Below are 115017 nucleotides of genomic sequence, written 5' to 3'. Positions count from 1 at the left end.
TAAAGCCAAAGCAGTGCAAACAAAACTTTTTGCTGCATAAACGTAGCACAAACGCTTTACACCAATTTAGTCTGATTTGAAGAAGAAGGTGTGGGGTGTGGGCAACTTCACACAGGTGTCCTCGTCTCTGTCGGACCTGGAATACCTCCAAAGACTTTGTGTCCAGACCTCCTCTTAAATGCTGAGCTTCTCCCGAGTCGTCGGTCTTCAACCACAACCGACTGAGGCAGAGCTCACGTGACCGCAGATGAAGTCAGAACCCCTCTGTCCACCTACCACTTCATCTTCACATCACTCGTGAAAAAAGACGGCGCGATTATTCTCCTTGAGGCAGATGCCGACCCCCAAAACCTGCCCTCCTTTTTCTGATTGAGAACCACGAGCCCAGACTCAAACACACTGACTCATCCCAGTCGCTTTCGGCTCAGCTGTTAACTCCTGCGCATGGTAATGTCCGTAGCCTGAAGATACCGATGCAACCTGCAAAAAGAAAAAAAAACAAAAAATAGTACTTGAGGTTGCTAAGCCAGGTAGGAATGCAACTCATGCTTATTTCAGTAATCAGTTATTCTGTTTGTTATTCGCACAAATTGGACTTTTAAAAAATTGTTGCATTCTGCTGATTTTTCATTTGATCTTATTTTTTTCCTTTTTTGTCCAATATCAAGAAATACACATAAACAAATATTTCAATTTCTTGTTCAAATAAGAAAATAAACATTTTATAGCTAACATGCAGCAACATAGGATTCCGTCAGTGTACGCTTGGTCATTTTCAGATTAATTGATTCATTTTTATACTAGCCAATTAATAATTAAAAATGGCTTGAGAAGACATTTTGTTTTTGCAGAATTTGAAGTGAGCAAAGCTAAAACTGCCATTTGAGGAGTTCTGGGTATAACAAATTTACAGACAAGTTTTTTTTTGCTGTTTTTTTTTCTAAAACTGTAAATGTATATTACAAAAAATGTAAAACAGGAATGAAAAGTCCCAGCACGCAGTCAGTTGAGGCATGCAATACTTTAATTGGGTTTAAGTCACAAAATTTAACTTCCATGTTCCACTTCCTTTTTAATTCCCCAAATCAGTCCTATGCACTTCTTTTGGCACCAGATTTATGTCCTTACCAGACATGTCTTCTCAAATATTAGTTTCAAGAAACCACATATCCATAGCTAACATAAACCACAGCAAATTTGCCAGTGAAAGAGAAGAAAAATGACAAAAACCATCCAGTTCTTGTTTGATTAATCTGTTTCAAAAAAGGCTGCACTACCGCAGAGACCTAGACGTTAATTTTTCCGAGCCTAAATGGGAGACGTTACTACGACTCTGAATGCAACAATTGAAAAGCAAAGCAAACATCAAGCTGCCAGGAGGAAATGGAATATTTGAAAGTGGCGAAATAAATCCAACAGACAACAGAGGAAACCATCAAGGTGGTTTATATAATAGGAGGAGTAATTACATGAGCAAATGTTGAGGAGCTAATGTGAAACAGAACTGCCACATGGTGGAATGAGATAGGATGAGAGCAATTTAAGAAAAAAAAACAGCAGGCAGCAGTAGAGGAGACAAACTGAAGCTCAGAAAGAAAAATAATACTAAAATGAAAGAAACAGACATCAAAGCCACGGCGGGTTTCATGAATAACACAACACACATACAATACCTTTAAAAGCTGTTTATACTTGTGACCTTTTTGACCTCTATACATTTTGAACTTATGTGATAGATCAACAAAAGGTAGTGCTTAAATATTAAGTGGAAGGACAATGATTTTTTTTGAAATGGGAATCTGAATAGTCCGCTGTTGATTTGTATTCAGTACATTGTCCATCCATCCATTTTCTTCCGCTTTATCCGGGTCGGGTCGCGGGGTAGCAGCTTTAGAAGGGAGGCCCAGACTTCCCTCTCCCCGGTCACTTGTTCCAGCTCCTCTGGGGTAATCCCAAGGGGTTCCCAGGCCAGCCGAGAAACATAGTCCCTCCAGCGTGGGACCATCAGTGTTGGTGCTGTACCGCTTCCCCCTCCTGAGACGCCGGATGGTGGACCATAATCGCCTCAAAGCTGTGTGGAAGTCTTTCTCCATTGCCTCTCCAAACTCCTCCCATGCCCGAGTTTTTGCCTCAGCAACCACCCGAGCCGCATGCCGCTTCGCCCGCCGGTACCCATCAGCTGCTTCCGGAGTCCCACAGGCCAAAAAGGCCCAATAGGACTTCTTCTTCAGCCTGACAGCATCCCTCACTGAAGGTGTCTACCAACGGGTTCGAGGGTTGCCGCCACAACAGGCACCAACAACCTTGCAGCCACAGCTCCAATAAGCCGTCTCGACAATGGAGGCACGGAACATGGTCCACTCAGACTCAATATCCCCCACTTCCCCCGGAACGTGTTCAAAGTTCTGCCGGAGACGGGAGTTAAAGCTCCGTCTCACAGGGGATTCCGCCAGACATTCCCAGCAGACCCTCACAACACGTTTGGGCCTGCCAGGTCTGACCGGCTTCCTCCCCCACCACCGGAGCCAACTCACCACCAGGTAGTGGTCAGTGGACAGCTCTGCACCTCTCTTCACCTGAGTGTCCAAGACATACGGCCGCAGATCAGATGAAACGATGACAAAGTCAATCATCGAACTGCGGCCTAGGGTGTCCTGGTGCCAAGTGCACATATGGACACCCTTATGCTTGAACATGGTGCTCGTTATGGACAATCCATGACGAGCACAGAAGTCCAACAACAGAACACCACTCAAGTTCAGATCGGGGGTGCCGTTCCTCCCAACCACACCCCTCCAGGTCTCACTGTCATTGCCCACGTGAGCGTTGAAGTCCCCCAGCAGAACAAGGGAGTCCCCCGGAGGGGCACTCTCCAGTACCCCCTCTAAAGACTCCAAGAAGGGTGGGTAATCTGAACTGTTGTTCGGCCCGTAAGCACAAACAACAGTCAGGACCTGTCCCCCCACCCGTAGGCGGAGGGAGCCTACCAAACCTAAACGTACAGGCGCCGAGATGGGGAGCAACAAGTATGCCCATTCCTGCCCGACGCCTCTCACCGTGGGCAACTCCAGAGTGGAAGTATGTCCAGGCTCTCTCAAGAAGACTGGTTCCAGAACCAGAGCCATGCGTCGAGGTGAGACAGATTATTTCTAGCCGGAACCTCTCAACCTGACACACTAGTTCCGGCTCCTTCCCCAGCAGAGAGGTGACATTCCACGTCCCAAGAGCCAGCTACTGTGACCGAGGATCGGACCGCCAGGGTCCCCTCCCTTGGCCGCTATCCATCTCACACTGCACCCCACCCCTGTGGCCCCTCTCATAGGTGGTGGGCCCATGGGAGGGGGAACCCATGTCTCCTCTTCGGTCTGAGCCCGGCCAGGCTCCATGGGTAAAAGCCCGACCACCAGGCGCTCGCCATCATGCCCCCCCTCCAGGCCTGGCTCCAGAGTGGGGACCCGGTGACCAGTGTCCAGGTGAGGGAACACGAAGTCCAAAGTTCTTGTCCATCATAGGGATCTTTGGGCTGCGCTTTGTCTGGTCCCTCACCTAGAACCTGTCTGTCTTGGGTGACCCTACCAGGGGCATAAAGCCCAAACAGCATAGCTCCTAGGATCATTGGAGCACTCAAACCCCTCCACCACGATAAGGTGACAGCCCAAGGAGAGGCATATTGAAGCGTTTGCAAAACTACAGCAGAAAGTCGTTTTGCCTAAGGTTTTCACCAGCTTTTGCATGTCCAGAGAGTAAAACTTTTGTACCATCTTGTAAAAAATATCTCAAGTTCAATCCAACTGGCATTGGCTCCAAGTCTTTCGCATCACGGTACGGCCATTCAAACAAAATGTAAGGTCACACTTTTTAAATTTCTCTATATAAAAAATGCATAAATCCATAAATCAATGGAGTTGTTTCTTTCCATTGCATAATCTTGCACTAATGAAAAACATACAAGCATGAAGTTGCAATGTGACAAATGTTAAAAAGTTCAGAAGGACAGAAGGAATACTTTTACAAGAAACTATAACATGTGCAGATAAACTATGGCTTGGCTAATGTTTATTGATAAAATATGTTCGTTTTATTTATTTATTTTTTGCTCAATGTTGTTTGTGGAAATAAAAAAGGACATTAAAATATATTTTATACAATTCATCCCAGGTGAAAAAAATAATCTAGATAAGTGTATTTTAAATAGGCTGCATTTAAAAAAAAACCAAAACAACTGGACATACTTTTTAAGAAAATATCAAAAACTGGAAATAAATACATTTTTAAAAACACACTTCTTGTACATCGGTATATTGTTTGGAAATATTTTTTTAAATAAAAAAATATATACAGTTTTAAAATATAATTTCCATTAAAATTAAATATATTACTAGAATTATGTGTGTGTACATATAGATTATTTTGTTTTTTTTTAACTGAAGTACATAAATGTCATTGTTTATAAGCACTATGTGTAATAGTGTCTAATTATATTTCTATGAATCACATATACATATGAAATCGGTGCACCCCTAATTTGTAATCATATTTATCTGGGCTACAGTTAAAATGTGCAATTAAAGATTAACATCTGGTTCAGATCACAGTCGTCGCCATGGAATCATCTAAAGGGACGACACTCGCAGCGCAGTGAAAAGGTTCATCCGTCTCACAGCAACATTAGGAGATGACCTCCTGCCTGGACCTCAATGATAGTGTTTTTACCACTTACCTCTAGTGACCATGGAGTGCTTAATAAACAAGGCAAGGCCAAAAGAAAGTGACAACAAGGCATGCTGAAGAGTTTTAATTTCAGGGTATCTCCTTGGTTAAATGTTTAATTAGACGTCTTTGTGTGCAGGTTTGAAAACAAGATGAAGTGAATATCTGCAACAGCTCCGGAGATACTGCGGAGCCTCGCAACAAACAGAGCAGACCTCGCTCCCTTTCATATCAGTTGTTTACGCAACCTCTCTGCCACTCAAAAGGCTTTTCTCAGCTTTAATTTTTCAGCGTAGCCCTTTGGTACTTTTCTCCTTCGGTGCTTCTGCATTTGCCTAAATTGCTTTTTCTCTTTCGCACTGGCTCATTTCAAATCTATAATTTGTTTCTTTTGAAGCAGCCCGCTCAGATATTCATTGTGCTTGCAGAGTCTGGAAAAAAAAAAAATCTTTTAAATACGTCACGGTCTTAAATATTTGCAACTGAAGCAAAAGTCATTCCTAATCTGAGAAAAAGGGGCCACGGCGTGTTCGGCAGTTTGTTTTTAAGGTGCAAATGTTTGTTTGTGATATTCTAAGATTTACAAGCAAATAGATTTGGTGGGATACGTTTGATTAAATTAAACCTTCCAACAAACAGATGTGGAAAGCAGCATCTCGGAAAACAGTTCCCGCTGTGAAAGAACTGATCAATTTTTGGCTGGTTTGTGAATATTTATTTTGACAGTTTATATATTATCTTAATATTTACGTGCTGTAATGCCCCCTTAATATAATCTCAAAGGGAGGAGTGTTATCATAATGGCATTAGGCTTGGATAGGTCATCTATGTTTTGTCAAATCATGATACTTTTTTTGCTTTTTCATCTAAAAGAGGTTTATATTGTATGGCATTTGTGCCACATTAAAACGTTTATAATAAGTAAGCCTGGAGAGTGCTGAAGACAAATTATTTGATCCTCACTGATCTCTTCTCCCTTGCTGTTTTGTCACAATTTAATACTTCAAAACATCAAACAAATTTTAATAATTAAGATAACCTGAGTATTTAGAATATAGTTTTCAAATGGCTGTATGTTAAAAAATAATAATAATAAAAAGTAACGGTAAGAAAGCAGTAAATCTGAGAAATGATGTTTTGCTGCTATCAAATGTTTATTATGACTGGGGATGTGTCTTTTTTTTTTTCACCCACTGTTGTAGTACTGGGGACCGGTCTTGGTCTAGTGTCGGATTCGACCGCATTTGGTCTCGGTCTCGGGCGCCGAGGACTCGGGATTTTATTTCAAGACCCCAACTGTGAAAATATCACTAAACTTACAGTATGCTGTCCATTTTATTTGTCAACATGTTTGTTTTCACTGGATGCAAAACGCACCGATTAAAATCCAAGCAATAACGTGATTTACCAATTCCGTGTTTCTGTTACTTTTTTGGAGATGCCACTCTTATCTTATCTGTCCACAGAATACTTTCTCACAGGTTTTTTTTCATCACTTCTGGGAATGTTATCCACTGTTCCATATTTTCACCATGTGTGCATAATGACCCCCATTCTTAGGAATGTTGTTGTAACCCTCTCAAGGCTGACAGATGTCACCAAGTTTGCTTTTTTTCTATTCTTCTTTGTTTTTTAGATATGGGCATAATGCATTGCTTTATGAGGCCTAATGTCTTTTCAGTGATTTCTTGATTTGACATGTCAGACAGTGATCAAACTGGGTTGTGCCAGGTAGAAATAAACCCAAAATCGGATGAACTGCAATGAATTCATGATTCAAGAAAAGAAATAAGAAAGAGAAAAATATAAAGGGAAAATATTTTTCTTTCATGTGTCTGTACCCATTTTACTGAAATAATTAGTGAAACAGAAAATAGTTTATTTAACTAAACCCCATAGATCATAATAAACCATAACAAATTACTGCCAGTTTCCCGATAATTATGTCTTCCCATAACTGAATTGTTTCCAGACATGATTTATTCAGGCCATTTCATCCATTAAACAAGAAAAATCCAGATTTATAAATCAAGGCCTGAGCTGTAAATGTTGATAACGGACCTCACATTCAGCTAAAGCTTAATACACTGTCTTTGTGAAGGTTCCTTACAAAACACCAGCTGAGGTAAACATTTCAAATGTGTCAGTAGAAAGTACGGTAATGGAGCTGCAGCACAGCAGACCTGGAGTCTGAAAGGTGAGAGACCAAAACCAGTCAAGTTGAATTTCTTTCACCAGGCTGTAATCTCTAAGGTCCAGGCAGGAGGTCATCTCCTAATGTTGCTGTGAGACGGATGAACCTTTTCACTGCGCTGTGCGTATCGTCCCTTTAGATGATTCCGTGGCGACGACTGTGATCTGAACCAGATGTTAATCTTTAATTGCACATTTTAACTGTAGCCCAGATAAATATGATTACAAATTAGGGGTGCACCGATTTCATATGTATATGTGATTCATAGAAATATAATTAGACACTATTACACATAGTGCTTATAAACAATGACATTTATGTACTTCAGTTAAAAAAAACAAAATAATCTATATGTACACACACATAATTCTAGTAATATATTTAATTTTAATGGAAAATATATTTTAAAACTGTATATATTTTTTTATTTAAAAAAATATTTCCAAACAATATACCGATGTACAAGAAGTGTGTTTTTAAAAATGTATTTATTTCCAGTTTGTGATATTTTCTCAAAAAGTATGTCCAGTTGATTTTTTTTTTAAATACAGCCTATTTAAAATACACTTATCTAGATTATTTTTTTCACCTGGGATGACTCGTACAAAATCCACTTGTTTCATACTTTTCCTTTTCCTTTTTCAGCAGATTTAAGAAGACCGACTTTTGAAGAACAAAAGGCAACCAGAAGTGTCAAACAACCGCATCAGAATTGTGAAACTCATTATGAAAGAAAGGTGAAGCATGGTGGCAGGGATCTCCTCCGAGATCAAGAAGACATACCTGGCAATGCCTATTTCACAGTAGGATCGGAAAGTCATTTTGGACTCATTACATTTGAAGAGCATTGGGGTTTCCACCACTGTGTTTGTGTGAGAACATGCACAGACAAGACAGCAGCATTTGGAAACGGTGACATTTGAAGCACATTTGAAGGTGACATGCATCAGACGGCGACACATAAACCACAGAGAGAGCTTCACTGTCTGCTGGCGGAATCGGACACACCGAATTTAAAAGTGAAATCACACTGGGAAGAAATTTGGGAATAGAGAAAACTGAAATTTTATTTTAAGAAATAAATAAATAATGTCTGAAATGTTGACAAAAGCATTACATTAAACCTTTTTTTTTTATATATAACACTAATAACACTAACCTCTGTAAGTAGCCCACCATCCAGTCCAGTCATTGAGGTTCAATCCAGTCACAATGAGGAGCATTTTTGTCCTTTTTTCACAGGCAAAATTATTGTTCATTTGTCAAGTTAATGGAAGCCACTCTCCAAATTATGATGCCCCAACTCTGCTGGGACACGTTAGAAGCTGTGTCTATGTACCACTTAAGGGACACTAAGCCTTCATCATCTCTCTCAGACTTTTCGACGGCTCTATTTTTAAAACAGCTTGTTGGCTCTGGGGTTCCCGCAATATTAATCAGTGCTAAGCTCTACAGTTCCAGTTACTTTCTCCTAAATGGTGATCTTTAAGGATACAGGCGGCGTCTTCACAAACTCATGTCTGAAAATTATAGTTTCACTGCTCTCCCCTTAGAGCTGCCTTACTCTGGATCTGACTGTTTTTTGGTGATGAATGAACTTTTATTCATTTATTTTTAAAAGAAGTTTCAAAGCATTGTGCATTAATTAAGGAGTCAAAACAATAAAATAGGTGGTTAAATTTAATTTGGAGGACTCAAAGGCGGCTTTAAAGAAAAGCCTGAAAGAGATCAGTACAACTGACTGGATATATAAATGTTTTTTGTTTTTTTTTACTATTGGTACTACTGATTTGATTAATAATAAGAAAAACTGTTCATGCTGCAGGAGTGTTTTAAATGTCACCCTGTCTTTATAGTAGGGTAAAAAAAAATTCCTGCCTCTTTTAACTGAATGAATCCGAGGTTTTCTTTTTTTTAAAGGTTGCTGTTTTGCATTTTCAGTTCATAAATATTTGTCTTATTTACAGTTTTGACAACGGCTTTCTTCATTCAACTTTTTCATATCGCCGACCTGAGCCGCTGACCACTGCAGCTCCTCCGAAGATGAAATGGCCTCTTGTAAGTCGTTTGAAATTAAAAAATAACAACGATGACAAAAATAATTATTGGATTGTTTAACAACTTGTGTTCATTTGTTTATGTAGAACATCTTCTTTTCAACCTACCAAAAGCTTGAAATTTGACAGTGCCACACATTGGTAGGGAAAACTAATTATCGGGTCGCCATTTTGAACTCAGCTCAGACATTTCCAGGCAGCCAGGAGTCCTCCAGTGATCTGCAAATAAGATCGTAAACTTGAGTGCAAATGCCTGGATATGTAGAGTGTAAAGTGCTTTAAGTGCTCTGTAAGATTAGAAAAACACCAGACAAGTGTGTTCGGTTCCCATTTCCATTTGTATGGAAGAAAAAAAAAAGAAAAGAAATGAACCGTTTCAGTGATATAAGTAGATTAGAGGAAGAAGTTTTCATTACTGGTTTTCAACACTTTCCTAATGGAAGAGAATATGAGGCTTTTAGCATCTTCGTACATCTTCTTGCATTACAATTGCAAAAGTAAAAAGAATCTTGATTTAATTTTAGTTTTTCATGATCCTGATGCACCCTGGCCCGTTTCAAAAACATGACTGTTCAGTGAGCTGCTCTCTCTGCACTGTCCTTAGGGGTGAGTGTTTGTGTGCGTAGCTGTTTCTCTTGTGTGTCTCTGTGTTGCCCTGTGATGGATTAATAACGACCTGATGAGATTCTGCGCTGCCCCTAAAAGTTCAGTGGACTTACTTTGAGTTTTAACGAAACCTTAACCAAAGTCAACATATATTGGCTCATCTTTTTCAGTTGAATGTACTTTAGAAAACCTCTGTTACTTGCTAAGGAATGAAAATGCATCCAAGATATTAAGATGAAAATCACTCCTTTTGGTTTGTTAATACAACGCACATAACTTGAGAGTTTACAAAATAGCACACTCATGAACAGGCCAGAGTAAAAGCCCGGTAAGACACAGTCCACACATCGTTTATACCCCAAGGACAAAGAGTCATAAACTGGAGAGACAGCAAGGCTCCCTTGCAGGTGCAAAAAGCATTTCCAGGACAGCTAACCTGGGCTTTGTAAATTAGACAGGTTCATATGGTGACTGTTCATAAGCATTAAGGTAAAAAAAACAAAACATAAAATTCTAGCATCATGTTTTCTAAAATTCTCTGTGAATCGTTTCAATGTCCGCTGTGTTGTCTTATGGTGTCTTAGACTGCAACGATTGCCAGTGTAAGATAACTAGGTTTGTTATTTGGTCAATATAAAACTGAGTTCATTTGTAAGGGGGTGGAATGTGGCAAATTTTATTCCAGTCTTAGGACTTTGTTAATCTGAAGTCTGTGTCATGTTATGTCTAGTTTAATAAGCATTCCAGCAGGATATTTGTCTGGGCCAGTTACTGGTTTTTTCCTGGAGAAATGACCTTCGTGGAACAAAGATCCAGACAGTCTCACACATTTTGTTCCGCCTCTACAATTTTTCCCCCCTTACTGTTTGTAAAAAAGAAAAGAAAAGAAAAGAAAGAAAAACCCCCTCATGTGTTTGCCTACTGGCATAACTCTCACTTTGAGCTATTCCACAGTGTATAATTTATGAGCTCTTAATGTTTTGCGTAGCATATTATTAAACCTGACTGAGTGATTTTCACCTTAGTAGCAACCCCCCCTCACAACATTTCAGAGGCGTGAGCTCTACGTCAACATCCAGCGGCTGTACGCCGCATACGTCATATTCATGCGACACGCCGGACAGAAAACAGCAATTGCTGGCTGCTTTTGTACTTTGTTTGCTGCGTCTTGTATATTTATCGAGTGAATGCGCGACTGGTACCTCTACTGACAAAGATAGCGGTAGGTTTTTCCTTGTATAGCTTGAAATGCACCAGTTCACCCGGTGCTAGTTAATCCAAGCTGCGTTAACGTGCTCCTACATGTGTTGCGACAGTGACAGGTTTTACATTTGGTGCGTTTTCTTGCTCACGGCGGCATGAGTTACGGCTACGGCGGTGGAGGTGGAAGAAGAAGCAGAAAGGGAGACAGAGGGTTCAGGGATGGGAGCAGAGAGAGACTGGACAGAGGAGGAGGAGGTGGTGGCGGTGGGAGAGGTTTCAGAGGACACGGTTCCGACTTCGACCAGGACCGAGGAGCAGGAGGAGGTCAGAGGGACCGTCCTCCTCCACACCTGAGGGGCCGGGACATTGGTTTGTGGTACGCGCGGTATGGAGCAGTGAGGAGGAAACAAGCGGACCGCAGATCGGTATGAGCCTTGCTGATTGACTCTTGGTCACTGTAACTTAAGATGAACAGTTTTTGGGATTTGACTACAATGATTTGTGCATTTGTTTACAGTTGCCTTTTATTCATAATAACTAGTGGGACATCATTGATGTAATCTGTTTCCCAATTTTGTTTTGGTATTGAGCTCTGTAATGTTATGATCATTTGCCTATTGGTGTGCTAACCCCCTTTTGTTGCCTTAACAGTCGTGATGTATTGACATTGGACACCAAAGGGTTTGATGTGGTTTCAGTCCTGAAACTCTCATCGTTTGGACGTTTTTTGTACTTGCTCAAATCATTAGGCTCGCCTATTTCTCCCCACTGCTTTCACATGAGCTTTTAGGGCCGAATTCTTACTTACTGCCTTATTTATTAAATTTGTTATCATGACGGGCCTAATTTCATTTCCCTTTCAACACCTTAATAAAAACAACAACACACTACTGCATTCACCTATGCTTCTATGGCTCAGTTAAACTCCCCACAATCCTTCTTCTTCTTCTTTTTTTTATTGGCGGATGGCAACCAACTTAAGGTGCATTTACCACCATCTACCAGACAGAAGTGTGGTCATCAATGATCTCAGAGGGAATTTAATAATACACGCCTCAATGGTATGCACGAATGTGCAAATTCACATCCACACACACACATACATACATACTTTAAATACGATTAAATAACCAAGGGCTTTTTAAAAATCTAATTGATTAATTGCTAACAGAATTTGATTTATTTCCTAAAAGATTTATCATAGTCAATCCTATTTTGTCTCTATTTATTATCGACTTTAAGTGCTGACGTTCCTCTGAATACTTATTACATTTTAATAAGACATGTTCCACTGTTTCCATCTGATTACAATAATTACAAGTCCCTGTTTCATGTTTCCCTATTCTGAAAAGAGAACTATTAAGTCCAGTATGACCAATTCTAAGTCGAGATATGACTACCTCTTCTTTCTGCCTTCCATTCATACAACTTTTACCCCCCACAGTCTTTTGAATTTTATATAAATCTCTACCAGTGTCATGATTAGCCCATTGTTCCTGCCAAACCTTAAGGATTTTATTTTGAATAATAGATTTACCTTCACTTTTGCTTAATGGAATACTTAAGTTAATAACATCTGATTTCAGGGCCTGTTTAGCTAATATATCTATTTCTTCATTTCCTTCTATACCTACATGAGCAGGAATCCAAGCAAATCGACCCCACAATCCTTTGCTGCATCACTGTCACATGACCAAACAAATACCACGTGACCAACCCTCCCTCTCCTCCCCCTTCAGAAACAAATGGCAACAAGATGCAAATAAATATCGGTTGTGAATATCAGCCCAGTTTTATTTATCGGACTATATACTTACTTACACTTATTTAGCAACCCAGAACAGAGATTAGAACAAACTTAGAATCCAGAAAAACTACCTTAGCAACTACGTTTTAGACTCCTATTCTTCCAACCCAGAAATGGAATTAGACCAGAGGATACTTACTTATACTTCTCTACCAACCCTGAATAGGAGTAGCTAGTTTATATACTTTGGTTCAAAGTTATTAGACTACATTTTAGACTCCTGTTCTTCCAACCCAGAAATGGAATTAGACCACAGGATACTTATCTAGCAACCCTGAACAGGATCACCTAGTTTACATACTTCAGATCAACATTAGATTCTTTTTCTTCTTTCGGTTTTTCCTTTGGTTTGTTATTTTGTTTGTATTTCCTTATAATTTCTGTAAAGCACTTAGTATTGCCTTGTTTCTGAAAATGTGCTGTATAAATAAACTTACCTTTACCTTTGTAAAATGACACATTTTGTCCAATGTACCGATGTTGGTCCCATCTCTAAAGCTTTCCTTTCCAGTGGACTGGATTTGCTTAGTAGGTTGGTGAAACACAACTATTGTGTAATTTATAGCTAGAATGCTATGCCCGAGTGGTGCTGTCAAGTAGAACCTTTTAGCGACACAAAGTGCAGCAGCAAGAGAACATATGTATATACGTATATATCTTTTTTTCCCCTTTCTTCATATGTGTGCAGCGGGCCATGGTCCACATGGACGAAGCCAGAGAGGAACACATCACCAAGCTCCTCAACTCTGTTCAGAGAGACCCAACAAGAGACAACAGGGACGTGCCGTCCTCAGTGTCTGACGCCTGGCGGACAGCAGCCAGCAGCAGCGGCCACTGGTGAGAGCTGCTTGTGTCTTCCGCTGTGCACTCGCTCACTGCCAAGCTTACAATGTAAAAGGATGTATAAAGTCAGATTATTTGACTGTTTGTAGCTGATGTTGTGTCTTATTATCATGTTGTGAAATCAGTTACTTTGACGGGGATATGCCTGAAGAAGAGAAGCAGAAATTGGAGGAAGAGGAAGATGGTTCTTCGAAACAGAAGAAAACAAGCCGCACATCTCAACGGTAACTGTGTAAAAGTCTCAAACTCAAACAATTCAGCATGTTCTGGTGCTTGTGGAGCAAAACTCCACTTTAACCCAAAATGACTGCATATAATACAAATGTCATATTAATAGTAACCAGTAATTGCATTTCTCCTTATCATCAACATATTCAAGACCCTTTTTTGTTTTGTTTAGTTTTTTATTGCTCTCAAAGTGTAAATATCTCATATTTGTCCGAGGCTCTGAAACTGCCTGCTTTAGATGATAAAGTAAACATATATATTTATAATTTTTTTTATGTGGATATATTGGTGTATTATTTTATTTTTATTTATTTTTTTATTATTATTTTTATTAATTTTAGATTCGTTACAATACAAAGAACAAAGAAACCTGTGCCGCCACACACATAAAAAAAAAAAATAATTAAAAAAAAAAACTACAACAAAATACCCCACATGAACAAGAAACAAGGTGTCAATCGTCTCCTCCAGTCCACGTCACCCCTCGGACATCAAGAGAGGGGCAACAAAAGCAGGCAAGAATAAATAGAGAACAAAATAATAAAAAACTAAAATCCTCAGGACCAAGCAGAAAAGACTCAAGGGGAACCCCAAAGTGTCAAAAATGTGTCTGATTTGTGACCCAAAGTGTCAAAAATGTGTCTGATTTGTGATTAAGATCATGGGTTAGCTTTTCCAAATGAAGGATGACCGATATCTGTGTGAGCCACATATTTACTGTGGGGGCAGAAGGTGAAGTCCATTGTAACAAAATACATTTCTTGGTGAGAAATTGAAGGTAAACATATTTTGATAAAACTGATCTGAAAGTTTTCCTTTTTTTTTTTCTTACAAAGTGGTTGATTGGATTATTTAAAGGAAGGGAAACCTTTTGGCAAAGTATGTTGGCTTTAAATGGATTTAACGAGGACTGGGCGAAAAATTGACTTTATAATCAAATTTTCTGTTTGAGATTTAATTTGAGTAAAATGTGGATTTTTTTTTTTTCACCATTGCCCTCGTTGGGTTTTCATAGTTTAGAGGGATATTTGTTTTGACAAGCCTGTTTTAATAAAGTTTGTATTTATTTTGAATTTGAATTCAGGTCAACTCACACAAGAAATGATTGAAATAAAAGGCTTTTTTTTTTTTAAAGATAATTTCTAACATTCGTAATTTATTTTTAAGGAATAAAAAGTGAGTGGAAAAAAATCAATTAAAATCATACATTTTATTTGGTATAAAAAATTGGAGATTTTATTTGTGAGCAATAACAGCAAATTCACTCAGAATTTAAAAGAATTTGACTCATCATTCAGACTTTATATTGTCATATTTAAATTAAAATATACCTTTAAAGTCATTTTTTTCCAATCATATGAAAATAATAACTAAACTATAACCCTTGTCATCAACCTTGCTCCTAATGTGTGTGTTATTTAATGTTCTTTTTCAGTGACTCCTCTACAGCAGCTAAAGATGAACCTCCAGACAACTGGGACGCAGATGATGAGGATGACGTGGAGAAAGAAAAAACACTGAGCGAACACAAGGACCTGGAGTTCTTATTTCAGGAAGTAGTCAGAGACGCATCAGTGGATGAGGACTTGAAAAGAGATTTGCAAAGCAAAAAGACGGATCGAAATTACAAAGAAATGTTGGTAAGTGTATAAATATGAAGTTTTAATTTGCTGTCAGCAGCAGGACTTTCTGCTGCAGTTCCAAGTCCAATAAATACATTTTTTTCAAAGTACAATATAATAGTGTAGAGAGATTTTCTACGGATAACTTGGTATAGAGTTTCGTCAACATTGTGTAAGCAGGATGTTAAAATTTCAGGCTTAAAAGTTTTAATTTTCAAGTGCAAAGTTAACAAAATGCATTGTTGACAAACGGTACTGCTGAATTTTGCTGCATGAAGTGATGAGGCTGGAGTTGAAACTGGGGTTGAAAGCAGAATATGTAAAGTGTGAATTGTTAATGTCTAAATTAAATTTGGTGATGATTTTAAAATTGTACAACTATAAAGAAATAATAAAAACCTACTCTTCATTTTTTTCATTTCTAGAAATTCAGGGAAAAACTACCATCATACGGAAAGAAAGAGGCAAGTATTGCTGCTTTATCGTCCTTTTAAGCAATTACTTTCCAACTCACCATTACAACATCTTACATAAAAAAAACATACAAATTTTTTTTTCTTTGTTTTTATTTCCCACAACCTCTTAATTGCGTTCCTTCTGTCATCTCTGATTTGATCCACAGGATCTGGTGCGGCTCATCAACTCTAACCGCGTCTTGGTGGTTAGCGGGGAGACGGGGTGCGGAAAGACCACTCAGGTCACCCAGTTCATCCTGGACGACCACATCAGAAGAGGCCGGGGCTCGACGTGCCGCGTGGTCTGCACGCAGCCCCGCCGCATCAGCGCCATCTCCGTAAGTTTTCTGCAGCCCTGCTTACGTTGGTTCAAATGTTCTGGTTTGTCTACTACTGAGGAATGTCGTTGTGACGCAAAATTCAGTTTGCTAAATTTCATGCATGACTTGTCCTGATAAAAGTTTTTTTTAATGCAGGCTCTTTTCTTCAGTGGAATTATGTGTGTGTTTTTCCTCTCAGGTAGCAGAGCGTGTAGCTGCAGAAAGAGCAGAAAGTGTAGGAAATGGAAATTCCTGTGGTTACCAAATACGCTTGCAGAGGTAAGATTTTTCTCCCTAATGACTGCTGATGCATGAAATGGAGGTAATGGATTTGACTTTAAAAAGCTCGCTATGTATTTAACTGTCAGAAAACACAGTTTTTATGTCCTTTGATTATGTGATTCTTAGTCTGTTCCTGACTTAAACTTCATGCCAGCTTCAGTTATCAGAGCAAAGCCAATCATGACTTCATAAACGGATAATTATTTTAATCCGCAGAATAAACCTTATGCCTAAATTACAGATAATCTTAAGATTAATATTCAGCTTCTTGGTACCAGATGTTCAAGCTGAGCTACATCGTCTTTTGGTTTTTAAAAATACACCAAAATTTAAATGTAGTGGGAGCATAATCTGAAAAAATGAGATGCATGTTAAGAGAAAAAAAAGTCATTGTTCATTTTGCTTAATCTCATGTAGAAGTTTTTGTTCAACAATTTTTTTTTGTTGATTGTGTTTCTTTCCGTCGTCAATATGTCAGTTAGAGTCAAATGCCTTAAAGATAATTGGACACCGCATCAAAGCGCAGACAGACGGTAACTTAAATGTGCTCTGGGAATAATTAATAATATCTTTAGTGTATCTAGATTCTAGATGAATGTTTTTAAGTCCGGCATCTGATCTGATCCGAACAGAGCTGTGCTCATCTAGCTGAATAACAAAACAACAAAAGCCAGAGAATAATACTTATAATAATGATAATAATAAAAATCGATTTTAAAACTGAAGACAGCTTCTACTAAGGTCTGGCTTCACATCAAACAAAGACGTCAAACCTTTCATCTGAGGCTTTATTGTTTGCTGAGGATTCTCAACAGAGCATTGCAGGTGAATGCTAATTGAAGCAAAAACAAATTGATAAATCTCATAAGAAAACGGTTTTATCTGGTGTGAGTCAGGATGCAGAAACTTGAGTTCGTTTCTGTTTTTTGTTTTTTTTGCACCAAAATATGTAGTTGTGATTCATCCACTTTTCTTATAAAATGACTTTAAATCTGTACCACCACCGAGCTTAAATTCTAGGTGAGTTTAAAAAGACGTTCTTTAGAGATACATTTGTGAAGCTGCTGCTGCGCTTTGACTGCTCACTGTTGTGGTCTCACGGAGCACAGTGGCGAACAGTGTGATACCGCTTTGTTAAACCTCTAATGATGTACCAGGTTTACTTATTAAAAAAAAAAAGCTGACATGAAAACTTTATAGCCTTGCTCCTTTAATTCCCTCAATGTGTAATCTAGTTCTGTTACAGAACCAAAATTTTGCTGTACACTCTTGTGCATTTAAGGCCATTTGCAAAAGCAGACTGTGCTGCAAACTGAATGTTCATTGTTTTAAATGCTGTTAAAACACACTTAATTTAGAATTATTTCTAACAATATTGGAGGTAAAAACGTAGGAGATGGCATAGACGATAATATCGCAACAACAATATGACTTGTGAATAAATAAATATACTTCACCAGTGTTGATGTCCTTCTTTTGGTTCATAGCTCAGTATCTGGGTGTGTGTTTGCTGTCGTTCCATCTGCTAGGGGAAAAAAAAACATATTTTCTCTCTCAACAGAATGATTTTATTGTGGTCTCTTCTGGCCTTCATCTATTCTTCTTCTTCTTATGCTTTTGTTATTGGCTTGACCACCTGTTGCGTCGAACAAGTGTCACCAAATAAATTACATAGAATGGAGAGACTGAATGTATGCTATTTTGTAATCATCTGACATTAATTGTCATCTTGGAATTTCTTGGAGATGAAATTGCTTACAGCTACATTACAACAATGTTAAATTTCAACATATTGCGAAGTCAAAGAAAACTTACAGCCAGACTTATTCGTATGTTGTAATACACCTAAGAAGACATGAAAATGAATTTTCACGGACGACAGCCCCTGTCTAATCTGAGTTAGCTTGCAAAAATGAATAAGTAAAGAGTTTACATCTGTAAACACAGTTAAAGCCAGTTCTACATAGTTTTCTACTATCCTTGAAAAGTCTTAAATTTATGCATCTAAAATTAAGGCCATAAATTGTCTTTAAATGTGTTAAAAAACATGTTGGCCTTAAATTTGTTAATTACAGTCCTTAAATTTTGGCCTGGTAGGACTATTTAATTTTGTTAATAGTGATATACTGTATGTAGTTTTCTGTCAGGCCAAAGCTTGACATCTCGCAGACATCTTCACTGCATTCTGTGACTTGAGGTGGTTGATGCTATCGCTAACTAGCTACTTGTACTTACCTTGCTACAAGCTAGTTAGCTTTTTAGCGTCTATCATGGGTAAGTGCATGTTTGCCACCGTTTGGCCGGACATTGTTCGTTTTCTTGATTACAGCGGAGCATCGTCCCCCAACCATTCCCTAAATTTACTGTTTTTATTTATTTCCTTTTGTTAAATCTTACATTTAATTCAAGGTGGCATTGGAGAAGTCTGAAAAAGTCTTAAATTTGACTTGCTAAAACCTGCAGAAACCCTGCGGAAGCACATTGAGAATTTCAAAAACGGTCATTTTCCTTTTCGCTGATTAGGTTTGCCCTGCGTTGTGCTTGTCTGTCATAAAATTGCAGTCCGTTATAAAGTTTTGTCCATGCGGTGTGACAGAATGTGAAAAAGCCCAAATATTTTATAAAGGAGCTGTATGAACCAGAATGCCATGAATAATGCACAAGTGACATTGATGTATCGCAGCTGACAGCACTTCTCTTTCTGTTTTACTAAAGGAATATTGTTGCATTCCTCACTGCTTTTAAATACCGCTGAAAAAAAAGCAAACAATGTAACTAATGGGGTAGCTAATGAGGTAGCATGGAGCGACATTAACATCCACAAACAAGGTTTGGCTCGCTAGAAAATGAAAGGCGACTGAACTGTCTCAGTCTCTGTTAAGGTTGAGTTACTAACCAGGAAAAGTAGAATTGTGTCTGGAGGATGAGGCAGCTCATTGTTTGCAGTGTGAACAACGAGATGACCTCACAGCAGACCTGTTGCAGGGCAGCGCTGTGCTGTAGAAATGAATTTGTGGCACCGCGCAAAGCTCCAAGTGTCGAGGCTGTTAGAAGCCCAGCCGCTTTTATTCTCCCTGCAGCGTTTCTGCTGCCTATTAGAAATTTCTAAATGCTAAATAGTCTGACATGTGTCTGAATGGGGAGAAATCTTGCCATACCCCCGTTTCTGTTTGTGCATATTGTTTTTTTCTTTTCTTTTTCATTTTAAACCTTTCACTTCTTTTTGGCTCACTGCCTCGGTTGTTTTCGTTCTGCTCTGAACCTGTGAATATGCAATTCTTTCCTGCACTCAAGGTTATTACTTCGGTGTTACTTTTTCCTAGATAATTGTCAGAAATCTTTTTTGTTGTTGTTGCTTTTTAAATGTCACACTTGAATTAATTATGCAACAAAGCCGTCAGTGAAGTTCAGCTGCCGAGGAGAGGCAGTTGGCGGCTATGTTTCAAGAGACAAAATGAATCAGAACTCCTTGTGCCGTTCAAAGGATAAACTTTTAAACAATGAGAAATAGCCTGGTGAAATGATGAAATCAAACCAGTGTGAATAATTAGCAGTGCCTTGCCTCATCCCAGTTCATGTTCCCTTTAGAGCTCATGTCATGAAGTAAATCATTAATCTAGTAAAACTATTTCAACCTTTTCCGTTTTTCTCAACATTGTCATATGAAGGTTAAAAAAATATCAACACCAGGAGAGAAAAAAAGGCTTTTCTCTTCAACAATGATAAACAAAAGGATCAAATCAGTGATGTTAGATCGTATTTCTTAAAAATTCAACTGAAAAGAAAACTATCAAGGTTTCCTGAAGCCGCAGACCGCCCAAACAGTGTCTCAATGGAAGAATAGGGTGTATTATATTGAGCAACAAAAAAAGCAAAACTGCAGGTGAAAGTGACATATTCAAAGAAAAAAGAAAAGTTCCCCATTCAAACATTTGTTCAAACCCCAACTGAGTCTGTATGAATTGCGTTTGCTATGCTGGAGGAAATATTCCTCTATATTTTCCACTCGTTTTTGACTGCGGACAAACAAAACCCTATATGGAGCGTTGGGGTACAAGTGGCTGTGTATGCATTATAACAATTATGTATCATGTTTGTTCTGGCAATTTTGAATAAATAAGTTTACAAAACCCCTTTGCCACATGTTGTGGTTAGCAGTTACCTAACTTGTGTCATTTCATGGAACAACAAACTCAACTTTATGTGAAAGGACTTGCATTTTACTGGAGGAAGTTGTATTAGAGAAATATCTCTTTTGTCTTCCTCTATGCACTAGACCTAATTTGTGTCATCTGGAAAATGTAAAGCCTTTCTTCTTTCTCATCTCTTCCTCCTCACATTTCACAGCCGGTTACCACGGAGACAAGGTTCAATACTGTACTGTACAACAGGAATTATTCTTCAGTGGCTCCGCTCTGATCCGTAAGTCTGATCCCATCTTTCACTTTCTCATCGTCGTCATCCACTCCAAGCTTCTGCTTGTCGCACATCCTTTCTGTGTCTTGATTTTTTTAAAAATATAATTTTTATCTGTACTTATTTGTTCATCTCCGCCTGCCAAAGTCATTAGCATGAGTCTCCATACTGACAGAGAAATAAAGACGCAGGTACACACACTGAGATCTTCTGTTGACTCATCCCTCCATGCTCTTCGTTACATTCTGAGCTGCTTAGATTAACAAGACGGTCTTAGTGAACTGCCAACTTTTCCTTGATGTTGAACTTTTGTGAATTATTTGAAGACTTTAATTGAGAGACCAAAACATTTGATGAAGAATTTCTCTCGCTTAATCTGTGGATTCTATATGCAAAAAAGCCTCAAAACTGTAGCAAATCCCAATCGTACAGCTACTTGAAGTCCTTGAATTTCATTTAGCTGTTTTCAAGGTTTGTAAAGTGCTTGATATTCAAACTGCACAGTTTTATAACATTTTAACGCTTGATTACTCTTCTTTACAGTTGAAACCAGATATTTTGACACGCCCAATAAAACAACAAACTTTTTTTTTTTTCCTCACTGTCTGAAGTTAAATCGGACCAAACATTCTGGTTTTAGATCAGATACAATTACCAAAATTATTTCTATTTGCTAATTGCCAGAAAATGTTGCCGAGAACATTTTTTAGAGATTTTTTTTGTGTAGCTTTCTTTGCACGTTGTATTCAAGCGTTTAATTTGAGCAGGACAGTTATTGACGTTAACACAATTTCTTTTGATTGTTTCAATATATTTATTATTCCTAACGTCTCAGTGAGATTGATCTGTGTAATTTAAATCAAATTTGGCTTATATTTTATATGTCGAAGCATAAAAATTTCTTATATTTTAGTTGACCCTATCCCTTCTGCAGAATGTAAAATACGGTAGCAGGAGATTATGAATAACAGTAATAAATTATATCATATGATAGTGAATTGAAACTGTCTCTTTTTAGTTTATTTGTATTGTTTTTATTTCCAAAGTGTGGTCCTGGAAAAGTTTGAAAACTCACCTTTGAAAATGCTTGAAAAGTGTTTTGAATTTTACAGTGGGGAAATATGTACAAACCCTGATGAAAGGCTGACAATAATCCTTACAGATTAGCTCATCCCTTGACCTAAAAATCAAACTCCTAATTTAATCTCCTGTGTTTTCTTAGGTTGTTATCCAATGTCAGTCACCTTGTGCTGGACGAGATCCACGAAAGAAACCTTCAGTCAGACGTTTTGCTCATCATCGTGAAGGAATTACTCAACCTCCGAGATGATCTGAAGGTCATCCTGATGAGTGCCACCCTCAACGCAGAAAAGTTCTCTAAATATTTTGGTACAACACCTCCAATTTCCGCAATGTTGTTACACAGAAACAATTATCCTCACCTCTTTTCCCTTTTTTTTTTTTTTAAGACAAATGTCCAATGATCCACATCCCTGGGTTAGCATTCCCAGTGGAAGAATTCCTACTTGAAGACATCATTGAGATGACCAGGTACTATTATTAAACACCTGAATTATTGCAATTATTCTGGTAATATTTTTAAAAAATGTTTGCAGAAAAAATTCTCACAAACTGTGTTTTAAAGAATCAGTAGTCACTAGCTGCTTTTCCATTACAAATGTGTGCACAAATTTGTCAATATTCTGCTAACGTTGGGGGGAAAACACACACACACACACACACACAATTTCACATTTATGGTGTTTCCCTTAAACTTGAAACGCAATTAAAATCACACGTGAATGAGTTTGTCCATGTGTTAAACCATCAAAAAACATGTCCCACCTTGATCCTACAACTACTCCCTGTCATCTTCTTCTTCATGATTTGTGCCACTGGCAACGTCTGGTTGTCGATAGTGTGATTCGTGATGCGAGAAAAGTTTCCTTTGCAGTTGTGCAAAATAAACCAATTTTGATACAGCTGAAAAAACCCCACCTCATCCTAGTGCCAAAACCTATTAAAAAACAAGTTGTTTTTTAAAAAATTGCAGTGTTTCGATTAAGCAATTTTATTTTTGAAATGTCATATTGGCAGTTATGTTGTCAATAGAAATGCGGCCAGTTCAGAATAACCCAGTCCAGGTCTCATGAGTACATATTTTGTCTTTCTAAGGTGCCAAGCAACATTGAAAATAAAGATTTAATAAACCTTAAACTGTTTTTAAAGAATTTCTGCTCAGTCATATTGTTATATATTGCCCAGTTTAATTTCGGCAGGCAAAGTATTTTTCACTCATGACTTTTACTCCTTTGTTTTGTTTGTATTACATGTCCATCCGCTAGGGGCACTGTTGTGCCAGGAGCATATGTTTTTGGGTTTGTACTCTTCTTCGGCTCTGGTTGTCTGTTTGGCTGATGTACATGGCAGAATAAAGCTGAGCAAAGAAACAAGTTATTTTTACTGACTAACAACAACTAGAAATGATTAACTTCAGTTCAGATTATTCGCTGAGTTTTGCTGTTAAATCTGTTTTTCTGAGTTTCCTGTCAAAAATAAGACAAGAAAATCTTATAAAGTTTGAATTCTGACGGAAACATCAGCGGTCTCCAAGCAACCCCAGCTTCAGTACCCAGCATGGCTGCTGTTCATATGAAACGCGACACAAGTTGCCCATATAAACCATTCGACAGTTTGTGTCTTGTTAAACCGGTAAACTGCACAACCTCAATCTGTGAAAATGTCCCGTTACTGTTCCTAAGATTCATTTGTCGAGTACTTATACAAACTAGTTAACAGTGAAACTCCCCTAAGAATGTTGGTAAACGGCATAATGGGTGATCATTGTTGTGAAGGTGGAGTGTCGGAAGGGGTAGGAGCTTCTTAAAGAGACAGAGGCCGATTTCAAAGCATCAAATTGCAAAGTCAAAATTACTTGTAAGCTATGTTTGATATATACGGCATTTTAAAGGTGACATAATTACTTGTTTGTGCTACAAAATGCCACTTTGTGGCTGGAGAATGCATACTACTGCCTCTTTAAAGCATACACCTTCAGATGACAGGCTCAACATAGTAGCTTTGACTTCCTAGGCAGTAAAACACTTCCTTAGACACACTTGGGTTTCAGTGTTTAGTTCCAGCATCACAGCTTGCGATTCTATTCCACCTGTGTCAAACCGATAGGTGCAAATACATCCTGTCTTAAACTTCCTGTGCACCAACTGGATGTTTTTGTCTCTCTGCCAGATATCGTCCGCAGAATCAGGATCGTCGGCCTGCGTGGAAGAGACGCTTTTGGCAGGGCCACCAATCCAGATCGGAGAAGGAGGAGAAGGAGGAGGAATATAAGGAGAGCTGGCCATGTTACGCACGAACGCTGCAGGGCAGGTGAGTTATTTTGTTTGGACTCAGTTGAAACCAGGCGTTTCAAACTGTAGCTGCTTCATTACCCAGTATGGCTGTTGTCTTTTTTTTTTTTCCCCTGAAAAAAAGACAGACAGCTTTTATTTATTTCATAAAATAATGATTATCTCCAACATACAAGAGAGCAATTCTCTGTTTTAACTTTGCACAGTAAGGGGGGGAAAAAAGTATGTCTTTTTGTTCTGTGTATGTAAACCTCTGGTTTCAACTGTGTGTTTCTTTGAGTATAATAAACGGCTATGTTGGAGCCATTTATGAACAAATAGTTTCCAGACAGTTGGAGGGCAATACCGTTTCTTTACCTTCATTATAATTGCTCAGTCTCCAGTGAGGAGACTGTCGGCATAATTGCTTGCGCGACAGTTTACCCTTTGAAAGTTTATTTAAAAAAACAGCCTCACCTTGCCTGAGGCTTTGGTACATAGAGATGTAGCTCATTTCCTATACCAAGCTGGTTTCAGCAGTAGCTCTATTATGCCCTTATTATATTGTCTGGATTTTGTTTAGTTTGGATTAAAAAGACAAATATAAGATCAGCCTCTGTTCTACAGAAGTAAATTTTTCTTTTCAGATATAAGTTAAAGGATTGTCTTTTTTTCATTTTCTTTAGTGAACAAAGACATTCAATTGTAACTGGAAGAGAAGCATGAGGTTAAATGAGTCTGAGGAGGCGTCTCGTCTTTGTGCTGAATATTGGCAGGCAGTGTTGAGCAGCAACACACCATCCATCTGCTTGTTTTCCTAACCTGCTGAGTCCTGTTTAGGGTTGAGGCTGGTGACCATCCCCAATAGGTGACCTCTGGACCTCTAGGTGACCTAGAGGGCAATAGATGAGAGCCAGAAAACGTTACCAGCCCATCAGAGTCAACAGTACAATCAGGGTTTAAAATGGATTCAGATTACAAGTACAGAAATTCTTACTGTGAAGAGCATTTCTTTTGCTTTGATGTTGTTTCAGTTTATTTTTGCTGTGTAGTCGGGGTTTGTGCAGGTGCTTGAAATCCTTAAAAATGCTTGAATTTCAGTTGGGTGTCTTCAGAGTTTGGGAAGTGCTTGATTTCTGTATGAACTCCTTGAAAGTGCTTGATATGCAAATGGAACAGTTTTGTAGAGCAAAATGCAGAGCAATCTAACGCGTGATTAAAAGCTAGATAGATTACGGAAAACATCATTAACAGTTGTAACCAGAAATTTTAATGCACACAAATAAAAAAGAAAACATTTTTTTCACACTGTCTGAAGTGAAATCAGACTAAACCTTTCTTTTTTACGTTAGTTAGAGTTATCAAAATTATTTCTATTTGCAAAATGCCAGAAAACGTCTAGACTTTTTTTTTTGTTGCTTTCTCTGTGTATTGCATTAATTTAATCTGAGCAGAAAGGTTTCTTACCTTAAAACGATTTGTTTGGGTTGTTTCAATATAATCAATATGTATTCTGCCTATCGGCTCAATGACTATTGATCTGTGTAATTGAAATAAAGGTTGGCTTATATTTTGTATGTCAAACAATGTTACTGAAATTGGAAGATATTTTTGTAGTGTTTTGTTCTCAGACCAGTCAAGTTAATAGGGTGTAATATACAACAAACAGTACATTTCTGGTTTACCTTGTTCCTTCTGTAGAATACCATCACAAGATGCTATTAGCAACAGTGATACACAGAATTAAAACCGTCTATTTGTAGTTAATTGGTATTGTCGTTATCTCCAAAGTGTGGCGCTGGAAAAGCGCAAAGACGTACCTTAAAAATGCATGGTCAGTGCTTGAATTTTACAAAAAATGTACAAACCCTGTATGCTATAGCTACTGTTTTTAGATGTAAAATCACAATTCCTCTCCTCATGCAGCTTGGCTTGTTCCACTGCTGCCCAGAAGTCTCAAGATATTAATCCTGTATGGTCAGAGCATGATCTGAATTGCTGGCCTGAAATTACATTTCAAAGCACTCAGCGCTGGGTGGGATTGGCTTGTCTGAGCACTGCAGGGAGATCGGTGTATTGCCTGTGGTAAAAACAAGTATTAAACCTATTCAGAAGTAAAATTATCAACAAAAAATAGAAACTAACAGTGAACTCGATTCACTGTCAACAGGGCTGGTTAATATATTTCTGTATGTGCAGCTCACACTGCCTTTTGGGTTTTTCCCTTCAGACTGAGAAGAAAAAATAATGCTCTATAGGTTGTTTCTGGTGGAAATACGTAATTTATGTCCATCAGAAAACAAATGGATAAGAAACACCGGTAAATGGGGGGGAAAAAAACAAAAAACGAAACCCTTCTGGCCTTGATGCAACTAGTCAGAGAACAACAGAAGGACTGTGGTTCCTCCTGACAGATGAGAGGTGGCGACGCGTTCAATGTTTGTCAATGTTTTCCAGATACTCTGACGGCACAATCGAGGCGGTGGAGATGTTAGACACTGATGAGAAGATTGATCTGGAGCTGATCCTGGCGCTGATCCGGCACATTGTGCTCAACGAGGGGGTGAGAGTAATCGCGTCTCCGGTTTCAGCGCAGTCAGGAATAGGATTTCCTTTTCTCAAGTAAATCTGTGCTGAGGAAGATTACTTTGCAGGCAGCCTCTTATATCAGAGCAGAACAGGCGTCTGCCACTCGAACATGCCCGGAGGATTTTTAGCTTTGCGCTGTTCTCCTGACACGTTCAAACATTGGCAGTCCGCAGTGGAACACGTGGAAAACGGATCCACGTTAAGTTAAAAAAAAACAAAACAAAAAAAACTTAACAGGTGACACGGCTGCTTGAGCTGGAAAAGGAGAGAGGCAGAGGAGAGCAGATGGAGGGAACGGGGCAATCTTCCAAACACAGAGTGACTTTAGATCAGAGAAAATGACACCGATCCTGGCTGCAGATCTGTGCTAATGAGTGAAGGAGCAGATGCTCTCCCACTACACGTCCAGTTCTCCCTCCCTTTTTTTTTCCTTCTTCCTTCCAGTTCCCATCAGGTTTCATCCTTTCATGTCAGCAAGTTTTCACTGCTACTTTTACAGATTATTAACAGCGGCAATCAGTTCAGCTTATAGGGCCTACTCAATTAGATTATCATTGAATATATGATTATTTTGTGTAATTATAGAAGTTGAAGCTCCTTTCAGAGTCATTACTCACGGTGTTGTTTTTCAACTAGCGCCTGTATCTGCTAATTTAGAAAATTGTCGCGCGCATCTAATCAGAAATTACTTAGATTTTATATAAGAACAACATCAAAGGATTTTTGATTCAGAAATATGAATAAATGTGTTGGAAGAGTGCTGACTTGATATTTGTCATTATCAATCGGAGCAAGCTAAAATAAAAAGTAATTACTAAAGAAGCTGATGATTCATAGAGAGCTGTATCCATAATCAATAAGCAATTAATCACATGATAAATCAAGATAAGCTTGATTTACTTATGGTTTCAGTTGAGTGTGTTTTTTATTTCCTTTTTATTTATTGTGTTTTGGTTGGTGTGTTTTATTTTGGATATTTATCGTGTCTACCAGTTCCACTGTGAAGTTTTGTGCGCAAAATTCAAGTTCATTTGTCTTTGAGAGAATGAACATGCATTATTATGCCATTATCATCATATTAGCTCAAACTGGCCTCAAGACAAAAATAATGTCTTTTATTGCAATAATTTCTAAGACAATTGATCGTCCTACAAAATGTATTATCGTGACACGCCTATGTATCCAAGCATATAATTGCAGAAATGAGTGGAAAAATGCGTTTATTTTTTATTTTTTTAAAGTTTGAAAGAAGTGTTTAAACTAAAGCTTATTTAAGAGTTTGTGGGTCATGAAAGAAGTTATTGAGATACCAGTTATTGCCAGAATTGAAACAATAATGTTGAGGATAACATTTCACAGCAATTCAGGAAACTAAACAAAAGGAACTCGATTGCTTTTTCCAACGTATTTCTCTCCAAGCAATGTGGAAATAATCGTATTATTCATGGATGTTTGCGGCTGGCGGCTTTGGCCAAAAGGTGCGAAAGAGTCGAGAAGAAAAAGAGCGCCTTGGAACGAGGAGTGACTAACTCGGACAGACAGAATAATTACCCTTTCCTATATGTAGCCGTATCTCCATCAGTCACGGCGCCACTCAGCCACTCGACCAGTTGATTTGCCGTGACATTGTCAAACGGCTCAGAGGAGAAGGCACTGATTCGCCATGACGCCGCTCCGCACCAAGGATATGGCCCGTCTGTCGAGTTTCGCCTGTGATGATTGGTTAATTATATTGAAGGGGTCTATGATTAGACGTTAAGAGGGTTGACATGCGAGCAATAATGACTGCCTGCTAGGTGAAGCTCTGGATGTGGGAGGATCAGTGTGCGTGTTGCCAAATAGTAGGCTAACACCGCTGAACTGTTTCTGTTTTTTGTTTTTTTTCTTTTGAACTAATCCACTTCTTTGTGTGCCTCAGACTGTAGCTACTGTATATACACAATTTCTACATCACACACTCGCTCTCATGTGAGCGCAAGCCTTTGGGAATAATAATTATGTGCAGTTAAAAGGCAGAGGTAGTTAATGCTATGAAATAACTTTTTTTGTCTGAATATTTTCTTTTTATTCCTTTCAGCTGGTGAATAATTGCTCTTTTTGAAGAATGAGCGTTTTTCTGACTACTTGATTTCACACTGAGATCCGTTTTTGCCTAATTTTAGGTTTCTTGTGCAGCTAATCTTTGCACTGATTTTAGAAGTTAGACTATTTTTGGTTGTTTTTTGAAATTTTTTTCAACTTTTTTCTTTTTGCTAAATATAATTTATTTGTAATGGCAATAAAATGGCTATAACATCCAAGGTGGTCAATACTTTTTAAGGGTATTGTATATATTTTTTCAGCATATTACTATCTGTCCTATACATAAAACTGTTAACTCTCATGTTTTTACCGTTTGTTTACGTGTTGCAGCAGGAGTAGGGGAGTGGGTGGCCATGTTTGGCTGTGCGTTTAATTGAAGAAGAGATGGATTTTAGCATTGTGGTCAAGACAGTGCTAGTATGCACTGAACAAAATTTTCAAATCTGTTCATTCCCAGTACGTTTCAAGCAGACCCAACATCAGTTAAGTCTGATAATAAAGCTACTATAATGTTCTGATAGCATGGGAAGGAAATAGAGGAATACCTTCCTCCTTTTTTTTTTTTTTTTGAAGATATGTCTGAATATAAAGCTGTTTGTTGACATGCTAGGCTAACATTAGCATGTTTCCTCTTTGTTTTGATGTGACTTGTTGATGATTACCAATTCCAAAATGTTTCATTGCGGATCCGGGTGATTGTGATTGTGATCAAACAAACAGAAATCGTGTGAACTGTTTGGCTCTTCATCCTTAGTACGGTCCATGTTTTTTGACTCGATGACGAGGTGGTGGGGCAAATCCACCACCTCGTGCAAAAACTTCTCTGCATAGGGTTAAACGCCCAAGTTTTACAGCTGCTTTCAAGGGACTTTTTAATTTTGCGTATCTTAGAGCGTGCTGAGAAAGTGAAACGAGGATACTGAGAGCTTCAGTAAGAGAGAGTCAGCAGGTAGAGCATAAATTGAAGGTAATCAAATTACTTTGACTCCGGCAGCGGATCTCTTCACTAATAGGCCATATGTTTTTATTCGCTAGTGTTGGATTTCCTCTCCTATTCGACCAACTAAGTATTCGCCTCACACGAGATTGTCTGCTTGCTGAAATGTACAAAGAGGAGTGTTTACCTCCTAATGCAGCACAACTAGACGGATCGTTGTCTGCCAGTAACGGTGGTGTTTTGAAAGCTGCATGAAGTGTGGCTTAAGACTTTATTAAATCCACAGACACAAATCATATTTATGTTTAAAAGCCAAACTGCTGTATTTTATCTGGCTACATTATTCTGCGGCAGACGCTTCTGCTCCAATCCAGTATTTTTTTTTTTCTTATGCAATAAATTTTAAGTGTGAAACGATAATCTAAGCGTTTTAGTTACAAATGGAAATACTGTGGAGGTTTTGATAACTTCAGGTGTCTATTATTGCAGCTGTTCAGGGCTGCTGCTTCCTAAATCAGCTAGTTCCTTAGGTTTTTATGCCTTTTTTGCTTATAAAAGGCAGATAAGGCCTTTTTCATCATGTGTTCGATATTTATTCCCTGTTCCGTTCCACTTCACTAAATGTATCGTAATTTATGTGTTCAGTGCTTTTGTTATCGCCTGTATTTAGGTTGGAAAGGCCTTTTCTTCACCTTTCAGTAGGTTTCCCAAACATACATAGGAAACTACACATCTGATTTAGGAATTATTGTTTTGTTCTTTGATCATTTAATTGTTTCAGATATTGTAACGTTATTGTATTAGTTTGGTTTCTCGCCAGCTTGGCCGACATTGTCATTTGCAGACTCTGTTCATGGTTTCCCGACATTGAAACATCTCTTGGCTGTCATTTGTCTGTATTTTCTTTGCTGTCTTTATTTGGTGGTCTGCTTTTCTTTCGCGGTGTCAGCGAGACGTGAGCTGATGTGCAGCAGAGACTGCCTCGTTATAACAGTATGTTGCTATCATAACGATGTTGGCAAGGCGTTCCGTCTCTTATTGAGAGGCCGAAGGGAAGTTGGCCTTGTTGGCTCACCTCAGCTCCTTGCTGCTGGGCATCTTGCTCATTCAGTGTTGTAATGAGTATTTAATGGATGTTTGGCAGGTTTGCTTTTACCATAGCCTTTGTTTAAAAATGGCTCTGCAATCGCTTCTGGCAGGAGGGAGCAATCTTGGTTTTCCTGCCCGGCTGGGACAACATTAGCAGTCTCAATGACCTCCTCACGGCGCAGCAAATGTTCCGATCAGGTACGCTCATCTTTTATTTAACGGTTATTGGATTTGACTTCGTTTTACACAAGAGAATAGACAGGTTTTTTTTTTTTTTTGTTTGTTTTTTTTGATACACCAACAACATTATTTCTTTTTGATAAGCTCCAGAATGAAAGAGATTTACAGATTACATTCTTTGAGGAAATGCCTTACCGGGGCATTTCCTGAAAATGCCCAGGTAAGAATGTTATGGCTTTATAAGCTTCTGATTTTGGTTAATTCTTTAGATTTTATCTAACTGGAGTAGGACTGCAATCATTCAAGGGATAATTTGACTAACTCAATTTTTAAAATTTGTCGAGTTTATTAAACTGTAAATTTGAATTTCCAGCTTATGGGCAACATCTTTTAAATGTCACTGTTTGCAAAACACACAACCAAGTATTGTACTTAGATGTAATAAATACAGCATAGGGCAGCCATTTACATGTAATTTATCCACCTATTCTATTATTCTGTTTGCTGCTGTTTTATCTCAGCTTTGCTTTTATATCCTATGTTTCAGATAGGTTCGTCATCATCCCTCTGCACTCCCTCATGCCCACTGTTAATCAGACGCAGGTAAACTTTCTCTTTGTTCTCTGATCATACTGGAGTCGACCAAAACATCTTGTTTCATCTTTCTTCTCCAACCTCCTTCAGGTTTTCAAAAGACCCCCGCCAGGAGTCAGAAAGATTGTGATTGCAACCAATATCGCGGAGACCAGGTGTGTATGTTTGTTTCCATGATTAGTCTCAAGTCCATTACTTCTCAGAATGTGGCCTTTTTTTTATTCCTTTGTGCCAGTAATAATGCACTGAGTGCCAGTCATTAGTGGGATAAAAGCTAACTGGACGCTAATTAGCATATTTTTCTTGGATTGATCACAAATAGTGTCTCCACAGCATGGATGAGAAAGTTTAATTTAGTGTTCACATAAACTGAACAATTTAGGAAGCTGCTCCACCTAACATCACCTCACTTAATATCGACTCTTCTTGCTAAATATGCATAAACCTTTTTTTTAATGATTTCATCCGTTTTTCTCTTTTCTTTCCTGACTTATCTCCCCACCCGTCCTCTCAGCATCACCATAGATGATGTCGTTTATGTGATAGATGGAGGAAAGATTAAGGAGACCAACTTCGACACCGACAACAACATCAGCACCATGACGGCCGAGTGGGTTAGCTTGGCCAACGCCAAACAGAGGAAAGGACGTGCTGGCAGGTACTTGCAAAAATGGACACTTTGTGCGGCACATGGAACTGTTGGCTGCCTTAGCAGTGTGAGGTTTATTACAGGCACATCTTCAACATCACATCCGTTTCAAATCAATGGACATATTATGCCTGATTTAGTGTAGATGTTTAATAATGTTCAACATGCTTCTGGTTTGTTTCTCAAATCGGCAACAACAGAACAAAGTATAGCAATGCCACAAAAGTGTCTATAAAATATCTATTTATTTATTTAATTTTTTTAAATAACCATTTCAAATCCGCAGATTTGTAAACAAGAAGAAGGAGCCCAGTGTAAGCACAACACATTACGTGGAGAGAGGCAGGTTTGAGTCTGGGGTTAGGAGAGTCTTGTAGGGCAAAATTACAAATGATACCTTCGGGCCACCTATGATACACTTTATTAAAAATAATAATAATAATTCAGAAGGGCACTTTTTTGTCCAGAGGAAATGGGGCAGGTGCTCTAGCACCACCTAGTGTCTATCTGTTCATTGTCCTGACCTATACACTTAGATATTTTTTGAAACATTTAGAACGAAGACACACTTCCTATTAATCCTTCTACATATCGCGCACTAGAACAGGAGATTTACCGCGCCTCGGTTTTCGTCCCGCGAGCTTTCCGTAGATCTCTTCCAACAGCCCACAGCTTACTGCTTCCCCATCTGCAAATACAGAGAGGCGAAGTTCAGACACTCCCAGGTTGTTTCAACTCTGCGACTTAAGGCGTCTGTTCTGTTCAGTTGCTCTGACATCAAAGTGCAGCATGGCCCAATTAGCAGGAGCCGCTTACTGTGTGCAGTTTCATCCCACTGATTTCTCAAATTAAGCCCTTGTCACAGGACTGATATAACATGTAATCTTTTTTTCCCCCTTCTCTCTCTGTCTGGATATTTGTTTCTTCTTTTTTATATATATATATCCAGGGTGCAACCAGGAAAGTGCTATCATCTGTACAATGGGCTTAGGGCCAGCCTGCTGGAAGCCTATCAATTACCTGAAATTATGAGGACACCGCTGGAGGAGCTCTGCTTGCAGATAAAGGTGATGTATGTGGGGAGAAAGAGATTGGCTTTGGCTTAGGAACCGAACTAAGGGAAGGTTTGCTTCAGTACCAGTCAGAAATGTACAAGCAGCATAAGAATCAATGTGATTCATTTGCGCTTTTTTTCCAAGCATGTGAATATTTAATTTTTAGAATTTTACAACTATTCCTGTGAATGTAGAAGTTTGAATTTAATGTAAATCTTCTCTTATCCACACAGGATAAAAATTCTGCATACATGCTCAAATGTAAACATGCAACCTCATTAATGTTGTCATTTAGTTTGACCGCATGGCTTTTGCTTAATCTTTTGGCATAATTCTGGCTGGATATTTGACCACCCTTTTATCTAAAATTGTGGATCTTGTTTAAACAAATCAAAAGGGCTTTTCTGCCATATGCTTTGTTTTTAGACATAGTCCACAAAGGGTCACTGTCCAGTCCTGTCCAATTTTCACTTTTGAAATGCACACAGCGTCTGCACATCCTTAAAAAGTCTTAAATCCATGCATATAAAATTGAGGCCATAAAATGTCTTAAATTAATTTTAAAAAAGTAAGTTGGCCTTAAATACACTAATCATAGATTGTAAATTTTGTCGTGGCGTGGCTATTTAATCTTGTGTGTAGTTGTTTAATTCTTGCAGGACACTCTAGGCGTCACTAGCTAGTTGCTAATACAACCTTGCTAGCCAGCTAGCTTTTTCTAACATGGGTAAGTGCAGATGTACCACCAGTTGTCTGGACAATGTTTGTCTTTACCACTGACTCACTTCTGTTGCCAGCCCATACAAGTCAGCGGTTTTTTCTTTTTATAGTTTCTTTCTGGCTTAAATTTCATTCCAGGTGGCATTAAAAAGATCTTAAAAAGTCTTAAATTTGACTTACTTTTTACATCTTCACAATGTTTCTTTCACAGCTTGCAACTCCTCAGTCATGGAAATGTAAAACTCATCGTCCAGTCGTGAAAAGATTCAGCCTTGATGGATCATGATTTTTTTTTTTTTTTTTTTTCCAACACAATCTTAATTACTTCTATTTATGAGAGGTCACGTTTTGGGTCAGATAAATAAATCTTAGCTGCAATTGGGTGTTAATCCCCAACACACGCCACAGCTAGTTTTTATGTGGATGAAGCACGCCAACATCAAGCTTCTAGGATTGTTGAAAGGCTACATCTATGCCAGTTTATCCGCTGCCACTTCTACAAAATTACAGCAATCAGATTTACAACGCGAATTATGCACCAAAAAATGTATTAATGTCTACAGAAATCCCCTCATTTGCTATTTTCTAAGAGACATTTATCCTACTTTATTTGTTGTCTCAGTACTCCAACCAAGCGTGAAGGATTAGTCAGTGCTGGTGGGTTTTGGTTCTGTTTTGTTAATGAGGATTGAGGAAGGACATCCTAGACTGACTCACGCCCCTTCTCCAACTGTTTCTGATTTTTTTAAATTTTTAAATACAGTGTAATCACATCTGTTCATTGCCTCGTTCTCATACATGAACATCTCTCTCTTTTTTTCTCTGTTGGCTGCTTGCTGCTGAGCTCCGCCGTTTGTCTCTTTGAATCCTCGTAGCGCACTCCAAAGTGTTTAAAACATCGCTAATGGAACACAAAGCCAAAGTTCATTCAGCTCTGGTGTTTGCAGAGATTGTTCTCACCAGCAGCTTTATTGTATGGGATTTCAAGCGTGCGTCTTCCTTCAGCCTCAGTTCAATAAATTCGAGTGTGTGTGTATAATATGTTTTTTTTTTTTTTTTTTTTGAAAGCTGGTGGGTGAGAGGCTGACTAATGCGTCAGACTAACCTCAGAGTGAGAGACACTCTGACAACATGCAGACCCCAGGCTGAATCTCTAATGCACAGACACTCCAACATTTCTCTCACACCCCACCTTTTTGTCAATTGCAGAGTGGATATGTGGTTGCTTCTTTACTCTTTGGTGAATTTAAAAGTCTGTGGTTTTTTTGTTGTTGTTGTTTTTTATGTGGAAATGAATGCATTTTAAGTGAATGGGGACATTCATAGAATCAGCTCTTATCACAAATTCTCTCTTCCTGGCACTAAGGGAATCACATTAAAGCGGCTCCATGTAAATGTGTGTCGAGTGACGGGCATCCAAACTGCCTTTCGAGTGAGCTTGGACGGAGAGAGACGCACACAAGCACTAATTTCATGCAGTACCCAACAGTTTGGTTTGTAGTGTAGTGTGCAATGAAATGCTTCGGCTGACTGGATGAAAATTGATGTACGCCCTTTAGATTCTGAAGCTCGGCTCCATTAGTCGATTTCTGGAGAAGGCCTTGGACCCGCCGAGCGAGAAGGCAGTTAACCTCGCCATCAAGAGCCTCACAGACCTGGTAGGAAACTGTAAAGATTACATATACTGTAGATTGTTTCAGGGGGTGATTAGCAGGGATCAAATAGTTCTGTAACTTCATCTTAGTCAGGCTGTCTGCACATCTTTAATATGTCTTAAATTTCCATGTCTAAAATAAAGCCTTAAAATGTCTTAAATTCATGTAAAAAAAAAAGTTTGTTGGCCTTATGTCATCTTACATTTTGTCTTGGTAGGATTATATTCAGAGATAATTGATGTATAGATGCAAACAATCCTCGTAACAGCAGGTTAACTTTAAAGAAAAAAAAAACATTTCCACACTTTCCACGCCGAGGAAAGCGATGAGAACAGATGATTAAAAGATAAGACACAAAAAATCAAGTCATATCAATATTACAGGAAGGGCAGGAGAGAAAAGAGAAAAATGAATCATCTTATTTTTAGTACTACTTAATACATTTTCAACCCTTCTTATACATTGTTTCAAAGACAAAATACTGCCCTATCTATGAAATTATTTGTTACATTTCTTCTAATTTGTAATAAATCAGTCTACATGTAAGTTAATTGGAGAAGTAATCCTCCCTGTTCCATAAATGTCTTTTAGGATATTTGTTGGGTGCGTCCTTATTTCCATATCTCCTCGTAATTTTTAACTTTTTTAATAGCTGTTAATATTGTTTTAGTCTAATATTTGTCGCCCACGTTCATTTTACAGACGGCTCCTCCTGGGAATAATGAGTGAAAATCATATTAAAAATCCTGACCAGTAATTGTTTGACAACATCAGTTGGTTCTTAGAGTTATTCAGAGCCATAGTGGAGCCACAGGCTGTGGACCATAATTTTTATTTTAAAAATATTGGAAAACCACGCATTACTTTTCTTTGAACTTCACTGTTTTATCATACTTTGTATGGTCAGTCTTATAAAGTCCCATTGACATACAGTAGCGTTTTTGTGTTTTGGCAAAATGATAAAATATGAAATAGTTGAAGAGAAATTAATACTGTTTAAATACTGTCTCTCTAAAACATCATGCAGCCTTATGGACATCCAGAGTAACCAGTCCTCACACGATGAGGCATGTTTGTGTCTAGTTTTGGATTATTCATGGTGTTTGAAGACTACAGATTCCTAATCTTGATCGTGAGGGAAGCAGAAGAGAAAAAAAAAAAAAACGGTTATTGTGTGCTTGCATGCCCTGGAATTGATTCTGAGATGTAGAAAATTTTATGTATATATTAAAAAAGTTTGGAAACCTTGCCTGAGGGGAAAATTTAGATTTGTTGATGTACTGCAAAATTCTGTCTAATACTTAACCAGCAAACTGGCACAGTCACCTTGAATGTAATACAGATCGAAAAAAACCACAGAAAAACAACAAATGTTCCCGTTTTCTCTTAAAATCACGTTTTCTCTTAAAATACATCATCACGTTTGATGATGTAATGCTGCTAACCTTATTGCAAAGCTCCTGTTGTTTAACTCAGAAGTACTTTCAATGTACCGTACTACTCCTAAAACATGTTACGCACACAGAAACCGCTGACCATAAGTAAAACCTCTACCACTTGATTTTGACGGGCGTCATTAGAAACGCATCGTCCTGAACTCAAGGTGACATGAAACATTTCCCTCTGGTCTTTGTGACATGGTGCGCCAGAACGCTCTGGACCACGCAGAGAATCTGACAGCGCTGGGTTTCCACCTGGCACGTCTCCCCGTGGAGCCGCACATCGGCAAGCTAATCCTGTTCGGCGCTCTGTTGGGATGCCTCGACCCCGTACTCACCATCGCCGCTTCGCTCAGCTTCAAAGACCCTTTCTTCATACCCCTGGTAGGTGCGGCGCGAACACAGACATGAAAGCCGACATCGAGAGCAGAGGCAAGCACGTACACTTCAGCACGTTGCTGCAATCTTACTTCTGGCTGATTTTTTTTTTTTTATCTATCTTGAATATTTAAGAGGTTTTTTGGGGGGGGGGTTGGAACTGCCCGTCTCTTTTAGGGTAAAGAGAAGATGGCAGATATGAGGAGAAGGACTCTGTCCAGAAACTCAAAGAGTGACCACCTCACTATTGTTTACGCCTTCAAGGTAAACAAATCCAACAGCTGTGACCCTGACTTCGCCTCATAAGCTGTAACTGTTGGATGACTTAATTATGTCTTAATTTCTTATGCACCGGCTGCCAGGGATGGGAGGAAGCCAAGCAGCGGGGGTCCAGGTATGAGAGGGATTACTGCTGGGACAACTTCCTGTCTGCCAACACACTCCAGGTGAGGCTGGCTGATTGCAAAATGTTTCTTCTTTCATTTTTTGCATCTGACAGATGGAAAAAAATATGTACCATAGTTTAGTTTAAAGTAATTTGCAGAAGAGCAGCAACGCATTTAACTCACAAACAAACCTCTTTTTTTTATGCTAAAAAAGATGAGATTTTAAGCAACATTTTCAGGACAAAACTAAGAATTCCTATTTTTTGTTTTTCACAAATAGGAAAATGTTTCACAAAGCACAGAATGTGTTTTATAGTATCCATAATATGTGTAAAAATGTTAAACTCAGGATTGACTATTCTGTATGTTGTGGTGGATGTGAAATAAATCTCAAACTGTATCAAATAGTCCCAGCTGAGTGTAGAATTTATCAATGCAGGTGTAAAGTTCGAACTTTGAGGTGATCAAAAAGTCCAGACTTATAAAAAAAAAACTGTAACTAATTATTTTAATAAGTAATTAACCATTTAGTTTAGCGCTGATAGGAAGTGCCGAAGGAGATGCAAACTTGTGCATGATTAGCAGCTAAGTGTTAGCCAGTTACAGAGCTTACAAAACAGTTCATATCTTGTATATCATAATTTGCTGTTGTTTTTTTATGTGCCCTGGGCAAGAGTAAGATACTGGTATAAGGAAATGAAAAAAAAGAAAGTTATATTTTGAAACCAGTGAAGTTTTTACTACTTATTAATCCTCCAGTTTAATATTTTCTCTGGCTCCCACATGTTTCTTTCCAATATTACGACCTGCTTTTATAAAAAATAAATAAATAAATAAAGCTGATTCTGGCTCCTTGAGGCACTTTTGTTTTTTTTTCTCACTTGCAATAGATTTAAAAAATTCTAGATGGCGTGGGAACTGAATGAGTGCCACTCACCACACTTATAAACGCAACCTTGTTTAAAAATGACAGTATCCAAGCCACATGTGGCGTGACTGCTAATCAGCCGACTGCAGGTTGGCTATTAAAGCAGATATCCCGACTAATTACCCGAGTAAAATCATGTTGCCACTTTCTAAAATTTACAAAACAGAAAGGCATTTAATACGCTGCACATTAAGCTCGTGAACTGTAAACTTGCACCCCAGTAATGTGTCCTTTTTATTATGTAGATGCTGCACAACATGAAAGGTCAGTTTGCCGAACATCTCATGAGTGCTGGCTTTGTCAGCAGCCGGGATCCCAAAGACGCTAAATCCAATATCAACTCTGGTAACTACAGGAGTTTTCTTTTAATTATCATTCAGACTATTTTGCTCTCAAAACGTTGGGGATTATTCGGCTTTTGTTTCAACACGTTATCTGAGATGTAGAAATCACCATTGAATGCTTCCTCCTTAACGCCCTAGCGTGATTTATTTAAGTTTTCCGTAGATTTCACCTGAAAGCCAAACATCCCCAACTATTAATGAGCAGTGTATGCTTTCAACCAGAGAATCCTTCAATGGAGCAGCGTGTAATTAAACATCATCGTCTTATATTTTCTCAGATAATGAGAAGTTGATCAAGGCAGTGATTGTTGCTGGACTGTACCCTAAGGTGGCCATGATCCGACCCTCTTACAGCAAAAAGAGACCTGGGTGAGTCTGTCAGTCTGAGGAAGCTCACAGTTGAGAAGTAAATTATCCATTGTGTCCTTTGTTCTTTTTTTTTTTTCTCCCACTGAAAGACAAATGGGGCTAGCGCTACAGTGACTCATCAGACCTCTAGAAGGAGTTTTGGAAGGGTACTGTGACAGTCACAGCTGTGCGGCAACCGTGTTTCAAAAATTGTCAAAAAAAAAGAAAGAAAGAAACAAAGGCACTTTTGCAGCTCTAGATCAATGCACTCATCACGGAGGTGCCCTGAGGCAGCTGTCATATGTGGCAGCTTTGACCTGTGCGCAAAAGATAAATGGCTTTGGGAATGGCAGTTTTATTTATATATCACATTTCATTACACATTAACTCAGATTACAAGCAATATACGATACAGTGCTGTAAAAAGAGTTTAACCCCTTGCATATCTCTTCTGTTTTTCCCTTGCTGCATGTCAGACAGGAGTGAATACAAAATACAGTTTTCAAATTATCAATCGTAGTTTAATTTTCTCTGTAATAATAAATAAATTACTTTTTTTCCCATGGGGACGACTACTGCCATTGATAGTTTTCAGCAGCTGGCAAAAGAGTCCTTTTCATCATTGTAGAGAAATGTTATTCCAGTCTTCTTTTTGCACAGTTGTCTAAATCCAACCTCTTTATATGAGTTTTGAGCTTGTTAGTCCAGACTTTGACCAAGCCACTCAAAAATATTCATTCTGTCTTTTTTTTTTATTTTTTAGAAGTCATTCAGTCGAGCTTTGCTGCTTTGCGTCAAAGAGTTTTGACCTGCTGCAAATCCCATGCATGCTTCACGTTAAGATCACAACAGACAGCCACACGTTTCTTCTTCGTGGTTATCTGCTAAGGATCAGAGTTTATGTCTCCTTCAATTGCTGAAGTTGTTCAGATCCCGAGGCAGACAAGTCAGTCAAACTACCACCACCACATTTGACGTTCGATGTTGTACACCAGATGTATCTTGGGGCACATCTTCCAAAAAACAGTTCACAAAGTTTTGCCTTTTAAGATGTTTTAGCCTACTTCGTGTTGTCGGACAGGTCCTAAAAAAGTGAGGGCTAGCAGTAATCAGGCTCTTGAGTGTGTCTTTTAAAATTCAGGTTTGGCTAATTAGCATTTTTAATGACCGTTTCACATAGGGTGAGCTTGGCATAGTTTGTTTTCTTTCCTATTTTTAGATTAAGTCATCATTTGAGGACGCCTTTTTTGTATTTACGCTGATTGTGTTTGAGATTGAATCTTGTTTGAGCCAAAACATGTACCAGCAAAACAAAAGCCAAAGAAATCTGTAAGGGGGTAATAGTTTTTCACGGCACTGTGTATTGAAACAATAACTGTCATAATCAAGGGATCACGCTTTCGTTTTCGTACTTAGCAACACCTTTATGAATGCCATGAATTTTCACCGAGTCCTTTTTGTTTGCATGTGAAGCTAGCCAGTTGTAAGATAAAAGGATATAATTGCTTGTGTAGGGGCTCTTTCCTTTGTTACCAAATCAATTTGCAGTTCGTTCTCCGCTGTGCAGCAGTCGGTTCTGTTTTGTTGGCGCGCGCGCACACACACACACACACACACACACCCACACACCCACACACACACACACACACACACACACACACATTTGGAACAGGATGTCACTTTAAACTTGGACATGATTATCAGACTTTCTGCTTTCTTTTGTTCTTCTGTTCTCTAGCAGACATGAAAGGAAGCATTCTGAGAATAACAAGCTAAATGCATGCGATTTCATCCAGTGATTTATTTATTTTTTCTTCTTCCAACAAATTTGTTCTTGTCGGTTTTTGTACCACTGAGAGCAGAATATGTGCAGACAGACACACGGCCTTGAATGTGAGGCTTAATACGTAATATTTCCTACTTTTCAAAAGAAAACGTGTTTCTGAGTGATAGACTTTGTATGAAAATCAGACACAGCCTTTTGAATTCTGCATTTGAATTCTGTGAATGGTGTGTTGAAGTGTGATTTTTACCATGGTATGGCAGGGTTTTCCTGTTAGAAATAAGATCCATTGAACAGAAGTGGTCAAAATGCGCGTTTCGTTACGTAACCGGTTACAAACCCTCTCTGCCGTAAAGCTGTGGTGAAAGGTCAAAGAATGTTTGGGATTCTTTGAGATATTATGAGCTGTCCTGCAGTAGATTTGACCGTCACTTTGGCTGAAAAGAGATGTTTTGACGACACAACGCGAGTCAAAGACGAGCCACGGCGGCGCCGACAACTCTTCACATTCCTGCTGCGTTGAAGCAAAGTCGATCTGAACAATTTCACACAGCGTCATATGAACGCTGTTTTATATAAGCCTTTGCATTACCTTCACGTTGTTACATTTGGGTTGCATTTGCATTCAACCCTGTTCGCGTTAACACAGCTAATACGGCTTAGATATATTAGCAAATAATTATTTTTAGAAGTCATCCTAAAATGAAGTGTTTGGCCTTTTGGTGTGGATGAGAACTGCAACATGTGGTGGAAAACTTCAAATTTCATGGCATTTGAGAAAAGAAAAGAAGAAAACTGTACAAATAAATAGTTTTAAGCAGCAGAATCCTCAGGTTGTAATGTTGTTTTTTGCAATAGAAATGGCCAAGATGAGGTTTAGAAATTTCACACAAAGTCATATTCACACACACACACACACACACACACACAAAAAAGTCACAAGAAGCAAATCTTTCCTGTAACTTCACCTGATATTCCAGCCCCAGGAAGCAGCTTTTGCTGTGAAAGATGAAAGCATAAATATAACTTTCTGGTCACAAAGAGCTGAGAAATAATTAGCGAATGTTTGTGATGTTTCATCTAAAGTCCCCCAGTCCAACTTTTGAATGCGAAGCCCGATTTTTCATGCCTTGGGATTGTGCTGCTGCCTATGTGGCCCTGGCAACATATTACTTGTAGAGGAAAAATGGATTCAATTAAAATCAGAAAAATTCTCAAATGAACTCCAGGCTTTCTGCTATGGAGGGGAGTCTCAATAGGAACAAGCCCAAGGTTTTCATACGACCCTCGTATTCCTCTGACTAAGGAGTGTTTTTTTTTATTATTATTCCTTTTATTAAAAGCAGGGTCATGTGGAGCATTTACAGTATAAGTAATGTAGGCGCCAACTGCAGCAAACTGCAAAATTGTCTCAGTTTATAGAATCCTACAGAGATTCTCATAGAGTAACAACCTTCGCTCTCTGAAGACGTAAACGCCCAACGAACTTCCTACTCTGAGAGATTAACTCCATCCATCCAATCGGTACTGAGATTTCTAAATCTGCTGAATCTCACCCTGAACAGCCTCTGTAGGAAAACTATTTGACTTTTTTTTTTATCCGGGAAGGCTTGCCTGACCTTTTGTCGACCCACATCTAGGGGTCTCAACCCGCTTCGGCCTACGAATGAGTCAGACTCAGTTGCCCTGCAGTCAACCAGGATTCACAGATCACATTCAATAATGGCTGTTCTTCCTCTATTTTGAAACTTGCCCTTGATTCTGAGCCAGATATTATTTAGTGACTCGCATGGAGCCCCAGTGATTTTGTTTTACTAGCTTTGGGCGTAAGGCTACTTTTGGAAACCTTCTATACATTCATGAACCGTACAGCAAGGCGCATTTTACCAGCGTTGAAGAACTTGAGATTAAGAATGACTCGAATAATTGAATGTTCACAATTTCTGTAAAACTGCATATGTTTCTTTAATTACTAATGCTTTGGAAGGCTCAGTCATGACTTAATTTAGCAGCACAGAATACCTTAATACAGAAACTGATGGATTCTAAATGGAGCCTCTGGTTGTTGAGACGCCTTGCATGGGAATCAGAATCCACTGAGAACGTTCAGAGCGTGAATATGCTGTTTCCGTCTCGTCCATCTCAGGGTAAAGGTGTACACCCAGACCGACGGAAAGGTGTGTATCCATCCCAAATCTGTCAATGCTGAAGAGAGGGAATTCAACTACACATGGCTCATTTACCACCTGAAGATGAGAACCAGCAGCGTAAGTAAACAGACATTTTGTTTTTCTGACAATGGTAGAACAAACTGTGTGTGAGAGCGAAGAGTGTCGTTTGCTGACACCTTGAGGAAACTCTGATCTTAGATCGGCTGCAAAATTTAGTTTGACAGTTGTGGGAACGTGGAGACATACTAACCAATCTTCTGGAGCATCGGAGATTATTTTCCTCTCCTCGCCTGTTCAGAGTCATGAGACTCAAAAGCTTTCCTACAGGCTTTTCTCCGTTTTTTTTTTCTTTTCTGTCACTCTTAAATATTTCACAACATTAAACAAATTTCCAATGTTCAGGTCCCTCTTGAAAATGAGATCTAGATCTCAATGGAGTTTTACCTGGTTAAATAAAGGAAATAAAAAAAAATTCATTTATAGCAAATATTACTTCTGTAAATAGAAAAAAAAAATCCAAATGAGCATAAACATTATTTCATTTCTGAAGGTCAAAAAGACCCTATTCAAACCATCCTTACTTTATCAAAAAAAGAAAATTGCCTATTTCACCTAACACCTGGTTGTCCCACCTTCACCTGGAAAATCCGACAATTTGCAATGACTGTCTTTTACTTCACCATATAAAAACTTTACAGTCTTAATTTACTTCAGCTTCATTGCAGAGCCTGTTGAAGGTAATCCCACAACTTCTCGATTGGATTTATGTCCAGATTTTGACTAGATCAGTTCTTTTTTTTAATTATTATTATTATTATTTGAGCCATTTCTACATGGACTTGCTGGTGTGCTTTCAGATCACTTCCCTCTTCCTTAACTCATGTCTGCTAAAGCGTGAGGTCTTTAGGTCAAAAAATCTCTAACAGATGTGTTGTTTTTTTTTTTTTTTTTTTAGATCTTTCAGTGTTCTTTGTGCTTCCAGACGGGTGTCCTTTAAGCGACATGTTGATTTTACAAGCGGCAGAACAGTGACTCGTCTATATTTGGTTTATCACGTCCCACCTCCTGTGCTGCGGTTTTGTGTTTTTTTCCAAAATATCTAGCCGTTTGAGCGCATCGCTGGCGGAAAAATCTCCAACCGTGAAACCCCCGGCGCGAACAACAACAACCTCTAAAAACACAAGAGGCCTGTATTGTTTATGTTTTCTCCTGCACGTGTGCGGAAACGGCTTTTGGGATTCTGCCCTGGCCTCTTCTGAAGAGCCCCTGTGTGAGGATTGGAAGTACCAGTGGCTAAAGGTTGGCAGGCGGTGCCACGCCGGCTTTGCTCTTAATGAATATTTGATTAAAAACGCCGTCTTTCAACTCTCTCTCAAAGGCTATTGGGCTTTAAAGCTTCCAGGCACAATGCACGAGGTGGTCAGAGGGGCGAAGTGGTCAACGCCGATTCCTGACCGAAACACCCAAAAGCGTATTCTTTGTTTTTTTTTAATAAAGCTTTCCTCAGACTCTTGTTTTCCTCATCCATCTGTCTTTGTTCGTCGTGTGCGAGAGCCGCTGCTCTGCAGGAAATAAAACCACATTTCACAGAGAAATTGCTCTGATTGCATCCTGAATCTTCGTCATCTCGCCGTCCCGCCTCCGTGTCGACGAAGAAAAAGCGTTCGGCTGTAATATACCTCTGTGCGTCGCATTTAAATCTTCTTTTTGTTTGTTTGTTTTGTTTTTTTCCCTCTCGCTCAATGCCGCCCTTCTGCGTTCACAGAGCGAGGTATTCAGACAGCGTGAGATTTCCAAGGTTATTTGCTCGCTAAGAGAGAAGGAGGCAGAAGAGTAGAAAAGAGGGGGGCTTGGGGGACGAGGAAAATGTGCGATGACGTTAAACTTGATCTTCTCTGACGCACTTGTCCCCGGTGATCCATTACATCACAGATTTATAGGGTGAATGTAGGTGTGCCGGCTCTCTCTCTGCTTATTTCCTTCCCACTGACTTGACCCTTAATTTTCAGCTTGTTTTCTACCGCTGGAGTATAAATAGATTTCGTTTGACCTTTTTGTCTTTTTAATTTATCGTCAGAAAGTTTGTGTTTTTAAAAAGGACACTGTTGGGTTTTCTCTTTTTTTTTTTTTTTAAACTTGAGTTAAGTGAATGTGCTTCAGGTTGTTTGTTGGGCAATATACAGCACGGGTCAGGGATCAACATGAACCTATAACATTACTTTTGTTTTCTGTTGTTTCTTTTGCTGGATGGAAGGATAAGGCAGCAAACAACATGGCTGGAAAACAAGAATAAGATTGAAATTGAACATAAACCACCCACTGACACTGGGATGAATGTCCTTGAGCAAATTTGAAAGAAACCACTTTCTGCTTTCTGAGTCCCCAGCGTTATTCCGACTGGAATTTTGGCTCTTTTTATTTTTGTCTTGTTCAAGAATATTCAAACTTATTGAGTAATAATAATAGTAGGACTATTCGTGATGAATTGATTGTTGAAAAAGTCTCAACTAATTTAGTAATGAATCGTTAGCTGGAGAATACAGACTCCAAAAAAAGGAAGTTTGCTGAAGAACAACACATTCAGAGCAGTAATTTAGCCAAAACTGTACAAAAATATGTACATTTTTTCTGGCTAAGATAAAAAAAAAAACATCTTTGTTTTTAATATGTTATACCCAGAATTCCTTAAGTGGCATAGTTTTAGCTTCACCTGGTTCAAATTGTGTAAAAGAATAAATAAATTAATTTAAGCACTGTTAAATGCTGAGCTTTTCACATTATTAGACTTGATTTGTTTTTGTTTTTTTTAGCTTCAACATGATCAAGTATACACTAAAGGAATGCTTTGTTACAGCATATTGGGCAATGAAATGTTTATTTTCTTTTTTAACCCTCTGATGCAGGACGTATTGATCATCGTATCTTTCGTATCTTTTATTGTGTTTCTAATATTGTGTAAAAAGACTTAAGTGTTAAAATGAAAAATCAGCAGTTTGCCAACCTTTTTTTTTCCCATCCAATTAACCGTCGGAATAAACGATAGAATAATCAATTACTAAAATAATTGTTAGCTGCAACCCTAATTACTATATACTTGAGTTTCTTTCTATGGTTTCGACTTTGTGCAGAGAAAAACGCATCGCATCTAAACTTGCTTTAAAGACACTGAATGTTTTGTTATCAATGGCCTTGATGAGAATGTGTGAAATTTTGACTAACAGCTTTGTAAAATAAAGGTGAGCTAATTGTAGGTAAAGACAATTAGCAGACATTATGATTATTTTGATTTCAGTCAGTATCAATACATTGATTAGTAATTTGCAGTGATTATATGAAACGATCAGTTATTTCTCTTCCGTTATCATTCTTCTAAAATAAGATTTTATTTCGATTTTAGTTGTCTTGTGTTTAAAAGCCATTTTTATTATTATTTGGGTACAAATTGGAGTATTGCACTGCCTTCAGAGTTTTCAGTTCTTCATTTGGGGTCTCACAGAGCGAACTGCTTTACATAAGCAGCTGTCGGCTAAGGATGTGAAATGAATAGAAAGAGTGTAGCACATTAGGGAGACTCACAGATGGGGCAGGATGACATTTCTCCTCACACCAGAGGCACCAAAACACATTTCAAACTGGCACAGCCTCTCTCTTCACTAATGGGACACTTTCAGCCCACACCGCGGCGTAGCTGTCGGCCTCGGCGACGCCGCTCCCCGTCACCGAAACGTGTTAATCTGTTGTAACGATGCCGTAATTGCGCGTACGCGATTGTCGCCGTCTCCCTTCAGATCTTCCTGTACGACTGCACCGAGGTGTCCCCATTCTCGCTGCTGTTCTTCGGGGGAGACATCACCATCCAGAAAGACGAGGGCCAGGAGACCGTCGCGGTCGACCGCTGGATCGTCTTCAGGTCCCCGGCGCGCATCGCTCATCTCGTAAAGGTGATCCGAGCAGACGCCAGATGCTCATTTTACCCCGACGTGTCGTTTATTTTACTTTTTTTTTTCTTAACCGCTCTCCGTTTTGTGTCCTGTAGAGTTTGAAGAGAGAGCTGGACTCGCTGTTGCAAGACAAAATCAGTAACCCGGCTCCTGTGGATTGGGAGAACCGCCAGTCCAAGGACTGCGCTGTCATCACGGCCATCATAGACCTCATCACTACGCAGGAAAGGCCTGCAGGCGGCAGCAAGGACGACGGCAGGACGTGGGCGTCTGCCCCCAGCGGAAGGCACTCTTACTTCGATGATGACGACGATGACGACGATGATTAAAAGTGTCTGGGCATTTGGCTGGCAATGAAGAGAGGAGGCTTTCGGACTGACTGCACCTTCAGACATGAGTTTGTTGGAATATTTATGATAGACAGCTGGCCTCCTTGATGCTTCTGCTTGGTTTAAACTTTAGTGCTCCCTAGATACTGAAGGCCAAACACAGAAGGCTTAGAGTGCTGAAGAAATGAAAATGTTCTTCGGCGGAATGAATCGTGCTTCTCTTTCGCTTCTTAAGATTATTCAAGGACCAGCCTCTCTGCATGCATCCTTTTTTTGCTTTAGTTTGTACATTTTATGTTTGGGAAAATTTCACCATTCGTCCACATAACTGATTATGCAATAAAGAAGCTACTTAAAATCACTCTGTGCGACGTCTGCCACCTTTTCAGCTAAATGCCTAGAGAAAAGGTGTTTTCACACATAATAGTCTGGTACAGTGGGTTCGATTAGAGATCAAAATGGCAACATTTTGATCCCTTTTCAGCTGGTACCGTTCACTTTCTAACTGCACTGTGTGAAATGATCCCAATCCTGTGAAAAACCTGGTTCACCCTTGTGTGGCGCTGTGCAAGCCTCTGAAGAAGACATCAGCTCACCTTCTTTTCTTGCAAACTGTAAACAAAAATGGAGTAATGTCAGATTTTAATTTGTAGGATTTCTCGTCTGTCATTCGTAAAAGTCATGTCTCCTACTAGAAATAAGCCAGCACGCTTTGGTCTTATTTACCCAGAATACCCTCTGCTACAGCCCGCTTCTTGCTTTTGGAGTGGTCTCCGGTCCTCTCGGCATTCACATATGCATTCAGAGTTCACTTCAACCGAACCGATGCTCAGACCAGAGTTCGATTGCACTTTCACACTTCCCCGATCGACTTGTTACTCGATAGGCAGACAAACTAGAGTTTAAGCGGACTAAGCAGCGCTAGAGTGAATACACCACAAATCTCCATGTAAAAAATATCTACTTGGTTGGGTCTCTTTGTGCTGATGTTCCTGAATCAACTCAGCTAGCTTCGTAAGCAGTGACCTTTCTGTAGCACGGAGGTGTTTAGCCGGTGACATCCTGGATTACATTAACAGATGGTCTTCTGCACGTCTGCATAGCTGAACATGGGTCCTGAAATACTAGTTAAAAGTTTTCTGTTACCATCCACTTTCATTTCTACAGCTTGGGCTTTTAACATTTTTGTCCAGAATTGAGTAAACACAATGAATGCAAATGTTGTAGCCCATTTCTTCAATACCACTCTGTGCACTTTCTCTTGAAGCACAGACTCCAGTTGCAGGTCACATCTTGTGAATCTCTCTCAAACTCTTGCCTGAGCTTTGCTGTCCTCTTTAGGCAGCAGTTATTCCAGTTGTTTGTGCTCCTTTTCTCACCTCAATTTATCCCTCAACTCTGTTCCATTAATATGCTTGCATAGGACATTTTGACATGCCAGGTTCCTTGGCTTACAAATAAAGTATAAACACCTTGGTGTTCAAACTGAACTGGAGACTCAAGGGTGAGGATGTCTACAAGACAGGACAGAAACGGGATGTAATTTGAGGACTCTTCGCTCTTTCAGTGTTTGCGGCAAGATGCTGTGTGAATCTGTTGTGGAGGGTGTAATCTCTCCTAATAGACACTAGGTGGTGGAAGAGTATCTGGACAAAAAAGTGTCCTTCTGACATTTTTAAATCTTATTTATTTTTTGCTTTTTTATTTTTACTTCCATGTATAATTATGTAGCAATTCTGGATCCCACCCCACCTCATGCAAACACTTAAGAGTGATCCATCACACTTAACAAATTTATTTCAAAATGTATTTGCTGAAGTAAAATGGTTTTTGGTTATTAAAGTGATCTGACACCATGTATTGCCAGCAGCAGTAAGCATGTACATATAAATGTGTGGATTTGAAACGATTATTAATTCTGTAGACATTAATGTGGCGTCGCTCCACTTTGTTGTTGCCAGTTTGTTAGAGAGACCAACCTGTCGAGCTCTGAACATTATTAAACACCTGCATCAGACAATACACGGCTATTGATTTGAAATGGGTCTATTATGTGGTGTTCAAGCTGTGCCTGTACTAAATCTCGCACTACCAAGGCAGCCAGCGGTTTCACGTGCCGCACAAAGTACGATGTTTACACACCTGCCGTGCAAAATGTCTGTGCCACTGGACAAAGGTCGTCTCAGAAGTCTTCAATCAAAATTAACAATTTTTTAAAAAGTTTTGTATTAATCTATTTAAAATGTTGAATTACGGCAATACATTTTATTTCCAATATATTATTCAGATTTATGTGTAAAGTTTGCAAGAGCACTTGATTGAACACCAGTTCTTTGATGACGTGGTGACAGCAAGGCAACACTGCAAAAGCTCCAATCTGTCAATATGCAGAATGAAACGATCACTTGGAAAACAAGACGGAAAGCAATTACACTTTTATTAAGAGACTAATTAAAATGGCTTTTTCTTTTCTTCCAATATAAATCTGTAATTAAGAAAACACAAATGTTACTGTACATATTTACAATGCAAATCAGGGTTTTTTTCTTTGTCTTTTTTAATTAGTTACAAAGGGAGGAATTTGTCGAAGCAAAAGAAGTTCATGCATCAATTTCTCTTGTTTTTTTTGTGGGGTTTTTTTTCCCCTCAGTGCAAACGTAAAGCCGACGATTCCAAGTGGTGTGTGTCCGTTTGGCAGGGTGGAGGGAGGGAGGGGTTTCTTCTGTACAACAAAACCTCAGCTTGTGGTCAACATCAGTGTTGGGTCCAGAGCTGTTGGCTTGATAAATTGCGTTATCGCCATCCGCTGGTCAGGCCATTTTCCTTTTCTTTTTCTCCCTTTAGCCAGGCAACAATAAATGATGACTCACACACTGGACAATCGCATTAAAAGCAGGGGCCAGGCAGGGGTCTGGTCTCACCGACGGTGGACGCACAATTTCTCTAGCGTCCCATGCATTCATAAAATATACATACATGGGATTATTTGTACACCGCCACGTCTGGCTTGCATCAATAGTGACATTTCTCGCCGTTCAAACTGCAGAATTGATGGGGCGTGAGGAGGGGAGGGATGAATGCTGCTTGAGACATAAATGTAAGAGTCTGATTCATGAGGGTGACATTAACCGCTGACAAACGGCAAGTTGGAGTGCAGATACTGGGCCCTTCTCCTCAACTGCATGCCGTAATGGATCCCTTCTTCCCTGCTGGCTACAATTAGTTGTTTTTTTTGTTGTGTTGGGTATTTTTTTTCTAATGAGTTATGAGTATTTACAGCTCTATTTACATATGGATTTCGATTTGATCTTCTGCTCAGCTGTTGCTTGAAACACACTTCCAGCTTGTAGCGACACAAGTTACCGGGGGGGAAAAGCCTATTATCGCCCGGCCGGAGTCTCGTTAGCGGCGCTCGCGCCCGGGCTGCCGTCAGATTCTCTCTAATTGGGTTTGCTTTGCCTCCCGTAGCGCCACTGTACTCATTACGCAGCACGGCGTTTACAAGAGAAAAAAGGAGGAGGAAAAAAAAAAGACATTTGTAAATTTAACAACAACAGTTGTTACGTGCTGAAAGCAGCTGCTTCGGCTGCGGTGGGCGTGAAGTTTCTCCTCAGCTAGCTGAAGAATTAATCAGTGTGACATATCCCCACTGTCAGGGCCACCCCCACCCACTCGGAGAGCGATAACTCATTAAAGGAATCCGGTTTTGTTTTTGTTCTCCCCCCCGTGTCGGTGCTAAACAGGATGAAACTCGGGCAGGTGCTGAAGCCGCAGCCGAAAAGTTCAGTCGGACTGTCTCTTGGTCAGCGCGGCTCACACGTTCGTCTCCAGCCCCTGCAGCCGGTCCATCCTCTGCATGTTGCGTTCGATGGTGGCCTGGCACGTGATGGCCTCGCCGCACTCTGCAGGAAACCACCCGGCCTCGCCGTCGCGCAGCCGCTCGCCTTCGTACCAGCCTGAGGGAGGGAGAGAAAGCCACGCTCGCGTTACAGCGACTCGCGCCAAGCCTCTACTTACGCAGCGTAGATTTTTTTTTGTGTTGTTGGGTCCCTTTGACGAGAAAGCCTGTTGCTATGGTCACCGAAGCGGCAATTAACTTCCAGGCTTTTGGGCTGAGATGTATGGTGGGGAGGATTTCAAACACATCAGGTCCATTATGTGAAAGAGATATGCAGCAAAAGAGAGAGGAGCGCATGATGACAGGAAATTGAGGCCAGACGGTGAAAACTCAGAGGAACGTCGGCGCGGCTCAATAAACCACATTATTAAAAAGTTGATTTATTTCAGTAATTCAATTCAGCGGGTTAAATTTGTTTACTACGGAGATCTGCGACCACAATGATACAATTTCAGAATTTATTTAGGTCAATTTTGATTACTATAGATTACAGCTAATACATATATATACTGTATATACAGTACAGACCAAAAGTTTGGACACACCTTTCTAATTCAATGGGTTTTCTTTATTTTCATGACTATTTATAAGGCAAGAAATCCCACTTATTAACCTGACAGGTTGACCTATGAAGTGAAAACCATTTCAGGTGACGACCTCTTGAAGCTCATCAAGAAAATGCAGAGTGTGTGCAAAGCAGTAATCACAGCAAAAGGTTGCTACTTTGAAGAAACTAGTTGTTTTACACTTTTTTGTTTAGTGCATATTTCCACATGTGTTATTCATAGTTTTGATGCCTTCAGTGTGAATCTACAATGTCAATAGTCATGAAAATAAAGGAAACTCATTGAATTAAAAGGTGTGCCCAAACTTTTGGTCTGTACTGTATATATATATATATATTTTTTTTTTTAAGTCTTTTGAAACAGAAATAGTTTATTACTAAGCCACTATGTGTCACTGCTCTTGACAGAGGGCTCTTTATCCAAGCATATTTCTGGATGTTTAGTGGAAGAAAAAAGTGTAGTTGGAAAAAAAAAAGGGGGTAACTTAAATCAGTTAATAGGATATGGACAAACTCTTAAACAGTGGAGCTCTTCATGCTCCTTAAAATGTGTCTTGGTCTACAACCCCCTCGCAGTTGCCACAGTTTTCCTTCCACTCAACTTTTTGTGAGCGTGGTTACAGTTTCGTTAGCAATGATATTTTGTGGTTTGTCAACAATTTTTTTCCCATGACTGTGTAACACATTTCTGTCATTATGTCTTCTGTTATTAGTCCTATGTAATATTCAGATTTTCTAAGTGTAGCTCAGCTGTAAACTATAATTATCAAAAATAATCAGAAAAAAACCCTAAAGTACTTAAATCTGGGTGTGATCTTTCTAATAAATGAGTTTCGCCCTCACTTAATCGACTGAAATAAGGACTTCTCAACGCTGTTGCAATCTGTTGAGGCAGACAAATATGTATCCGAACTACGTAGGAAACGTGAGCGACGTACCGTCCACATGCTGGGAGACCAGCACCACGTCGGCCACCTGCAGAGACAGCTCGTCCGGCTGCTTCGCCGTGTACGTTCTTATCACCTCAACCTGCATAACATCTGGAAGAGCGAGAAAAAATAAAACCAAAAAAACATTGCCTCAGGCTTTGTTCCAGAATTCACAACTACATTGACGTTCAGTTTCGCTGACGGGCCACAAGGTGGCGCAAAGAGCTCAAAGAGGAGATGTTTTATTTTTTTTTTGAGACAACTCACTGGTTCTGTCGTGTCTCCTCTCGTCGTTGTCATTCTGGCCCAGGGCACTGATCCAGCGCGCACGCTCATTCCTAAACAAACCAACAAACAAAAAAACAATTCTTTGACAAACTTTTCCAGAGTTTCACTTTTAAAACACGACTACAGAGGTTTGACACCTTTGTTTTCAACAGGACGTTTTCCCTTCCCTCCCTCTTTTCAGCCCCTATTCAGCAATAAAAAAGCCGAGATAAGACGAGCACAAAGGGCTGATTCTCAGTGGAGGACAAGACCTACTTTTGCTTTCTTCCGCTCCCTCGTGCGCGCGTTCCGTGGGAAACAAAGTAGGTGGAGCCGCGCGGGCCGGATCCCGTGAAACCAGATACCATCTCACCTGCTCCAAAGAATTCCCACCAAGCAGGGGGGGGGAAGATGGAGGGAGCGATAAAGAGAAACGGGGGGGAGGAGGTGGAAAGTGAAGGAGAGAGGATGGTTCATTCGGACTGCCAGGGAGACTCAAAGTGTTGGTGGCCTCCACAAGCACGGACAGTTGCACAAAAGTAGCAGACCAGACGTGAGTCAGAGCTCATTATTGCGCTCCCACGGAGTTCTGATGGGGCTTTTTCTTTTCTTCATTTTTTTAGGTCGCACATGCAGGAAAACACAGCGGCGAGTTAGTATGAAAAATCACCAGAGAGACTTGTCATTGTAAGGAAGCTCTTTATGTTTGTGCTGGTCATCAAGCTGCCCACGGAGCAGTAATCAGAGCAGCAACCTTTGGGTTTTAATTGCGCCGTTAGGGCCTGTTTTCTTTTAGTGTTGACTTAAAAAACCCCCACTTCCGTTCAGAGTCCAGAAATTTGTGTTTGTCGTTTTTTGTGTTTTATTAGATCAGACTTTGATCAGATAAAAGATACTTATATTCTAATTATCAAAGGTGTGCTTAACTATATAACAAAAGGCTTACTTTTGCACCGTTAGTGTGAGCTAGTGATTATGTAAGGAACTGATAAAAGGTGACTGGTTATCCTTTAACCGATGACCAGGGTTGAGGAGTCGCTGATAAAACTGCTAAAATGCTCCATCACACTATCCTACACTTTTATGTCCTGTTCATAAAAAGCCTGAGAAAATGTTAAGACTACGCATGGATTAACACAGTGGTGCCCCTCCCACACCTGCTGCTGATATTAGATGGTTGCTCTATTTCTTTTTTGGCAAAAATGATTAATGTAGCTGGATTTAAATATTTCTGACTGCAAAAAAAACAGATATTTCACTGCGTTAAAGCAGTATTGCATGTTTTACAGGCACATAGTGTCATTTTATAGCACAGTCAAGTAACTATGTTACATTCAGTTATTATAAAAACGCTGTACATATCAAACATTACATAGAAGAAATTTGCCTTCGTAATTCGACGCCTTGAAATTAGGCTTCTGCCTCTTTAAGAAGCTACCGCTCTTTCTAACACTCCGCCTCCAGTACGTCGTTACAACAGTGATTCTCATTGCGCCGTTTACAGTCGTTCTTAGGAGCGTTGGACTGACAAGTGGTCCGTCTGATGACCTCAGCAGACTCGCAGTTTCACCAGGTGCTACAATTAGCTAAGGGGAGACTTGAGGGGTGAAAGAGGTCAGGCAAAAGCTCGGCTGGGTATTGCAGCTCCGAGGAGGAGCTTTGTGGAAATAGGCGGAGCTTTGTGAGTGCAAACACTTGCTTAGGTGAGTGCAAGTGCATAGGCAAGCGCTTGAATCTGCCATGGGAGATTCAAGGATTCCTCAAACATGCATGAAAGAATCAAAGCAACCCTCCAGGTATGGTTTTGAGGAGGCAATAAAATGATGCCATGTCAAGCTCAAAAAAGTGAATTTTACATAACAGACAGACAGATACATGTCTCCCATAAGTAAAGAAACTGTTACTGACAACTACTCACAACCATCCTTTAAAAATCCCTTTAAATCACACGTGTCAAGACTTAGAGGCATTACAAACTTTATGGGTTTCTCATTCAATTTCATGGACCTCAATGTGCCTCCTGTGCCTGAGACAGCTGTTTGCTTTTCTCGACAGCCGGGCCTGCATGCCAACGGTCGGACGTTTACGTGCGTGCAAAACAAACGTCCCGACAGGTCGGCCTCTCGCTCAAAACAGCTGAAACAACCAACAAATACAAGCGCAGGCATCGGCAGGGCAAACGCATGTGAGACGTACTTAGACTTGTGCGGTATGCGCGCTGATAGCAGGTGCTTACCCCATGTCCCTCACTCCCTCCACCCCTCCCACTGACCGAAAAGCCTGTGGAGAATCGGTCTATTCATTGTAGTGAGACTTCCTCCGGCTTCAGCCATTCATCCTGCCGATGAGAAAGGAATGCCAAGATACATAAATCCATTGTGAAGGGCTCGCGTTTCACCTCTGAAAAGAAGAGAGTCTCGCTGGGCGGATTGCGAAACCTCTTGCACACAAGCGGCTCAAGAGTGATGACAGCCCCTTCTCTGACCTTCCTTCCTGCGTCGGATGACCGCCCAGGCGTTTGGGTGTCCGTCCCTGCTTCACCTTACAACTCAATTTCCCTCCAACCGGTTAGTTTACTCTCTGTTGTTTCGGCCTTCCACACGCTGCTGCTGCAAAAACTATTTACTCCCTACAGGTTTTTTTTTTTTTTTTTTTACTTTTATCCATCACTGCATATCAACATGACAAATAATTTCTGGTGTTACTGCTATAGTCTATATTATACAATAGATATGGCTGTAGAAAATAATAAGAAAGGCTTTTAAAACCGAGTGAACATGAATAGTAATTTATTGGATGATGCTAAGAGAGGTGGGTGCAAAAATATGTTGATGTATAAACATACTGTACTACTGTTCTTTTGTATGTAGTTTGTATAGAACTATTCTTTTATTACACTACGTTCATCTGGACCTATGATCGAACTGTTTTAACAACAACTTGAGTAAACCATAAAAAAATGTACTCAGGTAAAGATTTTTAACCTATTAAATGGATAAAAGCGTCAACTAAACCTAGATGGTGTTATGTGAAAAAAAAAACTCATCCCCCTTTTTAGAAAAAATAAAATAAAAAATAATGAATTAACTTTTCTGAACCACGTTTTGGCAACAACTCAAGTTGACACACCCCGGGCCCGACCACAGCCACACAGAACAGAAATGGACTTAAACAAACTTAAACAGAACCTGTCAGACAACACGAGGTAGGCCAAAAGAGATCTTTAAAAAGCAGCGTGTTGTGCCTCTAATAAGAGACGTTGCACCGATTCTGGCTCAGCTCAGGTCATCGTTCGCGTCCCAACAATTATCATGAACACTGGGTTTTCTTAATTACTGCTCAGACACAAACGCAGCGCAGTTGTGGAAATCCCAGAGCATCTGCGACTTGCACATTGCAACAGCTTTCCCATTATCGCGTTTAAACAAAAGCAGGCAGAGTAGACGAAGAGGGGGGTAAAAAAGAAAGAAAAAAAAATCCAAAACGATCCAGTGTGCAGAACAGAAGCACCGACTCCCTTCTCTGGTCAGAGCTGTTAAATAATCGGCACTGCTCTCTGTCACAGCTGAATATCGGTTCTGTTTTCCTGCAGGCTTCTGAAGCCGCTCTGTTCCACTAATAGACCAGCGCTATTCACCGATTCTGAACACTAGACACAGCAACAAGGTCACGGGGAAAGCATCCCAGCATGCAAGCAGAGCAGAAAGACAACAACAAAAAAAAGAAAGAAAGAAAAAGAAGTAGAAGTTCACACAGAGAGCCCTCTCTCTGATCCATCTCTAAACAGCTGGAATTCCCGATGCATTAAACCACCGTCGACATCAAAGGTCGTCCTCGTATACGCCTGCTTCTGGAGCGCTAAAGGGAGGTTCACAGACACGGACAGGGCAGCGGGAGTGAGTGGAAATGAAAGCAAAAACTGCCAGATGGGAAGAAAAAAATAAAACCCACCAAAACCCATTTCTGCAGTTTTGTTTCCGAAAGAAAAACAGGCGAGCCTAAAGTCAGAATGGGAAGAATTTCGCCCTGGAACGCCAAACGTTCGCTGCACTCACAGTCAGCAGTAAAAGGAAACATAATGGACATTTAAATGTTTTAAGATAAGAATCATTTCTTTTCCAGGGAAGTAGATACAAAGGCTTGTGCTCACTGAAGGAGAAATCTTGCAATTTTTGTCACCTTTGCTCTGCGATGCTCGGTGGTCCACAAAAAAAGGGCTTAAAAGTTTGGAATTAACTCAATTTCTTCTTAATTTACCTCCCTACTGTGCCATAAAATGACTATAAGTTTATTAAATGCTTCAAAAAATTGTACATCAGGTATCATACGACCTTCCAGATTGGCAGGAAGTTTTCCCGCCAATCTGTCACTGGTCTGTTTTGACTAGGCCAGATGTCCAAATCATTTCAATTCACATGAGCTGAAAACTTTTTATCCATATAATTACTTTACTGGACATTAAACTCATCAAAACCTTGTGTGGATTTTGCAGAAAATAGGCTCTAAAATATACAGAAAGATAAAGCGTATGACGAAAACTGAATCTTAATTCATATTCTACGGTTATGCCACATTTTATTCTGCTGAAGAAAGTCACCACATGCTCGTACCTAAGGGCAATTTGGAGCAAACGATTGACTATTTGTTGGAGTGCCTGGGAAATACGCATGCATGCATGCAGGCGTGTGCGTGTGTGTATTTGCAATATTGTAAAGCAGCTTGTCATTCTCTATTTGTGAAAAGCGTATGGGGCACCAGAAGCTGGTTAAAAAAATTAGCAACAAGTCATGTCAAAACACAGAGTAAACTTGCTAGCATTAGCCTAAGACTTCAATGAATTATTCAGCATGAAAGCATTAGCAGCAAGATTATGACAACGAGTTTACTTAAGATGGGCTGTGTGTATCGGCTCAGATATGTCTTTAGAAATAACTGAAGCTATTCACGTTTTATTTGTCCGAACATTTTGATCGCTTTCTTTCTTTATTGGAGCAGATGTTAGCCTGCAGAAGCTATCTCTAGACACTGGTGTAATAAATATTGGCTTGGATTAGTACTGGGGAGGGAGGGGGGGAAAAAAGGAAGGTCTCTCGTTAAACTTTTTTATCTATTTTTAGGTGGAGCTGCTAACAGCCTCCCTTGTTTAACTCCCAGCCTGCTGAGACAAGACTCCATGTTGTGCAATTTTTTTTTGTTTTTTTTGACTAAACTTGGGACGACCGGACGGGACGGTCATCAGAAAACAAAGAGCTCACACAGTCCTCTTTGTGAACGAAGAGGCACGCAGACTCTGGGCAATGTGTCGAAGGATCGGGAGAAGCAAAGGAGCAGAGAGCGGGTGTGTGGGTGGGGGCACGGTCGTGGGAAACAGCCAGCTTAGCTGCTGTCTGTTGCTAAACAACAGCTTAAACAAAGCCTAGTTACCACCATGACACTGGACTGTTGCCAGGGTCTCCCCACTGGTTTTTCTCGGCTCATTCAGGATTTCGGTGAGCTGTGTGTGACACACACCGTGGCATTCGCAGCCGACTTGCTGCTGACGCCACCAAATGAAGGGAACTGGAGGAAGGATTTTCCACAACAACTCATGCAGCAGAGAGGACGGTTGTGCAGGAAGACTGCATTCGGATGATGTCACCGACACAAACCAGTACCTGTCGAGTTTCATATTTTCATTGGAGTCGGATTTAAAAAATAGTTAACAACTGCAATGATATATGATAAGCTAAAAAAAAACACTAAGAGGGAAGATTTATTAAATATTGAAGCTTTTTTTTTTGGCAAAGGATAGAAAAACAGTGAAAAATATTACATGTACTTTAAGGCTTAGTTGAATAGGTAGGCTTCTGTGTCTGGTAAAAGCAAAGACAGGAAGGTGTTAGAAACATCTGAAATGTTCCACACAATAAATTTCTCCACACAAAAGCAGTAAATCACAGCTTCTCCCGTCAGAAGACGGCGGGAGTTTCTCCAGCTGCATGAGAGGGAGGAGGAACAGTGAAGACTCTCTTTAGCAAAGCTTTGAACCACAACGGATGATTACAGAGTACAGCATTGTGTGTCTGCGCGTCCATGCATGTGAACGAATGCGAAGGCCGACGTAAAGCAGATCCCTTTCCTTTGTTTGGGTTATTTAATCCGAACATCCTCTCTTTACTCTCTAATTACTATATGAGGAGAGATGAAGTTACACAGGATTGAGTTAGCTACAGCTTACAGGCTGTTTTTAGGACTTTGGTTGGCACTTTGCTAACTTTATCCTGAATTACTTGAAAACAAACGACATAGGTACACAGTTTCTTTTTTTTTTGGGGGGGGGGGGGGGGGGGGTTACTCTTTGTATAGAACGACAACAAATTTTTCACTTCCATCTCTGTGTTTGTTTTCAGAGCAGATTCAAAAATAGACTCTTGTTACTTTAATGTAACTAAAACCACTAGGGAATTTTGTCTGCCTGTGAGTTAGAAGGCACAGACAGCAGCACATAATAAAGCTAAAAAATCGGACCTGCGCTTTTTCACACAGAAATTCAGTCAGAATATTAAAAGATCTCAGATTCCCTCTGCTGTCTGAACCAGTAGCCCAGACCGTACGATGATGAGCCTTCAACAAGTACAAACACCCAAGAGTGAGATATTACGCCACGGGCAAAAATTATTCACTCCCGCTAAGGGTTGTAAATGCTTAAGTGAAATTTGAACGGGAATGATGGCTTAACTAAAAAGAAGAAAAAAAAAAACAAAACAAAGCAAGGCACTCACTCCAACTCCGTTCCGAGGATCATCGCCACCTTCTCGCTGGAGTGGTTGCTACGGAAACACAGCCGGAAGAGATGGTTTGCGCCGACCTGCCGTGAGCTCAGCATGATCGTGGGACTTTTGGCCGGGGAGAGGTGAACGTCCTCGGGCTGACTGCTGCCTACTTGGATCTGATCCCGCAGGGCGTAGTCTATGACCGTGTGGCTGTCCTCACTGGTGGAGAAAGAAAACAGGTGCAAAGGAAAAAATGCTGGATAAAAAAATCTTTTTACTACAAGATAGTGAATCTGTTTACAGGTGAAGAAGTTAGCCACACACGTCTGTTCTGTTCAAAAGTGAAGTTAGACTTTTGTTTGCAATGCAACTAATATTTTTTTTATAAATTTATTTTCCATTACAGCCACAAACTTTAATATATTTTATTGTCATTTAATCTGCTACGACAAAAACAACAAAAGAAAACATATACTGTAAGAGGAAAAAAAGGCCACCCTTTTTTTTTATTTACCTGGCAAAATTTGCATATCGCCAGGTAGAAGTTATTTTTAATGGTAGCAAACAATGAATACACTCAGCGAACAATAGGAAGGAAAGCTGTTTCCTTCCTGGAAGTAGTGCATGGGAAGAGAAAAATTTATGGATTAGCTTGATTTGACTGTTAAATTCCCTAAGATGGAAGTTTTTGCATCATTAAATTATTTCTAAGCAGAGCAACAAATACAGGCCTCGAAATAAAGATGACAAAACGACATTGCATTGGAATTGAGTCTAATTTCAATTCCACAATCCAGTTGAAAAGCGATATTCTTATTCCGAACGAGCACCTATAGATTAGGGACTGTGAACTGATTAATTTAGTTATTTTTGTCAGATGGCCCAGTGTTTTAAAACAAAACTAAATATCCTTTGGCTAATGTGGTTACGTTGTACTTTGCAGTCTTGCATGGATACATTTAGCTAACATTTGCACAAGCTAGCTGGACACATTCAGAGAGGATGATGCTACTTGGATGAGATTTGCAACCTTGAATCTGAATCTGTTGAAGACGTTCTTAAATACAAGAGTGAAAGTTGTTTGCTTAAATAAGCCAAGGCTGAAATGCGTCCATGATCCAGAGACAAGCAGGAGAAAAATACCAGCTAAAGCCACCTCTGCAGGCTGTGTGATCAAAGAGAACTGTTAACATTTTAAGTGATGATTTCCTTGAACCACTGTTTTATGTTTGGAAAGCTCACTCTCAAAGTACAGAAGGTGCAGACAGCTAACCAACCACACACACACCTCCACACGCGCGCACACACGCACGCCGTCTGTCCTTCAGCCGCGTGCAGGCTTCATGGTTTTATGCAAGTCAGGAAATATCAGCAGAAAGGCTTCTGAAGCAGAAGTCAGGTGAAGACACAACATGGGAATCTCCAAATCCCATTTTACCAGCTGAAACACCTGAGAACTAGTTTGAGTGCTACAAGTGTCAAAGATTCATTTAAAGACGCAGAAAAACAGATGCACATGTTGGTAATGAAGCCATAGTTTCCAACTTTTGAGTGTTGTTCAAGCAAAGAGTAGGGTTAGGGCGGAGTTTAGATATGCTATAATGCAGGTCTATATTTACACTCCGTTTTGCTCTTTTTGACTGTAAACAATTTAGCTGCGACACCTAAAAACTAAATGACATTTAAACACGAGTAAATAGACGCTTGGATTATGTTACACAGTTAGTTTTGAGTTTTAAAGGTGATTTAATGGATACTAAAATCAATAATGAATGGAATCTTTATCTTTATCTACTGCAAACCCAATGAAGTGGAGATGCTCCAATCATTGATTGATTGATTCATTGCTCATCTGATTTACCTTCAACAAGCACAAATAAAACAGCAGTCAAAATGATGTAATAATTATAATGTGTGAGAAAATTCTCATTAGAACTGTGTTTTACTCATTTGAAACAGACAAAACGATCTGACGTTTTATTCTATATTTAGCATCTCTGAGGTTAGCATGATTTGCTACAACAGGGTGATAGCATTAACAACTGACGTGTTGCTTCCTTTTAAACAGCTTCTGAAAATTGCCTCCGATTTTATTTTTAACCACTAACCCCTAAAATATGTTAGTTTCTTTTATTATTACTTCATAAGCGCCTGATCATCAATCAGTACAATGTAGAAGTAGAGTTAGAAACGTATCTCTTCCTGGTCTTCCTCACCAGATTTTAGGATTTCCAGCCTTTTTGCCTCCTTGAGGACAAATCTACCGGTAAAATTCCAGGAATGTCATTCTTGTGACATGAACAGGATGTGTGGGGAACGTTACGTTTGTACGGCGAGCATTCATGAGTGATCTGGTGAGCAGGTGTCCTGCCCAGCAATTGCTACGTAGCAGCTAAAGGGAAGTGGAAGACAGCTACATGAATGCGGAGGATTACGAACACCGAAAATGATATAGGATGAACACTACCGTAAGGTTTTAACCAAACAAACACACCGCTCTGGATTAAGGGAGCTCAGACACCAACCAAATGTTTCCGCATACCATGCCAGCTTCTGGTTTCCTGATTTACACTTTGCTCTTTAGCAAACAAACCGGGACAGAAAAGCACTGATGGCGTCCCGGGAGGTTTTCATCTCCACTGAATGTACAGGAGTAAAGGCAGACCACCAGGGTGGACTTGCTCAGCATTTCACACTGGTTGTTTTGGTCACATGAGTTAAAAACGGTTGCATGTTTAAAACTGTGATAGATTTGAAAGAATCAGCATTCGTCAGTTTGCGGCCGTTTCTGGTGTAGTCGATCTTTCTGTTAGTAATATGTAATATTTTGGGGCCTCTGGGAACTTTTTATGATTTGAGGAACAAATAATCAAAAATAACCAAGAAAAAAAAAACAACAGCAACACATGCTGAAGACGAATGTTAGTGAAAACAATATAGTCAGAAAATCCTATTCAGGGTTTCCCCCAGAAAACTTTGCAAAGCTCGGAGGTCGGGGAACCGAGGCGGTCCACTGGCGGCCCACCATGTTTTTGTATTAAAAGATGTTAAGTAGACAGGAAATGTAAAAATATTACTGGGATGTTATGGAAACCATTGCCAGTGAAACGCTGTTTAAACCCACAACTAGTCTTAAAAACAACAAATTAAAAAATACAATTAAAATGAATATCAATTATTTGCACTTCCATAAGGTTCCCAGGGCTTCAGGGGCCCCATAAATGCTAATATTTTAAAACAGACCACAGATACATAAATGTAACATTTGTCTATTGAGATGATCGATGCTGCTAAATTTGATTTAATGGTTTCAGCATACATAAATTAAAAGATTTTAAACTATTTAACATTTATATGCAAGTTCTTAAGGAGCTGGCAAGTTTACTTTGTAAAAGTTCAAAGAACAATATTCATAGTTAAGTTGTTTTGTTACCATAGCTACAATCTGATGCTATGAGTTTAATCTTTGAGTTTGAGCTTTGTTTGTTCATACAAATGAGTAAACTGCAATTATAACTTATTGCTTTTTAGGTTGGCCAGTTAAACTAGTCCCCGTCTCCCAGATTTCACTAAATTTAACACAGAAGCTGTAAAGATGCTGATGTTTTTAGCAACAAAAGGGGTCCCTAAGTCAAATTCTGCTCAAGGCCTCATACAGCCTTGGACCGGCCCTGCATGATGGGTTAAATTCACTGCGCAAAAAACGGGAGATTTAATTCAATGCTGCTAATGTAGCTTTAGTAGCTCTTCCATTTCGTGTCTGTTGAGGTTTTAATAAGGGAACAGAAACTATTTTGATTGGTCCAGTTTCTCAGATCTCCGCGCAGCCGTGCACATTAACTCTGTCTGACTAAGTGGAAAAATAATACTACTACTAATAATAAAATAATATAAAACCAGCGTGATGCGTGACTGCGAGGCGAGCGCGAAAGCTCCTCACCGAGCTGAATCTGCATGATGAGTTTAGCGCTGGTTCGTTAACTAACGCACCAGGGAACACATACATAAACATAGACAGAGCCGGGCGCTGGGCAGCATGTTGAAATGGAAAGGCCGCCCAAAATTCTTTGTCCACAAATATAAATCATTCTCTACACATTATTCCTGCGGTTCACGTAAAGCTGCACAGCCAGAGCTAACGCGGTGGGGTTTAAACTCGTACCTTGATCAAAAACTCTGGAATGAAACATAATTCCTCACAGGGGGTTGATGTGAATATCCATACAGGTCAGCCTGTGTTCAGTTTGAGTGAAAGGAGGCGCGCGAGATCCGCGCTGAGGTAAGCTTAACACATCCAGCTGCTGCAGCGCGCGAGGCAACGCGCAGAGGCGCCAGCGGTGCGATTGGTCCAGCTTTAAATGCATAAACTGTAAGTCTATCTTCTATAAACGTATCTTTTAGGAATTTAGGAATGAATCTGCTCCGCTAGTGAAACGCTCAAAGCAATAGAGACGCTTGCAATCTGACTTTTTTTAAAAATGCGTTTTTTTTTCTTCTTCTATTGTTATTTTCCTAAAAACATAAAACAAGAAAGGCTTAGCCTGGCGGCGGGGCTTGTAAAGCATGGCGGGCCACCAGGCTTATAATACACTGGGGGAAGCCCTGCTATTTAAATTTTAATTTTATATCTCTTGATTTGTATGAAACATGTCTAACTGCTAAACTGTGATTAAATAGTTTTTAAAAAATACATTTTTCTACCTATAACTTGTCAGTAAGTCGCTGTGTGTTATAATTGTTTCTGGGTATCAAAGTTCTATATTAGTTGTTTTGATGTTACATTGTCGCATCGTATTTTAAGTTCACTTTGTTTAATGATTATCAGGTTTTTATCTTTAGTGGCACTTTGCTGTTAAAAGATTTAAGGGGCTGGCTTAAAATTTTATTTCTTCAGATAAGTTGCTAGAAAAACTGAAAGAATCTAATCTGCTTGGTCCATGTTATTATGGTCCACCACTCCTATCTTAAAATCAGAACTGGAACCATCGCTATGGAAACCAAATGTTAGGGAGAGTTAGCAGGCCGCCGCTGAGCTGCGCAGGCTTTCCTGATCAACACTTTTAGAGAGTGTGATATAATGTCTTGACATGAGATGTGATTTCCAGACTCTAGTTGTAAATCCTAGAAATCTGCTTACAAGAAGTTAGTCATTACTTTCCACTGAGTATTAAAAATACTTAAAAGCAATAGCTGAGCTAAGCGCTAGCTTTTAAACACATAAAATGTGGGATAAACTAACACAGCTACATTAACAGAATAACGTACAGGACAACCAGTACGTACAACATCACTTCTGTTACCAGCATCATTATCTAACACTACCTTCATCCTGAAAGCCTTCTAAGGTCAAAGGTCGTTGGTCTCTAACGTTTAAGTGTCACAGTTCTGACCCTGCTACACCTTCCGAGCGTTAGCATTTTGAGAAATACAAACGGGACAAGAAGAAGCAGAAAGGTTTTTGAGGCAACGTTGGATTTAGCCGCACGATGGACCACACGCCGGGTCAGAACCAACGAGACAGTTGTTGTTTTGTTGTGTCGCAGAGGTTGTGTGACCTGCTGCTGTCCGGCTGGCCTCAGGAACCTCCAGCGCGTTTCTGCTTTCAGCGCCGCAGCTGGAGCGCGGCGGAGTGGCGTGCCACCGCGCGGCCGCGGCTCTCCAAAGGGTACAAACGATTATTATAACAGCTTCTCCCAATCACACACACACCCACACACACACACTGATTTCAAAGCACTCCCTTTACCAAATCCCCTTTCCCAAACACACATTCCCTGATGCTTTTCACTGCCGGAGTCTGCTGTTCCAGATCAGATTCTCAGAAAAACACAAGGAGGAATGTGTTTTAGTGTTTCCTTTTTTCTTTTTCTCTTTTTCTTTTTATGATTCTTGGGAACTCTCAGTCTGCGAAAAGCATGGCAATCGAATCCAGACACATGACAAGAAAGGACAGGATATTTCGGAAAAATTTTTACAAGCATGCGATTGAAACCGCACGCAGATGAAAAACATACAGTTTTACGGACGTTCTCTGCATATTTCTGGAAGTTTATTTTTGCTGTTGCCTAAAAATAGAGACATGATTACGTACCAGAAAGCACAGATGACAATGGAAAGACTTAAGAGTTAATCAGGAAGGATTTATACTCTTCTTAACAATTCATAGAAAAGCATGTATGGCTGCTGAAGTAGACATAAACAATTTTTTTGACATGTTTTAACTATTCTTGACCAAATTTAAGTTGGGACTGAACCACTGTAAAAAAAAATTGTATTAGTATTAGTTAAAATCAAAAAGTTTACTTCTAATCCAAATCTAACCAGAGTCTGAATGACTTTGGGCTTTTTGCAATAATAGCAGTTCTCTGAGACACTTGAGCAACAGATTAAGTCAGAGCATGGAAATGTTTTCATTTAGCCATTTTAGACTAAAGCTGCTTCTTTTCTCCCATTAAAAGGCTTCTAATAAACCCTGGATGCTTATGTTCTGTGTGATAAGACACCTCTACCTTCAGATTTTTCCATTACACGAGACGACCGTCAGGGATGTGGCTCCTTTTACAATCTTGGTCTCTTATCTCAAAAATAATCTGGGCAGGCCGGGTCTCCAGCCAAGTTATACAAGCACTAACTTTGAGATACCGAAAGTGCTGACGCTGAACCTGAAGCACCTTCAACGTTGCTTGGCAACCTTAAACACTTGTAAAACACAATAAAATCATGTCTTCACTTCTACATCTTGCACAGAGCAGATGTCGTCACACTGAAAATGTTTAAAAATCCAACCGTGGGAGAATGTTTTTAAATAATATACACAAGTTTTTAGAAAGAATTTTGTAAAAAAAAAATATATATATATATATATATACTCTATATTTTCCTATTTCAATCATTTATCCAACAGAAATAAAAACTTAATTTATCAGAAGGTTTTTATAAACCTGAAATGACTGATTCATATTAATGGTATTGCTTCTGAGCTATGAAAAATAATCCACCTGCAAAAACACACCACATATTTTTTGTCTGGTTGTCCAGTGCAAGTATACTTAGTAAAAGACTAAACTAACCTACAAGTAACTTTTCAGCAAGATATAATGGCTTCTTTTAAGTCAATAATTGTTAAATTATAGACATATGTTTTAAGTAAAGAAATCTGCCAGTAATAAAATCAATATTAAGGAATTATTGACTTAAAACAAGCTTCTATATCTCAATAAAAAGTTATTTATAAATGTTATTTTATTGTATTAAAATATTTGCACTAGTAGCTGGACAACCCCCCCCCAAAAAAACTCGATAATATTTTGTGTTTTCTTTTTTTTTTTTTCAAACGTTGTCTACATCCTTCAGTTTAGATATCTTTTGTATTTTTTTCTGACGGGATTTTCCCTAAACAAGTTCAAACACGACGACCGAACCGACTCCACCGCGAAGCCGCCGCCGCCGCCTTCGGGATTCTTAGCTGCAAGTCCCGGAAACCAAAAGGCTTCTGGGAAGACGCTCTGCCGTCGCAGCAGGCGAATTACGAGCGGGGCCCTCGCGCCCGGGGGCCTCGCCCGGGTCACACTCGCAGCCGGTAAATCAACACCCAAAGCCCGACATCGTCCGCGCTCGCTCGCTCACCCCTTCTTCTTGGTGACGATGAGAACGTCGTTGAAGAGGAAGAAGTAGACGTGGTGTCGGGATTTGCGCTTCGTGAAGATGCCGCTGTCTTCCACGAATGCAGTCAGCTCGCCTCTTTTTACCATCCACCTGGAGGAGGAGACCAGCGGGAAAGGCTGGAAGAGCAAAGAAAGAAAAAAAAAAAGGAATACAAATCAAAACAACAAATTTAATAAAACTGCATTCAACTCTGAAGCTTGTGAGGTCCCTCAGCTGGAGGACCAAAGGTGGATCGGTTGTCGACACAAGAGGCGTCTGTGAATCCCAAATGCTCCAACAGCTTTTTTTTTTTTTTTTTTTCCCACACTGGTTAGACACACATGAGCCTGCCAAGCCTTGTGTGGTTAGTGAGTGTGAAGACCTGTGCCAAATGGACGACAGTGGTGTGTGCATGCTTGACGTTGCTACGGCTACATGTGTGCGTGCAGCTGCACTGCGGCACTTGTTTTGCCCCTGACATGAATTGCCGTTTTAGACCAGTTGTTGAAAGGCAGGGGAGAGGATGAGCAACATTTAGCAACTAAATATGAGCCAAATGGTTGTCGGACCAACACGCAACAGTTCATCCCTGAAACACGTTTTAAGGTCCAATAGAACGGAGAGAATAATCTCGTATTTGTTACTCAGTAAAAGAAAATAGAAAGAAGTGCAACAGCAGGAGAGGGACGCAGAACAAACATATGATTTTCCAAGTAAATGAAAAAATGTGCTCCAGTATACAAGTTATGTAAATTATGCTTTCGTGTTCGTAAAACATGTTGCAAAATAAAAAATTAAGACAAAAAAAAATGCTGCCTTCAAAAGAACGTCACAGTCCATTGTCCATAGACTGATGATGACAGACATGTTGCACATGGCGTAATGTGTAAACCTGCTCTGATTTGTTCACATTGATTTGTCTGGTGAGTCAGGAGCAGCGCTGGTGATAAAAATCTGGCTGACCACCGAAAAAGATAACGCATGAAAGTAGACTTGTTCTCCTTATTTCATTTCTGGGCAGAAATTAATGCTCAGGGCAAATTGTCATAATAAAATGATTTTTTTTAAAAATCACTATACCTTCTGTCAAAACGATATGAAGTGTGGTTGACAAATGGGAGGAACTAAAAAGTCCAGAAAAAGGTGTCGATTAACGTTTCAATTTGGTGAAAAGAGTTTGAGAATTGCTCCAAAGTGAACAATGATAAGGACTTCTGGTGTCTTTTATGAGGCTGAATTTAAATAAATGCGTGGGAGCTAAAGAAACAAACAAACAAAAAAAGAATAAGTCTAGTTTTCAACTTGTTTTGCTCAGCGTAGCGAGAACAACTTCTGGCCAACCTCAACTAATCAGAAAAAAAGTGTTCAAGGACGTCCAGCGTTTGGAGAGGAGCAGCATATTAAAAAAAAAGCAAAAAAAAAAAAGCGAATGACCTTCATCTTGACATTAGCAAAATGCAACTGTATTTTTAAACAGTTAACAACAGACAAATTGAAGTTTTACAATTCGTTTGCCTCGTTTCCTGTAATAAAAGTAATTAAACTGGATACAAGGTAAGACGTAAAAATATCCCAGAATGAGATTTGAATCTGATTCAGCGTCATCTCAGTTAATAATACACAAAACACGTCAGTCTGAAGACAAAACATTACCGCCTGCGGGTGGGTTTTATTTAATTTACTCGTTTACTCTAGTGGAAAATTGTTACCTTAATCTTGAACTCCAGCTGAGTGCTGATTGTGTACATCATCTCTGTTCTCTCCATTGTGCGGGCGCCTTCGTTGCATTTCCGTACCACCTGATCACACAGGTAAGAAAAAGAGAAAAAAAAAAGTCACTTGATAACGACAAAAAAAAAATAAATGTTTTCAAGTACATCTGATAAGACGCAGAAAGGATTTAACTGGAGAACAGAGCAGTGCTGCTCTGCCTCTCCTACTGTTTTTCCCGTGCACTGCCAGTTAGCTGGCTGAAAGAGGCTACTACTCTTTTAACTAACTGAAATGACTATGAAAATATTTCAGATATAGACTCAAAATGCATAATTCATTGTTTGTTTGTTTTTTACTTAAAAACCATCACTATAACGAATGTGTGTGTTTTATGTTTTTACTTAAGTTTATATCGAAATTGCAGCAAAGTACATATTACGCCAATAATAACTTATTCTTGCAGTCATATAAGTTGCTTCCATAACTGTTTTAAATAAAAGCTTCTCAGTTTGTGAATTAGGATCTTTTTACTCAAGCTCATCTTAACACGAGAATCTGATACGGCTTTTTGACATATGTCTTTACAATTATTTCAGGATCTTGTAAGTCTATTGCCAGACCAGGAGCCGCAGGAACCAATCTATTTTTCCATTACAGTCTCGCGGCGATCCATTAACATTATTAATTCTCGACATTTCCATAATCATCAGGCCCTGACAAACCAGACTCTCCCAAATCCCGAGGATTTGTTTTTTGAACAGCACAACATTGAAAAAAGAAGCAAAAAAAATAAAAATAAAAAAACAAGAAAACAGATTATTGCATTGATAATGACAATTAAGGTTCAGTTTAATTTACCATCAGTGGAGACAACAATATTTTATTATAGATTCCAGCTAATAAGCAAAGAGGTACAAAACAAATTATACATATGTCTTTGCTTGATTGTGGTAAAACAGATAGCTAAATTCCAGTGGGAATAAGATGTAGGACTGTCAGAAACAAAAATGAAAAGATAAACAGACCACCAGAAGGCGTAAATATATTTCATTTCTCTATTTTGCAATGTTGTCCAGAAATTAAACGATTTAAAAAACAAAATAAAAAAAAAAACACCAACCTTGCTCACGGCTTGCAAGGCTTTCTTGCATGTTTCATAGCGTGCCGAGTCTTTTGACGTCTTCTGACAGATGGTCTGCAAAACACACACCCCCACACACACACACACACACACACACACAAGTTTCACATTAAAAACGAAACAGTTGTGGATGATTGCCCACTCTCTCCACTACGCTCATGCAGAGCAATAAAATAAGACTCCTGAAAGAGTTTTCTGTTTTGTGCTTTTTTGTGTTCCAACTAAATGTTTCAGATTGTCAAATACATTTTGATATCAAACATAACCTCAGTAAATAAAGAAGTAAGTAAATGCAAAACAGGGTTTTCAAGTTAAGACTTTGTTTATCAAGGGGGAAAAGTGACACTAACCAGCCTGAACCTATTTGAAGCAGTAAGTAATAATCCACTCATATTGAATGACGACTTAACTGTGATTGAAAACATCTTTTTGGAAAGCTGATCGCATTTGCATTGGACAAAGTCAGAATTGGTTATTGCAAGACCTGCAAACTCAAGAAATCACTCAACTAGAACCTATCTGACATGATGAAGTAGGCTAAAAGTTTACAAAAGTGCAAAAACTCTAAAGAATTTTTGCACTAAAGAATTTCGGAACAAATAGGGAAAGGCACTGACATAATTGCAGTCTAGGGAGGGTTACATAGCCTGTGCTTTCACACCTTCTCAAATAAGGCAGACTAACCGAGCATGCAAACTCTCGTTTGTTGAAAGCGGGTCAGACAGTTCTGGTGTGTGAGCACGCTGAAGCTTGGGGAATCTTAGTGAGAACTATCCACAAATGAAAGGAACATCAACCAGTCGTGAACTTCGGAGCGGGTTGGCCGACAAAAATGACTCCCAAGACCTGTAAGACCATCGACAAACCCATCCAAGAGGTTCCAAGAGAAACTACACTCTGCTACATCCGGTGTGAAACAAACACAACATTTCAGAGGAAGGAAATCCTAAATGGTGGTATGTGGCAGAAGTCAAACATGGTGGTGGCAGAGTGATGGTTTGGGGGTTGGTTCAAAACCCCAAACCATCAACTGTCTGCCGCAATCAAACAGTTTGGTTTCACTCTGCAAGAAGATTCTGAAAGGGGATGGTTGACTATCAGAAGGAAAATTGTCAAAACATCAGCGACACCAGCAAGTCCAACTCGGAAAAGCTAAAAGAGCGGGGTGGCCAAGTCAAAGTCCAGACTTAAACTATATGGAGAAGCTGTGGCTTCTCCTCAAACAGTCAGTTCATACACAAACACCCATTAATGGCTCTGAATTAATTCTGTAAAGCCAAACTTCCTCCTTGGGAAAGTCATAAAGTGACCAATTTGACTTGATTCCTGAGTTTTCACACAAGGCCAGGTCGAGTTGGAAGGATTATTTCCCTAGTAAATGGAATCCTTTGCTAACTCCATTGTGTATTTATTACAGATATCTTTGCTTTGAAAAAAAAAAGTTTGCTGATCTGAAATATTAAAGTGTCACACAATAGAAAACAGAAGAAATCTGTAGAGAAGTCTTTCACAGCACTGGGTGTTCAATACACTGCATCAGCAGGGACCAAATTCTAGCACTGTGGGAGAAAATAAACAGAAATAAAACTTTCTCAGGAGCCAAAATTGTCTCATAGTAGAAGCATAAACCAAAACCCCTTTGGGAGCCACTTAAAAAAAAAAAAAAAGGAGGAAAATCAAATTATGATGAGAAAAAAAGATAAAAGGCAGACACAGGGAACTCAAATACTCAGTTCCAATAAGAAACAAACAAACGAAGAAGTGAAAATGAATCACTGGGGATTATCAAAGTATGACGCGAGGTCACGGAAACGCCTCTGCGGTTAGAACGCGCCCCGCGCGCAGTCAAATAAACAAAGCGTTGCGTAACCCTCCAGAAAGTCTTGTAATTCCTCAGGCCTGGGCTACTGTGCGCCTTCAGTTCACTCACGTCCAAGAGCAGAGGCAGGCGAGTGATCCTCTGCATGGGCAGGATGAGGAAGGAGATCATTGGGAGGCTCCTGCAGTCTGGGTGGCCCTCCAACCTGGTCAGTACCTCTTTGAAAGCAGAATTCTTGGCACCGCTGAAAGTAAGACGGCCGAGTCAGAGGAGCAGGGGAGAAAGAGAGAAGGTCTCTGAGGAAGACATCTGTTTTGAGTTCGTTCGTTCGTTCGGTCACTCACACAAGCCTCTGCAGTGTTCTCTGCTGGTACACCTCATTGGAGCAGTACTTGATGTAAGGGTCGAAGGTTGACTCGGCGTGCTTGCAAACAATGTCGCTGATGTCATCGATGACTATGCTCTGTTGGTGTCTGTCCTCCAGCTCCTTAAAGAACCTGAGACACGGTTGTAAAAAAAAAACAAAAGAAAAACAACTAAAGGTTAGTAGGTCATGAGCTGCCACGACAGAATGACATCGAGTCATGAACCCAAAGGAGGAAAACACGCAACGGACTAATGGACGCAAAGTCAAGATAATGAGACGACCTGCCAACGTCTTGCCTATAAAAGCTTGCAGTAAGATCACGAAGCGGAACTCCCCGACACTAAAAATAGATAAAAGCCAAGCAGTAACCATGACATAGATGCGTTTCCCCTTCCAAAGCACCAACAGATGGCAGTCGGGTTAATGACACGCCATTTGTCCGACTTCAAGAGAGTCAGTGTTTTTGCTCGCCCTAGCTTAGGTGCCAAACAGGAAGCGGGGATACAGACACAGGATGCTGCCCTTGACCTGCTAGACCTGCTGGAAAAGCAGACGAGCAAAGACTAGTTCCTTCACTCAACAGACCCATTGCAGGTTTTGTTGGTTTTTTTTTTGCTGTATATGGGAAACAGTACTTCTTGTGACTATGTGGCCATTTGCTAATGTCTAATTTTGTTCTTTCCATGATGTCTTGGTGGCCATGAGTCCTAACCCTCTGCCCCCCATGTCCTAAATTAAGGACTTTAAGAGGATCGAAGTTCCAAAAAGTGAGACCAATAATTCCAAACTGCTACAATAAATTGCTGGAGTTAAATTAGCAAGCGAACAACGACATTTGCAGAACCACTACTGACAAAGAGCACAAATTAAACCACATCCTGAATCTCTTTAAATGTTCCTGTCCCAGTTAAATGGTCAGATTTCATGTAAAACTTTTATTAGGTAAGCCATACCAAAGGAAAAATACACAAACAGGAACCAGCCTGTGTGTAAAGGAAGCAGGGGGGGAAAAAAGGCACACACACAAACACACGCCCTCACACACTCCCCATGATACAGACTACAGTACACAGCATCCTGGCTGCAGACAGATATTGCTCTCTTGTTTTGAAAAACAAAAATTCAAATTCGAAGTAAAAGATGTTGCTTAACCGGTGATGCAGGGAGCAAACGCACGTTATCGTGTGCGGGCCACGAATAAGTATGACGAACAGAAGTGAGATGGGTCGCAGCGTGTCTACGCAGTAGATGCAGTGATACTGAGTCATTCAAAAATGCAGCAATAAATTTCATCAAGGTAGTTTTAACTCGTATGATTTCATGCACGGAAATTATTTTATTTTATTTTTTTTAAAGATGAGCGGGTTGCAGATCTGCTTGACAAGATGTAGCAAGAAAGACTCAATGGTCTGCCTGCACCATCAGTCTCAAAATGGCCTTTTAGCAGATGGATATTTTGACAGCGTGTCATGGGTAAATCTGTAGACCAAAATTCAATTACACACCCTAAGAGAAAAGCTGATGTGTTAAAGAACAAAATAACCGTGTGCTTCCCCCCTCCCTGAAGTTTCCATTTTTTCATTTTATGTGGCAACTCAATGGTCACTTAAAGTCACCCAGTACTTAGACAGGCCAGTAACCAAAGGTTGAAATGATGGCCGTGTATATTAGAGTTCAGCTTTATGACATTCTGACAATATTCACTTAACACTAAACTTGTAAAAATGACTGTAACATACTAATCGATATACTTGAAGTGTGTCAATTGCTTTTTAAAAGACTGAGTAAAGGAAAATCCAACATGGGATTCCACAAGACTCCGTTGTCAGAGCCTCTTTTATTTCATATCAACATTATCGTCATAGCTCACACTTTTATGTCAGTGACATAACTTGACATGTCTGCGCTCTACACGGCAACACTCCATTAGAGTCGCTGAATGAGTGGCTCCAAACAAATGTGTTGATTGTTGGCACAATAGCAAATTTTGCCAGACGATAAATTGTCCCAGAACTTATTGCGATAAACGATAATATTGTTGTTTTGAGACAATTTTCAACTAATATTGTAGTAACAATGGAAGAATAATGCAAGAACATATTCTCAAGGAGCAATAAACTTTAAATTTTTGATGAACATTTAAGCATTGGAACTGGAAGACATTTTAAATATCCAAAATAAATAAGCAGAACAACAGAAACGACAAATAAAATGAATTTTGAAGTCTCTGTAGACAGAATTGTTTTTCAAAAAAAGAGCTAATTGAAACCAAAGACTGAAGATGAGTTTTGGTCAAAAGAAAGAGAAAAGAGGAAAACGATGAATCAAACAAATGAAAATGATTGCGTTTGCTTTAGTTTATCATGCGATTAATTGATTTATTGTTTATTGCGACAGGCCTATTTCAGAATGCACTTAATTTAACAAAGAAAAGACAAAGGTTGTTTTTTTTGGCCCCAAAAATGTTGAGATTAGCACTCAGACTCAATGGGACTACATAAGCTACACAGCTTTATAGATTAGTTTCATGAGGTTTTTACTGTTGTGTACAAGTTGCAAATGTTTTCCAATGGGAAAGTTAAGGGTTTTGCTATTACCAATCTTCATTTGTTCTTTCTTTCTTTAAAGTACCTGTATTTTTCCCTTTTGCAATCCACCAGAGAGAGAGAGAGAGATCACATCTACAAGCAACTCTCTGAGAATCCTTTCATAGAAACAACAAATAACTCAGCAAAGCAACTGCTGAGGGGGCAAAGATTTCCACGGTCTCAGCTTTCGTAGCCTCTAATGGATGAGTGTTTCCACTCATTTATGAGATAAATGGAAGCTCATCGTGACCTCAGCCAGGAATTTTTCAAAACCGGTCTGAACTCATGAGCTAATAAACCATAACAGACAGCTTAACCCAAATATTTCCTCGCAGCTAATTGTAGTGAATACTTTGTGTCATAAAAATGGAAGCCGGCTCTCTTGAGTTCTCAATCCTCTGTCAGTCACTGAAGGCCTGGCTCTGAGTCGAATGAGAAAATAGCAAGCGATGGCATTAAAGCAGAATGCTTGTAGCATGAAATAATCAGAATTGGCTAGTGACTATTTACTTTTTATTTACTCAATTACATTTACTCGAGTAACTTTTTTGAAAAAGTATTTTTACTACGCAGCGCTTTTGACTTCTACTTGAGTAATTTGATTACGAAGCATCACTGCTCTTACTTGAGTAAAAGTAGGAGAAAGAGTTTTTCATCCCCTGGATGAAAAACAAACATGTTTAAACCAAAAACTCGCCAGACAAAACACACACAGCTGCAGTTTTTGTTAAAGTTTGTTTTTTCTGTTGAAAGAAACTGATTTGGAAAAAAAAAATCTTTTGCCTGATTTTGTTATTTTTTGTTACTCATTTAAATTATTGTCATTTTCATCCTTAAAATGCCAAAATTTACACGTAACTTGATATTTTGGTCCGTCTGATTATGTAATTTTTAAATATTAAAGAATCGAGTTTGAGTAGATTATTTACCAAATACTTTTTTACTCTTGAGTAATTTCTTGGACAGCTACTTTTATGTTTTACTTGAGCAGAAGCATTTCGAAGTACTGCTACTCTTACTTGAGTACAATTTTTGGATACTCTGCCCACCTGTGGAAATAATACTCATTTAAGCAAAAACATCTTCTCATCTTCTCGAAGGAGTAAACGAACGGTTCCCCGAACAACGCCAGACGTACTTTTTGCTAGCCTCGCAGACGTCCAAGATGTTGGAGAAGAGGTGGTGGTGTTCGATCTTGGTCATCGCCTCACTGAGCTCCGGTGAGTTCTTGAACATACGGATGAGAATCTCCAAGCTGTGGAGGTAGGAGTGCTCCGATGAGATCAATTCGAAGATGGCCTTAGAAAAAAGAGAGCGAGAGAGAGAGAAGCAACACAGATGAAACCTGATGGGATGAAAAGCGAGAGCTTCAGCGAGCACACGGGGTTCAGGTTCACACAGGTTCCCCTGGGCTCTGTCGTCGACACGACTCGCATACCTGCAGACTTTAGTCACGTCTGGAATGTCAAAGCAAACGATATTCACCCAAGAAGACCTTTGAACCAGTTGTGTCTGTTTTAAAACTGACTCCCATACTCATAATTCATTGCGGTAAAAGAGCGTCTCTCTAATTGTTCTACTTTAATGGCGGGTTTTTTTGTCGTTGTGACACAAATCACGCGTACGAACGGACATCTTATCCCAGTTTTTAAGAACACTTGAGATCATTTTGTGGTAAGGAGAATAAAACACAAGTCTTACCTCTTGTCTTTTGCGTTCCTCCTGACTCAGCTGGTCAGCCAGGCCATTTTTCTTTACCTTAACAAAAAGGAAGATTCTTCAATTAGGACTCTTCTGATTGAATGGTTAAGCGTCGGCTGGCGTTTGCAAAGTGCATTCACGAGAGAGCCGCTTGTTAAAATGGGAGTATTTGGCACAAATTCATTCATTCACTCACTCATTTCAAATGTACTAACTGTAGTTACAATACAACAAATGCAACAATTGTAAAAAAAAAAAAAAAAAAAAACAGTAATAAAGAAGGAAATGGCTTGACCCAAATAAATACCACGGCAACAAATCCAACAAATAAACATTTTCATCCGTCCATACCTGTCTGTCCTTGCGGGGTTAGTGGGTGGACTGGTGCCCATATTTAGGGGTTCATTTAATTCTCAATCCTATTTTTTAATTAATTATATTTTTTTAATTTCACTTTTCAGTAAAATACAATCAAACTAGTATCTGGAAATGGACTAAGAGTGGAACAATACTGAACTTTTCAGCCTTAAGTGAAAAATATGCATTAGCCAGAATGAGACTGTAAGTGGCATTGAAAACCTCATTAAAAGACACTATGGTTTCACTAAATTTCACTAGCACAGTGATTTAAAAAGAAAAAAAAACATACACCATAAGGGGACTGCTTTCATTAAGACACATTGCCCACCAGCTCTTTGCTTGCCCGCTCTAGTTTTAAAGGAGTTATAGGTCACAGAGTGGGTCAGGGTCAGGGTGATGGGTAGTTTCCACACCATGAGTGACTGTTTTTCACAAAAGAAAGTATGCACAAACAACCCAACTAGACTTTTCTGCAAGTACAAAAACACCCTCCAGCTGACAAGCTAAATGCAGCAACAGGTGCAGGAGGTTTCAACACCGCTTCACTATATCCTAGCTACCAGCTCTAGGCAAACGCCTAGGTTGCTGTAGGGTCAACCAAAGCAAGCATGGTTCCTTCTCTTCTTTCACCTCATTCCATATAGGTAACATTACACCTAAATAAGCATTATACTTTCTCTCAGGCCTCATTCCTGACAAGGTATTCTCTTACTTCCGCCAACGTCTCAGCCTGTTTGGATCTGAAGTGAACGGAAGCGAAACTGCCTCCTCCAGAAGCGGCGTCAGCTCTGTGGCAGTATCTGCCCTGCAGTCTTTGAGCCAAACGACAAGAACAAACAATCCCGTAGATGGTCAAACATCTTCAGCGGTCTTTCAAGTTCCCTTCACACGCACAGATATCAGTTTTATGATTTATTATTTATACTCTGTGTTTTGACCACTCTCCACTTCCCCCGTTTTAATATTCTTTGGGCAAAGGCGACAACCTTCCAGGCAGCGCCAGGTGAATTTACCATCATTTGTACAGTACAGGGTGTGACTGGAACACAATCAATTAGGTGTCATCATATAAGATGAACCTGTTTTATTTGCTCAAGGTTACGCCGCAGGTCTTAAACTCCAGGTAAGCCCCGCCTTCTGAAGCTTTTAACAATCCTGGAACATCATAATTTCTGGGATTTGATGTCCCATTTAAATTTCTAAAAAGAAAAGAGAAAAGACGCGTAAGAGAAGGGCAGGGCTGAGTGAGATGTCCCGATAAGCTGTGACTCACTTCAAGACAACCTGTACGTCTGGTTCTTGGAATCAAACCGAACTAAGCTTTCCATTAACACACCTGGATCCAATGATGGCTCATTAGAAGGCCTAAGAAGAACATTGGCTTGCTGAAAAGGTTGTTATTACCACCATGGAGAGAACTAAAACATGCAGGATGCCGGCCCTCTTCTTTTCTCCCAAATTCGTTACAATACACAACTAAAAGCACAGATGCATATGATTTCGGGCTGCACAGTGGCGCAGTTGGTAGCGCTGTTGACTTGCAGCAAGAAGATCCCCAGCCCGGGGTCTTTCTGCATGGAGTTTGCATGTTCTCCCTTTGCATGCGTGGGTTCTGTGCATGTGTGGGTACTCTCCGGCTTCCTCCCACAGTCCAAAAACATGACTGTTAGGTTAATTGGTCTCTCTAAATTCTCCCCAGGTAGGCACCAGCACTCCTCCCAACCCCTCTAAGGGACAAGGGTGTACAGAAAATGGATGGATGGATGCATATGATTTCACATGCTTTCACAAGTTAGCTGGAGTTCATATGTAGTCATTTTACTTGACTGGGCATTATCTGGATTGGAGTGTGCTCTGATAGTGTATCTATCAGAGCAGACAGAAACTCCCTGCACACCTCAGAGACAAGACTGTGTCAAGGTCACCTCTGAGAGAGAAACAAGGCATTGGGAATCCCGAAAAAGCGATACAGTCTCCGCTGTTCAGAAATGGAAGACGTTTGCAACCACCAGGAACCTCCACAGATCTGGCAACCCGACCAAACTCAGAGGTCACTCAGGCAAAGCTCCAGTACTCCCTTGTGGGGGTGTAAGAATCGATTTTAAGTTTTAAGTTTAACCCTTGTTGATGCGCATCACAATCCAATTTTCAAGAGTGGCCAGATGGAAGCCACTACTCACTAAAAGCCTCATGGAAACCTGCTTAAATTTAGCCAAAATGCTCCTGCCAGGTCAGACAGAACAAGAACAAAGAATATGGTTTTTGTTCTGAATTCTAAGAAACCAATTATCAAGAAAGAATGGGTACCTGGTTGAAGCCATCCCTACTGTGAAACATGGTAGTGGCAACGTCATGTTGTGGGAAGGGGGTTTTTTGTGGCAGAAAATGGTCTTAAAAATTTCGATCAAGTGAAGAAAACCTGCTCCAGAATGCTCTGGAGAGAAGGACAGCTTGAAGGACAGCCAAGATTATTTTTTTTTAAAAAAGGGTGTTCATTTAAGTGACCTAGCCAAAGGATAGTCACTTAAAGACTAAAGACAATTGAACATCTCTGGAAGGGTCTAAAAACACTGCAGATACACTACCCATTCAACCCGACTAAGCTGTAGGTAATTGGTTGACAGAATGCAGAATTGGTTGGGGTATGTGTTCAAAAACACATACCCCAAAAGGCATACGGCTCAGTTTGCTGCTAGAGGTGTGATGATACTGTATTATTCCTTGGGTGTGAATACTTAATAAACCCAGGAGTAACAAACTGTTGAAAAAATGTATTCTTGAAAAATGCAGCTTTAAAATATGGGGAAAACTGAAGAGTGGTGGCTCTTTAAATACCAGCAACCGTTTTGGTTTCTAACTTGCCAGTAACTCCTCATTCATTAGAGTCTGCACAGCAATATTTGAAACTGATACTAATTAACTCCAACACCCAGCTTTCATCCCAAGCTTGCGCAACAAATGAAAAAAAAAAAAAAAACAGATGATGAAATGGGTTTGGAATGATTTAATAAGAAAAACAAACAAAACAATAAATTAGCCGACTCAGTTCAGCTTCCGATATTCCTCTCAGAAGATTCCAATCCGTAACTATATTACACAACGGAGGATCATCCCACATATCCCTATGGGGAACATTTTGAGCATGTTTGCAGCGTGAGTATCAAGGGTTTGTCAGCTCACTGGCAAGGCGCCCAGCAGCAGTGTTTCCAAGACTTCCTCTGACTCTGACGGACCGTCTGCCTCTGTGTCCTAGAGTGAGCGCACTCACTGATAAACAGCGGGTCCCCGAGAAAAACAGAGGCAAGTGGGAGGATGGGTATGAAATAAGGCTCAACTGGTTGCAACAGCATTCTTTGGAGCACTAGGATTCCAACACTTTGCAACCACAGCAGCCGGATCGTGAGTACTCAGGGTGTAGAGACAGGGTATAAGCTACACACAACTACTGTGGGATGGCGCGTGTGTATGTGTGTGTTATGTCTAACCACACTCAGTTGGCTCCAAGAGGTACGTATGGGTCTGTACTGCACGACGATGCCCTGATCGGGCTTGGGTCCCCTTGAATCAGCATCCTCATCGGAGTCATTATGCAGGGCCTTCTCCTGGTAGTTCTGGTAGAGCTCCTCTTCTGAAATGTGTTTATTTTTGCGACAAAAAACAATATTTGATTTCAAGGTGAATTGACATTAAAACGGTGGGATGCATGAAAAATAAAATGACCCAAAAAGACAGGTGTTACCTTCACTGTCAAATGTCCGTTGAGACGTCAACTTCTTCCTGTTTGGAATCTGAAAGTGGAAAAGAAAAACCACAATCAACTTAAACTGTGGCGTACCAAGGAAGCATGTATCTACATGTATCTACAGTGTGGACACGGTGTCTTATTACATCATGACTGCCAACAAACAAGTTAATTGTTTTCCTTACAGGGCTTTGTCCTAATCCAAGCTTGAACCACAATGGTCAGCCTGTGTTGTGGTTTTGTGATTCAGACTTTATCCCCCTCCTGATCATGTAAGTTTGTGTCAAAGCAATCTTTGTGTACAACAGTACGTTAAGCCGTTAGAGAGGCCGCGATTAACCCAGTCAATAAATCTCAACCAGCTACAACAAAGAAACAAAAAGTATTCAACAGATTACCAACGTTTACAGGGGCTACTACTTGTTGACTACAGAGTGAAGTAAAAGGAGTTTTGCGACACGTTTGATCTGCACGCACCTAACTAGAGTGGCTCCTAAATGTTCATCCACCTGTTAAAATGCCAGGGTTTTTTTGCTGCATACATGAAAATGTACTTTTTACACAGTTTTCCTCTTATTGTGTCCGATAGCCAGTCAAATTGAAGAAGAACACAAATATATCACAGGGGAAAAAAACAAGTAATAATTGTAACAACCTTGTTGCATAAATGTGCATAACCTGAAAACAATACTTGCTAAAGTATCTTTTAATAAAAAAAAACACTTTTGTACTAAAGTCTTCCTTAGCACGTCTATGCAACTTGGTAATATTGTTCCGTTCTGCTGTGCAAACGTTTTCCAAATCTATCTTTCTATTGAAAGAAACCCTCTACCTACTGCCACTAAAACAACAATTCACTGTTAGCAAAGTGTTGTTTGCATGCCCCTCTCTTAAGAGTTAACTTACATATTACATTTTTCCTCTTTAGGGTACCCCAAATATATTCATTATCAGTTCATGAATAGATTGGCCCACCTTGCTTTTCTTGTTGCTTTTAGTTTTATCCATCCGAGGGCTAGAAGACTTTGAAATCCTGGGGCTGGCAGCTTTTGGTGCTTCGGCACTTGTTGGACTTAAGGTGGCAAGGTTTGTTGAGCTGGTGGGTGAACCAGGGTTTTCAAGCCCTTCCATGACAGGCATCTTTAACTCAACCGAGGTAACGTCCTTGTCTACTTCACTCACAACTGCCCTCCTGTAAGACGTACTCCTCAAACCTCTCCGTAATGCCCCTGGGCTTTCGTTCTCTCCCTCTGCCTCTTCGGTGTGACCCCCTCCGGTAGAAAAGTAACCTCCTGCTTCCACCATGCTAAGAACTTTCATTGCTCGTTTGGAATGGTCCAATCCCAGCCGTTGGGTCCCAGTAGGAGGCGCCTTGGTTTGTCGGATACCGCATGCCAGTCCTTTGGGAATAAGCTGCTGGGTGCCCATCTTCAAGGCAGCGGGGCTGTTAGTGCTAAGGACAATGGTGGGAGAGGGGGATGCAGTTGGGGAAAGCGACGGTGATGTGGAGAAGCTGGAGGAAGAGGAGGAGGCGTACAGGGTGTCATAGGAGGATGCTGGGGAGGTTGTCTGAGACTGCAATGAATTCCCTCTGTCAGCTGGCGATGGGGAGCGGGGCGTCGGAGGGTCTGAGGAGGTTAAAGATGAAAGGGAGGGGATGCTTGAAGAGGAGCTGTGAGAGGGGGTGAGGGTACCGTACCCTGGAGATGAGGAGCTGGATGCCGATGACTGTGAAGACAGCTCGTAGTGGTAGTTATTTGGCGAGTGTGGAGAATGGATGTGTGAAGAACAATTGTCGGTAGGAGTTTCAGGTGAGGGTGTATTTGTCCCAGAGGAGATATGGTCTTTCTCCAAGTCAAGATCAAGAGGGTTTGTAGTCAGCCTCTGCATGTCCTGGTGATGATTTTCAGAGCAAACACTTCCATTCTGGTTATTTCTTCTGTTGCTACGTCCATTACACACCCTGTTGTCCAGTGTAGCGCTTTTATCCTCAGCCCTAAACTTGGACAATGAGAAGCGTCCATTGTAGAGGCGCCCAATGCTAATGCTCCGAACGATGCGCTTTTTTTCCGAGGGTCTGTGCAAAACATGCTTTAACACCACAGTGTTTGCATTTAAAGGCTGGGCCGGCTGGCTCAAAGTGAAGGAGCGTCCATCGTCCCCCGCAGGGAAGTCTGCAGTCGTGACCCCGTTTACGTGGTAGCTCGCAGGTCGTGGCTTGAGTTTGTTCAAGTCTTGGGGACCTTCACTGAGGTCTGTGCGCCGCCTCCACAAAGGTGTGATGTTGTTGTTAGATAAATCCACATCATTTCCCAAATCCATGGCTGTTCTTCTCTCTATCTGTGGTGAAACGCTGAGATCTCAGTGCAAAAAAAAACCCCAAAAAAAAACACCCTCGGAGTCAAGATTTCCACCCTTGAGATAAACAAAAGAGAGGAATGCCAGTCAGTGTCAAAGAGCACAGAAAGTGTCCAAATTCACATGGATTACTTATTAACAAGGTTCTGGAGATACCAGCAGCAACCACAGTAAAGACACATCAGTCAGCAAGCTGCTTGAAACTGAAGGAAAGTATGTGAGAACAGTTGACAGTTCTTTTGTACTTGCTCACTGTGGTGAAATGCCCCAATTACAAGTTCCAAACTGGCAAGACAATGTTAGCATCAAGCAATTACTGTAATGCCACAAGGAAAAACTGTGGTACGAGGCAAGAGTTTAGAGGCTTCTTGAATCTCCGGTAATTTCTAACTAAATGAGGTTCCAGCTGTTTTAATCATGGGCACACCTTCTCAAAAACATACAGGCAAAAAAGCAGATAGTTACTTTCCACGGGGGGAGGGGGCAAAATCCAACAAAGTTCTCCGGCAGGTTAAAGTCCAACTCACCTCTAATCTGTCGATCTGGGGCAGAACGCGCCCATTGTGCCAGCGCTCTGGGAAACAAACACCTTTATTGAGTGAACCCACCAAGAAGGCAAAATCCAAAAGCGTCCAGACGGTGCACTTTCAAAGCGGGTCTCGTTGTTTAAGTTGCAGACGTTTTATCTGATCGAGCGGAGACTCCCGAGCGCGCCGCTCCAAACGCGTCCGTGCGCCACTGAGCGCAGAGGACTTTCTGATCCCCGAAAGGAGGAGGAACGGGAGGAGCAGAGTGACAGGAGGAGGAATGGAAAAGGAGGGCGTGCGTGAGTGGCGAACAACAGCACTCCAGTTCGCGACTTAACTTAGGTATGTCCAGTTTCTGCCCCGCCTGCTTATCGAAGTGGATTTCCGAGAACGCGAGATGCGTCCTGTAATGCGATTTCAACGAAGCGCGAAGCCTTAACAGTCGATTCAAAGGAAACGCGGAGTATAAAACGCCGTGCGTGTCATAGTTTCGCAGAGTTCATGGAACCGTCCAAAAGAACAATGAAGTAAAAACCTGGAATATTTTACGGTTTACTGATCTAAAATGATTTTTGAAAATGAAACTACTCTTAAAAGTTGTTCATTGGAGAACAAAACAAAATGACTTTTTTGTCGTTGTCGAAATATACATTGCCTTACATTCTGACAGCGTTTTTCCTTCCAAATAATAACATAGTCTATTGATAGTCAAACAACCAAATACATAAGTAGAAAGAGAAATATATACAGTACAGACCAAAAGTTTGGACACACTTTCTCATTGAATTCAATGAGAAGATGTGTCCAAACTTTTGGTCTGTACTGTATATATATATATATATATATATATATATATATATATATATATATATATATATATATATATATATATATATATATATATATATATATATTGATGTGACCTTTTTTTATTCTCTAGCACACACTATTTCAGCCCACATCTGTTTTGAGCGTTTATGAATCGCCCCTTCATTATATCTTCTGTTTACTGCAGTATAAAGTGACACCCTGCCCAAAACATTTGCAATGGAGATTTTGTTTTTGAGTTTTTGTGCTTCTTTTGACTGCATTGCAAGAGCAGCTAATGTTCTCCTTCCAGTTTAGTTGCGTTTTGTCGCCCTCTCCTGGTCATTTTTGGGTATATGAGTTTGTTTTCTATTGCGTTATTAAGCACGTTGCAATAATAATAATAATAATAATAATAATAATAATACATACATACATACATACTAAAAGTAGCAGCGTACACGTACCTGATCAGTTTACCAGTCCTTTGTGGCACTTGAGTTAATGTTAGATGTAAATTAAGACCAGATCAGTTTTTGATTTCTTGAAAGGAAAAATATTTTTTACTCTCTTACCATGAAACTAGGGTTTAGTTTCCTTGCATGCCTGGACTCAGTGAGAGAGTTTCATGTCAATTTCACCTTTAAAAGATATTTATTTTGATAATTGGTTACAGCGCGTTAAGTTCTTGTTAGATACTTTAGGCTAATATTTGAATATTATTGAAAAGCTCATTTATTTCAGGAACTCCATCATTAATTGAACACGTTATGTAGATTAATTACACACACGGATGTTTGATATCCTTTACTTCTGTTACTTGTGATGATTTTCCTCTAACGGTTAATAAAAACGTGACATTTAAAATTAGAATATCGCATCAGACCATTAAAAAAGTTCTACTTTTAAAAACAGAAATGTGAGCTTAATGAAACGTATGCCAAAAAGTTACTTAAAGGTTATTATTTTCAAAAGGTCCTTTTAATCTGATAAGACTCATCAAGACATTCTTAATTATTGAGTATGACTGTCGTACCTGTGCTTTAAAAATGGCTGAACAGACCGACGAAAACTGGGCGAGTTTGAGAATATATTGTCAGGAACATAAACCCAACGTAGGAACATAAACAATGATCATTCACAACGCTTTTATGAAATGCTGAGTGAGGTTTCTAAGTAATGATAGGCTGTTATAACCAAATCTTGCATTTTTACACAAGAAAATGTCAACCATTCATGAATGCATTTGTGTGGATCGTCTGTCATCCAGTGCTGGTGTTGGTCACGTCGTTAGCTGAACTGATGTTGTTATTCCACGTCTTCATTTATTTTGTTTTCGCATTGGGATTTCTTTCGGACACGGCTCGTGCAGATCCACATCTGGTTAGAACTTGGTAATCGTTCATGGAGTTGATTTTATCTACTTCCAAGAGTGCAAACTCAAAGAAACAAACTTAATTCATTGTTTGTCCCGGTTTGTAAACACGGACAGAGTTTAGTTTTAGGACAAAAACAAGTCAAGCACCAGTTATGTCCTCAGGAAATTCAAGGCTATTGCTTCAAGAGACCAACATCAGCTCAGTGTAGTTGGAAGGAGCCTTTCAAGTGTAAGAGTGTTTGTAGTTTATATGAAATTGTGTCCACATCAGCACCATCTTTGGTGCTACAATCCAACTAGGGATATTATAAAAGGTACAACAACCTCATTGTCCCTTTCTTATAAACATCTCACCAATATAACAGAGAAATCAGCCAAGAAAGCTTGATGGATTTATGGTTTTCATATTCCATTCTAATAAAATGTCTTGTGCAACTTCTCAAATTACAGATTGTGCAACTCTGTGTGTGGCACAAATGTCCCTGTTAAATTATAGGCACTGCTTCATCTCCATAAACAGATTGTTGCTTGAACTTCAAAGTAGATGCCAAATTTTTTGCTGTTTTTTTTTTTCTTTTTCTTAAATCTTCTTATGGTAATATTAACCCCCATTACGTCATATATATTTACTCCGTGCGCTGGCTTGTGTTACATGCTTTCGGCCACTAAGGGGCGCGTCTATCCCGTTTACTAGCCCGCGGAAAACCTGATGATTTCAGAGAAGACTCATTTCAGAGATTTTCTTGTCCCTTAAAGAGAAAATTTGATTTTAGCGTGGCAGTGACACACAGCTAAAACAACAACAACAACAACAAATAAAACAAGAAATAAAATCAGAAATTCCAAGTTAGGAAGTAGAAAGTAGGAAGAGGTTAAAAAAAAAGAAGCAAATAAAGTTGCAAGTATCTGTCACAGCTGGTTAGTTTCTTCATACAGCAGGGAGCTGATTACTATGGTGTCATCAGTAAAGTGAGGGCAATCCTTCATTGTGGTTCATCTTCCAGTCATTCGTCCATTTTCCCTTTCCGTTTGTCTGTCCGTCTGTCCGTCTAAAGCCACAACACACACAGGATTCAGCCATTTCTTTTCATGTCTGCTTTTCCGTTTGAACGTTTCAACTCTCACACCTGCAGGGTTTCACGTGTCCAGGCAGCACACCACGGGAACATCTATTGTGTGTGTTTTACTAGCACATGTAGACCAAAAATAATAGCTTTCTTCTTATTTTACCAACCAGCCGTGTCAAATTGCTGTCTGCAAATACAGATAAAGCAAAGCACAGGTTAAGCCATTAATACATAAGTATTTATTTTCACCTTTTCAACTATTCATAGTTCTTGAACTTTTCCTTTCTTTTCCCCCCCTTTTTGACAGTTTGATATGTTCCCACCATTAACTTCAATGTATTAGGGATTTGATGTGATAGATAAACACAAATCAATTCTCAAAGTCCTTTTTTAGAAGCAAATAATGCTGCAAAGGGAGGAAGTTCAAACTTTAAAAAAAAAAAAAAAAAAAAAAAAATCAATATTCCATCCATATTCGTATGAACTCTTATCTTTCCTATCCCAACTGGAGAAAAGTATCCTCACAACAGGTTGCTGCTGCTGTTCTATGTAAAACTGAATATGCTGAATTGGTTTTTGCACCACACTTTGCATTTTGCATGGAAGTCAGGAGAAGTTACACACTGGTCTTGTGGCATACTTCAAACATGACTTATTATCTTCTTGCCACTCTAAGATGCATGATGAAATGTAGTTGCTGCAACGTCGTTATCGCTAGGCCTCTCTGACCTGAGCTGTGGATCACCGGAGCTTATCCTAAATGACCCTGGGGCCTCTAGGCCCCCAAACGATTACAGCTCTGCTTTCCTGGTTTGTCAGTTTACTTGAACGGTCATGTCTTGGTAGGTTCGAGGTTGTTCTCTTTCCGTTTCTGCACGATGAGCTGAACATAGAGCTGTAAGAACTATGTGGTTTCATTACCTAACCCGGCTCCAATGCCGCAAACGTCTCATACCGAGATCAAGTTACCCACAGGTACACTCTCCTTACTGATTAATTGAGTCATGAAGGCAATTGGTTGAACCGGATTTTATTTAGGGGTATCACATTAAGAGGGCCGTTTAAGATTTCAGAGCCAAACCAGAGAACAAGCCTGAAAACTATGAACAAATTTGCTTCTGTTTCATTTGTGAGCAAAACTGTGTTGGTTCAACATATGAAATCTCAATAAAATAATTTTTTTTAAAACTTGGTGAAAATACATTAAAGCATTTCTAGGGATGTGGATACTTTTACAAGACACTGTAAAGTACTTTTAAAAGTTACTCAGCCTCTTTCAGATTTGCTTTGTTTTTGCTTCTTGTCAAACCTCTACGCTTTTTTTTTTAATATCAGTTATTCAAAAATAAAGATTGTATTTATTAAGAAAGATGCAGTCCAAAAGCTACACAGGTACGTCCTTTTCTCCTAGAGTTTTGTCACCTTTGCTGACAAACTGTAATGACTTACTGTAGGCAATTTCCACTTTATTCTTTCCTGTCTTTTCCTTTTAAAGCTTCACTTTTGCTTCGCAGGTCTGCTAATTAATCCGGTGTCCTCCTTATGCCATAATATCAACAGTTGTGATTTTTTTTTTTTTAAACTCTCACAATGTGAGAAAAGAGATGCTTGGTGTGAGCGTGTAGAAAAAAGTGAGCTCTCCAGAGCACCGTTTCTAGGAGCTTCGAAATCAATCGCATTCTCTTTCTGTGCACAAAATAAAAAGTAGCAGCGGCTTTCGTTTGGCCTTGACTCACCTTTTCTCTCGTGGGCTGTAGAAAATAAAAACACCGCTTCACATTTGCCCAGGATTGTTGCAGTGAAGTGGTTTTCTTTGCCTGTTATTGATATCAGAAGGATTTTCTTAAGGCAAAGACGCAGGCGAGGCTGGAAGAGGAGAAACTGTGTGGTTCTGAATGGTGCGCCACGTTTCGATATACCGCCTTTACGGATGCTCATGTGAACAGGGATTTATCTCAAACTGATCAAATCTATTTTAACTCTATAACAGTTCCACCTTCCCAACAAATGAGTCATCCCAGCAGTTTCCCTGGTAATGCAACAAGGCCATGACGCTATTCATAATCGGGTCATCGAATGGCTGACCTGGAGGATACATTTTCTCACTTAGCTCACCGTCGCTAATTTCCTCCTGCGTAGAATACCCGACGAAACATGAATAATTAGATTTACTTAACGCTCTGAAGGCGTTCTCATCAACGGCAGCGAAGTTGGATCCAGGTTCCTGTTCAAACGAGACGTACGCAGCAAACGCTTTAATAGGCTTATAACTGCATTATAAAAACGAGAAGAAAAAAAAATACCGTATTGTTCTTCGAAGTGCCGAGGATTTACTGCCTTAGCCTTCATTCTTTTGTGTGAGTAAGCTGCTTAACCTGAGGCTTTAAGCAGAAGTGGTCACCCCTGCTGCGGGCATTTGCATAAAACCGAGCTTCGGAAAACATTTTCCCTTTTGCATTTTTCACCGTTAACTATAAAATTAGGTTGCGAACCCCCAGACAAATCAGCAAAAATCTTTTGAGGAAAAAAAAAAAAAAAAAAAGCAACATCCTGCTTAACTTAGAGATTAAGGCACAATTCTCTGATTTCATTACAGTAATTAGAGAACATTTGTCTTACTCTAAGTGAGGGACTGGGTAGTGCGTACGCGTTTCACACACAATCTCCTATGAACCAACCGAAGAGCTTTTCTCCGTGCTTCGCCGCCTCCACCGCGCTGGTTTCAGAGGCAGAATTGATGCCACGTGTTGGGATGGGGGGGTGGGAGCATTTATCGTATCGCCTGTCGTTTATTGTGGACACGTTTCTCATCGCTGTCAGAATTTTGATTCATCGTTGTCGAGATAAAGTCCTCTTAATGGAGTTTAAAAATTGTAAAAACTGTCCGTGTTGCAGGAATTGGTACTTTTACTATTTTCTCCACTGTTTGTTCAATGAGCTCATCAATATCAATAAATTCGAAAATAGGATTAAATGCAGCTTAGTGACACAAATCACACTTTTTTTCATGCGACTGGTGGCTGAAAGAAGATTATTGCAGATGGGAATTTTACTGCATTTGTTTTTGGTGATATTAATGCAATCACAGCCACACAGCTACCTAAAAAACAACAACCAATATATCGTTCTTACCAGCATTTCCATCATTATGACAATGGTACCACAGAGTAAGATATACTGTACATATATATACATGTATATGTATATATACATATACTTTACAGGAAGAAAAATCCAGTATATTATGTATGTTGTATAATAATTTGCTATGTTTTCTCCTCTGCTCAAAACTCCATTTTGAGTTTCTGCATTATACACTACATTCCTGAGCATAGTCAGTATTCTGGCCTTTTAAAAACGCGCTCCACACTCTGACCTTTACTCAGCTTATTTCTCTCTTTTTTCTCGCTTCTGCTTTTTCTCTGACTCACGGCTCATTGTACTTCTACTCAGTGGTGCCGTTTGCTCGCCGTCCTTTTCTCGCCCCCACCCCACACAGACACACACCTCCCCTTACCCTTTGCTTCCACCCACGTGTCTCTTCATCCATCCTCTCACAGAGCAGAGCTTAGCTAACGACTTTAATTACTGTAACTTTGAATGGTTGAAATATGCGCCGGAGAGGAAATGCAAAGCAGATTAAGGAGCTGTACATTTTATATCCATTTATCAATTATGTTGGGACTTGTGTCCGAAAACAACTGATACAAAAGTTTAGCTGCCCAAACTTTTGCATCACTGCCTATCCATGAACACATATGGGACCAATGCAGGGGGGCATCTGCCACTTATGCACATGTTTGAACCCAAGCTAATCCCCATGGCTACCGACCTTTTGACTAGTCCTGATTGGCCCATGTGGCTGCAGTGACCCCCGTTTGACTCTCCCCTGTGGATTCTCATTGGCTGTGCGCCCCGGAACGGTGATGTCATTGGCTAGTTGCGGTAGATGTGGCGTCGAGATAAACACTAAAGTGGGCAAGAAGGGGAAATGCAGAATTAGATAAAAGATAAGACTTAGATGAATGTCAGCCTCTTTAAGGTTCGACAACACCCACGGTGATTTTCAAATCTATCTAAAGTTTATGTTTGGCTGACAACAACTGTGAGGTAAATGTAATTTCTTCCAATGGGTTAGGTAATGGTTTTATCCAGCCAGCTGCTCAGCTCCCAATCACTGGGACATATAAATGCCATAAGAGAAAGTGAGAAAGATGAAAAACAGCTAGAGGGAATATTAAAGCGACATAAACGAACCCCCACCTCACCCCCCAAGTCTAGGGTCAAAGGGCCTGTTACCAACAATAACTCTTACCAGATCATTTCTTTGCTCTTGGCTCTTGATTTCTCCAGGTCCTCGTTTATTTTGGTAGCCCATTAGAACAAGGCCCCAACTGTTTACCGAATATTGACGGATAAAGCTGCAAATTAATGGTGACTAATTGGAGGCTCACTCAAATCAAAAGGTTAGCGCTGAGAGAGCACGGGACAATTTGGACCCAATTTGTTGGAGCGTTAGTCTCTGCTAATTGATGAGTAAGCTAGTTGTTTTGCAGGAAATTTCACATTTAGAACAGGCCTCCAAAGACAGACAAAAAGTATGCACAACCCATTAACCTTTTGGCCTTTTGTAACATTACATCTGTTAGATCTATTAAACTGACACAGAGCAATGCATAATTTCCAACATGCTTTGCAAGAGCGAATATGACAAGTGTGGCGTAACAATGTACTCAACCCCCTTGAGCTGCAGAGCCACCATTTGCAAGCTGCAAAATGTGGTTCGACATCCAATTTTTTGCTGTTTTTAATAACCTCTACTTTCTCCTCTATTACGATAAGAAAACTATAAATCAAGTGCAACTCCTGGACTGCACTCTGTTTTATGAATGTCAGTCAGAAGACAGTATTAGTTTGAGCACTACTGCCAGCACAGATTTAGCAACAGGCTTTAAAGAAGGTGTTGACATAGTAATTATGAAAGTAATTATAAAGGCACTCTGCGAAACCAAAAGAATGAAGCAATCATTCATCCTTGGGGGAGGAGAGAGAAATCCTTGTTAAATCAAGTGTCCATGAATAATGAATTCGTCATCCTTTATAAAAACACAGATGTTGCTATTGACAAGCACGTTGCGGAACAGATAGCTTTCTGACTAACAGCACGCATTTGAGCAAAGAATAATAGCAAGTACTTGTGTGACTTTTAAGCAGTCATAAATTTAGCTCAGGCAAACGCGCACCCAAAGTGGAATCGATGGATAAAATAAAGCTTTAACCAGCAAAGTCAGATGAGTAATGGATTTCTGTTTCTGCATGCTCTTCCTGTCTCATGCCAACTTCTCTACGCCTTTCTCTCTTCTTCCTGCTGCTGAGTCATCTCCCGAATCCCCCTGCCTTGTCCACTTTCTTACCCCCGCCCCCTCCGTCCCTCCCCGTCCCATTTTTTGCCTTCTCTTTAATAAATTATGGCATCCAATTATTCTTCTAAAGGCTGCTCAATGAAGCCGTTATTGAAACAAAACTGGAATGTGTCTTCATCTCGCCGGTCTGCCATCCCTCCAGCAGAGACGTTGTCGGGATCCAGAAATACCGCAGGTTCATCCCACTCCTGAGATGGTTCATATTTGCTCAGGCAGTAACTACACAGTGTTTATGAAATCATTTGTGTCACAGAATAAAGATTGCAGATTCAAACAATAGCTGTGCCCTTCTTTCTGAATGTGGCATTTTTGTCACATAGTAAATCTGTGCTTATGGCCTCAGCATATTTGCATGAATGTTTTCCTATATGGATGATATGTTGTTCTTTTTTCAATTTTGAAAGTCTATAACCCTTCTCACCATAATCATCCAGCATCATTAGTGTTAATCATAAATTATTGATGTGAAGCAGAATAATGTGAACCTGTCTTTAATTCAGTGCAATGATTGCTTGTTTGCACGGACAAATTTGAGGATATTTTCTAAAATCTGAGAGGATCTTTTGAATCTAGCAGTATTTAAAAAAAAAAAATAGAATTAGTTTATTTGGAGCTGTCTAATTTTATGTTTCACTCCCCTTTTATACGCATTTAAACCTTTTTTTCAAATCACATTTTGATATTTTTTAGTTTTTTTGTTTTTTTTGTCGAGCAAATAAAAATAAAACGTTTCCAAAAAAATTGTTTTTTAAAATTTCCACTTTTTTCAGATGGTATGTAGCCTGTGAGTTCTATCAAAGAAAAAATATTTGCTCACATAAACAGAAAAATCGAAGACCGCTGCTATAACACCTTCGGACAACAATTAAAAATTGAATGCTAATTCAGCCGACATATTCAATTAGAGCCTCCACTCCCGACAAATGTCAAACTGTACCATCAACGTTTCCTTTTTGTGCTGCAAATTTTAAGTCACTATCCTTATTTCAATTGTTGTCTATTGTGAAACTTCTAAACCTTCAGAACTCCCCAAAAGTCTCTAAAGCCGTATAATCGTGTTGCACTTATTCTAAGTTTCACCATGAGTTGAACCCATGCCATAATTCACAGCGAGTGTGTACGAATCAATTAAACTAGAGAGAACATAAATGCTTTTCCCAGCTCAAACAAACCACTCATTCCTCTAATCTGTCAAGTTTCGAAACGCTCCACAATTATTCCTCTGTCACCAAAGATTACAACCGACAGGATTTAATTCAGATGTCCCCAAGGCACACCTCTGTAAGCTTTTAAGTAAACATAGCGTCCGTAAACACAATCCAGCAAACCCCACAGGAAGCAGTGATGGCATCGCTTCCTGAGGATGACTATAGGAGGAACGACAACTGCGGGAAGCGAAAACCAAACGCGTGTGTCCGACTGCCTTCTTGCTGCTGTTCCTTCTCGCCAGTAAAGAAACACAAGATGATTACTAAAACTGCAAAGTGAAAATGTTTTCAGTGAGACGATGAATACTAATATCTCTGGGGCCTCGCATCCGAGGTGTTTACCCTGCAGCTACACATTTGTAATTATATTTGGGGGGATTAGCAGAACGAGCAGAGACCCTGGGCGCTAATTAAAAATAACGGCCTGTTTTGGGGATTTCTCACAACCAAGACGCAACTCTCAAGGCTCGCACCTATGTTTAGTTGATTTATCGATCTTTTCTTAAGCATCAGATACACACAAAGATGCAGCATGTAACCTGCAGCTTCCGTTTGAGTCATCCACTGGAAGGAAGCAAACAGGACAAATGTTGACCTGGAAGGGGGAAGAGGACGACGCGCTTATGGAACGAGTCACGTCATTAAAGCGCCGCTCTGGGAATCAAAGGAAACAAAGGAAGTAGGAATGTTGGCTGTAAAGGGATTGTATGTTTAGACTAAAGGTTGTCAAATAGGACTGAAAAGTATATATATATTTTACTGCTTGAACTCCAAAGTGTCCGCATAGTCCAAACAATCTTTGCCCATCTCCAGTATTGGTGAGCACGCTCAAGGTTTCTTCCTGATAGATGATTATAGAAGCAAAACTGTTATAGCCTTTCCCTTCCAGCACAGTCATTTTTTTCCAAACACTTGGTTATAAGAAATTTGTTGAGATTTGTGTTTATGGGAATACTTGATATTCTTTCAGGACAGCAGTTTGGGGTCCAACACTGATAGTCGAAAAAACCTGGCTCACTTTCTCCTCTCTAATTTATCCCAAATCTCAACCAGGACCCTCCACACCCGACCTTCTCTCTGTTTCATATCTTTAAGGGTCTTACTTTGTGCACAAGATATGAGGGGCCAACGCTGATCCCTCAGAAACAACCCCAACCACATATTGAATTGCATTGAGTGATGTAAGGTTTGGATGAAGTTCCTTGGCCTTGGAAAATCCTTCCATAAAGTCCCATAAGCACCGTTGAGCTAATCTGATGGCCATCCAAAGTTTGGAGGTCGGTAGCTACTCACTCTGTAGACCAGTGGTCCCCAACCCCGGGACCAATTGGTACCGGGCTGCGCAAGAAGTAATTCAATATTTCCGTGTTATGTATTGAGTGTGGCGCGCGCGCGCACCATCCCCCCCCCCCCTCCCGGCCGCAGCAAATCTGCGGTACTACAAAGGGTGGGGACCATTGCTGTAGACGATTGGCAACTTTTGCACACTATCCCCCTCAGCATCCTGCCACTCTGGCTGAGTTGCTATTGTTCCCAGTTGATAATGGAATGGTTAGCACAGGATATCTTACAAATGGGGGCAGTGCGCTCAGTGTGCCATGTTTTAATTGACTTAACTCTCCAGACAGGTCTGTTCTTTACACTCAGTTTCTTGATTTTATACACCTTTGTCAGAAAGCTAGAAACTGCTGATCAGGCCCAAAATCTGGGTGCAGTGATGGACTCTGACCTGACCCTTTAGAGCCACATAAAGGCAGTTACGAAATCAGCTTTCTATCACCTGAAGAACATTTCTACAATCAAAGGACTAATGTCTCAGCTAGACCTAGAGAAACTCATCCATGCCTTTATCTTTAGTTGCACTGACTTCCACTCCAAAGTGCCAAATCACTGAATGAATTAGCATGACAATACATTAAAGATGTCCTCTTGCTGTACCAACCTTCCAGGCCTCTAAGGCTCTTCCAAACATGGAGAAGCAGCATTCAGCTTCTGTGCACTACGAATCTGGAACAAACTTCCAGAAAACTGCATAATAGCTGAAACACTGACTTCCTTTAAATCTGGACTAAAAATCCAGCTGTTTACAGTTGGCTTAGACCCATAATCACTTGGAACATTGACCATCGTATTTGACGTGTGTTGATGATTTTGATGGCGGCACTCGAAAACATTTAGGATTCTGTTACTGGTTTGTCAATTGGTGGCTGTATTATGTTTTTACGACTTTTTATTTTGTGTTTTTGTGACGTAAAGCACTTTGAATTGCCTCGTTGCCTTGTGCTGTGCAGATAAACATGTCTTGACTTGTTTATTGACGTGACTGTAACTCCTAATGGTTGCATTTATAAATGCAAAGATGGGTATCTCAATACTTCTGGCAGTGTAGTATACATATTAAACGACACAGAGTCATGGCACACATATTTTCAGTCTCTCAGTTGAAGGTAAACAACTGTCTACAGGTCTACGTGTTGTAGAAAAGCAAAAATACAACACTCCTCTGAGCCCCTCTGCAATTTAAAATCTTAGTCATACCGCACCAAAGGCTGTTGTAGCCCCTCCTCCATGTTAAATGCCCTTAGGCAGTTTTGCTTCTCTTTCATTTTTTTTTCTTGGATTTTTTTTCAAGGTACTGATTAAGTCTACTGATACAGGTTATTATTATTTACATGCCATGAGTCCAATCTGATCCCACACAACCCTCCTTCTCTCATCCCCCCCCTCCCCCCCCCAAAAAAAAACATCTGAAGAAGCAACAAATGTTTTTTTACGTTCCAGACAAAAACGCTTTTCTCAGTCAGAGACAAGTGAGGAAATCATCCATCTTGACTTTGTCGATCTACCCGACTCGTACGTGCATCACGGTGAACTTGATTGGTCTCACAAAGCCTCTTACCCATCCATCCATCTCACACACCCCACCTCCCTGTCACTCAGACATTTATGGACAGACAGGCTTCTCTGAATATAGATGTCGCTCCTTGTCGGCTTTTTTTTTTTTTTTTTTTTCCATCCCACACCTCACAGACCGCCAAAGATCCACTGTTCCTGAGTTTCCCAGAATACTTCTGAACGACACACGCTGTCCAACGCGTCACGTCTGCAGCTGACAAATCTGGCAGCATCCCGATCATCTGCTCATATCATCTCCTTCTCAAGCGAGACCCTTTCTGTTTTAGCTATTTCTCTCTCTCTCTCTCCAAACATTTAAACACTACATTTTCCTTTTGTTGTTGTTGTTGTTGTTGCTGTATTTCCCCTTCTATGGAATTTTTTTTTTTTCCGTGTTAGTCTTGATCCAAGTCACAGCCTACCTAAAAATTGATTCAAAGCAGAAACTGAGGGGAGAAATTCATCCGTCGGTATCTTGTCGTGGCTGTACAACAACTTAAGTAGAATTTATTCATTTAACTAATAAATTTCATTTGTTATTCAAAACCGCTCCTGGGCGTAATGACAGTTTTAGGTCTTGATTAAATAAATGAATGAATCTGGAGGGAATGTCTGGGTAATGCCAATGGGACCTTCCAGCTGAAATAATTTGAGCTCGACAAATAAGAGGAATCTTCGAGAGAGAAAAAAAAATATCGGAAGAGTTTGACGCCGTAATGCAGATTTTCACTCATATTTGGGAGGGGTGTAAATATCTTTTTAAGGCAATGTGACTAAAAAGTCATAAACAGAAACTCCTTTTTATTGTTCTAAACTCTTTTGAGAAAAGTCTGTCTCAAACCTAATATTACTGGTTGACTTAAAAAAACAAAACAAAAAAAAAAACAATTTTAAGTCTAAATCTGCCAGCTGTACGTATCATTTTTTAACTTGAAGTCTCATTAGCACGTACAAAACATTAAATGGACATTTAATTTTTTTTTTTTTTTTTTTGCGTAGGTGGAGTGCAGTATACACCACGTTCATGATTCTGTGTATTCATCCCCTTGGATATGTAATGTAATGTTCTGTGCCATAATAATGCAGATGGCTGCTCTTCATCTGAGAACAATATGAAACCTCTGCTGACTTACATTTACTACACCCACACAGCAGTAGAGAGAGAATAGACAGACAGACAGACAGTCACTTTTATTGTTCTCTATAATAATTTCTCTATAATAATTTCTGTATGTTTCTCTGCCGTGCAATATCAGATGAAATGAAGAGCCTGGGGGTCCAGATCTATTTTTCCTGCTCCTACACATTGTGAGTCATCTAGCCACGCTACGCTAACCCCTCCTTAAGGATGGCGCAGTGGAAGAGAGCCTCCACTCCCAGACGAGCTGTTTGACTGTCACCTACACAAGCTAATGGAGCTCTTCAACACGACACCCGACTGCTTTCTCAGCTTGAAACCTGTCAAAGCAAGACAAATCCCCCCCAACCCCCCCACACACACACACACACACACACCCCCTCCCACCGTTTAGCGATGAACTGCAAAATCCGTGGATCTTACAGAGAGGAGGAGTTGGTCTTTAGTTTCTTCTGGGAGAGACGCAACACAGATTTCTGGAAGACAGCTCGCTCTTAAAATAAAGGTTTACATTTTATGTTTATGTGGATAAGATATACAGTGAAACAGAACTCATAAATGAGCTGTATTAACTGAGGTCCCGTACAGGTGGACATGAGAATGGTATGGTTTTGGTAAACACGGAAAAAAAAAATGCATCCACAGGACAGGATGCAACACCAAAGAAAGTGATGAAGTAATCTATGACGAACGTTTGATAGGTTGCAAAAGAGAAAGAAGAAAGAAAATACGATTCATCTGCTGGTTCGGAGGGAAACAACGAGGCTAGGTTACACATGGCTGTAATAAACAAGATGCAGAGGTTGAAAGCTAGCATGAAGCACAAAATAGAGAGAGGCCTCCCCTCATCCACCAGTGGATGGAAACTGTCCACTACAATCCTGTAGGAAGGTTTTTTGGAGGATTTTTCAGTTTCCATCCACTGTTTCTAATGCAATACTTCAAAATGTGCGTTAAAAAAAAGAAGCATCGATGGAAACAGCTGGTGACAGACGTGTTCAGTAGGTTATATTGTTGTATAATTTAAGCAGCTAACAATAATTCAGACTCAACTGTAACTTACTATAAAACTTGTCACTCAGGTAGTTTTAACCAAAACCAAATCCTATAATCTACATACAGAGACATATAGAGACGCATCTCAAAAGAACTGCAGCTGTAATGGGAGCAGAAGCTGATTGTACAACAAAATTAAACAAATAGTGTGGAAAACATATGCATGCCACACTTTGAAGATTTTTTGTGAGTAAAAGCCATGTCAATTTTTTTCTCCCTCCACATGATACTAGCGTGCCACCTCTTGATGGTTCATGTCAAATAAAAAAAAAAAAGAAAAATACGATGCAGTTTGAAGTAATAGCGTGACAAAATGTGAAAATGCGCTTGTGAATTAGCATCAAAATGCAGCATCAAGATCTGTTAGTCAACTCAGCAAAGGACATTTCATTTTGGAGCTTTATGTTCATTTTTCAGTTGGGTTTTTTTGTCCGTTTTTTTTTTTGTTTTTTTTACATATGACGTAGAAATCATATCAGTGTTGTACAAAAACGGCACATAACAATATTAGACAAGATAGCATTTGAAACTAGATGCTCAGCTGCTAAGCCGCTGTGTTTGTGTGTCTGTGACAGGCTCTCTATTCACCAGAAGACAATAACGCCAACCAGTACAGCCTCCCCACTGTCCCGTCTGGTGGCCAAGTGGCAGAATGCAGACTGTTCTACAGTATGGTCTCTTTCTTTTTTTAAATTTTTTTTCTGTTTTTAGGGAGACACGGTCATTCATGCAGAGCACAAGCGCCCAGTCATTTCAGGAATGACTACCAGCATTCAGAAAAAAAAGGGGGCGGGGGGATGAACCCAAAAAAAACCCATTGAATTTGGGGAAGCATTTGGCTTGCGTTTGACAGGAGGGTAAGAGGGCCAACGTCCACGAACCGCGTACGTAGCGGCACAAACAGGCATGCAAATTTGTGGCCCCGAACCATCCCACCCTGTTTCAGTTTCCTGTCAACGGTCACAATGCTATCAGGCAACCCATGCCTATCTTATCCAGAGCAGGCTCAGACATGGCCAGAAGTTTGCAGTGTGTTTCTGTTTGAGAGAAAGAACGTTTGCGTGTGCATACGTGTGCGTGTGTGTGTGTGTGTGTGTGTGTGTGTGTGTGTGTATTCCCTGGGGGTATAGGCAAATGAATTCAGTGCACAGGAATGTACAGCTGAGTGTTTTCTGATGGAAAAAAACAACTTTTTATGCTTCTGATGACCTCCATATTTAGTTGTTTCTATTGCTTTTGACAAATGTTGATCTAGAGTTGTTTTTGTCAGTACTAAAAGCACTAGTACACTTTTTTAAAAATAATAATGCACAACCATTGCCATAGACATGCTAATATAGTTGATGAAAAACAAATATTCATTGATTTTGTTAGTAAGCTCATACACAGGATGAAATTTGTGTCATTTATGGGCTTTTTTAAATATTTAAAACGCTTTATCTTGTCATAAAAGTTGATATTATCCCCTTTTTTCCCTGTTGAAATCTGCTACAAAGACATCCAGCGATGGGAAGACAGATACGACATTCCTTGTGAGCTCATCTTGTCTCGTGTCAGATATCCACTTCAGCCTGCGATTGTTGAAAATCTTTGCACACTCGTCTTGCTTCTCATTCCAGCTGTTTTGAAGCCTAGGAGAATATCTCCATCCTGTCCTGGCTTGAACACTTTCCCCGCACCGCCTACAGTTCTCTGAAAATAGACAAATAACCCACAGGGAGCATGAGACACACTCAGAGCTCTGTACCTTTAGAAACAGTAAATTGCCTTTCGCCAAGTGTGTTGCGATCACCCTCCACTCTTTGCTCTCCACGCTCCTTTTTCTCTCCTTCGCCCCCCCCCAACATGTTCTGGGCCCTGCGCGGCCAAACGTGTTTACACGAAACCCGTGAAGAACGTTACGAGACAAAAGTGGTGAGATGAGACACGGTCAAAGCAGCACGGAGCCTTTTTAGTTAAATGTGTATCAGACCTATCGGTTATCTGCAGAGGGAAACCATCCTTATTGTTTTGACTTTTGTTTTTTTTTTCCTATTACGTTTTTCAGTGTGTGACATCAAAGTGACTGGATCCTGTGAGCAAAATGCCTCTAGTTTCTAGGAAAAACATGTGGCCCCAAACAGTGGGGCTACTGTCACAAATGGTCAAGCTGCTGTTCTGACATGAGCAATAAGCTACGGAAAATATCTGTGTTTTAAGAAATACATTTCCAGTGTCAAATTCAGAGGTGTGCCATACTGCATGTTTCGCTCTCAATCCGATGCAAAGTAAATACAGGTTCAGTATTGTCGATACGTTGCTTTGTTTTCCAGAAACCCCCCGCACCACCAAAAAAACCCCATATAATTTCAGAGTAAATCAAAGCAAAATCGTTTTTTTTTTGTTTTTTTTGCGGTAGTATTGAAAAAAGTGTTGTAGAAATAAAATTACTTCAAGAGTGAATTTAAAACTTGCGCATCGATCTTCATCCGATACCGCTCTCCCTCTAGTCAAGCTATCTAGTTCAGGTCAGATCACTCAAAGCATTTTAGATTCTGTCTTTATCAGCTTGTTGGACATGGAAATAAATAACAAACTGAAAAAAAATAGGATCGAATTTGCTACAAATAATCAAATTAAGTGTATCCAAGTAAATATGTTTAAGTTGTCATGTTAAAAAAAATGTAAATGGATCAAGTTCGACAAACTTAACTTGATCACGTGCGACAAATTAACTTTTTTTTTCCCTTTTAAAGTTGGAGCTCCATTTGCTTTTCTCAGTGCTGCAAAACAATCACTAACGAGATGCTACCACGTAGCGCTTGTACTGAAATCCTGACATTCATCAAGACACAAGGAAATTGTCTTGTTGCACAAAAACAATCCATATACAGTCATGTAAAAGTACTCAGTTCTTTGAAAAGAAATGCTCACACGTGGATGTAAGGTGAACCAGTCCCTGTGGGGACGGGGGTCAGCCTGCGCCTCGAGTGAAGGAGTTCATTTAGCTTAAATTGTTCACAAGTGACGGTGGGATGCTGGTGGTTGGACAGGTTGGGGCCAAACACCAGGTGCTGCTCTGGTGTACTGTGGTGAAGAAATACTTTGCGAAATAATGTAAAGATTCACTCAACTTGTCCAGCTACATTGTGGCAATGAGACATTTCTCAGTGGGCTGAAATAAGGTGAACGATCATTCATGTTGCAGATAGATGGACTACAAGTTGCGTGAAAGCTCTCTGATTGCCCTTTAATGTCAGCAACATATACAAGTACGTATAAATACAAAGCTGAGCGGCTATATGCCAGCTTATACTTACCCACAAATTACAGTAATAATAGGTTATACATGTTGCCAGCAGATTGAGAGACGACAGACAACTGCAGCCAGCAGCAATTAAACGGTGGTGTAAGTGTGTTGTTGTCATGGCGACTAAGCTCTGAAATTCTGTTTCATATTAAATGCTGCTGCTTTTGTTAGTGTGTCTCTGCATCCTTAACCTCCCCTTCCTCAGGTTGCCCGGCTCTTATGTCATCCCTGCTTTCCATCAGTCTGTAGAAGAACATCAGAAGCAGCACCAGCTCACCAGCTTGTCTCCACCACCACCACCAGCAGCAGCACCACCAGTCTTTGTGTCTCTTTCTGTTTGTCTCCCAGCTCTGCCCTCATCCATGTTACCATGTCAGACAGTTAGGAGACACATTGTGGCACAAGATGCAGCGGTGGGGGTGGATGATTTGTGCCACAGGGATTTTACAGTCCGTCTCCCCCTCTCCACACTCACACACACACACATTTCTAAAGGAAACGGCGTGCTGCATTGTTGTGCCCCCGGTGTGCGGAGAGACACCAAGGTAAATCGCTTTATTTGTGAGCCGCCTAATACGAGAGAGAAAGCCTGACTGGAGATGTGTGGGAGATTTGGAGTGTTTTGATTCCGGCGACCTTCCTTTTTCCTTTTTTTTTTTAATGTAGTCTGGCTCTGCTGCACGGCACTAGGCAGGTATTAAGCTAAGACCGTTGCAGACGCAGACGTAGACTTGTGTACAACAGGCATCTGGTCTGTGCTTCCATGTTGATGTAAGTGGTAGCAACATTGGAGGTGTGTCTGAAAAATAAACTGAATATCTTCAAACACATTTGGAGTTGGGTTTTTCCTTTTTCCTGTGTCCGTTGAGCATTGTGCCAGGACCGATGTGGCGAGGGGGGTGACTTTGTGTCAGTCACTTGAAAACTTTGACTGTGTTGTCTCTAAACTCTGTAACTTTTAGTGGTGCGTTTAGGGACACCATTCAATTGGAAGACTCACACCCAACGTTCCTTTATGATACCATCTATTTTGCAGTCCCTCCTGCACCGGAACAAAACACGATGCTGCTACCTTTGTACTACACAGACATACAGCGATGGTTATTATAAGCAAGTAATTCCATTTTTGTTTCATCAGACTACATAACAGGTCTCCAAGATTTTAAATCAGCCTATAATCTTCCCCTTTTTTTTAGCTTAAATTATGCGAATAAGACCATAATATATCAATAAATGAAGTCAACTTTATTTGTTAAGCACATTTCAACAAAAAAGCAGTTCAAAGTGCCTTAAAGCAAAAATAAAATAAAATAAAATACAGTAATTAATTATGAAACAGCAATAAACATTGCATTTGGTCAAATAGCATTATCAAAATGATCAAGAAAATATACATCAAATTGTGTTGGTCAATGTTCCAGTTATTATAAACCAAAGCTAACTCTTAGCCTTGAGGTTTTAGCCTTGATTTAAAGGAACTCTGTGTTTCTGTGTTTTGCTTCCAGACCAAATCAAAATCTCATTAAAGGAATAATAATCTCTGTACATTAAAAAATAAAATAAAATCATCTCGTCATTTCTTTGACACTTAGAAAGTGTGCCATAATGTTGGCAGATCTAAATGGCCTAAAATAAGATAAGTTTAGCTATCAATCAGGGAGAACAAACATAGAGAGAGTGTATATTTCAACCCTTAATAGAGTTTACTTACTGACTGTTCAGGCCCATGTGTGCTAAGACACCCGATAGTCTGGGAAGAAAACCAGAAACACGGAGACCTTGGAAGAACCTGCAAACATTTCACAGTAAAGTCACACCCATTCTGCAGAGTCAAACACATGCACTTCTTCCTCTTAATCACTGTGTCAAACTTTGCCTTTGCCTACAAAATGTATTAAAAAAATGTTAAATAGTTTTTTAAAAAATTGAGAGAAAGGTGAGGAACACATACAGTCAGGAAAATAGATGGTAAAAACAGGGGGGGTTGGGAGGAAGGCTAAAAAAAGAAATACACAAAGTTGATTTCTGAGCTATGGCTCAGGGGAGGCTCCATGACTCAGGTAGGCTCATGGCAAGTTGCCTGGAAATAGACAAGCATAGGCAGGTAGGCAGGAATCAGATCAGCTAGAGAAGAAGAGGAGGAGGAGGAAGATGGAGTTGGAGCAGAGTGAGAAACGAAGAGAGACCGACAGATGACGACTACACTGGCCCGGTGGGTTTTGCTGTTATGCAACAAGAGACGAAAAGGTGCAGACTAATTACAACGCACAATGCAAGCAAACCACACTGAAGTTGGTCTAATTGTGAGAAAGGTCTGCATGCGTGTGTGTGCACTGCTGTCTTTTCCTGTAAGATTTATTTTTGCCCAGCAGGCAGTGGTCTACCATTTGGTCCACACCGAGTAGATATTCCTAAAGAAACACATTGGACGCTCACACTTTGACACAAAGAGACGCGGGCTCGCGTGCAAAAAATGTGACAGGGAGGAAGTTGAGAAAGCCAGACACTGGTAAGCGAGATAGAGCCATCTGCCCCGTTGTTGGATCTTTGCTGATATCCACAAAAATCACGAACCACATAATTACACAATGAACCAGCTAGCTCTGTGCTGAGACAAGCAGTGGGTTATAGTTGCTTCAAAAAAAAAAAAAATCGACAGGAAGTTTGAACCGGTTGAAAAGATGAGAGGGCGCCTTTCCTGAATTCCTCTCAGACATTAGGAACCCCGAAGGGGGGAGGGGAGGGGAGGTTTGGCTGGGAGTCCGCTAAGCCCCCAGAGCCCATATGGTCTGCAGGCACACACACCCCAAAACGACTTGAGGGGGGACAAGCCCAGAGGCTGGAGCCCAAAAGATGAAACAATGAAAAAACTGAATGTGCGCTCTAAAAGTCTTCCAGGAGAGTCATGTTTATGTGCTATTTATTTGCCTGCATTCAAGGCTAAAGAGTTTTTTCTTTTTTTTTACTTCTGATTAAACTGGTGTTACAAGATAGGCAACATGATGAAATTTATGTGAGCACATGAGTCAGGGAAAATAAATAAGGCCAAGAGATGACTCCGTGCCCTCCAATGTGTCGACACTTCTGGTGTTATTATGAATGAGAAACCTGCAGCCTCTCCACGTCCCTTTCCTTGTGTGTGTGTGTGTGTGTGTTTTTCCCTCTCTTGGCTCAGATTTGCTTCCAACTCCTTTTGTCTCCCGTTGTTTTATTTGGCTGTGTCTTGTTAAACAGTTCGAATACACTTTTAGCTTTCCTGACTGCCTACAGCAAGTAGGTGGCTTCTCATTATATCTGCCAGTTTGTACACTAAGTGATAACCATCCCAGTTATCAACCTTATCAAAGAAGATTAGGAGGGGCCTCGGAAAATCAGAGAAAGATCAGGAGAGACACAAAATAAAGATGAGATGTATAATAAACTGGATGCTTTTCCACTAAGTCACTCTTGAGGCATTTGTGGGATTGAAAGTTGTACCAGTGCAGACAGAAAGAGGGGACTGACATGCAACAAATATTCAGCTTACTTGCAACTGATTGGCAGAAGTTGTACATCACGCCATCAATGTGTGATCTATTAAGCATCACGCAGGGAATTCTTTGGCTTTGTTGTTTTTGGGGTTATGACCTTGGTACTACTCAATCTTTGTGTAAGAGATACTGATTCCAGCTTTTAGATGCATGAAAGTGACCTTGAATCAGAACTGACATTACTCATTCTAAGTGAGTTGCACGTTATGATGTCTCAAAAAGATCTTGACGTGGCTCCAAAGTGAAAACAACAGACCAAGTTACACTGAACATAAATATAGACGCAACACTTTGTCGTGAGCTGAACTCGGAGATTCAGAAGTTTTACAACAAATCCGCTTCCCTCCAATATTGTTCATAAATCTGTCTAAATCTGTGACACGCCACCTCACAGGTGTGGCATGTCAAGTAGCTGATTAGACGGAAGGGTTGTTGGACAGGTGTGGATAAAACGACATTCTGAAATGTGCAGTTTTGCTTTTATTTGGGTGGGAGGGTCAGAAAACCAGTCAGTATCTGGTGTGACCCAGGCCTGTCACAATAGCAAATTTAGCTGGACGATAAATTGTCCCAGAAGTTATTGTGATAAATGATAATATTGTTGTTTGAAGACCATTTTCAACTAATGTAATGGTAATGGCAAAAGAATGCAAGAACACACTCTCAGAATCAATAAATGTTCATTGCAATCTAAAGTTTAACACTGGAAGACATTTTAAATATCCAATATAAACAAACAACAGGGCTGCACAGTGGCGCAGTAGGTAGCACAGCAAGAAGGTCTTGGGTTTGATTCCCAGCCTGGGGTCTTTCTGCATGGAGTTTGCATGTTCACCCTGTGCATGGGTGGGCTCTCTCCGGATACTGCGGAATCCAAAAACATGACTCTCAGGTTAAAATGTTCTCTCTAAGTTCTCCTTCAGTGTGTGTGTGTGTGTGTGTGCATGGTTGTTTGCCCTGTCTGTCTCTGTGTTGCCCTGCGATGGACTGGCGACCTGCCCAGGGTGTACTCCGCCTCTCACCCGAAATGTCTAGCTGGAGAGAGGCACCAGGACCCCTCCTGACAGAAAATGGATGGACGGAAATAAACAACAAATACAATGAATGATGAAGTCTCTGTAAACAAAATTGGGCTAGTTGAAAGCAAAACTCCAAACTGGAGACTTTATCATCCAGTTTTCGGTAGAAAGAGAGGAAAAGAGAAAAGCGATATATCATGCCAATGGAAGTCATTGAGCTTGTTTTAATATTGTGCGATTCATTGACTTAATGAGTATTGTGGCAGGTCTAGTGCGGCCACCATTTGCCTCATGCAGTGCAACACAAAATCGAATGTGAGCATTTGCCCAATCAAATTCGCTACAATGACAAACTGCAGTCATGTCGAGGCTCTGATGAGGACGACGAGCATGAGATTCTCCACGACGGCGTCTGACCGTTTGTACTGAAATTCTTTGGTCATGCAAACCCATTGTTGCAGCCGCTGACCCATTGGCTGGTCTCAAGTGAACATTCTGGATTGGAAGGTGTTGTGGTCTGTACTTGCATGTGCCCACTCCCCACAGACAAGTAGAGGTAATCCCAAGGGGAAGGGTGGTTTATCCTTGCTGTCTAGCGTTAATACCATGACACAGCAACAACAGTATTTAATGTCAACGACTAATTTATTCCTTCTCTACAATCTCAGTAGTTTCCTGCCTTGATGAAAAAAGAAAATTTGACTAGCGTTGGAGTAATACAGAATGTTTAAGCCAAAACATTGGAGTGTTGGATGGAAGGTGGCAGCACCATTTGAAAGCCAACTTACTTCACCATTGTTGTTGTCTAATTTTCTGAGACATAGAACAAAGTGGAGCTACTCAATACATCTGAAGGATTTTCTAAATACATGTAAGATTTGTTAGAAAATGTCATACATCAATATATGGGAAAATGTGTGGTATTTTGTATATTCCATTTAAAACTTATGATTCAATTTAATGCAGTTATCAGTGTAGAGATGTGCAGACAAAATGTAGTGTTATTTGCTTGACTTCTTCTGTACTCAACATAATTTTATTTTTTTTATTTGACTCAAAACTGTTTGTGACATAAAAAGCCGCAACTAAACCGAACAGAAACTAACGAGGGTCAGCTTCGTCACCTCTGCAAAGTTCTGCATGCGAACACATCGGCAGGAGTTTATCAAAGACGAATTAAAAGCTACAAATAAGAGGAGAAAAAAAAAAGCCCAGCTCCCAGTGTTCCCTTTTGGATTGCCTGATTCAAATTTCATACATCTGTCTGGGTTGCTGTTAATGAAGCAATAGCAGGGCATGTTTTGATTCATCGGTCTTTGTGGAGCCAATTGAGAATTTTAGTGAATTTTTATTTTAACCGGATTAAACCTGCAGCCTCCTATACGACAGCAGCAGCAGCAAAAAAAAAAAAAAGTGATTCATTTTGAAAGGTAGTGAGTTCAATTTTGAAGTAACTGATTCCAAGTGTAGATACATTTTGTCTGTTTCTTTCTTGTGGTCACATATCTGTGAATCTGCGCTATAGTAAGAAGAAACTTGACTTGCCGTTACAGCCGGTGAGTGCAACCATGCGCTCAAATGGAAACGTTGTTTTTCTTGTAACGACTGCAATATTTTTGCATCAGTTCATCTAAGGAGGAATGAAGAAAATGCGGCCGAAGAATCTACATTTAAAAAACACCAACAAAAGAGCCAGGTGTGGTCTTTTCACTCGAAAACTAAAGCCCACGGAGAAAGGAACATCTTCGCCCCACTCGAGCTTCGGCCATAACCGACAGACAAATATGAACTTCTAAAACATATTAAGAGTTGTACTGAGAGCTGATTGGGTTAATATATGAGATAAAAAAAATAACAGGATACTTACTTCATCCTGGTCTCTTCCTCCCTGCGTGCATTCTCAATTTATAACAGAGAGGTGGTTTAAAATCCCAGCAAAACATATATCGGCTTTTTATTCAACAAACAATGACGTGCATTGCAAATAACTAGCTAGCTAACTAACATTTCTTCCATCTAGTACTTGTGTACTAGTCCAGGGTCAGGAAAAGGGCAGCGACCCCACACAACCTGAACACAAACCGTTTAGACTTTTACCTTCAGGTCGACGTTACAGAGCAGTGTTTCCAAAGACGAGGATAAAAACAAGGATATTTCTGTGCATAAACTTGACGAATAAAGCTAATTCTGATTATATTAAGCAACAATAAAATTATTTATTTTATTAATAATGCAAAATTATTAAGAATGTCCTTGCATCTGACTTTTGTTGACCTGAAACAGTGGTAAAAGAAAAATTAGCCTTTAAAGCGCTCAACCTCCTTAATGGAGAGAGTTGAGTCTTGACAAGAGGCCATTCGATCACAACACAGTCAGATGGTCCAAGAATAGCTGATAAAGTAAATTAAGAAAAATTTGAGTAGGAGAAACAAGAGGGAGCAGGCCGGGACCTGCCATGGAGGGGCGGGAGGGCAGAGTGGAGGAAAAGTGAAGGGAAAAGGACAAGAGCAGCAGAAGAAGCGACACTGAGTCACACAACAAGACAGGAAGTCTTACACGGAGACACCCTTCCTTCCTGTCAGCACCCCGATCACCAACACTGGATACTATTCAGTCTCACATCACATGACACATGTGACAGGAATTATAGTGCAGCGCATGTGTTGTGGCTGTGGTTGTTCCTGTAATGACAAAGCGTGTGCCTAAAGTGGCCGACTTAAGCGAAACTCAAAATTCCAAGAATACAGTGGATGAAGATAGTCTTTCTAAGACAAGATATTACAAAAATCACAATAGCAATAAAGCATCTACATCGACATCGCCCTCCAAAATGTAGACTTCTGACTCGAGATCCCCGTGTGACAGTAGCCATCTTGTTTTTATATTGTTGTTTTTGCACCACCAGAGATTTTATTTGGACTACATGTGAGGGGGGAGGGGGGGAAATGTTTTTGAAGTCTAATGATTGACTTTGGGATACTATTTTATCTCCTTCGAACAACCTCACATGGAGCTGAATTTTTATTGGCAAAATGTAGAAATGTTCAAGGACTATGAATACATAATCAGAAGTACAATTCATAGAAATAGTCCATGATAGTAAATTTGCAGAAAATAATATTCAGGGAATATAAATAATAAAGTTCAGACCAAATTACATGAAAAGCAAACCATTTTTTCTATGTCTGGCATTAAAGCAGATTACCATTTTAGGTCAGCTATGGTAACCAAAAGATTTTTCAAATTGTTAAACTCCAAAAATGTTTCATAATTCGTTGTTTAAAGCCTGAAATTTAGAAAAATATCCCTAAGATTTAGAAGCATTACATTCAAACTCCATGAGTTTAGGCAAACATTGCGTATCCTCTCACACAATTGTTTTTTTGTTTTTTTTTTCATATATAGACAACAATTTGCTGGATTTTTTGGCCCAATTCTTCACGAACAACCGGTTTCAAGACAACTCCAACAGGACACTTTTGTGAAAACCGGCGCCACCAAACAACACGTTTTCAACTTTTTGACACCTAAATCACGACGTCCCGTCAGGACGCTGCAAGGCAGCATGTTGGTTGTCCACAGCGTGAGTGTAATGTGGGTCAGTAGACTGAGGAACCGGCGTCTCACGGGACACTTCCTCTTCCACAGCTCCATGCATGCAGGATATGAGCAATTTTTCCCAAAGTCTGGCCTCAAAAAATCCTGAGAAAACGATACACTTCAGAAGGTCACATGTGGGGCATCTGGAAAAACTTTATGATAATGCATACCATTAAAGTACAATCTGTCCCCGGCTGTATTGCCAAAACTTTTATCAACATAAAAAAAAAAAAAAAAAAAACGTAAGAACATGGCATTGGGTTTGGTGCAAATGAAACTATGACTCATGCAGTCAGACCTAAGAGAGGTTGACAGTGATTAGGCTGAATGGACGCGTTTTAAATCATTCAGATTGTTGCTTTGATCAGACTTATTTCCTGTAAGCGTGTTGTCAGTCAGACAGAAACTGCGGCGCTGTGGGTGCGGCTGCTGTGTAGTTTTGCCGAGTGAACTATGTGACCAGTCAGCTGTGCCACATGCTGATGTAGCTGAACGCGCTTCCTCTCATGACCAAATATAGAGGGAGGAGAAAAAAAAGGTGCTTTCTGGATTACCAAACGAGGAATTGATATCATTTGAAAAATAAATTCATGGAGAGATTTGTGATTTGTCATTTTTGTTTCATCACCATCAATATTACGGATTTTTAAGGCACGAAATAAACCTTAAAAAAAAATTTGCGGTTTCTTTAGCGGGTTGTTCTCCTACAGTGCTCTTTTTCCACTCCCTGCTTTCTTTGGTTTATAAAAGGAATGTTGCATAAACATTTGTCAGGAGAGCCGCTTGATGATAAATCTGGACTCTCGGGGTGAAAGAAAAAGGCTAAGGTATAGAAACGGAAGAAGAGAGAAAAAACACTCAATCCGAACTTAGGAGAAACATCCATCTATTTTCTATCCTCGGTTATTCTTGCAGGGTTGCCAGGTTTGCTGGTGTCCATCTCCAACGATGGACCTCCGCCTCTCGTCCAACCCCGCGATTGGACGAGAGGCGGGGTACACCCTGGACAGACCGCCAGTCCATCACAGGTAAACAATCAGGTTTTTTCAGGGTGTGAATATTTTTTAAAAAGGACAAAAAGTGGTAAAAAATATAATCAGTGAAAGTGGCAGGTCATGGACGTCACCACATGTTAGAAAGCTGAAGTCGCTCGTGATGACAGGTGGGCGACCCAAGGCTGGCAGGAGGCAGTCAAACACACCGGAAGAAGGACGCCGCTAAAACCCCTCTCTCCCCCGGCCACATTTACACCGGATTGGCTGAGGTGATGAGGAAACGAAGCCGGGGAAGAACTGGAGCTGAAAGCTGATAGCGAGTTACTTTTGTGAGACGCATTTAAAGTCTCTGTTTGTTTAAAAGCCCCGAATGCTGGAGAGCCAGGATCAAATAATGAGTGAAGACAGATTTCTCTCACCACAGGGGGGGTTCAAGGTTCAAGGCCTTACTGACAACAGTCACCCGGTCCCACTGAAGCAAACAGAGCAAGACGCCGTTTTCCCTGAAGGAGTCAGCAGAGCAACAATTGACAAAGAAAAAAAAAAATCTAAACCATTTCATTTGACAGATATAGATTTTAGAAATATAGATGATACAGTAGTGCTTTGTATCATTGAGTGAGCAGGTCTACAGGCATCTGGGAGATAAGTTTTTATGTAATTATTCATTTGTAAATAAAAATGTATTGAAACAGTTGCATTGAAACAAGTTGCATTAGCATAAAGCTAATGCTAACATGGCTCAGCTTCAATTAGCCTACCTTCCTCAGAACTTCCATATTGAGTTTAACTTAGTGAGCTCAATGCTTTTTTCTTTTCCTATCGTGTTTTAGTGCAGATATTTAATTGTGAGTTATGCTGCGTAGTATTCATATGACACTTAGACCTGCTTGAGTTAAACTGCATTTTGAACGGCTGATGATGAAAATGTATATGAATGTCAACAGATGTACAAATACTGCTCATTAAGGGATATATGAATGTATGTATTTATCTGATTTTCATGTTTACACAAGAACAGTTGACAAAGGCCTACTTGAATTAGCTAACCAGCAGTATGATGGCATGTTACCAGTCCTGTTCATCTAAAACAGGCCAGATGACATTTTCTGGGTTAAAAGGATGGTGAGCTACTGAAATGTGGCAGGGAGCCAGAAGAACCTGTAAGTCCCTCCATACTGGTCTGATGGAAGGCTGGCTGTTGCAATCCGTGCCCTTCCTCCTTCCAGCTAACTCCACTGACACACAAACACAGCTGTGGAGAGTGAGTAGTGCCAAATTACAATAAATAATTAGCTTATCAAATAGTTATCTGAATGTGTCATTGCTATTATGCATGATGTGCTTTTGCACAGGAACAACATAAAATCATTGTATAAATTATGAAATAATTGCATTTAGTTTCTAAAATGAAATTGTTACATTTAATTGAAGCATGCTATATATATATATATATATATATATATATATATATATATATATATATATATATATATATATATATAATAAACTATTTCTAGTTTCAACAAATTAATGGCATTTTTAACATTTTTATTTATTTTCAATTTTGGCACTATTCACTGTCCATACGTCACTACCCACCACTTCTCTGTTGTGGACAAGTGCACATGGATGTTCCTCCTCAAACGGCATGGACAAATAAAAAAAAAATTCAATTCAAATTCAAAAATACTTTGTTGATCTCAAAAGGAAATTAAATGTTGTGGTAACTCATATTAAATCATAGATTCTCTTCCTTGATGTGTGTCAGTTTGTAACAACGTTGACCGTTTTTGTATAATTGGTTATTCTGTGTATTTTCAGGTTTTTTGTGTGTGTCGTTCACTTTGATTTTCAGCTACATGGTACTGCAATGATGCGTCATTTTGTTGAGTTTTTTATTAACGAGTGACGAGAGATCTAATAGACAAAGAGCAGAAAAAGTCCAAGGATGAGCCAGAAGGCGTAACCATGGTCTTATCAGGAATTCAGCTCTTTTTTTAATCACTTACTGATTGGTGATATCTAAAAACTGGGATTTTAGTACGACATTAAAATCAACAGATATGCAGTGACATAAAACAATATAGTTCATTGCTTTTAGACACTCTTTATATTTGAAGTTTGACCGGTTCCAACTTACTTCTCTCACCAGAAATGTTTTTGTGGCTTCTGTTATAAATCTTTTGAAACGCTGATTGATAACGCCACTCCAGTACGCACTTCAACTAGAGAAAGCTAATGAGACTTGAAACATGCAACGTTTTTATCAAGTTTTCCTTTATATCTTTTTCTTTTATATCTGACTTCACACATGAAGCCGCAGTCTTCAACGAACTCATCTATCGCAGAATGCTGAAGCGGTACTGTATATCGTGGTTCTACTCTGTTTTGATATGACCCACATTCCAGTGCCGCTTCAATTCACCATGTGCAAATCAATTCGAAGTAAAATGTAGTTCCCCTGCTGAAACGCTTAGAGCATTGCTTTAAATATCATAACATCTGATGACCTGTGCTTCGGCTGTTAGGACGCAGGAGCACCTTGACCCATACGCTTGATTTGTTGGACTAAACATAGAAAACAAGAAAAGTGGTTGAAATCAAATCAGACTGACTCACCAGAAGGTACAACACAAACCTGTTTAGACGACAGGCCGATAAAAGTCAAATGATGCAATACATCCGAGCGCGTAACTTCCCGCTGCCGATCGGCTCACGTGGCGGAAACTTGTTTTGCATGCTACCTAAACACGACACATCTTTTACCTGTGATGGGACTTCAGAGGAACGACAGATTGTTTTATTTTAAATTGATTATTTTATGTAGCCAGATTAAAACTACATCGACACCAACACAAGCATCAGTGCGCACAACCCAGCAGACTCAACAATCCGTTTGATGGTGGCCCGGCTCGATTACAAATCAGGCCCTTAAGCGTTAGTGGTTCTCACTGACACCGGTGAACAAAAGCTATTAGGACCATACATCAGTAGCTCTGTCCGCCTGCCTTCTGTGGCCTAGTTTTCCATTCAGATGGAGCAGTGGTGTGAACCAAGACAACTGTCCTATGATTACATAAAGACGGGCATAAAGAGCAGTTTGTGGCGCAGCACAGTGAGACGGCGTCCGTGGGCCTGTTTAGACAAACTCATTCTTTGTTTTAATCTTCTTTTTCCCCCCCCTCTCTCTCAGCAGCTTATTCTTTATATTTTGTAGTTTTCCTTTTTTGATGATCTTCCCCCTTTGGTTGATTGTGACAACCAAAACAAAGAACAGAGAGGACCATAAGAGGCATAACTAATTCAACTCACGAAAGGCAAGTGCAAGGCCGAAGCATGTGATCGTACGCAAACCACTTTGAGCTCAAGTTTCTCCGTCCCTCTTCAATCCCTTCTGCAGCGGCGGCTAAAGACATGCCCAGACATTACAGTTGAAGGAATGGTGGGAATGAGAGGAATTCTGGGGCATTCCCGTCTTGGCACAGCCAGCTCAGAGCGAGAAAGCCACTCCCTGGTTTTCGAGCACACTGGCTGAAGCGAACGATTAG

At 40.0% G+C, this 115017-nt stretch overlaps 2 protein-coding genes across 2 annotated transcripts; one reads left to right on the top strand and one right to left on the bottom strand.

The window, feature by feature from the left end:
- The first annotated feature begins 10681 nt into the window (after window positions 1–10681).
- dhx36 (DEAH-box helicase 36) lies at window positions 10682–49712 on the top strand. Its single transcript, XM_023351544.1, has 26 exons — window positions 10682–11195; window positions 13266–13414; window positions 13546–13644; window positions 15084–15288; window positions 15696–15734; window positions 15893–16063; window positions 16245–16324; window positions 20675–20749; window positions 21966–22132; window positions 22213–22294; window positions 23993–24133; window positions 26551–26656; window positions 30901–30988; window positions 31518–31573; window positions 31655–31719; window positions 32079–32222; window positions 33163–33280; window positions 35548–35646; window positions 37293–37466; window positions 37638–37724; window positions 37823–37906; window positions 39020–39119; window positions 39397–39487; window positions 43396–43516; window positions 47209–47361; window positions 47457–49712. Exons 1-26 carry the CDS (start codon window positions 10926–10928, stop codon window positions 47688–47690), a joined length of 3198 nt encoding a protein of 1065 aa, XP_023207312.1. The 5' UTR covers window positions 10682–10925; the 3' UTR covers window positions 47691–49712.
- A 398-nt stretch (window positions 49713–50110) lies between these two features.
- Window positions 50111–84355, bottom strand: arhgef26 (Rho guanine nucleotide exchange factor 26). Its single transcript, XM_005800932.2, has 15 exons — window positions 84062–84355; window positions 82152–83591; window positions 81174–81222; window positions 80920–81062; window positions 77075–77131; window positions 76512–76672; window positions 72763–72915; window positions 72530–72662; window positions 70579–70653; window positions 69455–69544; window positions 67728–67882; window positions 60111–60320; window positions 53350–53420; window positions 53092–53193; window positions 50111–51646 (listed from the first exon to the last, which is right to left on the bottom strand). The coding sequence occupies exons 2-15, from the start codon at window positions 83496–83498 to the stop codon at window positions 51504–51506; spliced, it is 2889 nt and encodes a 962-aa protein (XP_005800989.1). The 5' UTR covers window positions 83499–83591; window positions 84062–84355; the 3' UTR covers window positions 50111–51503.
- Between the last annotated feature and the right edge of the window lie 30662 nt (window positions 84356–115017).

Source organism: Xiphophorus maculatus, chromosome 18 (assembly GCF_002775205.1).
Source record: "Xiphophorus maculatus strain JP 163 A chromosome 18, X_maculatus-5.0-male, whole genome shotgun sequence".
NCBI classification, from domain to species: Eukaryota; Metazoa; Chordata; class Actinopteri; order Cyprinodontiformes; family Poeciliidae; genus Xiphophorus; species Xiphophorus maculatus.
Note: the sequence above shows the minus strand (reverse complement) of the source record. Positions and strands in the feature narration are given on the sequence as shown.

Coding starts and splice junctions, on each gene's coding strand:
- arhgef26 (XM_005800932.2), bottom strand. CDS start 83,498: ATGGATTTGGGAAATGATGTGGATTTATCTAACAACAACATCACACCT. Junction 81,223..82,151: donor AAAGCAACAAGAAAAGCAAG/GTGGGCCAATCT, acceptor TTCCACTTTCAG/ATTCCAAACAGGAAGAAGTT. Junction 51,647..53,091: donor GGTCTCCCAGCATGTGGACG/GTACGTCGCTCA, acceptor TCCCTCCCTCAG/GCTGGTACGAAGGCGAGCGG.
- dhx36 (XM_023351544.1), top strand. CDS start 10,926: ATGAGTTACGGCTACGGCGGTGGAGGTGGAAGAAGAAGCAGAAAGGGA. Junction 37,467..37,637: donor ACCCTTTCTTCATACCCCTG/GTAGGTGCGGCG, acceptor CGTCTCTTTTAG/GGTAAAGAGAAGATGGCAGA. Junction 39,120..39,396: donor TAAATCCAATATCAACTCTG/GTAACTACAGGA, acceptor ATATTTTCTCAG/ATAATGAGAAGTTGATCAAG.